General features: G+C 40.1%; 2 protein-coding genes and 2 long non-coding RNA genes across 8 annotated transcripts in view; 3 read left to right on the top strand and 1 right to left on the bottom strand.

Moving 5' to 3' along the window:
- The window catches only part of LOC108513852 (uncharacterized), a 3,305-nt gene extending 2,870 nt beyond the window's left edge, over positions 1-435 (bottom strand). Inside the window, exon 1 of the long non-coding RNA XR_001881037.1 lies at positions 385-435. This is a non-coding gene — a long non-coding RNA (uncharacterized LOC108513852). The remainder of the gene's footprint in view (positions 1-384) is intronic.
- Positions 436-15,159: 14,724 nt separating this feature from the next.
- LOC108513862 (protein FAM204A-like) lies at positions 15,160-21,911 on the top strand. The gene is made up of 3 exons (XM_017849780.1): positions 15,160-15,234; positions 21,061-21,302; positions 21,846-21,911. The coding sequence occupies exons 1-3, from the start codon at positions 15,174-15,176 to the stop codon at positions 21,897-21,899; spliced, it is 357 nt and encodes a 118-aa protein (XP_017705269.1). The 5' UTR covers positions 15,160-15,173; the 3' UTR covers positions 21,900-21,911.
- A 104-nt stretch (positions 21,912-22,015) lies between these two features.
- Positions 22,016-47,773, top strand: LOC108513845 (protein FAM204A-like). The gene is made up of 6 exons (XM_017849755.1): positions 22,016-22,030; positions 22,080-22,099; positions 22,284-22,383; positions 32,218-32,307; positions 47,189-47,294; positions 47,590-47,773. The coding sequence occupies exons 1-6, from the start codon at positions 22,016-22,018 to the stop codon at positions 47,640-47,642; spliced, it is 384 nt and encodes a 127-aa protein (XP_017705244.1). The 3' UTR covers positions 47,643-47,773.
- Positions 47,774-48,018: 245 nt separating this feature from the next.
- On the top strand, positions 48,019-75,038 carry LOC108513863 (uncharacterized). 5 transcript variants are annotated; one of them, XR_001881044.1, is made up of 9 exons: positions 48,019-52,224; positions 64,675-64,888; positions 70,083-70,278; positions 71,349-71,935; positions 72,537-72,658; positions 72,754-72,908; positions 73,071-73,139; positions 73,687-73,787; positions 74,949-75,038. It is a non-coding gene; the product is annotated as an uncharacterized LOC108513863 (long non-coding RNA). The 5 variants fall into 5 exon arrangements; XR_001881043.1 differs by having other exon boundaries at positions 64,699-64,888; positions 72,537-72,908; XR_001881042.1 differs by having other exon boundaries at positions 71,645-71,935; positions 72,537-72,908.
- The last annotated feature ends 38,536 nt before the right edge of the window (positions 75,039-113,574 follow it).

Below are 113,574 nucleotides of genomic sequence, written 5' to 3'. Positions count from 1 at the left end.
AAAAAAAAAAAAAAAAAAAAAAAAAAAAAATCCAGTTTTTTTTAACATATAATATATAATTTAAAGTCTATACTTTTTTACTTTTTGCAGAAATAGCATTTTCATTATAGAAATAATACATTCTCATTGTGGAATTCTCATAGTAGAAAATACAGATAAACAAAAAGAATAAAAGTCACACATTCCCACCAATGGTCCCACCACCCAGTGACAGGCACAACTGGTTTCTGGTATCTATTTTTACAGACTAGTTTTCTACTTAGATGCTATCTTAAGATGACAACAAAATCACTAGTCTTATCAGGAAGAGAGAACAAAATCACTAGTCTTATCAGGTCTCTCTTCCACCCACTCCAACCAGAGGTTCTAGGACAGGATGCTTACCTCCTTTGCCCCTATGTCTTTCACTTAACTCATTTTAAGAGTGCTGTTTGCTTTCTTTCCCTAAAGTTGAGTGATTCCCAGAGTTTTGGGTGCTGAGCCCTTTTCTCCTTCCACCTCTCTTTCCTCAACAGAATATCCAAGCAAGTTCTCATCCTGCTTTAGCCCTGATTTACTCTCTATAATTACCACCTTCTGAAATAACCTTCCAGAAATGATGCAGTAAGACACAGAGTGTAAAGCACAGTCTGAGGTCAGCTCCTGGGCCAGACCTCACTGTACCTTGTATACCTAGATTGTCTCAGTGGTACAGGTGGTGCTGCCCTCTTATTGCTGCCTCTGCATTTGATCCTCACAACTGCTGTGCAAGCTGGCAGAGCAGGTGCTGTTATTCCTGTTTTGCAGATGAACATCTAAAGTCTTGGAGGTTAAGTAACTTGCCTGGGAGAAAAGAATTGGTATCCAGGTCTTTGCAACTCCTGAACACGGGACTCTCCATTTTAATTATTGCTCTTAATTGTTGCTTATGATTTTGGAACTTAAGGCAGTTGGTATGTTTTCAGTATTTCTTCTTAAAGATGGATTCTTTCCGGAGGTAAATCTTTGGAAATCTTTTTGGTTAGGGATTCAGAGCTTCATACATTATTTTATTTTGAGGTTCCTTAATTATTTATTACCTTGAGAAGGCTATTTACATAAAGCAAATATTTTGCTTTAGGAGAGTTTATAATAGTCTACCTTTTATAGGATTCCCTGCTTAAAAGTCAAAACAACTTCTTGGGAATGAGAGTTTTCCAGTCTATGGTTAAGAAAATACTCACAGATTAACTTAATTCATTATCACACCTGGATGGAGTATGATCAGGGCCCAATTTGAGTCCTTCCCACTCTGCACTTCTCTTTTTGCCACAGGGTCACTTACAGCATTACACACTCATGCAGTTAAGATGACAAATCCCATGTGATATATAGTATGGGAATAACATCAACTTGGAGGAACATTTAGTACATTGTTTGAAAATGTGAAGCCGTCACAAGGATGATAGATTGAGCAGCCTACAATTAACCTGAGTTAATATTTGGCAGAGGCAGATGGATAGCTCTTGACATCTAATCTCATGCAGAGTGCTTTATGTTCTTCATAAATAAAGAATAACAAAAACAAATATACTTGAATTCAGCATCTTCTCTGGAACACAGTGTGTTCACCTAATTGTCTTATCTCCATTTCTGAATTGCAAATGTGAGTTTGGTTGCAGCAAGACCAAGCCCAGAAAAACGTGAAGTAGGTGAGGGTGGCTTTCTGCTTCTCAACCATCCTCATTAACTCCTTTCTTCCTCCTCCCAGTGTGCCCCGGCCCCTGCTTCTTGGGTGCCTTTGGCCTGCTAGCTCTCCTCTCATTAAAACGACCTCCCCTGAACCCAGATGGTCATTCAGTTTCACTGCAGTGCAGTTGGATAATGAAGTTTACTGTGTTCTAGCCCCCAGGATTATTTTTGTTTCTCTAGGGGAAAACCTTGGAGAAGATATTTAGGGACCAGGAAGACGTTCCCGGTGGCTATCAAATGATGTTTGGCTCCAAGTTCTCAATTGTTATGCACATCTTGGTTGTAGAATTGTTGAATGCCATGTGGAAGATCTGGGTACCTTTTTTGGTTTACTCATATACTAGATGGAGATAACAAGAAACCTCCCTCCTATGACTGTTGTGAGAATTCAATTAGTCAGTGCATGTAAAAGCACTTGGAATAGTTTGGCAGTTAGGAAAGACTCAGTTCGTTTTTAGATATTCTTCCATCCTCGCCCTTCTCTTCTTTCCTGGGGGAGGCAATGTGGTATAGGAGAAAGAATATGGGCTTGGGAGTTAGGTGATCCTAGGCTCAGATCTAAACTCTGCCATTTGCTAGCTATACGATCACGAGCACATAACCTTTTCTGAACTTTAATTTCCTTTAGTTTAATTGAGGGATAATCAGAGTATCACATATGGTTGTCATGAAAATTAAGTGAGATAATGTGTATGTTATGCCTAGCATGGTGTTTTGTACCTAGCAGACACACATTAGTGAATTACTATTCATGCTAATAAACACAAAAGACATAAATATATTGAAATTCAACAGCGCGATTTTTAAGGTATTGCCTCTTGTAGTCACTTAGCTATGAATGTCAGCTTGTTTGCATTTAGTAAGAGTTTCTAGGCTTATGAGCCATAGGTATCATTTCCTTTCTGTAACTATTTCCCCACTATTCAAAACAAACAAATTAAAAAATCCAATAGTATATATGGATAAAACATTTTAACGAAGTACTAAGGAGGTGTTAATGAGTGGATCGTGGCTATAAAAGAGATGTAATATATGGCAAAACATGAAGCATATGTTAATAAGACCTCAATGAACAAAATAGTAAACAAAATAAAATCTAAAATTCTGTTAAGCAAAATTATGGAGAAAGGTCTTTGAGTTTTAATTTTAAAATTAGCAAACATTGATAATTATTTTTTGCAGCATCTTTCAAGTCTTATTACCACTTAAAATAGTTTATGATTATTTCAAAATATATTTTAAATAATTCTCTTTATATCAGAAAAAAGAATCCTATGTATATACCATATAAAATAATAATATATAATCTACTTTACAATACTTTCAGAGCTGTTTCATTAAATTGGTTCTAGCTGTTTCCATTAAACTTCCTGAGTTTCCTTCTTTCCTTTCTCCATAGAATCAATGGCCAAATCCTTTATATTTGTCCCCTCTTTTTCATTTTTTTCCAGTCTATGCTTGGAACAGAAAATACGATCTTTTGTTTTTGGATTCAGTCCCATTGCCAATACTTTTTACTTTATTATTGCTACGGCCAACTAGCAGGCTTCCCTAACTACAGTCTACAGGCCTCTATTAACCTGCTTTTTCAGAGTCTCCACAATTTGAACTCCACTCAACTTTCCCATTTTTCTGATGATGAAACTGAGGTTTGGGGAAGTTTAGATTGTTGAACACAGTCATACATATCTTTGTGATTTCAAAGTCCTAGGTCTTATCATTAAACCATGGTACTCTTTCCTAAACATGGCTGAACATTTTCCCAATTTTTCTAAGATGAATTTTCCTATCATATATACCTATTAAGCTCTTTACTTCTTCCTAAGGCTGGTATATATCCTACCTTTACCAAAAAACTCTTTGGAATCCGGAACTGATTACATTGCTTTCTATTTACTGTGATCTTGGTAGTTTTATTTTAACATTTATTTTAAGTTCAGGGGTACATGTGCAGGTTTGTTACACAGATAAACTTGGGCCATGGGGGTTTGTTGTACACATTATTTCATCACCCAGGCATTGAGCCTAGTACTCATTAGTTATTTTTCCTGAACCTCTCCCTCCTCCCACCCTCCATCCTTCAATAGGCCCCAGTGTGTGTTGTTCCCCTCTGTGTGTCCATGTCTTCTCACATAATAGTTTGTTCTAATCTCAATGTAGCACTTAATAGTATTTTGCTTTATGTTATTTACTTCTTTCTGTATCCCCAACTAGATTTTAGATTCTTGGATGGCAGTGAGCATGTCTTTTCTGTCTTTTAAAAAAAATTTTTGTTTTCAGATAAAGGTTCTTAGAATTTTCTGTCATATTTAATTATCCTCCCCTTTCACACAAAAATAGTGTTCTCTAAAGTACTTTGACATCAATAGATTTTAAGTCAATGTTAAATACATGGAATTAAAATTTTATTTTAGAAGATAAGCGAGGTTCTGTTTTTAAAGAAATCTAAGTGTGTTTTTTCTGTTCTAATGGCAATTTTTAATGAAAACAGCAATTATTAATTAGGTCTTCTTACATAGAATAATTTTTCTCAACAAGGATATATTCTGTATAGCTAAGAAAAATGTATGCCAAGTTTACTCGTTATTCATCATTTAAATATTTACCAAGTTCCCAACATCTACCACCATAGATAATACAGTTGTCAAAGTGGTACTGAACATAAAATGTAACAGTCCTTGATCTTAAATTATATCAACTAAAATGAATAAACTCTAACAACAACAACAACAACAATGATGACGAAAAGACTCCATGAAAAACACAAGGGATGTTTAAGAAGGTATGTAACTGTTTGAATTACAAACACACTTCCCAAATAAGCTTCTGTGTTACCAACCTTTCCATACATAATAACTGTAGACTTTAGAAAGAAGCAAAATAACTGTTCTAAGGCATTGGAGAAGAAACAAAAGCAGGCAAATACTGGAGAGGTTAGATACTCAGAAGAAGCGGAAGGCAAGAGATTAGTTTACCTTTTTTTTTTTTTTTCAAGCTTTTATCCTGAGACCAGGTCATAGCCAAAGCTGGGTAGGAAGGCCAGAAACTGAATAGAAATCTTACTTGGGGAAAGAGTTTGGGTCAATAACAGCTGCTAGAAACTGAACTGGAATCTTGAAAAGAAGCGAGGCAGAAAGGGTGAGCCTATTTGCTACATATGAACTATGTACTAATCTTTGGATGACCATTGAATTATGCAAGGGAACGGCAGACTTTAACGAGCCCAGCTAAAGGCTTAAAATACTGAGCTTGCTTTGATGCACCTATTGCCAGGGGACAAGTTTACAGTTTGGGCTTAACTAGGTTAGCTGTTGCTTTAAAAAAAAAAAATATATATATATATTATATATAAAACTTTGTATATACTTATCATTTTTTATATATATGCATTTCATTTGAAGAGCATAATAAAATCCAGAGTTTCTACACACATATCCATCACAATTTCTAGCATAAAGTTCAGAATTACTTGTCATATAAAGATTAAAAAAACATGAAGCAGCTTTAAGGAAAAAGAAAATCAACAGAGACTAATTCTGAGATGACACCAAAGTCGAAATCAAAAGATAAGAATTTTAAAAATAATTATGCTTCAGTACTGAAATGAAAATATATTATAATAATGAAAAGATAGAAAACCTTAGTTGGGAGATATAAACTATAAAAAGGAAATAATAGAAATTCTAAAACAGAAAAATAAAATATGTAAAATAAAAAATTCACTGGATGGCTTAGATGCAGAATGGATATGATAAAAGAAAGAATCAGAGAACTTGAAGATAGACCAATAAAAATAATATATTCTGAAGAACAGAGGGAAAACTTTTTTTAAATATATAGTTTTTTTCTAAATAGAGATGGGGGTCTCACTATGTTGCCTAGGCTGGTTGTGGCCTCCTGGGCTCAAGTGATCCTTCTGCCTGGCCTCTCAAAATGCTGAGATTACAGGTATGAGCCACCATGCCTGGCCTATTTTAAAAAATGATCAGAGCCTCAGAGTCCTGTAAACAAATATTAAAATATCCAATATTGGAGAAAAGTAATGAGAGAACGGACTAGAGACGTTATTTGGAGAAATAATGTCTGAAAATTCTTCAATTTTAGCTAAAGATATAAATTTTGTAGTTCAAGAAGTTCAGTGAACTTCAAGTAAAATATTTAAAACATAAACAGCATATTTAGAAACACTACAGTGAAACTGTTGAAAACTAAAGATAAACAGACACTCTTCCAAGCAGTCAGAGAAAAATGACACATTCCATATAAGGGAATAATAATTTGAAGGACCTCAAAGATTGCATCAGAAATAACAGAGGCTAAAAGACAATGGAACAACAATTTCAAAATAATAAATGAAAAAACTATCTACCCAGAATTCCATATCCAGAAAAATCACCTTCAAGAATAAAAATGAGTTCCACTTCTACCTAAGACATAGAAAGCTACAAAGAGCATTAATACCATCCTAAAAATAAGGAAGTGTCATATAAATGACAAAAGTATAACTTTCCTTGAACCCAGAACACTAAGTTCACAGGGCAGAACAAATAGCTATAAATCTAAGAAACGACAAGCTCCTTCAAATAGCAATGATATGGGAGCACTGACTCACCTGGGAAAAGCACACGAAGAAGGAATAAAGAAGAAATAGAATAAATACAAAATATCTAGAAAGGTGGTAGATTTAAATGACTACACCAATAATTACATCAAATATAAATGTTCCAGCTACAACAATTTAAAGAGATTGACAGGATAGAAAAGCAAGACCCAAGTATGTATTATCCATAAGAAATACACTCTTTTTTTTTTTTTTTTTTGGAAGCAGGGTCTTGCTCTGTTGCCCAGACTTGAGTACGGAGGCATGGATCTTGGCTCACTGCAGCCTCAACCTCCTGGGGTCAAGTGATAGTCCCATCTCAGCCTCCCAAGTAGCTGGGTCTGGCAAATTTTGCACTTTTTTTTTTTTTTTAGAAGCGGGGTCTCACCATGTTGACCAAGTTGGTCTCAAACTGCTGAGCTCAAACACTACACCTGCCTCAGCCTCCCAAAGTGTTGGGATTACAGGCATGAGCCACCATACATTTTAAATGTAAATCATATATATGTTAAGAATAAAGTAATGGATAAAGATATGCCATGCAAATACAAATTTTTTAAAACCTAGAGTGGCTATTTGGATATCAAACAAAATAGACTTCAGAATAAGGAATATTACCAAGGATAAAGATGACTATTACATAACAACAAAAAGGTCAATTCACAAAGATGTCATAAAACCCCCATATATATGGGCACCTGAAAACATAGCTTCAAATACCAGAAGCAAACCTGATATAAATGAGAGAAGAAATAGACATATCCATAATAATAGTTTGAGAATTCAACATTCCTGTCTCAGTAATCAATTGAACAAGTTGGCAGAAAATCAATAAGGAAACGCGAAACCTGAACAGCACAAGCAAGTTGAGCTAACTCATGTTTGCAGAACAATCCATACAACAACAACAAAATGCATAATAAAAATCTAAAAATTATTCATATATATAGCAATGAAAAGTCGGAAATTGAAATTAAAAACAGTTCCAACACAGTTTATAACAATTTATAGCATAAAAGCCATGAAACAGTTTTAAATATAAAATACGTGCATGATCATATGCTTGAAACCCCAAAATATTCATGAGAGAAATTAAAGAAGACCTAAATAAATCTAGAGATAAACTTTTCATGGATTAGAAGACTCAATAATGTTAAGACATCAGTTCTCTCCAAATTGATCTATAGGTTTAATGCAATCCCAATCAAAATATTAGCAGCATATTTTTGTAGAAACTGACAAGCTAATTCTAAAATTTATATCAATAAGCAAACAAACTAGTATAGTACAAACAATTTTAAAAAAGAATGTGGTTGGAAGACTGACATTACTTGATTTCAAAACACATCATAAAGCCACTGTCATTAAGACAGTGTATATTGGAGAAAGAATATATGCACAGACCAATGGAACAGAATTGAGTCTAGAATATACGTGGTCAATTTGATTTTCAGCATAGGTGCAAAGGCAATTCACTGGAAGAAGGAGTTTCAATAAATCATGCTGGAACAACTGGACATCCAGGTACCAAAAAATAATCCTTGACATATACTTTATATCATATATATAGTTGATGCAAAATGGATCATAAACCTATAATCTAAAACTATAAAAATGTGTAGCATAAAACAGAAATAATAAAATTGAAAATAATCTTTGTGACCATTAGCCAGTCATGGTTAATGGAGACTCAGGAGGCTGAGGCGGGAGGATGGTTGGAGTTCACGAGTTTGAGGTTGCAGTGAGCTGTGGTTGCCTTCAGCTATGGTTATGTCACTGCACTTCAGCCTGGGTGACAGAGTAAGATTCTGTCTCTAAAAAAAAAAAAAAAAAGAAAAAAGTTATAATAAAAAGCAAAAAAAGTCTTTGTGTCCTAGGACAAGGCAAGGATTTCTTAGAATTTCCTAGACATAACATATGAAGCATAAACTATGAAAGAAAAAATTGAAGTTAAACTTTAGCAAAATGGAAAACTTTGCTCTTTGAAACACACCGTTAAAAAGTCAAAAGACAGTCCAGAGACATCATAAGTTATTAGATAAATTAAAATTGATACACGAGATACCACTACACACTTATTTGAACACACTTACTTTTTATGTCCATACCGAAGAACGGGGAGCAACAGGAATTTTCATACGTTACTGGTGAAAATGTATAATGGTACAGGCACTTTTGAAAACACTTTGGTAGTTTCTTATGTAGTTAAATAAAAACTTATCATCTAATCCAGCAAACCCATGCCTAGGTAGTTACCTAAGAGAAACGAAAAGTTTTTTTATACAAAAACCTTTATGTGAGCATTTTAGCATCTTTATTTATAATTAACAATTGCTAAAAACTGAAAACAATTCAAATATCCTTTATCTGGTGAATAGACGAACTATGTATAGCTACACAATGGAATACTACTTAGCAATAAAAAGGAACAATCTGCCGATACACGCAACAACACGCATGAGCCTCATATGCATTAAGCTCCTTGAACTAGGCCAGACTCCAAAGACTACCGACTATTTGATTTCATTTATATGACTCCATTCCAGAAATGGCAAAACTATGAGGACAGAGAATACCTCAGTAGTTTATAGGGACTGGGGAGGGAGAAGTGGTTGACTATATATGGGCATGATGGCAACTTGGATATATTCTGTATACTGATTATGGTAGTGTTTACATGACTATATGCATTTGTCAAAAATCATAGTGTATACAGAAGGCGTGAATTTATATTGTATGTAAATTATAAAATTATTCCTCAATACACCTCACTTTAAAAAAGATAAAGATAGTTTCAGATAAAAGAATACTAAGAAAATCCATTGCTGGCAAATCTACACTACAAGCCATGCTAAAAGAAATTATTTAGAATGAAGGCAAATGAAAGCAGATGTAAATTTAGACTTACAGGATGGAGTGAAGAACCTCGGAAATAGTAAATATGTGGGTAAGTGTAAAAGACTATTTTTTCCTCTGTATTCCTTTAAAATACATAATAGTTTCAAGGAAATAAAAATATATTAATGTGAGATTTACAATGTGTGTAGATGCAGTGCATATGACAACATTAAGAGTGGGCCAAGAGCTTTGAAAGGACCCATGCAGTTCCAATATTTCTACATTTCACACAAATTGTTAAAATGTTAACTTTAAGAAGCCTGTAAAAAGGATGAGTACTCTAATCCCTAGAGTGACCATTTAAAAATAAGACAACAAGGTATAGATAAAAAGCCAATGTATATATTTGATCCGGTTTCGAAGGATGAAAAGATATTTAGCAGGTAAAAAAGAGAAATGTATTTCAGGCAAAGGAAATAGTATATAGTAAATTCCACTTACCTTACTTTTTCATTCTTAGGACTTCCATAGTTCATATTTACATCATGAACCTCACAATTATAGTACTCATGGTTTAAATATTATTATGTCTCAGACTACAAACTTCTTGAGGCCAGTTTCCATGCAGTTCTTTTTTTGCATCTTCAACCCTTAGCATAGTGCTGAGTGTTGGGCACATAGTAAGGACTATGAAGATATTGACAGATAATCTAATACTCTATCAACATTTATGGGTTTCTTAGTTTTTACACGTGAAGGAAGGAAGGAAGCTAATATTTATTAGCCACTGACTACATGCCAGGCTCAATGTTAAGGTTTTACATGTATTCTTTCATTCAGAGACATTAATCAGACAGTGGGATGTATTTGGAAGGTGAAAGTATTAAGAAAAAGGATATTAACATAGACTTCAATATAACGAATCAGGAATAATTGAAGAGGATGCCTCGAATGGGATCTGATCACTCACTAGATCCTGAGGGGGAAGGAGAGAGAGAAGACATTCTGCTTCCGAAGCCTCTCTTTTTATGAGTTCCTGGTGGGTATAACATGCCACTGGGCAGTAATGATATCCACACTTTATTGCTTGCATTGTGCTGGCATTTATCAGGAACCTCTTCTTAAAAGAGGCAGTATGTGGACAGTGGAGACAGCAGGATCTTTTGAGTCCTGTGAAACTTCCCCACCCTGGTTCTGCATGTTACTAAGCACGTGACATTAGACAAGTTTCTTAAGCTCTTGAAGTTTTAAATTTTCTTTTCTTTTTTTTTTTCTTTTTTTTTTTGTTGAGACGGAGTCTCACTCTGTCGCCCAGGCTGGAGTGCAGTGGCCGGATCTCAGCTCACTGCAAGCTCCGCCTCCTGGGTTTACGCCATTCTCCTGCCTCAGCCTCCCGAGTAGCTGGGACTACAGGCGCCCGCCACCTCGCCCGTCTAGTTTTTTGTATTTTTTAGTAGAGACGGGGTTTCACCGTGTTAGCCAGTATGGTCTCGATCTCCTGACCTCGTGATCCGCCCGTCTCGGCCTCCCAAAGTGCTGGGACTACAGGGTTTTAAATTTTCTTAGCTATAAAATGGATACACTAATAGCTACCTCATAAGATTACATAAGATATTAGATACAAGTTTCCTAGCCTACAAAAATGCTCAATAAGCCTCCCTCTCCTGTTCTGCTTTCTGCCTATGTACAACCTGTTGGAACTGAAAAATTTGGAATTACTAGACATGACCAATAAATAAAAAGTGTATTTCTTTGGCAACGTTCTGTATTACAGAAATTTTGTTTTCTCAAAAGTCAAGTCCTGTTGATATTGTAGTGTTAGTTATTCGACATATTCTTGGAAGACTAACATTGTTTATAGATGCTTCAGTTTGCAAACCTAAAAAAAAAATCCAGATAGAGGGCCAGACACAGTGGCTCACACCTGTAATCCCAGCACTTTGGGAAGCCAAGGTGAGCGGATTGCAAGGTTAGGAGATCGAGACCATCCTGGCTAACACTGTGAAACCCCCCGTGTCTACCAAAAAAATACAAAAAATTTAGCCTGGCATGGTAGTGGGCGCCTGTAGTCCCAACTACTTGGGAGTCTGAAGCAGGAGAATGGCGTGAACCCGGGAGGTGGAGCTTGCAGTGAGCCAAGATCAGCCACTGCACTCCAGCCTGGGTGACAGAGCCAGACTCTGTAAAAAAAAAAAAAAAAAAAATCCAGATAGAGAAATTGTCATTCCTTAATCATGAAGGATATCAACATGAATCCTGAAATTCAGAACTCCTTGGTTTCAGTTCTTTTGCTTAAGTCACTAAATCACTTTTTCCTCTCAATGCCAAAAAAGAGGTGTTTGTATAGAAGGAAATTAATATTCTCTTTCTCAGTTTCAGCAAGAAGCACATTTATTATATGTTCAACAAAGTTGTATTCACCTTTCCAACTTAAAAATATTTGAGGGGTTTCATTATATTTTGAGAAATTATTCATCAATCAGGGATTTAGCAGCCACCAAAAGAACTCCACAATTAATCTTTTATAATATGGGTGTGACTTATAATCTCTACACTAAAAAATTGTTAAATGTAAGGAAAAGCTGTTCATAAACTATAATATTTCTTGGCAAAGAAAAACTGCTTTGTGTTTTTAAAGATATGGTTGAGAATTTAAATGAGAGCTACATGCTTGAAATTAGTGCCAGATGCAACACAATTCAAGCACAATTCGCTAACTGCATCAGATATTTCACTATGATTTAGTAAAAGGTATCCAACAATTCTACATTTCATAGAAATCTCACAAACACAAGTATTTCATTCACAAAACTCATGGCTTGGCAGGCTTCCAGGGCAGGAATTTGCTGGAAGAAAGGTAAATTTATTGATTAACATAAATCAAAGGACTGACATTTTCCCTAGAAAACTGACAAAACAATAATATTCAGAAACTGAAGTTCTTACAACCAGAGTGAGAAGAAAAGTCTGAGCTATTATTTACATTTATTATAGGCATCCAGTAATGTGATAAACAATTAGGTAGTTAAGAATTCTCAAATCAGCATTGAGAAACTTAATTTTAAAATGTTAGATATTTTTGAAATAGGATTTTCCAAAAACCTTTGCAATGAAAACTGGTGTTTGTAAATCTTTGTAGTAGTTATAATTACATGCCACCTCTCTCCCTTGCATTTACTAATATATGCACTAAATAATGAGCATTCTTTGATGGGATCTATATAGAAACAATTGAGTTTTACTTTTTGTTTTTGGTTTTCCTTTGAGATGAAGTTTCGCTCTGTCACCCAGGCTGGAGTGCAGTGGTGCCATCTCAGCTCACTGCAACCTCTGCCTGCCGGGTTCCAGTGATTCTCATGCCTCAGCCTCCCGAGTAGCTGGGATTACAGGCACGCGCCACCATGCCCAGCTCATTTTTGTATTTTTAGTAGAGATGGGGTTTTAGCATGTTGGCCGGGCTGGTCATGAACTCCTGACCTCAAGTGATCCACCTGCCTCAGCCTCCCAAAGTGCTGGGATTACAGGCGTGAGCCACCGTGCCTGGCCCCAGATCATTCTTAAATATACAAACATTAATTCCTTCCTACCCCATGCCTCAGTTCTTCCCCCTCTACTATCTCTTTTCCCATTCTGGTTACACTTCTACCATCAGCAATTATTGCGAGCTGAATATTTGTGCACCCCTACAATTCCTATCTTAAAGCCATAACCCACAGTGTGGCTGTGTTTGGAGATGTGGCCTCTGAGGCAGTAATTAAGGTTAAATAAGGTCAGAAGGGTAGAACCCTGATCCAACAGGATTAGTGTCCTTTTAAGTACAGAGAAAAGACACTGGAGAGCTCTCCGAACAGTGCACTCAAAGAAAAGGTGATGGGAACATAACAGGGTGAGGGTGGCTGCCTACCAGGCAAGAGAAGAGGCCTCAAACAAAACAAAACAAACACAACAAAACCTACTTTGCTGGCATCTTGATCTTGGACTTGCCAGCATTTAGAATCGTGAGAAATAAGTTCCTGTTGCCTAAGCTACCTTGTCTGTAGTATTTTACTATGACAGCCTGAGCAGATGAAGAGCAATTAAGAGGCCTGATGCAGTTACAATAGCACTCTTAGGCACACCTTTTTGTTAACTGTTTAACTTTTTAAAGATTTGGATTCAAGGAAAATCCTATTGAGAAGCTGAAGAGATTCAGCCAAAAGAGTTTTATACAGATCCTTAACTCATTCAGCCTTGCTTCTACTTTAGAATCAGAGAATGTGAACAGGAAGATGGACCTCAGTGATCCTAACTTGTTGATTCAGGTTTTACTATGATGCTGGGGTTATATAAAACTGCTCTCTAAACTTGGTGCATCTTCTAGAAGATGTTGGCAGTGAGGCAGTGTAGTGGATAGTTGAGTAATAGGCTTAACCATCCGTTGATGCGAAATTGAGATATATTGCTGAGTGCAATGCAAAATTTTATACACATTTAGCTTTCTTTGAAGGAAGACATTATTGGTAATGTTAACAGCAAAAAACAGCTGAGATTGAAAATTAGCGTGGGCCAGGTAACATTTTTGTTTTGTTTTGTTTTTTTCTTTTGAGACGGAGTCTCGCTCTGTCGCCCAGGCTGGAGTGCAGTGGCCGGATCTCAGCTCACTGCAAGCTCCGCCTCCCGGGTTCCCGCCATTCTCCTGCCTCAGCCTCCCGAGTAGCTGGGACTACAGGCGCCCGCCACCTCGCCCGGCTAGCTTTTGTATTTTTTAGTAGAGATGGGGTTTCACCGTGTTAGCCAGGATGGTCTCGAACTCCTGACCCTGTGATCCGCCCGTCTCGGCCTCCCAAAGTGCTGGGATTACAGGCTTGAGCCACCGCGCCCGGCCTCAGGTAACATGTTAAAGTCTTTATGTGTACAGCAGCCTCCCTTATCCACAGAGAATACCTTCCAAGATCCCCCAGTAGATGCCTGAATCCTGGAATAATGGCGAACCCCATATATGGTTTTTCAATCTGATAACCAAGATAGCTACTAAGTGACTGAGAACCTGGTGGCATAACAGCATGCATATATACTGGACAAAGCGATGATTCACACTGCAGGATATTTCATCAGGATACCCAGAATGGGATTGCAATTAAACATTTGAATTGCTTATTTCTGGAATTTTTTTCTTAATGTGTTTGGACCTTGGTTGACTCCAGGTAACTGGAATCAGGCTAAGAGAAGCCACAGATGAGGGAAGCCTACTGTATTTTCTTTTTTTTTTTTCGAAACAGGGTCTGGTTCTGTCGCCCAGGCTTTTCTTATACAATCATCACAAAATTAGCAAATAGGTACACTTAATGTGATTCTTATTATAAAAGATTTCGGAAAATGCAAATATTTCTAAAATAGCCCTATTCCCATCCCTATCACATAGGATATTTTATCTTCTTCACAGTGGTTTTCTCGTTTTTGTTTTTTGTTTCCTTATTTTCTATGTTCCCCAAGTACCACCTTCAGGGCATAACACAGTGCCTGCCACAAAAAAGAAAAAAGAAGTTCGGTAAACTTTTGGTCCAGTCAGCGCCATCACCAGATGGTAAGCGCCACGAGGGCAGGAGTCTGCCCGTTTTCTGCTAACCAGAGATTGGCATGATGCCTGGTACAAAGTAGACGCCCAATAAATAGGTGAAGAAAGAAAAAAAAATAAAAAAAGGAAGAGAGGGAGGGGAATGGATGAAATGAATGAAGACGTTTGCAGAAGAGCCTAGAAAGAAAGCACTCTGCAACATTCTCCCTTCTGGTGGCATCAACTCTTAGTTCAAGGTCTATGTCAGTCCTTTCCTCGCCCAGACACATTGGCCGACAGCAGGGAATGAAGAAAGAACAAAGTCTTTTAAAATGTTCGGAAGAAAGAAATAACGGCAAGAGAAAAGAGAGAAAAAAAAGGAAGGAACCACCTCCTTTGGACGGACTAAAAAGGCACGCCCCACGAGGCCGGTTGCCAAGGCGACCCTAGGACCAGAACGGCCCCAGCCCATTGGCTGAGACGCAGGAGCCAATGAGAAGGCGCGATGTTGACGGGGTCTTAAGATGGCTGCTGGGCGACCCTTTCCTGACAGGTGAGTACGGCTTACGGAGGGTTGGTTACCCGCCGGCTCGGGCTCCGGCATGATGAGTTGGGAGGGCCTCTTGCCAGCAGCCGAGGGAGGCGGTATGGGCGGCCTCATAGCTCCTCGGCCGAGCCTCCCGGAGCAGGCTAGAAAAGCCCCCGGCCCGGGGCCGTGAAAGCGACGGCGGGGCCACCCTCAGCCTTCCTCGGAAGGGGCGTCGCAGCGGCCTCCCCAGCCTGTTATGAGGGAGGGTTTCTCCGTCCCACTCCAGTCAGAGTGAGCGGGGATTGAGGAGGTTTTCGATAGGGGAAACAGGCTCATGTTTACAGTTGCTGTATCCCGGAAAACAGCTCCAGTTAATGGGACTGCCAGCAGGCTAGACATCCTTCGCCGGAAACTGCAGCGCATAGTTCTGTGCCCGAGAGGGGATTCTGCCTGTTTTGGCATTGGAGTGGGGCATTGCCGCCAGAAAGCCTGCAGAATTCCCGGTTGTGCAGCCAAGCGGGAACAGGTGTACCTTACTAGACCCATCCTCTTGCAATCTTGGAGCTTGTAAGTATTCTCACAGCGGAATCGACTTAAAATGAGCCTTGAACTGTTAACTTGGTTTATTGTCTTTCCATGCAGGATCTTGGGTCTGGGAAAATGTTTTTCAGGCCAAGTAAACGAACACTGTCTTTAATCAAAACAGTTGCATACATGCAAAATCTTGCTAAATAAGTAGGTTTTCTGGATTGGCCGATTGTCAACCTAAATTCGCTCTCAGGCCTGTAATTCAGTTGTCCTTTCTGTACCTTTTTTGAGAAAAGGAGCACATTCATTTCATAAAAGTAAATAGGATATTTACGTTAATGTTGATGTTAACATGCTTGAAAACAGTAACCATTTTTAAGTCACCGACACTGATTATGATGTAAATTACAACCTTCAGATTGTTAAATGTTGTGGCTTATAATTAGTATATAAGTGAAATTAATTTTAGATCAGATGAAGTTCAGGCTTCTGGGATTACTTCTAATCAAATACAAAATATGGGAAATAAGCCTTATACGATGAAAATGGAATTTAAATTCTGGAATAGAGACAGAAAACATTTACCCATCGAGCTGCTCAAATAATATCTTTTGAGTTTTGGTTATAAGCAGCTGCCTGGTTGTCCAGAAAATATGACATTATTACTCAAACCTCTGACTGTGACTTTGACTTTGATGTATGTATCTTAGTATAGCGTCTTACATAGCTTTCTGTACTCAAAAAGTACAGAGAAAGAATTCTTAACCAAATTTAACAAGTCTGTGATTATAGGCTAAGATCGTTCTCAGACCCAGTCTCAAATCCTTGTCCCTGCTTACAACGCTGCCCTGTAAAAGTTCATAATCCAAAGCCATGGGGCTATTTTTGTAAAACAAGTGGATCAGAATGCATTAGGCAAGTCAGTTATCCCATCTGTAAATTGGGGGTGGGGCGGGCAGGGGAGGGGCAGATATAGATAGTAATTCCTAGTGGAAGGTTTGTTGTGAAGATTAATGGTAAACCAAGGCCTGCCACACTGTCTGTATGCCATGTGTAGCAGTGACTTGCTTTGTTTCCCCTTTCTGGTTCTTGTGTTTCCTGTTGTAACTAGGGTTCCTTCCCCTTCTCAGTGTCCTGAAGTGTACAGCATCTCTCGGAAAACATTCTCTTGGCTGAGTTGCTAGTTAGAGGAGAGAAACCTTATCTACTGGGATACTGGGCTCTAATCAGGATTGCAGTCCTGGAGAGAATGAAGTGATACATCCAGGAGTGAGATGACTCTGGGCATTTGGGGCACTTATAATATCAAAATCTTAAAGAGACACTTTAGAGCTATAAGACATCTCAAAGATCATTTGATCAAACCTTTATTTTATAGCTTAAGAATGGAGGCCCAGACAAATGCAGTGACTTTTAATTATGTTGCTCAGGACTAGAAACCATCTTCCAACTTTGAAAACTCTTTTCCCCTGTAATCAGTTCACAGTCTAGAACAGTTTTTATTGTAATTTGATTTCTCCCTGGCTGCTCTATTTTGAAAGATTGTGTCTACTAAACCTTATTTATGAATTTTTTTTCTGATAAAAATCAGGCCTATAACTACCATTGAACCTCTGATTATCATGTGGTGAAGAATAGTGCTTCACTAAATTTGTCTTTTCCTGTAACGGTGAATGGTACTGTCTCACTGAGGGGAAAAATAAAATAGTTTGGACTTTTTGAAATTAGCTTAGAGACTCTTGTTACTATATTCATACTTAGATTAGGAACTACTGAACTGTACCCCATTTTTGAGTCATTGTTATCTGACCAAGTATGATAACTAATGACGATGGGTGGTTTTCAAGGACAAACAAACAGACAAAAAAACCCTAGTTATTCAGACTAGGACAATATATAAATATTTTCAGTTCGTGGCAAATTGTGTTAGCCCAGGACTAAAGACGTGTTCTGCATAGTACACACAGAAGGTCTTTGAGGATAATTATGGGATGGAATAAATCTTAACTCTAGAGGTGGAGGGTGTGTAAAATGAAGAAGGTGATATTCAAAACCATAGAGAGAAAAAGGATTCTGAGTCATTTACATTTTCCTTGGGGCGAAAATGATTAAATTGAAAATTATTTGGGTTGCAGGGTAAAAAAAACGAAAGCTTATGAATTAATACGTTGGCTGTTACATGGACTTGGCTATAATCTATAGTAAAAAGATTTAAGTTTCTGTTTCTCTGATATTCCACGTCTCTTGAGACTGGCTGAGTGAATTTTCACAGTTAAAGGGTAACTTGGGATTATCTGCCTTAAAATAAAGAAATACACTCTGAAAGACATGAGTAAGAGACACAGATAATCATCCTCCACAGCAGCCAAAAGAGGAATAACAGGAGGCCTAACATGGTGCCAGTTGGAAACTTCGTGAATGACAACTATATGCTATGAATAGAAAGACTATTTTCAAACTTGAGTCCAAAGCAAAAGTCACTAAGCAGCCACTCCATATTGGCTGATCTGTAATTGGGCTGCTGCTTACACGGGCAACTCCATTTTGCAGGCTGCACAGTGAGTGGCAGCAGTTATCCATGTTTATCAGTGACTGCTCAGTCTCCCTTGTATTTGGTTTTTTGAGAGTCACGGGAAAATGGCACATGGCTTTAAAGGTTTTCAGGAGTGGAGTTCACAAACTATCTGATTTGGATTTTGCCTAGATTTAGAGGTGGATTCCACTTTTTTCAAGCTATTTTAATTTTTTTTCCTTTGGGTACACTCAAGAAATTACCATACCAGGCAGATGCCATATCAGCAGGAGCTAAAAATACATAATTTTGAGAAAATTTAAAAAGCCATAAAAAATGCCTAACTACTTGAAGGCTGATTAGCAACAACAACAGCAAAAATCTTGCCTTCTTTGGGGCAACTGAGACTGTTCCCCAGAGGGAGGTATGTTTGGGTGCCCAGAGCATAGACTTATCACCCTGCAGAGATGCCAGAACAGTGGTTTGGTGGGAGACCTGTGTCACTGCCCACTGGAGAGGCATATGTATTTCATGAGCAGTCACATCTGAAGTCCGGGTCAAGGAATACTTGGCTCAGAAATTGAACAGAAACTTGCCATGTGTGTAGATGTCATTTCATGAGGCTAGGGATTTTTGCCTGTTTTATATACCTCTGTCCCCAGAGTCTTGAAGAGTGTCTGGCACACAGATGGGCATGTAAAACATTTTATGGACAGGAAGGGAAACAGTTATTTCTAACATAGACTCCAGTGATGCTAAGAAATCCAAACCTGGAATTTGTTACTGTTTTAAGTCCTTAAATGATAATGAGCCTAAAGGTATATTATGTGCCGGTGGCCAAATCATACTGGAACTTATTACTGCTTCCTTCCCCTTGCTCTCAGAACAGGAGAAATCTTTTTCATTAATAGCATGATACCTATTTTTCAATATTGTCGTATTTTACATGATGTCTTTTGTGCTCTCAGAGTATCTCAAGAGTACTTCTGTCCCAACTTTAAAAATCCACAGACAGGTTTAGGGATAGATCTGGGTTTTATGGGGCCTGGAGCTCATATAACTTTGGGTCTCTTCGTTTAAAAAAAGAAATGCAAATTCTGAAAGTACAGTACTTTGAAAGGACCTGTGCAAATGAGGAATCTTGGAGCTTAGGTTACCATTATCTTCCTGGTAATTTGCCCTCATTTTATTGCTCCATTCAGAAAACTAAACACTAATATTTGTTACAGACACTTCACCTCAGATTGTGACTGTCAAGGAAGCAAATGATGGCATCAGTTGCTAAGTGAGTGCACCACAATTATTAGAAACTTCAAAACTATCTTACGAACCCAGTCACTCATAATAGAAATGATAAAAATGTAATACATGGCCATAGAAATAATAATAGCAAAGAGAACTTAACATTTATTGAGCCCCTAGGACCTCCTAAACACTATGTTGAGGGGCTTATCTCATTTAATCCTCAGAATAACCCTATAAGCAGTATAATTATCCCTGCATTACAGATAAAGAAATCGAGGGTCAGAGATGTTAAATGATTTCCTCATACTACTAGTAGTGGCAGAGTCAAGATTCTAGTTGGAGCAATTAGATGCCAGAGTCCTTCCTCATAAAAAGCCAACAGAATATTTGGTGAGGATATTTCAGAGAGCCAGCAACTGATGAGGCTGGACCAAAGTCACAAAAAGTAAGATCTGATTCTTTGGACCTGGAAGGAAGTCTTGAAAAGATAACATAAATCTGTTATCGCAAAATCCCTGATGTGTTTGTCTCAGAGAGAATGGTGGTGTTTTTTTTTTGTTTGTTTGTTTTTTAACTAGGTTAATCACAATATGGGACAGAAAACTGCAAAACAGATTTCCGTCCTTCCATTTTATTCCTTTAGGTTGATAGTAAATCATGAGCGGTACAACCAGCTTTTTTATTTTAAGCATCTTTTGAAGGAACTGGTTTTGACTCAATATATGTGCTAAAATAGACTGTGCCATGGAGATCAATAGTGAATATGTACTTGAGTATTATACTTTTAGCAAATGATAACAATTTTGCTATTTTATGACGTTTTATTAAACTTAATGGTTCTCTCTACCAATGGACTGTATAGTTAATGCTAAATATTATCTTGAACTTTATCATTAGTTTCCCAAATATAGTATTGTTACTTTAAAAGCTGTACATTTTGTTAAATTGTTAGGATTATATTTCATTTAATATTATTTTAGCAAACAATATTAAACTAAAAGTAGGATATCCTTTTTACTACCATACCTTCCTACAGCTACTTACATAGCTTAAAAATTTTCCTTTAGTTGTTTTCCTACTCCTTAGACAATACGCCCTCTGGAAGCTTGGTCCGTTAAATATAGGTGAAACATGTAGTTTTATTCTCTAATTGGTATAGCTTCAAATATGATATTTTAATCCTAAATTGCTTGCAAAGTATGTTGTTAGGTTTTTAACATTCTTGAGCAGTGTGTTACTGAATTTCATGTTTTTTTAGACAAAGCTACTCATGTATTAGAGAATTAAGGCTCTATTTTCTTTACCTGTAGGTGTGTGTTGTAACAAACTTGTTTAAATAGCTTTTAAATTTCTAAACTTTTTTTTTTTACTTACACAAGTGAAGATTTTAATTATTTTAATATGATGAGTTCATTCTATACCATCTTAGATGGAAAAAAAAAAAGTTTAGATGGACTGTTTCCAAACTATTGTTATAATTATTAGGCACCTAGAATGTCTTCTAATGGTCTTAAAATTATTTCTATGGCTATTCTACATGTGTAAATTAATCTTTTTCCTCATAGAAGAAAAGATGTGGAGTGGGCTGCTACCTCCTGGCCTAAATGAAAGTGATGCTGAGTCAAACTCTGAAGATGAAGCTACGTTGGAGAACTCTGGACTTAACTTACAGGAAGATAAAGAGGATAAGAGCATCAGAAAAACAGAAATCATAAATTTCTCAACAGATGAACCACAAACTGAAACAGAGTCAAATGTAAATGCCTATGAAGAATGTCCTTCTGGAATTCCCGTAGATATGTGGAATGTAGGTTTTCTCTGAAATGCTCTTGCTACAGCCTGTGTGTGTACACAGCCCTCATTGTGTCTCTGCCCTGGTCAGAATGTGCATGTGTTCTTGGGACTTAACAGGGAGGCAGATGGACTCAGAATGCTTTTACTGTTCTCTGAGGCATTGGCCACTTAGATACTTGCTTTTATTTTGTTTTGTTTTTCATAGAAAGACAAAGGAAAAAAAAAAAAACAAACCCAAACCACTATGTAGGATTAGCTGTTTGCCTAGCGTGGTACATGAGGAGTTTCTGTCTTTATTTTATCTTTTATTTATCTTTTTTGTTATCTACATGAGCTTCACTCTCAAATTATGAAATGACTTATTTCAAAACAAGTGAATATCAAAACTCAGGTTGTGAGTCTCAGAGAATAGAGCATCTCAAGAACTGACTACCATCACTAAATTAGTATCTTTATACATGCTGAAATATAATTGTTGTATTACTTCATTATTTTTTAAATGCATGTTTTTCTGGAAAGTGTATTTGCTTCTCAATATTTTTTTCTTTTACATAGAAAATTTCAAGAATTGCATAAAAAACATACTGACAGAAAAGCACAACCTCAATGATTCAGAGCGGAAGAAAAAACAGGAAAACGCTCCAAAAGGTGTTTTTTGTTTTAATTCAGGTTGTTGTTAGTGTACTAATGCTAAATTATGATTGAATTTAACCATTTTTTTTAAATATGGTTTTGAAATTAGTGAAGTTAGGTATTGACACTTTGTGAATTCTTTTCAGATAAATTGAAGAATGAAAAAGAATCTCATGGGTAGGTGGAATTTAAAATAGTTATATATTTTAGGCCATTGTAGAAATTGTTGAACTAATTGTTTCTGATCGTAATCAAACATATATGAACTAGTAATTGTAGTATAATTGTAGCAACCAATTAAAAACAGCAAAAGTAAAGACAGTATATATTGTATAAAATAAAACTTACTATCTTCTTTTAGTGAACCGTCCTCAAATGAAACCCAATGGAAGGAGCTTACTCAGTATTTTGGAGTCAATGATAGATTTGACCCACCTGTTAAAAGGAAAAAAGTTGAGAAGGTAATATCTTTGTTATTGCATCTTATACCAGCTAGTAGGATACGTTTGTGATTAGCCTTGCCTAAAGTGCTTGTTCTCATTAATTCATTCAGTTAAAAAGTTAAGATGCCTACTACACACCAGAAAAGGTGCTAGATAAGTAAATAGTTACAAATTATTAAAAAACTGCTAAGAGAAAGAACGGGCTGTTGTGAAAACATTAAAATGGGGGCTGTACTTTAGCATGGATGGTCAGGGAAAGCCTTTCGTAGAAGATGCCATGTCACTGAGACCTGAAGGATGGAAAAAACTGTTTATATAAAGAATGCTAGCGCAGAGGCATGGGTAAAGATCCTAGAGAAGAGTCGTCCTGGGACATTCCAGTAATCGTAGGAAGGCCAGCCTGTCTGGAATGGGATCAGTGAGGAGGAGGGTAGCCCACTATATGATTATAGAGACAGGCAGTCACTGACCAAATTGTGTAGGACCTCAAAGGGCTCAGTAAAGAAATGGGTTTTATTCACAATGCAGTTGACAGTCATAAAGGCTTTTAAGTCAAGGGAATGACATGACCTATGTTAAAAAGATTCGTATGACTGTTACCTGGTGAACTGATTGTGAGGCAGCAAAAATAGATGAGAACAGAACAGTTAGGAGACTTCTAGGCATAAAATGATGATGGATTGAGCCAGAATGGTTCTGTTGAAGAAGGAAAAAAGTGGATGGATTTGAGGCATATTGTAGAAGTAAAATTAATGATATTTGTCTTTGGATTGCTTGTGAGGTGATAGGGAGGGTTTGAGGCGTGTGGAAGGAAAGAGGACCATTCAAAGCTTTGGCTTAAGCAGTGGTGTGAATAGTGATGTTACAAAGAGAAATTTGGGGAGGGGAAAGGATTGAGAGTGGGACCTAGCCAAAGTTCAGTTTGGGACTTGAGTGTTATTGGAAAGCGGGAGCAGAGTAGATGGTTAGTATAATGAGGTAGGGGCTCAGAGGAGAGCCTGACCTTTAGATGCACATTTGTAGTTGTCAGTCTCTAGACATACTAATACTTAGTAGAGCCTTGTGTGAATGAGTAACTCACTTATTCACACAGGGAAATGTTGGAGCATGAAAATCAAGTGCTTAGTGCTAGAGCTGGAGGCACAGGGGGCTAGTTGAAGCCCAAGTATATTGTATCCTGTGTATAATAGACAGATGCCTCTTTCATGGATCATTGCTATAGACTATTGTGTGTACCTAGAGACCTTTGTCATTTTCTGATCCATCTGTATTTCTTCCAAAGTACCTCTGATTTTAAATCCATCATTGCATGGTACTGTGTCATTGAGGGTGCACACATTAAGGAACTGTCAAAACAGAATTTTGCTGTGAATTTTTTGATTCCAACTTTGCAAAAGTTTCTTAGCATCCAAAAACAGTCCCTGGAACTTTGGGGAATTGGAACCAGAATCTCTGCCTCAACTAATTATTGCTCCTGAGCAATCTCATTTTACAAATGTTCAAGCAGGTGCAGAAATGCTAAATTTCTTGCAAATAAAAATCACTGGTACAGTTGAAACTAAAAACCAGGTTTCATGACAGCAGTCTCAGTTTCCTAGGCTCAATGCAGAAGGGGTGATAACTGTTTGCAAGTGTAATTGCCATTCTCTTGTGATGCTGGTGGGCCGAGCAGTGGCTGTGTGATGGGAGATGCTCTTGACTGTACCAAATGTGTTCTAAGGCATTAGAGAGGAGGACCATGCTGGCGCCCGCGTCCGTGTGTTATCTCTGGCAGACCTGCCATAGAGTTCCAGCTGCTGGATGAATTGTTCTTTTGAGGGAAGGAATGGTCAAATATTGGTTCTATTAGGAAATATTTTTTTAAATTTTACTTGTGAATTAGATGGTCTTTGAGTTTCACTTGTTTACTGTGTTTGTTATGTTTTCTCATAACTATATTGACATTAGAATGTCTAAATTGCTTCTTAGTGAAGTTAAAGCCATGAAATGAACTTCCTAGCCACTTTAAAAAGTAGAAACTTAGACATGATTTTTTTTTTACAGTCTATCTTTATTAAAATTTTATTATCCTACATATAAATTGTACCTTCTTGATACTGGCTAGATGCCAGGCTTACTCTTATTCATTGTCTAGGATTTGGAGTTTGTATGGAGTTGCTTTAATACAGGTTACTAGGATTCTTTGCACAAAATTAAACAACTCAATTTTAGGAACCAATGTTCTATTTCACATTATGCATTAAATGTGTTCTACAAGGAAATTATAACCCAAACACTATTTTGAAAATGACATCTCTGTGTAAGGGAGACTGCTGTAAGTCCTTTTGTAATTGCCCATTGATCTGTTTTATATGTTTGGGTTTTCTTAACCTTAGATATTCATCCTTATGATGATATTCATCTTAACAGTAGATACTCGTCCACATAAATTACATCTAGCAAAGGAAGTTATGGTGGTTTTCTAAACAAGGTGCCTGAGCTAGCTAGGCTTCTATCTGTCTAGGATTTTTCCCGCATTTGATATTCCACAAATAAACCCAAGCATAAGAGGAAAGGAAGGACTTAGTGAAGCCAGATTCTTTCATATTCTCTTGGTAGTTCAGTATAATTGCATGCCAGCAGGTTCCCACTCATTCTTTGGTTTGGGATCGTTGGTTTAAATGGCATTCCTTTGGCTGTCCTGCTAAAGTTTCTACTGCAAATCCAACAGAGTAAATAAACTTTAAAGAATGTCCACATTGGAGATGCTGAGATAAAAATTAAATAAATGTAAATCCAGCACATAGTAGCGACTGCTCATGAAATCTAGAGATGATCATGAAAATCTGTGATGCAGTTAAAACAAAACTAGCATAAATTTCCATCCACTATTTTATTTCTCTGGAGCAGAGGCTGATCTGTTACCATATCTGAGAGAACCTTTTATTTTGTATTTACTCAACCCTCTAGAATGGTAAAACAAAACAAACTTCTTAATCTGTGTCTATCGTGCAGTGTTTTTTTCCCCCCTTTTTTCTTTTTTGGAACACTGCCAAGCTGAAACTGTTGCTCAACCAAGAATGTCTGTTTACAGCACTGCTGTCACCTGCCTCTCAGACAATGCAGAGGCTTGTATTTTTTAAACATAATCTTCCTAATATCCAAAGCTGTTTTAAAGTGTTCTTTGTATTAAATACAGCTATAATTGTGTTTCTGGCAGCAGTTCTGGGACTTACTAGTAATTCTGTAATCATAGCATAATTATTTTGAATCTGTGGGAATTTCTTTAGAATAAATTTCACTCATTAATTTCACTATAAATGTCTCAAGTATTCTTTAGTTGAATCAGTTTGATTAGTCAGCAGTCATTATTGAAGTAGTTTTATGTATACCTAATGGATACTTTTGGCATGAAAACCAGAGGTACTTTATTAAATGTTAGAGTAATTGTACAGTGTCTTTGATGGATTTTTCAAGTTTTTTATGAGAGGAAACTGCTGTTGTATAGTGTAGCTTTTTCAAACTTGTTTTTTTTTTTTTTAAGCAGAGTGCTTTTTCCAAACAGACTCTTAACATGGTTCTCCAATACATAGATCAGTTAAAAGTCTGGCTTCCATGGGTGGGTGGAGGGAGGAGGTATAGGAGAGGGAGGTTTAGGGGTGTGGTGAGAGAGGTATGAGGAGTGTTGAGGTGGTACCATGAAGATCTCCTGGTATCAGTTACAAACCATTGCCTCTTGGTTCCTATGTGTTTCCTGTGGGGTGGGTTGATAGGACCAGTGTTATTCTCATACGGATAAAGAAACCGAAGCTTAGCATAATTTGCCTAAGAAAACAAACCAGGTGAGAAGTGAAATGAGACTTTAAACCCAAGTCATTTGGTCCCAAATCTAGATTTTTCTGAATGGGGTTTTTATTTACCTGACTCATATGATTTTTTTTTTTTTTTTTTTTTTGGAGACAGAGTCTTGCTCTATTGCCTGGGCTGGAATGCAGTGGTGCGACCTCAGCTCACTGCATCCTCCACTTCGTGGATTTAAATGATTCTCCTACCTCAGCCTCCTGTACCTGGGACTATAGGTGTGCGCCACCACACCCAGCTAATTTTTGTATTTTTAGTAGAGATGGGGATTCGCCATATTGGCCACGCTGGTCTTGAACTCCTGACCTCGTGATCCGCCTGCCTTGGCCTCCCAAAGTGCTGGGATTACAGGCATGAGCCATTGCACCCAGCTGACTCAAGTGATTTTAAGTAGGTATGATTATATATATATGTAAAGTTAACAAAGTTATAAATAAATACATGATTTACATTTACGTATGAAAGTACCTCTTCTCCTCTCCCCCACTGCCCTTCTTTATAAAGAGATTGCCTTATTTTTTCTTAGATATTTAGGTTCAGTAATGCAAACTTCAATGGATAATTCATTTGTGTTAAGCTTTAAAAATTGAATATATTAACCAAATAAATATTTAGTAGCAGAATTTTCATATAAATATATTGTGGTATGGTTTGACTTTAAAAGCTTTAACCACATATGAAAAGTTATTCTACATATGCACATATAGATGTTAGCCCACAATGTTAATTTAAACCAAGTACCCACACATTTCTTAGATATTTGTAGTCCTATCTTCTTGACATTTATGGTAAAACTTTATTAATTGGCAGTTGTTGCCTTGTGGGTTAGATACTTCGTTTAGATGAATTTTTCACCTGTGGCCAAATTGCCATTCCCAGGTTTGTGTTGAGATATATCGTAAATTATGTTTTGATTCTAACCAAAAGGCAACTTAGAAGCACACCAAGGCGCTGCAGGCTATCAGTAGCTCCTCTGTGCCTCCTGCCACTCCTGTAGTGTGGAAGACATCCTAGATAAGTCAAAGGCTACTCTTGAGTCTAGCTTAAAACTTTTCAAAAAGCCTTAATACTCAGACTCTAGTTCATGAGACTATTTACTGACAAAGTTGACTGCTTGAGTCTTGTACTTGAGTCTGAGCTTGAAGAAGTATGATCCAGTCTGTAGCCTTATAGAGATAAGCCTTCTCTTTTGTGATAATGGTATCCTGATACTTAGGTTTTATAATAGGAGCAGCTTATTATTTATTGAATGACTACTATATTCTAAAAATGTGGCTAGGTATTTTATATATATGTTCTTTGACTCATCATAATCTTGCAGAGAATGTGGTTTTATTCTCATTTTATTGCATGTGAGATAACTGCAACCCACAGAGGTTTAGAAACTCACTTAGGGTTGCTTAATTCATAAGTAGAGGAGCCAGTCTGAACCTAGGTCTGACCCTGCCAGCTGTGCTCTTTGTGAGCTGCTATGAACTTACAGTCTTCAAGGAGATGGGAATGTTTTACTAAGTGTTTTGAGTGTATTTGGAATATTAATATGTTCTTATGGAAACAAAGTTTGTACATGGAACCAGGAGTTTTTCAGAGCTAAAAGAAGCTATTACCTTTTACCTTTTATTTAAATAAATTGCCAGAAAGAGAGATAAAAGGGCTAAAAACAAAGTTGAAAATGTGATAGAAATCTAAAATTTTTATTTCTAGAAGGGTTACTCATTGAAGCCAGTCTTTTCATTACCTTTGAGGAAACAGAGGCTTATGAGTCAAGTATGTCATTTACCCAGAGCTTTGACCACATCTCCTGTCTTCCAGTCCTGTGCTCTTTCCACTGTAATATGCTATTACCTTTAGATTCTGCTCTGTATGGCTGGGGGAATGGAAAGGCTTAAGAATGGAAGCTATTAGTGAGCAGGTTGCTGAGATGAAAGGTTGGAGCAGGTCTAGGTTGATTGCTTCCTTGCATGAGATTGGATAAGTTCTGAGTTGAGGTATCAGGCTATGCAAGAATTTGTAGTGCAAGGAAACTTGTAGTTTGATATTAATGTTTTGTACAAATACATTTTGACGCATACAAATATGTGTCAGTGACATTTGAGGCGATGCCTAATATTCTGCACAGGAAAGTGAGACTGTTGTATTTACATTTTTTAAATAAAATAACTATTTTCAATATAAATTAAATAGTAAAGCTCTAGGTGCAGGTACTATTTTAAGCTCTGTGAGCCCAGGATGGAGAAGATACTCCCCATGCCCTTGAGGGTACGTATATTCTAGTACCAGGATAGATGCATATATAAATGAGTACAATACATGTACCTTTTTTTAACCATAGGGGCATTATTACTTCAATATTACTGTTGTGAATTCTCTTGGAAGCTCCTCAGAGTAGTTGGTGTGTAATAAATGTTCCCAGTTTGAGTGGGGTCCTTTTAGAATGAATGCAAACATGGATGGCTGCAGTGTGAACATCAGCTCAGTAGCACAGACTGAGTTAATGTCTTCTATGTAGAAGGAACTGGGCTGGATTCTGGGACACACCAAGCCGGTGACACACAGCCTGCTCCCACTGAGTATAGGACCCAAGAGGGGAGAATACACAACTTGCTGTAGTGTGTCAGACAAGTTAAATGCTGAAGGGACACAAGGTACAGCAACGGTACAGTGTGGAGAGCCTTGTGTGGGGTTTGCGGAGGGTGATGGGGTCATAGGAATGTAGGGCTGAGGAGCTCTACATAGATAGGGAAGGTAACATTCGACGTGAGCCTAAAGGAATGATTAATATTTTTCCAAGAGAAGCACATCAGAGGCACAGGGAACATTAAGATAATGGTAAATGTGGCTAGAGATGAAAAAGCATAGCATTGCTGAAGATGGGGCTGAGAAAGCATTTGGGGACCCCTTTGTGAAGGGAGTGGGGTGTTATTAAAAGGGAATATGAAATAATGCTTTAAGCTGGGTAATGATACCTGTTTCAGAAAGAGAAGACTAGTTTGGAGATTGTTATAATATTCCAAATAAGGGATTGCATGCCCCTGAAGAAGCACAGAAGGAAGAAATGAGAGACCTTTGCCAAAATAGAGTTCAGATAGGAGCAAGGGGTTGGAAGCATTGAAGATAACTGAGGATTCTATCAAGGGTGACTATGGAGGAGGAGAAGCGGGACAGCAAGTAATGGGCTTGTTACAGACATCATGAAATTGAAGACCTTGCCTTTGCAGGCTTTCAGTGTGAAGATGATTAGCAAGTAGCTGGAGATGTAGGTATCGGTACAGGGGGAAGTCAGGTGTATTTAATTATTTAGAGAACGCCACCAGCTCATAAAAAGTAATTGAAGCTCCAGGACAGAGGAGATTACTGGGGAGGGTGAAAAGTAAGGAAAAATATGCTAGTCAGAAACTTGAGGAACACTGTGATTAAGGGACAACCAGAGGAGATAGTGGGTAGTTTTGAGAAGGAGGACATGGCTGGTTGTTGTGGCTCATGCCTGTAATCCCAGCACTTCGGAGGCTAAGGCAGGCATATCATAAGGTCAGGAGATTGAGATGATCCTGGCTAGCACGGTGAAACCCCATCTGTACTAAAATACAAAAAATTAGCTGGGCGTGGTGGCATATGCCTGTAGTCCCAACTACTTGGGAGGCTGAGGCAGGGGAATCGCTTGAACCCAGGAGGCGGAGGTTGCAGTGAGCTGAGATTGCACCACTGCGCTCCAGCCTAGTGACAGAATGAGACTCTGTCACCAAAAAATAAAAAAAGACACAGTTGACATATATTTTAGCATGCATCAGAATCATATGGATTGCTGGGACCCTAGTCCAGAGTTTTTCCACAGAATTTGCATTTGCATTTCCAACAAGTTTCCAGGTAACGTTGATACTGCTAGTTCAGCACTTAAACTTTGAGAACCACTAGCTTAGAGTTTAGTTAATAATGGTAATTGTGGGTTGCAAGTTAGAGAGGAAGAAGAAGAGGATCTAAGAAGGGACTGAAGGACTGTGCCAGGGAATGAGGTTCCAGTAAAGGCAAAGCAGATGTGTTAGGTAAAAAGACTTAGGGTGAGTGGAAGAATTGTATTCAGGGAGTAGAATTCTAGATTATGAAGTTTTGGAGGTGGAACTTCCGGGCAGTGTCTGTAACATGACATACAGCAATCTTACTCCAAGTGCACTGATATACAAAGAGATAAGGAGTGTGTGCCTGAATGTAACTCAGTATACTACTTTCCTCATGGAGAAATTCTAGTCCCCCACCACCCCCAGCAAAAGCCATCTAGACAAACTGTTTTGTTGTTGTTTTTAAGAGACAGGGTCTTGCTGTGTCACCCAGGTTAAACTGCAGTGGTGTGATTATAGCCCACTGCAGCCTCAAACTCCTAGGCTCAAACAATCCTCTTCTGTCAGCATCCCTAGTAGCTCTGGGACTAAAGGTGTGTATCAGCACTCCCGACCACTACAAAACTGTGTTTAGTCATGAAGCTGATTTGTATTCTGGCACAAGCTCCTTATCTTTACATGGACCGAAATAAACGGTTCGTGGGTAGGCACTGTGTACAGACCAGACCTGGCCCACAGGCCGTGACTGAAGCGGCACTGGCCTAGAGTATAGATTTCTGAAGTGCATCAAGTTAGAGGTCCCAGGATGGTGTTTGGACCATTAAGAGAGGAGTTCTGTAGAAATGGAAGAAAGAGCTGTTTCTGGAGACTGGTAGATGATCACAGGGCAAGAATGGGAGGTGAGCATTAGATCCTTATGGCCTCAGGTCAAAAACTATGAAGCTCTGTTGAATGGTCTCCAGCTAAACAGGAAAGCAAGCAGAAAAGTCTGTTGTCCTTGCAGGTATTAAATACTTAGGTGGGGTCTGTGAGAAGGAATCATCTTCTCTTAGCAACAGACATCAGTGACAACCTTACTGGTCTTTGTTTCTGTAATCTGTTCAGGCAAATTATGTTGTTATTTTTTACATCTCATCTCAACAAAGGCTACACAGGAACAGAATTCTCTCAGTTGACTGGCATAATCAAGCAATATGCTGATGGAAGAGACATTCTTAGGACTTCTGTTATTAAATAAGGAGAAGTCTATAAGAGGTAGAGTATTAACAGTGAATGTGGAAGTTAAGAGACTAGATAAGACATTGTTGGGATAAAATTTGCTTCTAAGAAGCATATATTAGACCATATTTTAAATTTTTTATTATCTGTAGTAACTATTTTCACAAGCTAGAACTGCAGTTATTTAAGTCTAAGCATCTTTTTATAAATGTGTGATGCATTCTACCCTAGTCTGTTTGGTAATCCCATGAAAATATTAATTATAATTTCCTGAAGTATCTTTAGTAAATAAAAACATATACATAAGAAAATAAAATCAATCTTATGTGTAATTTTCCTCTGCTGTTTAATATGCAGCCTAATGGTCATAGTCAAAGACTATGGAGGCTATTGATTGAAAGTCTTGAGCTATAGGAATGGGCAGTAAGAAAAGAGACAGAAGAAACTTGTGGTTGAGAATGCAGGCTCTGAGCAAACCTGAATTCATGTGATGGCTTTACTACTTACAGACTGTGGCTTTGGCCAAGTTCAGGAGTCTCAGGCTCTGTTTCCTCACCTTTAAAACAGGATAGCATTATTATTCATGGTGTTGTTATAAGAATTAAATGAGCCTTCTTACAGTACTAAGCCCAGAATCTGCCACGTAATAAACACTCCATAATTTTTAGCTATTGTTGTCATCAACATTATTGTTGTTATTAAGGAAAAGCATAGGCTTTGATTCACAAAAATCTGGATTTGCATCTTATTTTTATTAGTTCAAGAAGTTATATGACCTCAGGTAAGCCATTTACTGTTTCAGCCAGTACCAATGGGAATGGTAGCAGCTACCTTCTGGTGTTACTGTGAGAATTAAATGGTCTACATGTGTAACACATTCAGTATAATCCTGTGACATGGTCTTGGCTAGCAATGTTTGCTTTTCTTCCTGCCCTTAATTTTAGGTTTCTTTTCTTTCTAGTCAGGCCTTGAAAAGAGGATAGACCAGGCTGTGGAGGAGTGGAATATTGAGAAGGCTGAGGAACTTAGCAACCAGCTAGCTACTCGAGAGGTGAGTCAAATGGGTTACACATTTTCTGTGTTTTCAAATTTTCTAAAATGAATGTGTATTCTTTTTACGATCATTAATAAGTTCAGTATTAAAATATTTCATCTAAGGTTTTCCTTTTTGTCCATTTTCTTCTCTCTCATTCTGTCATTTAAATCATTCTGGTCTAAAACTCTTGCTAGAAATAATCCATGATTGATACTGAACCTTAGATTTTACCTAGATCAGAGAGGTTTGTTTCAGGTATGATTAAAATGCTAGCTTTCTTTTCCATTTGCATCTTTAACTCATTTGAACTCTGAGGGCAACTGTGTATTCTAAGGTCACATCCCTCAACCTTTTCTTAACCCTTGGTAAAATGCTTTCTTACTGTTTGCTCAGCACATCCCCCCTCAGCCCTAAAGAATTTTGAGTCTTTTTTCTTTTTTTCTATAGTGTAAAACTAATAGATATATTGGATATTCTTTTTCCAAGTACAGAAGACCACAAGAAGATTCTGACTTATACTCCTGGAGGTGGGGTGTGGGCGAATTCCCCCAGTTGAGCATTAATATCAGTATAGATTAAAGAGCTCATATTGGCAGGTGTTTTTATTATTTTTGTTGTTTTGTAATTCCTTTTTTTTCCTTTCTAGGAAAAAATCTCTCCACCCCAGTCTTTTTTAGTGCCTTGATCCTTCCCTCCTTCACCTCAGACTTAAACTACTCCATAGTGTTTTGTTACATAGAGAGCATCATGGGTTATCTGGGTAAATTACTGGCCACACTCGCTATTCTGACTTGCAGGTGGACTTTCTATCCTAAACTGAGACGAGAGATAACTTTGTGATTTCAGCAAATTCTTCTATGGAAGTACTGTTGCACTCTTCCATCGTTAGATCTGATGTAAAAATATCTACTGTGGATGGATGTTTGTTGTGATTTTTGCATTTTCGTTTTGTTTTTTTTTTTGACTGCAGGCTTTAAGTATCTTGTGAATTTTTTGGCGTAGGGAAAACAAGTTCAGAAAGGGGATTCAGAAATTATCTTTTTTTCTTTAAACCTTTTAAAATCATTTGTCACATTAAATACTTCTGTGTATAATGTGTGTGAATGTGTTTGTGTGTGTGTGAGAGAGAATATATATTAATGACTAATGTAAAGGAAATTATAAAGCCGTGGACTTAATTTAGGGAAATAGCCAAGAAATAACACAAATGGCAGTTATTTGGCCTTTCAGAAAATAAGCTGACATTTTATATAAGGTATTTTTTAATTGTAAAATGTGCGTAACATAAAATTTACCATCTTAATCATTTTTAACTGTGCAGTTCGGTAGCATTAAATACATTCACATTGTTATCCAACCATCACCATCTTCCTCCAAAGCTTTTTGTCTTGCAGAACTGAAATTCTGTACCCATTAAACTCTGTACCCATTCTCCCCTCCACCCAGCCTTGGACAGCTACTCTTCTGTCTCCATGAATTTGACTGCTATGGGTATCTCATATAAGTGAAATTATTTAATATTTGTCCATTTGCATCTGGCGTATTTCACTTAACATAGTATCCTCAGATTTGCTCCATGTTGCAGCATGTGTCAGAATTCCTTTCCTTTTTAAGGCTGAATAATACTCCATTGTATGTACTTCTTACATTCTGGGTTTATATTGCATTTTGCTTATGTATTCATCTTTCAGTGGACACTTGGGTTACTTCTACCTTTTGACCATTATGAAAAATGCTACTATGAATATTGGTGTACAAATATCTGTTTGAATGCCTGCTTTCAGTTCTTTTGGGTATGTACCCAGAAGTGAAAGTGCTAGATCACAAAGTATTTTCACTGTTTTTTTTTTCTTATAAGATACAATTCTCCCCTTCCCATCTTATAAGTTCTTGTGCGTACAGTTTAACCATTACTCTATTTCATCTCTAAGGCAGCCATATTTTGATTCATTGAGTATAGCTTTCATTGTGTATAACAACATTTTATTAATCTATTTTAGAATTGAAAGGTACAGGTATCTCATTTTAATAAAGTGAATTTGAAAGTGTGTTGAATGGTGCCACAAACTCAGTAGGATTTCAGTGTTAATTGTTATTACAGTGGCTTCTTCAATATGAATAAAGTAGAAGTCCTTCTCCCTATAATGAGATCTGTGCTGAAAATCGTCTTTAAAATTCTATTCAACAAACATAGTCTCTTTTGTTTGTTAGTGAGTAGACTCTTTTGGCACTTGAAACTGTTATTTCCATAGAAAGGCTTTTAGAAAAGTGGCTTCGTTTCTTGACCAGCTTGGAAGTATAGTTACTTCCAAGTATAGTATATACTTTCAAGTGATTGTACTTGAAAGTATAGCAAAATTATACCAGTAGTATATCTAATCTCCAAATTTTGGAGAGTTGACCATGAAAATGTCAGGAAATGGTGGGGAGGGGCAGTGCCTGTGGGGTTGGAAGAGACTCCAATGCATAGATACCTTTCTGGCTCTAAGGATGGGGGAGTATAGTGAGGAGTGGCTGAAGATTTAAGGGAGCTTTCAGGGACTGAAAAGCACACAAGGCAGCAGTAACTAGTCCCTAGGGATGCAGAAGCTGGTGCAAGTCTGGTCTGAATATCTACCTCATTTGGATCAGAAACAGAACCTTCTAGAGAACTGATACTTAAATGCATTACTAGTGATGATGAAGTATTCCATGTCCTGCCGTATGTTGAACAAGTGTCTCTTGAATCCCTTTAACAGTTCTGGAAATGTGTTACCAGTTGCTGTCAGATGCTGGCTGCTCTGGAGTCTGTGAGATAGTTCCAAGTAAAGCGTAAGACAGGCACATAAGAAAAACCAACAGAGACATAGAGTATGGCTGCCCTATTGTTCTTAGAAATAGTATGGATTTTTTCTCTTCGCTGGTCTCTACAGGATCACAGGACTTAACAAACTGGTGTCCTATTGCCGTTACTTGTCCATTCTTCCTTTTGGAAGATCCCAGAGTTGTGTATTGTGTGATCTCTTCCAAGTAGCAAGTGACTGACCAGCAGAATCCCCCAAGTCAGTCAGTTTCCTCAGAGTTTGCTTTGCTAAAGGAAGAAAAGGTAAGGCAAAGCCTAGTCTTCAGGGTTAAAATGTGGACTCCATGTGATCTATGCACAACTGTCCATCTTTTATCTTTTCTGCTTATTAGTACCCCATCTGAAACAAGGGGAATTCACAAAGAAGCATTTATTTTACTGCAGGTTCTATGTTCCTTTTAGTAGAGTTAGTAATGCTGAAGTTTTGAGTTGAACACATTTTACTTAAAACAAACAAACAAAAAAAACAATATCCTTTATATTTTGCAATTATTTCAGACTTTCAAAAAGTTGAGAAATTTGTAAAAAGATTTCCTATTTACCTTTCCCTCAGATACTGGAAATACTAACATTTTACAACATTTGCCTTCATGTTTTCTAGTTTGACATAATTGATTGAAGTTTGCCAGGTGTCCCGCTAATTCCATTTATAGCAAAAGAAAGTTCTTTTTCCTGGTCAATGACTTTGCATTTTGTCATCATGTTTCTTTAGTTTTTTTAATCTGGAATGTTTCCTCAGTCTTTCTTTGTTTCTCAGGACCTTAATATTTCTGAAGAGGCCGGTTACATTGTAGCATGTCCCTTACAATTTTGATTGTCTGCTGTTTCCTCATGATTAATTTTAGGTTGTGCATTTTTGGCAGGAAAATCCTGGGAGTAATGTGTGTTTCTCAGTGTCAGCGATCCAGAGACTCATGCAGTCTCTTTGTCCCTTTCCTGATGGTGTTACTTTGATTAACTACTTCGGGTAGTGTCTCCAGATTTCTCCACTGTGACGTTATTGTTTCTTCCTTTGGAATAAATAAGTATCTTGTGGGGAGTTAGGAGATAATCTGAGACTGTGTAAATGTTCTCTTTCTTATGTTTTCCCCGTTTGTTTTAGTGTCCACTGCTGATTTTCTTGCTTGTGACAGTTTTTATTATGGTGACTGCCAAATTCCTTTTGATCTTTAAAATATGACCTCATTGTACTTTTAATCGTCACCTGGCAAACTAAATCTAAAACTTGGCTTAAGTGAGCTATTGGATTATAGTATCTTTTATGTGTCTATGTTAAATTTCTCAGTAAATGTGGACAATTGGGATTTGGATAAAGTTTTCCTAAATGATGCACTGGGTTGGTGTAGGGTCACCATGTGACATTCTGCCCACCAGCAGTTGCATATGCACTCTGTCCTTGTCTGCCACATTACCATTCACTGCAAGCTTTCCTTCTATGTGCAGTTTGAAGCTGTTTGTCAAAGCATACAGAACTAGTGCCTTAGAGGTTTCAGACATGTGAGTTTCCTTTGAGGATGTTAGGATTCTTTTTTTTTTTTTTTGTCATACTGCAGTTTTAGAAATGGGAATTGTATGATACTGACTAGATGTTTTCCATTTTTTAAGGGCTATTTCCTGTCACACTTTTTGACAAATGAGATTGCTTTAGAGATACATGAGATTTTCAGCACTTGTAAATGTAAGAATAGTAAATGTTTTCCTCAGTGTTCTTTTTATGTTCATACAAATAAATTTATTTGATGTGGGATTATAGCATTCTTTTAATCAGATTATAGCATTCTGATTAAAAGAAAATAATTTAGGCCCTGTTCTTTGCCCTGTATAAGTGGAAAACATCTGGAAAATGTTTGCAGTTCAGACACAGGCATTGGAAAGATACTGATGTTACTTTCATTAAGCACCCGTGAAGAATAATCAAGATGGAATTTTTGAATGAATAGTTTGGTTTGAGATTTAATTTTACATATTTATCTCCTTGGTACCAATCACTGTGGATATGAGATGGGATTTTGAGAACTAAGTGTGAGTTTGGGGACAGAAGCCCTTTATGAATTAAATGTATACGTGCATGGTAGGTGTCCTTTTGGAAATCAGGTATATTGGTTTTCATCAGTACCATTTTCTTTTTTCAAGCAGCAGTGACTGGGACCTGCTGATAAAGCCTTTGCTCAGAGGCACAGATCCCAGAGTTCTTAAAGCCTTTTCCAACCATAATAAGTGAAACTAATTTTTGATGTTTAACATTTATAAGCCTATGAAACCAATGGGGCAGCATCAGTATTGAGAAAAATGAAGCCAAAAGTAGAACCATGTCTGAGAATAGGCCTTGAAAATAGTTCTTAAAAAGAAAAAAAAAAACCACAGACACACAAACGGTATTCCAAAATAAGACTGTTAGTGTGTTCCTGTTGTGATAGAGCAAGAACATAGTTTTTCAGAATCATGTTCTCTTGAATTAATGATGACATTAAGATGTGTAGAATCTGGTTTGGGGGGATGACTCAATCACGTTCACATGTTTGAAGCCTAGATTTTGCCATCATCTTTGGTTTTATCATGTAATGTGGTTGAGACTGTCCCTCCTGTTGATTAAATACTTTATTAAAAGTCTTGAAGGAGAGATGAAGTAGAAACATATAGTTGGGTTTGTGTCATACTGATGAAACTGTTCTAATTTGAAATATGTGTGTGTGTGTATGTGTATAAAATACACATTCAAGTATTTGAGCATATTTGTGGCTTGTTAAACTCAGACTTGGTTTGATGTACATTCCATTCATTGATAATGATCATTGAAAATGCCACGTTTTGATACTTTCTTTTCTTATACGTTATGTTTATTAAAATCTAAATCATACCAATTTATAGAAAACAATAGAAACAAATACTTTAAGATTAAGTGCTAAAGCCTAGATTTAGCTAAGGAAACAGACTTAACTAAAAATTGTAATAAATAAATTATTTTAATTTAATTTTATAAAGTTTATTTTATTTAATAAATTAATNTCCATTCATTGATAATGATCATTGAAAATGCCACGTTTTGATACTTTCTTTTCTTATACGTTATGTTTATTAAAATCTAAATCATACCAATTTATAGAAAACAATAGAAACAAATACTTTAAGATTAAGTGCTAAAGCCTAGATTTAGCTAAGGAAACAGACTTAACTAAAAATTGTAATAAATAAATTATTTTAATTTAATTTTATAAAGTTTATTTTATTTAATAAATTAATTTTTTATTATAAATGAAGTAGAGTGCTTAAAATTTTGGATTTTAAAATACGGGTAAAGTTAATAATGTTAAAGAAGTAGCTGCTTACTACTGATTACTTAGATTGAACCTCACATAAAAGGGAATTTCTCTCTAGGCATCTTCATGTTAGCCTGCTGTAGATAAAAACCAACTTGGTTTGGCTGCAGAACAGTGAGTGTCCGCCATCCAAAGCATCATACCTATTGCTCAGGTTGATTTCCATTATACCTGTATAGTGTGATGGCAGAAATGAATGGGGAAAAAGAGGTTGCCTGTGAATTTCATTTGAGCTTTTTTATGCCCTTAAAGATTGTGCTTTTTCTGTAAATAGCTGAAACAGGATGGTCTTTGACGGCAGAGTAAACCTGACTCCTTGAAAACACCAGAATTTCATGTTGTAACATTGTAACAGTTTTGCACAAGCTACAAAGAGTAATCATATTGGTTTTTGATGATTTGCAAGGCATTTAATATAATATTTACATCTGAGATCCTATGGTTATAATGCACTGCCATCTTTGTTGAATCCAAAACCCTTTGATTTAGAATCATGATACGATAAAATTTTTCATATTTTAAAGCTCGTTTTTTGAACTTATAAAAAAGGAACTAAGGCAATGACTTTAGCATTTAGTGCTGTTGAGTTTAATATTATTGAGTATATAACCACGGTGTATCACAGGTAGAAATAATAAACATATATATATCTCATTTTAATGGTACCCTCTTTATAGATGTTGTATTGGCAGAATGAATTGTGCCAGGAATTGAATTTTAATTTTATTACAAATGAAGTGGACTGCTTAAATTTTTGGATTTCAAAATACAGGTAAAGTTAATAATTTTGAAGTAGTAATAGTTTGTCAATATTTCAAGAAGGTAGGAATGGCCATTTAAAAAAAATAAAGTTTGAATTGTTCAAGTTTTATTTTATAACTAAGTGAATTAAATGCTTTCTAAATTTGGGTAGACTGTTAATTTGTAGCCTAAACTCTGTAAAGCAATTGCGTAGAACATCTGAAGGCATTCTCCTAGAAGAGGACTATATATGTACATTTGAGGAGACAGATTTTTCATTTTATGTTAACATCTGAGAAGTAGTCCTTTCTCAAAAGTGCTGTGGATGCTGTAGCACTTGCTCTAATATTCAGGAGGACTTTTCCAGTCATTTGTTGTTAGCTTTTGGTTTCCTTGAGAGGGTTCGACTACAATTCTTCCTTTTCATTTCAGTTATTAGTTTTATGTAGATGCAAGTGCTGTTATCTTGGTGGAAAAGGCGCTTGAAGTCCCCTCCCCCTGGGGGAAAAAAAACTCTCCCCAAATAATACAATTTTGATCAGAGTACCTGGAGTGTTATTGTATCTGGAGTTCAAAACATTTGTTTAAATTTTGAACTAGAGATGTTCTCAAGCTTAAGTTTAAAGTTACTTCTAGTCAATGCCATTATGTTTGCATCAAAAAAAAAAATTGAAAGTGAATTGAAAGACAATGTTATAGTGAAGCAGATCTTTTTTCTGTTTTTGTGAATACTTTGTGTAGAAATGTCTTGACAACCATGTTTCTGAGGTAAAACGGTTTGCTCAGATACGAAGCTTAACGGTGTATTCCAATTAGCTGTTCTAACAATTTACCACTGGAACCTGTGACCCTGCGGAAAGGTTGCACGTCTTTTCTATTGTCTTAATTGTGATTTCTAGCCACTGAAGACTGAGTAAACATAGTAAAAATGCATTAAGTATTATATGTATTTTAAGGGTTTAAATTTAATATCTCCAAATCAACATTTTATTTTTATGGAAAGGAAGTCTTTGCTAGTGTCGGATGTGTATGACAAATATAATCTAGGTTTTGCTGTAAAAGCAAATGGTTGTTTTTTTTTTAAATGATTATTTCATACAGAGTCATCTAATATCTGCACTCTCCGGCAAAATATATTTTATGTCTCTCTTTCAAATTTTACTACTGTGCCTTCTGTCCCTTACTTTTTCTTTTGTTTGCTTATTATTACACTTTCCAGTAAAGCAGTAGAGTTTAGGAGACCATTTTCTTTTTGGTATATTTCACTAATCAGCAATGAGAAAGAATCTAGGAGACTGGGGAGGGAAAAAACCTCTCACCAAATAGGCTTGTGTTGGTCAGCAGCTAATTCGCCACCTAGGGAAGGTGGGAACTCTGCCTTTGGGAAGGGTATATGTGTCTGTTGAGGATCATCTAGAACTCGCTCTCATTCATTAACTTTGGTCATTTTCAGTGCTTTTAATTTAAAAGTTCCTCTGTGTACCATTTTGCATTCCGCACATTATCTGGGGGGGCTTTTAAAGGGCTGTTTTAATTCTTTGAAGCCTTGTTCTCCTTAGTTCTTACAAGTAATTCAGCTATTACGTGTAGATCAACAATTAGCAAAGTGTATGGAAAATAAACTGTGTCTTCCCAAGTAGGAGAGGGCCTGGATGAATTGCTTTACATCTAGTTTAAAGATATGTTTGTTCCCATACAAAATTGTGCACAGCCGTGACATTGCAGCATTTTAACATCAGAAAAATAAGGCTAGTGTTCAGTGATGGTTTTTTTCTCTAAGGTTTTTAGGTGTGCTCATTCAGATCTCATTACATTGAGGATGTTTTCTTTTAACCTTTGGGGTATGATTGGGTGATCACCTCGAATGGCATTCCTTATGCTGTCCTTTAATTATGTTTATCTGTGCTTTTAACTAACCTTAAAAGATTTCAGATGTTACAAGCCTAATTAAAGAGACAGACAAAGCACAGTTTATACTGTAGATTTTTTCTGCAGTTCAATTAATCAGCATGTTTTCTCTTTTAATTAAAACCATTTTAGTAAATTAAAGCCCACAGCAAAACACATATATAATTTGTTTGTAATTAGCTCTTAATTGGTGGTAGTTGAAGCTTAGCACCCTTGGTTTCTTTCTTCATGATTGCCATTTTATTAGCAGCCAGTCATTAATTAATCTTTTTCTAATTAGCTTATAAAACTGTTGATGGCACATTATTGTAAATGTGATTTTAAGTTCAAAGCTTGTTAATAGGCTTTCTTACTTAGAAGAACAGAGATAAAGAAATTGCTGAAAACAGTACCACAGTTCTTTTAAAAAACTGTCTTTCTTACGGGGAATGTGTAAAGCATCTAACAGCTTATGGTTAATTTTTTAATGCTTTTTTCCCTTATGAATGGCATAAGTTGCTTGAATATAAATGTCTGTATCCAGGAGTAATTTCAACAGTAGAACATCTTCTCCCTCCTTTGGAATACTGTAATCCACATATAATATGAAGCCTTAATAGTCATCATTAAAACAGGTGTTATGTAAATGATTTCACTATGAAATCAGAGTTGAGTATATGAATCATATATGCACATATGCACACATATATGAATATGTGGATATACACATATATGATAAAAGATATTTGTATATATATCTGATGTGTTTTAAAAACAGGATTTGTTGGGTTATGCTTTGAAATAAAGTGATAGGAGTTGTAGGTATAAAAATAAATGATAGCTGTTTATACAGTTGTACATACATACAGATATATGTAGTACACAAACATGCAAACATATGCAAACCTGTCCATGCACATTTTAAGGTAACAGTGAAATTAGGTTATTTTTTAGAACAGAAAATGATTTGATTTAAAGAAGGAGTTAAGTGACTGGATATGGCCTAGCTTATTTGCTTCACTAGGGCTTTGGCATCTCAGGTGTGACCATGGAGGGAAAGGTACCAGTTCATATGTAGATGTCTTGAATTTACTAGAGCACATACCATATTGAATTGTGGTTTGAGTGAAACACATTGGTCACATTGTATTCTTTGTTGAAATATACCATCAGTTTCTTAAAATTCCTTCGCTGGATGGCATTCTGAGCTGTTTTTTAAAAATCAATCTTGGTGCAGAGTTTCGAAAGTTATTTTTTAAAAACACAGTATTACCAGTCATTGAAAGTGCTTTTTCTTATTTGCTTCTTGAACTTTGTACGTTATTTCAACTTTGGCTATTTCTTTGCTTGTTTTTTGGAAGGCATTTTATGATGCTATGCAAGAGACACTAGAAAGGGATAGCTGACAAGGAAAAAATTAAAATTGGATAAAAGTAAATGAATAATGTCATATTACTAAAAAGATGAGAGGCTAATTTGTGCCGACTTTTTGCTAATTTTGTTCAAGCCTCAAAATGAGGAGCTGTCACCCGTTCTGTGTAGCACTGATGACAGTGCCAATGATCCATGAAATAAGCTGCCGCTGGCTTTGTTCTGATAAGAATGAACAAATCTGCACAATGTTCGGCTCCCAGAATCTCATTTTCATACTTGCATGCAGGCTAAAAGAAATAAGCTGTTTGCAGGCTTGATTAATCAGACATTGGAGGGGTTTTTGTCTCTTTGATCTCTTTCGTCTCCTAGGTAACTTGCTTGACATTAATGTTGAGCTTGAGTAAAGACAATCAAGAATTGTCGACCAAACTGATATAAAAATTAAAGACCTTAACACTTTAAGTACTCCAGTAATGGTTCCGCTTTACTTCAGAAAACATCTGTTTTCATTTAATTAAAGAACAAAAGAGAATGGCATAAATATTTTCATAGAGACCTATTATTCCATAAAAGTTAAAGTATGATAATTGGTATTTTAAATAAGTGCCTTGAAAGTGTTCAAAAGGGAGGAAAACTTTATAAATCTGTTACAAGCTAGTAATTTTGAGATGAGTAAAATATATTCTGAAACAGATAAGAAATATACAGTTATGCTAGATTAAGCGGTTTGAATCAGATGCTTCAAATGATTATCAGCAAACTTTATAATGACAAGATTTTGCAAGAAAACTAACTTTATTTTGAAGTTTGTCTTTTAAAATCTGTACTATGTTACAAGGATGTGCCATTATATCTATTTTACAACCCAATATGATTTACACACGCTAAACCTGTAAAATTGAAAGGAATTAAAAAAATGTCGCCGTACATTTGCTTGAGGTTATGCAGACGCTTTTACAAATCTTCCAAGTGGCTGTAAAGATGAATGCCTCAAGGGTCCAGCCAGGGCCCTGCTTTTCCAACCAGCTAAAGCCCTTATCTTAAATCCAAGCAAAGTACCATTAATCTTTTTGAAAGACCTTTTATGGCTTTTAATATATCCCAAATTAGAACATTTTACACCCTTGGTTCCTGAAATATGGTGATAAAAAGCCTTTAGAGCTTAATTTTCCTTACTGCATGCTCTGACCAATTTGCAGTTCTTTGTGATAATGTTTAGACACCTTAATTAAAATGCAGCAAAATATTGGATGTTCTATATGGAAAATGCTGATACTTTGGCTACACAGACAAGAAATTTTGTATATATTTTTATTCATTTAAAGAACTTTCTTTCCACATTGTGTTGCTATAGTTATCTGATGACCCAAAACCATTTTTTAAATATAAAACCTTTGACCAAGGTTTTGTGATGTTTACATTGAGCATTGAGCAAGATGCATTTTTCTTTTTATAGAAGCGAAAGAGGGATTCTTTTCGGCCTATTTTATTTGTTTGTAATACTGCAACACAGCATGATATTCTTTTATATTCTGGAACCCAGGTTAGTCATCTCAACTGGGAAACCATTTCTTCTCAACTGCCTGTTTCATAGAAGGTCTTATTATCCTTTTATATTTTCAGATATTTTTTCTTTCTCCACGGAAATAAGTGAGACACATTCATTTTAATTATATGAAGAACACAAAAAGGCTATGAGTTTTCATCATCATTACAAGCTATAAGATTTCTTTCTGTGGAAAATACCTAGACCAGGTTTGTTTAGTGTTTTATCAGCTGAAGAATATTTTAACCTAAGCCAAGGTAAAATACGGTTAGAAAATACACCTTTTATAGGATCAGGTCTGTTTGAAAGTGTTGCCTATGTACGTAGTTGTTTATTAAGTTTACAAAATGATGGAGCCCTCTCATGTGAATGGCTGTTTAATATGTTCTAATGAATTATTTTTAACAAGCATATACTGTATTAAGGAACATATACTGTAAGTATTTACCGTGATGCTGGTTGTGCTGGATTAGGCCTTAGCTTTGCTAGAGCACTAAAAGCTTTTACATTCTTAGAGTACATGACATGTCGAGGGGAAAAGTCTATTGAAGTCAAATGACTGCATGCCCAGACATAGGGATCTGCTCTTTGGCTTGGTTTGGCTGTCCTAATCAGGGCAACCATGTTGGGAAATTCCAGTGAGAAAAATATAAGCCATGTCTTAATTGACAACAGTTTTAAAAAATAATTTTCTCACATTGTTAATGTGGTACATGGCAAATATGGCTTAGATAATTTTTGTTTCTTACAGTATAGTCTGAGTTGAAATATAAGAGAAGCTAGCTGAGTGGGCCATTTTTGGTGGGTGGTTTTAGCAAAACTGAATTTGCATTTGATAGGAATGGAGTTAATGGAAAAAATATAGATTTTCTGTTTTACTTTTGGCGATGGGGAACAGGAAAGAGACTGAATTGTCCACTTGAATGTTGAGAGACCTATATGCATCTTAAACACAAGTAGCCAGCTATGATTTACAGCAGAAGATAATTTATTAGGTATATTTACTGCTCCCTTCAGAGCCTGCTGTACCTCCACATTTCCCAGCCCCCTTGTATTTAGTTGGAGCCATGTGAGTAGTTCTGACCAGTGGGCTCTGAGCAGAAATGATTTGTGTCACTACTGAACTAAAGCATCGAAGAGCCATTGTAAGGCCCTCCAGCTCTTGTTCCACCATAATAATCCTGAAAGCCATATGTTGAGATGCTGGCATCACAAGTTAGAGGGAGTCCTGCCCATCCACAGGGACTTAAAGCGAGACAAGAAATAAAAGTTAGCTAGTGAGAGTTGGGTATTTGTTGGATACTGCATGGTTGACTAGCCTAACTAGTTGACAGGTGTTAACTTGATTTTTTTTTTTTTTACATGTATGACAAATGGATAGTTTTTCAGTGGATAGGAATTTCATCTTAATGATAAATTATGCCACAGCCTCCTTCCAGAGTTTCATTTTCTCCTGGGAAGATGGTGATACAGGCTTTTGATTCTTAGCCTTTTTTTATTTGTTGACTTACGTGGACTTTTCTACAATAAAGAACTGGAAGCGAAAAGAGAACCAAAAGAACAAAGCCAGTACTAAAGCAGTCAAATGTAACTGCCAACTCCTTCTCCCCAGCCCCACAGTTTGAAAACAACCCATTTTGCTCAATGCTGTATCTCCAGCACCTAGAACAGTGCCTGGCAAAATTATGCATTTATGCCTTCGTAAAATTTGTTGAATGAATGTTATTCCTTTGAAAAAGAGGAGGACAACTGTAGCACTGCTAAATAGGGATTTGAGTTTTGGGAAGACACTGAGGTCAGTCTGCTTTACAATGAATCATCCTTTCTTCGGCACCTTTCCTATTGATGTTGACCAATTTGGCACTGTAGTTCAGTTGTCAGCTTCCTTCCATTTGTCTAAGTTCTTTATATATATGTTCTTAACTGTACTGAAAAGTCTAATCTGTTTTTGCCCTCATTTATAAACTATAGACAGTGCTTGATTTCTACTTGTCGATTTCATCCTAAAGGAAACTGTTCTCCAAGATTAAGCTGAAAGACATGTCAAGCCAAACCTTGCTCTCCCGAGTTTGCTTCTTTGCTTACACATGTGCTCAACCTCCTGCCATGCCTTACTATTGGCAAGCAGATCCCTAGAACTTAGGCTTTAACCTGTTGACTTTAGAGTGGCTTCTACGTCATTTCTTCTTTTTTGCAAGTCTGCCTGTCTACTAATATGCATCAGTTGAGTACAAGGGATAGAAAAGGCAAGAAGCACCAAAGAGGTACTTAGTTTTTATTGTTTAACCTGGGTTCTTAATGGGTACTCTTGAGCTGTCCACATTGGTGGGCATTTTAAAAATAAGAGCACACTAAAAGTAGAAGATATCATCACAGTGCTTATCCTGGAGATACTTGCTGGGGAAACAGCTCTGCAGCCGGAGCGCTGTGTAGAGCCAAGTGTATAACTGAAAGTTGAAGGGCTGGAGAAACAAAGACTGTTTTAGGTTGAGTTAAAGAAGATTCTGGGATAGGGGATTTCACTGTGAATGGACCTTGTAGGACTGGCAGATGGGTGTAAGGGGGGCACACATAGAGGGCCCTGCACAGGGGACACTTTAATACTGTGGTCCTGGTGCCCAGTCTTTTCACCTTAGTACCCCTGATATTCTTTTTTCTCTCAGTGAATTAAAAGCTGTTGCCCATCATACAAAGTGCATTTATGAAGTAGTAATTAGCTTTCCCATGTTTTATTAATCACATCTGTGACTGCCAATCAGAGCTTCTGATCAGCATGAGATAACTGGTGTGACCATACTGAGTTGCTGTAATTCTAGCCCAGAGCAAAGAAACTTGATGTCTCTGTCAGTGTCTGCAGCCTTATCAGGGGTAAATTCCTGTTCAGCCTACTGCAATGCTGACATAGCTTGAAGATCCTCATTACTACCTTTGTGGACCCTCGAGGGGCCTCAGTTTGAGAAGGATTTCCATCCAGGAGACTGGTATAACTAGGGTAAAGGGTCTATTGGGAGTCACGGGAGATACGGGTCCTATCTTTGTATTCATTATACTTTGAGAGGGACTGAACGTAGAATTTCTAATTTCTAGACATGGCTTTCTTACCCATAAGTTCTCAATTATTTGTATAAATGTGATTATTAGCTGGAATATTTATTTTCACTTTTTTTTTTTCTCCTTTGTAATTCTTAGCTTGGTGTAAAAATTGCCAAAGCAGTTGCCTGCCACAACTTTGTAAAAGCCAAAAAGGAGGTTGAAAATTCACAGGCTGCCCGAAAAAAGAAGAAACTCGCATGGGGTGAGTTTACTTAAGATTTTAGTAGTAATTCTTCTGACTTCATAGAAATTACAGAAATTCTGCTAATATATTTTGTGATCTAGTTCATGTATAACTGTTACTCATTTTTTTTCTTTGTTGAATGTTTATCAGATTATAAATATGGAGGTGTTTCTTCATCCTGTTTAATGTTTATTTTGTAATTATTGGAGTATGTGAAAAAATTTTGTTTGTTTTGCTTTGGTCTCTAAACGTGTTCAGTGAAGTATTTTTTTATTTTAAGAAATAAATTGAGATTTTTATGTTCTTCATTTTAGATTTGAAGCAAAGAAGAGATGGGAAACCAAAAGCAACATGGGATACATGTAACTCGCCAGAGTGCTTCAAGACGTTTGTAGACTGGGATGCTCAATTTACTGAGAATGTTTTCCTGCCTGTGTTAATACGTCAGAAAATTGATAGCACTAAAACAAAAATAAGCATAAAATTTGGGATTTTGATTATCAGCTCTTTTCAGTCTTTCTTTAAGGACTTTGTCCTGTTGAAGTGAATAAAATGAAGCATTCTGTTATTTGTATAAGAAATGTAAGAAAAAAATATAGAAAGAAGAGGATAGGATTTTGTTTATTTATTTGTATGGATGGACCCTCAGCATAAAATCACTTTGGGCGCTTTTCATTCATTTGGTTTAGCATGGCCAGTGAGCTTCTCGTACTTAATTTTTTTTTTTTTTTTTNNNCCCAACTAATTTTTTTTTTTTTTTTTTGTATTTTTAGTAGAGACGGAGTTTCGCTGTGTTGGTCAGGCTGGTCTTGAACTCCTGGCCTCATATAATTCACCTGCCTCTGCCTCCCAAAGTTCTGGAATTACAGGCATGAGCTACCATGCAGGCCTTGTATTTTCTTATCTGTACCCAATGTAACTACACGTTTACTGGAACTGTGTTTTTAAGATTGACAGTTGTTTATAATGGATTAGTTGTAAGTGCCAAAAAGTCTCAGTTGATATTATCTTTACAAATGACTTGACCTTAATGTTATAAAAGTAGTTACTTTTTTTTTATTGGAGGCAGACTTGATATTTCAGAATTACATAGTAAAAGCAATTTATTAATTTTTGTGTACTTTCAGATAAACTATTACAATAAAGAAAGGGGCAGAATATAGTATTTGGAAGATGATTCAAATTCAGCAATGCCTAGAAATGTCTTCCTAAGTATCTTTCTCAGCCATGTCATTCTTTAAATTATGAGATGGTTCTTAGAAGAGAAAAATGGTGTAATTGTATTAAACAGACAATTATAACTCAAGATAATATAACTTCGAACCTTCTAAGAACTGATTTGTTTGGTTTTCCTCTCATTCCCCATTCTTCCTTAAAAGATTGAATGAATTAATGAGCCGAAAGAGAGGATTGGTAACATGGGAAATCATTTTCATTAGATGTACATTTCCTGGTTCTAACAGGAAAGGGGCTCAGGGAAATCATAAAACAAGCAGGTGAACAAGACCAGGTGTGTTGGCACCTGCCTGCTTAGTGCCCAGCAGAGGTAAAGAACCACTCAGCATAGTTTTCGTCAGTTCACCCCTTTTGTCGTTGTCAGAGGTTTCCTACCTGTCTGATATAAACCTTCTCTGGGTTGATAATATAAATTCAGAAACATATAAAATGAATCATGATTATAATTATATTATTGTTATTTTTAGACTTAAAATGGTAACAAAATTTTATTAATTTATGGTGGCACATTTAATGGCTTTTTTTCTATGCTCTGGAATAAGAGAACCTAGCTACTATTTAAGCATCCAAAAATCATATCTTGCTTTCACTTAGTTGAAAAAAGCCAGCATAGAGAAAGCAAAGTTTTAGAAGATTGTGTCATACTAATTCAGTATCCAGACCAAATGTTGGAAAGTCTTATTTTATGATTTAAGGAAAGTCTTATTTTATGATTTAGTATCCCTTGTTCCATTTTATAGATACGATCATGTAAAACTTACCTACAATATTCATTTCAAACTGCTAAATTAGGTAAATACAGACTTTTAGTATAGAAACCTTTCCTCTAAAATCTATTATGGGGAAATATTCATTATACAATCCAGTGGTTTTGTCTGAAATCCTAAAATGTTGTTTTGAGCAGGCGAGTGGTATAGATATTCTCACACTTGGGGCCCCAATATGGGCATTTCCCTTTGACTTCTGTCTCATTTTTTTTTTTTTTTTCTGTTTCTACTCCTTAGAGCATTTAGTGACCAGTGACCCCTGCAGGCATGTTGCACTTCCCATATTGAGGCCTTGCCGGAGTGGCCTCCTGTAGGGTCTGACTTGGAATCCTGTCTAGCCAAGGAAGCCCTTCTTCAGCCTGCTCCAATGCCTGCAGTTGCCCCTCAGCGCCCCTTGGGGTTCTCATGTAGATGGGAACATTTTAACTAAGCGGAAGGCAGGCATTGCAGCAGAATTAAGCGTAGCGGGGGCTCATTTAATAAAGGAAGCCACGTCTCCCAAATCCTCACTCTTTTCGGGCATGGGTTGTGGAAAGCTCGAAAACATTATGTATAGCAGAAGAAGGGGTTGGAGGGAAGATTTGTGGGGAGAGGTTGTCTTGGGTTGGCTCTGCTGACATGTCATTTGAGAGCAGTTTTATCCTTTCTAATAGCAATTACACAGTTTGCTCATAGGAACATTATTCCTTGAGTACACATGCTGCTCAAAGGATGTAGTCATTTGTCCATTCCATTCTAGTCATAGCAAAATAAGGATTCTTTTTGGCTCAGTAATAACTTTGGTTCCTAAAACTTCAATATGTGCATTTACTACTACCAGAATGCCTGAGTTAGATCAGTACTGTAAACGTCAGTTATTGTTCACTGAGATTAATATGTTTCAGGCCATTGGGTATGGAATTAATGGAACTATGATTTACTCTTTAAGTACTTTAGGCTAAAACAACTTACTAAAGAATAGTAATTTTGAGCTCTACAGCACTGGTTCTGAGAAGTAAAGTTGGCAGTGCATTCTTGTTTGGGAGCCCTCAGGATGTTTCTGATTTTCAGCAGAACATTCTATGTCTTTCACCGAAAGGAGAGATTGAATATATAATCTTAGGTTTGCTATAATTAGTTCTGATGACAGAGTTAAATACCTCAGCCAAGACTGTAAATCAGTACGTAAACAGGTTTCTGCAACTGATCATAAATCTCAAACTCCATATTTTAAACGCACTTATTTTTTTAGGCTGACAGATAAGGGAGCAGCAGGCTAAGGATAGGAATAAAATGTTACCTGAACTTTTAACTCACAACTTAGAACTCCCATTAAAATCTTCTGATTTTCTTTATACCTTTTGTCTAAAATATTATCTTTTAACTATTAGCTTATTAATAACTTTAATAAGACAAGTTTGAATTTAATTCTCAAAAAATGAAGATATAATTTATAAAGTGTCCAATTTTTTGGTAAGACATTACTTTTTAAGAATGTGTATCTTGCTAAAGATAATAAAACATTGTCTGAGGTTGTTGTTTAAGCAAAAGGAGAACTGTACATTATTTTTTAAGAGATGATAAAGTTTGAGGAGGCAAGCCGATGTTATGTCAGATCTCATTTTGAAGTTAGTGAAATCTAGTCTAATCCAGAACCAACTGAATCCAAGTTTTCCATTTTGGCAGAAGTTGCTTTTATTTTTAGTATCTGGCAGAGCAACAAATGCTTTGCATGTCAGTTTAATATTTTTTCCTGCCAACTGTTTATTCATTGGCTTAAAATTTACAGTCTACTAAAGTCTTAGCTCTGACTTTCATGAAACAAATAGTAATATTTGGACAAAATATGTACATGAAAATCTTTTTCCAGAACCAAATGTAGATTGGTATTTGTGACATCAGTGCCTTCTAGCATGGTGACGGGTCGAAAAGTACTTTGAAAAGTCGAAGGCTGTGTAAACCCACGGCAGTACATCTCAAGTGATTTTTATTATGATGTAATCAGAGTATCTAGGTTTTCAAATTTAAATTAGTGGGTGACTTTATGCTAGAAAGTAGAATATGTGTTAGAATAAGTTTATCAATATATATTCTTGGCCTTTGTAGGATACTGAGACAATAAGGTCCATTTTTCATTTTTGAGGTTGGGGCGCTCTATAGATTTTGATAAAATGTGCAGAACTGCATTCTTTAATCTTTATTATTTCATCCTCCCTCCACACTGCTTGTTTTAAAAGAAAAAAATACCTACACACATTTTCTAGTGTTAACTGCTGTAATCAGCACAGACTTCCTGGGAAGGGATTCCTGCCTTCAGTAAAGGACATGACAGCATGTGGCCAGTGGAGATTGCCATGAGGAAACTTGGAAAGGCATCGAACCATTTTGCTCTAATGTAAAAGTGAGGTGTGTTGTCTCTTTGGTATCTCCTCCTACTCCATTGTGAATATTCTGGAGGTGTCTGTTCCCTTTCCGGAATTTCTTCAAATACAGCGATGCTTCAGAGTAGCTTCCTGCCACATTGGCTTTCATGATCTCAATCCCTGGAACACAGCTATAGGCTTCTGGGAGACAGTTTATTAAATACCATGCAGAATGCTATGTTTTTAGAGGTGCATGTAAAATCAAGAATTAGCTGAGGAATAATTATGTTTTATTATTAGTAGTAGTAACTCGTTTTAGAGTCAAGTAAAGTTTGTTTTCCAGGTGAGATGACATTTTTAAGAAATTGAATTTAAGTATCTGCTTTTATATCCGGACCAGGTTTCTCAAGGAAACAGAATACAAGGGAATGAAAGGGGAAGGGAGAGTAATGCCCGAGAGAAACCTCAGCTCCTAAGTGCTCCCCTGCCAGGTTTCCCCCGTGCCTGCCCACTGGCACCGTCCTGGCAGCTCCAGCCCACACCCCATCCTGGGCCCTGGGCTGCCTCTCGCTGAATAGCTGCAGGGGGCCTGCTATGTGACAGGTATGAAATGAGGTAATCTTTTTCCACCTCTAATTTCTGAAGGGTGTGTCTGTCCAGTTTTTACTTGTTCATTGAACTTAAAGCCTTAGAAACCAACAGCTACAATACAAGCTGTAATTATTGATGTCTGTTTCATATTCATCTGTAAGTTCTGGCATGTGATCAAGAAGTTAATATATCACTTCATCTTCAGGCTGAATGTGTCTCAGCTATAAAGGTTTTATTGTTTGATGGATAGCATACAATTATGACTGCCCACAATAAAAAGTGTTTTCATTTGTAAGATGGGTGATACCAGAAGTAATTATGAATGTCACAAGGAATAGTGAAACGATGAAGCTTTGCGTTTCTTTGAATTGCTCCCTACATAATGCCCAAGGAACGTTTACTGAACACCTATTATACGTCAGATAAACTAACGCTTGCAGGTGAAAAGATGAATAAGCACAATCTAATAGGAAATATATGTAAGCCATGTTTTGAACAACTCGATTTTCAGGTGGGCTATTAGAAAATCAGTGAGTTTTTCTTTGCTGAATACAAAGACAATCTACATATAAGAAGTAATGTAAACTTAAAACTTTTAGTTACCTGAGTATACACTTAACTCTACAGGTTGCTGAATTTACTAGGTAGGCAGTCAGCTACAGTGGCTCACCAGCTTAGTGACTAATCCATACATGCTCACATCAGAGTGGGTAGGATTGATGCCCTGACTGTCTCCCCTGGGGATGAGGAGCATTGGTGGGGTTTGACTCAGGAATTAATGCAAATATTTGTTCTGCACGTTACTCAGTGATTTTAAGCTTAAAGTTTTCTTAGACTGCATTAATGTGTCCTTTATTTTAGCTTGGGTGGGCCACGGTACCTGCCCGTGTTAGGGTAATGCTTGCTACTACTACAAATATGTCCCCCAAAATACAATGACTCAGGCACAATACGAGTTTATTTCTTGTTTATGAGACAAAGGAGGATGTTGCTTGCTATCAACAGGGGCTCTGCTCTGGGCTGTCATTCAGAGACCCAGGCTGACAGTGACTCACTGCCTTCTTTTCCTAGTAATCCTGGGTGTCCCCTCCATGCCAGTCAGCTGGAAGGGAAAAGAGCATGGAAGAGCACTGGTGGGAATTACGGGCCTGGCTTGGAAGTGGAACACATTAGTTCTCACTTCACACTGGCTCAGACTTCCTTCCTTCATCACACTAACCACAAGGGAGGCTGGAAAATGTAGACTGGGAGGAAAGAAATTTTAGTAAATAGCTCACGGTATCTACCACATTGCCTCAATCACATGTGATGAAGTAGTAACTTTACATTTTGCTGAAGTTGAGTAGCACAAACTACTATTTGTGATTTGATGGAGTCATTTTTACTTGGGTGTGTTGACAGAGCTGAGTCAAAGTAGCCACTCATTACCATGTAGTAGGTGTGGTGTCACAGTGTGATACCTGCTGAAAGAGCACTGCATGCTCAGTCAGTGAGGCAAAGGTGGTGCTGAGTATATCATAAAGGGCTGTTGGGACTTTACCAGGTAGGCGAATAGAAGCGAGTACGTCCTAGGTAGAAGGAACAGTGTAACACATTTGAAGTACAGCAAGGACTTTAGCAGCGGTCGGGGAGAGAATGAGAGCAGGGAAGTGGAGCAGCAGAAAGAGATGGTGTTGAAAAGAGCTGGCCAGAACCAACTCACACGCAACTTTGAGAGATGCTGGGGAGATGGGACTTGTGCAGGGAAGAGTTGGGTGTCTGTGGATGGTGATGTGGGATGAAGAAGGAAGTCAGAGAGTAGGCTTTTAAAGAGTAATGTTATATTAGTAGTTCAGTAATACTGAGTTAGACATTTAGTATTTAGTAAAGTAGGTCATATTTATACTTGTGTCATGGTACCAGTGGAATGCCATGGAAATGTCAAATGGACACTTGTATGTAGCAATCTGGAGGTCAGAAGGGGGAGAGGTTGCAGAGACAGGTTGAGGAAAGAGGTCTTAAAAGGTGGCACGTCAACAGGAACAAATGCCGCTGAGCTGTCAGGCAAGATAATGGTGGAGAGGGGCTGTTGGAGTTTGTGTCAGATGGCACTGGTGATCTTGGCCAAATCAGACATCCAGACCAGAATTGCAATAGATGGTGCAATTGCAATCTTAGGTTGGATTCCTGGAAGCAGTGCCTCAGATCTCATGTGGAGGTGATTTGTAAAAGTATGCACTTCAGGAAACATTTGTAAGGGAGGGAGCAAAGCCGAAGAGGAACAGGAATGCCTGAAAGGGGTAAAGCCTTGGCCTTGTGCTAGGGGGAGAGGGCTCTGTGAACTGTGCTTGTGGCAAAGGAGTTGGTTTTTTCTTTTTTTTTTTTTCTTTTCTTTTGAGACGGAATCTCGCTCTGTTGCCAGGCTGGAGTGCAGTGGCGTGATCTCAGCTCACTGCAACCCCTGCTTCCCAGGTTCAAGCAATTTCCTGCCTCAGCCTCCCAAATAGCTGGGACTACAGGTGTGCGCCACCACGCCCAGCTAATTTTTGTATTTTTAGTAGAGACAGGGTTTCACCATGTTGGTCAGGATGGTCTCTGTCTCTTGACCTTGTGATCTGCCCACCTCAGCCTCCTGAAGTGCTGGGATTACAGGCGTGAGCCACCATGCCTGGCTGGAGCTGGCTTTTAAACCCTCTATCGGTCTGTCAGTCAGTCAGTGCCTGCACTGTAGTGCAGGCCAGCATTTTACATGGAATTAAAGGAGGGATGGATGGAAGGGGTGGAGGATACATACCTGGTCCTTCCAGTTAAACTATTTAATAAATAGTCATGACTGAGAATATAAGCCTTATAACTACTGTTATTGTTCTGTAAATTTTTAAAAAACACTTTGAGGATTCATTGTTATATATGCTCCTTGCCTTGGAGAGACATCTTGGTTCTACATACATATAAATGTCTAGCAGATTGAAAATCTAAAATTCTTTCATTACTCTTTCCATAGAGTGCTCTTGCACTGTTCCTCTAAGAAAGCCAAAGACACATTATACTTGTTTTATAGATGAGGAAATCAAGGTGCTGGGAAGTTTAAGCGAACTCTACAGCCATTCATCTAGCATAAAAGGGCTGATGTTAGAACCCAGGCCAGGCCTTTGCCTCTTCCCCACCCCATTCTGGTGGTTCTTGAAGTGTGATCCATGCCCACCTGCAAGCAGAATCACTTGTTAAAAATGTAAACTCCAGGGTCCCTCTCTGGGGGCAGGGCCTGGAATTCCACATTTTAAAAAGCTCCTCTGTAATTAGTGCATACAAAGAAGACTCATTGTCTTGGAACAACACTCGCTTCTAACATGGGGAGTCTGGGATGGGAAAGAGGAAAGCAAGCCCGTGCAACTTGCACATGTCTTATCAGAAACCATAGGGAGGGAGGTGCCATGTGGTATAAACACTGAGTCTAATGCTGTTAACATAAATGCTCATATTCCCAAACAATGTCTATACTAGTAACTTACTTCCATTTTCCAGAAAACGAAAGGAAAGGTTCCATGTCAAAGAACTCAGTTGGAATCCTCGCTTGGTACTTGCTTCCTTGCCAGCAGTGCTCAGAAAGAGAAAAAGAAAATCCAAAGTCCATGTACATAAAAGTTCCATTCCCGATGGTGGAGGGCTTAATTAAAGTCCTCAGATGTTTCTGTGCACCTTGGAAAGCATTTTTATGAAATTATATATTACCAGAAGTGACTCCAACAATTCTTGCAGTTAAAAACCGTGTAACTCATGCAGCTCCGTCAGGAGCAAGCTGCCTTTTTCAAGATTTGGTGTCCTGCTTCCTTTACCTCTGTAGCCTATGGCGGTGATGGCTGCTCAAGGGCCTTCAACTGCCAGGATGGCACTAGAGGATTTTCCAAGGTTAAGGTCAGATAACAGAATCCGGAAGAAATGGATCCCTCTTCCTGCATTTCCTTTTCTCATTCTTTCAATAAATGTGCATCGAAGGCTTGTGATGTGTCTGGCACTACAGCAGGCACTGAGGATGCCACGCTGAACAAAGCAGCTGGATCTTCATGGAGCTCATATTCTAGAGGGAAAGACATAATAAGCAGACTCTGCAATGTCACACAACATCACCTAGGAAATGTAGAGATGCAAGTGCTCGGGCACCAGGCCAAACATGAATTAACTGTGGTAGCAAGACCTTGTGTCTTCTGATGGGACACTGAAGTGTGAGAACCACTGGACTCCCATATGGTGATAAACTATGGAGAAAAAGACAGGGCGGAGGCAGGTGTGTTGCTGACACCAGCAAATGTTAGAATAGTGAAACTGCTACACCCCTGGACTATGAAGCCAGCCAGATTTGAATCCCAGCTCTGCTACTTAAAGGCTGTGTAACTTCCGGCAGGCTAGTTAATCTCTCTGTACCTTGGGTTCTCCTTCTGAGAAATGGAGATAATAGTAGCTAGCTGATAGAGATGTGAGGATTAAAGGAACTAATGAATATGAAAGTGCTTAGAATAGATTCTCACACATAGCAAACAATATACTTGTTGGGAGACAATTCTCTGGACAATTCTTGCATTTCTACACGTCTTGGACGCAAGGCACTAAGTACGCTTTTGTTCCAAACTATCTTTGCAAGGATGTTTGTATGTAACATCCTCGGAAGATTGAGATAGTATCTCACTCAAGAGCAAAGAACAGACATGCTTACTCCCATTACAAAAGATTCGGTTTCCTAACTCAGAGTTCCTGTTCGTGAATGAAAGCCCTGCAGTGTACAGGTGTCCTTTGGCCCTCTTATTGTCATGCTTTAGGAATCAATGCAGAAATGCTGATAGCTATTTCTGTTGTGAGTAAATGTCTGAACCGAAAGTCTAGTGTCTTCTACCAGCATTTGTAAAGCTGGCCAACTGACTTGCTAACTTGCAAGTAGGGTGAAATCTCAGACCCTTCATAGTTCTTGACAATTCTGTGAAAGTGTGTGTTTGTTAGTTCTTCTGTCATTATTATTCCACATTACTTGCCAATTTTCTGGAAGAAACAAAAATATAACTCATGGCCCTAGCCTTCAGAGAGTTCCCATTTGAGTCAAGGGGGTTAAATATGCAAAGATGACACAAAAGATATACAGTAGCAGGAAAGCACAGGCTTTGGAATAAAACTTGGGTTTGAATGTAGGCTGTGGATGCTCGCCAGCTATGGCAACTCTGTGCCTCAGATTTCTATTTGTAAAGTGCTATTGCTAATAATGCTTACTTTGTGAGGTTGTGAACATTAAGATAGTGCATGGAGAGAGCTTAGCACAGACCTGGCATGCAGTAAGCACTCAGTTACCATTACTGGTGTTGCTCCATTGCTTTTGTGCTTAGGATACAAGCAGAGAGCACTTTCTCTCTCCTCCCTGGGTCTTCAGGGAAGTAAGGCCCCAGTACTGTACTTCCTTTCAGGTGGAAGCTGCTTTCCTTGGAACCACCAAACCCCAACTTAGTATGTCCCTGGATTCTGCCCAAAGAATTCCCCAGGGCTAAGCTCCTGTAGGTGGGTGGCTAAAGGACTGGCTTCAGAGTCAGACAGCTCTCAGTGCATGTATTCTTCGAGATTTAATATGGTATATAATGCTTTGAAGTTTATGTGGTTGTTTTTGATGATTTTATTAATGTGCATAATAGTCCTAGCACACAATATGTGTTCAGCCAATGTTAATCAGTGCCCACGGCTACAACACCATGATTTAATGGCCCATTCAATTTTCATGACTGTATTCCTAGGGTATTTCTCAATGACTCATACATGGTAGGTGTTCAGTAAATATTTGTTGATTTAATTGGCTTGAGTGAATGAAAGAAGTAATAAGTCCTTTCATCTTTTCTTTCAAGATATTTCTGCATTAAATCATCCTCAGTATATTTTTTTGAAAGCCAAGTTTTTCCCAAAGCTCTTCATGTCCTCACCTCCCTCTGCCACTGGTTTTCAGCTGCTGGGGCTACAGACCCTCTCTCTAGAAAGATGGACATGTGAACATAAGCACTGCATTTTGCACACAATTTCCGTGGTTCAGAGACCACCTGAACTTTTCCCTCTAGAGGACCCTGCTTAAACACTTCCATTCCAGGGTGTCCAGCCCATTGAGATGGCCAAGAAATCACATCCCACTCATCTCCCCAAAATCAGCAAGCTGTCATGGACCATCCTCAAACACAGTTGCTACTTTGTTCCTCTAATCAAGGCCACACAAGACCCACTTCCAATCTACTTGTGATTTACGGGTAGCAAAGGATTAAAACAATTCAAGTATTTTAGATTCCTATTTATAGCAGAATTGTGGTTTTCAAAACAAGCTAATGAGCTAATGGAAAAATTGTTAGTAATAATAGGTTCATTCAGTCTTATTGATCATGCTTGTAATTCTGAAGATTCCACATGTACTTTTTGTAACCATATTTCTCTTCCATTCTCTAGTTGTGAGAAAACCCAGTTGTCCAATAATTGTCAAGCTTCCCTTGGCCTTAGGGAATGAGCACTCAAGACCTTTCTGGGCCAAGTGTGGTCGCCGACTCCTGTCATCCTAGCACTTTGGGAGGCCGAGGAGGGAGAGTTGCTTGAGCCTAGGAGTTCAAGACTAGCCTGAGCAACATAGCAGGACTCCATTGCTACAAAAAATAAAAAATTAGCCGTATGTGGTGGTACACCCCTGTAGTCCCCAGCTACTTGGGAGGCTAAGGTGGGAGGATTACCTAAGCCCAAGAGGTCGAGGCTACAGTGAGCCATGATTGCACTGCTGCAGTGCAGCCTGACCCTGTCTCAAAAAAAACAAAAAACAAAAATACAAACAAAAAAACCCTTCTGGAGGCAGAAAGGAGGAAGTTTTCCAAAACCGTATCAAGTACCTAGCTTGACCTCAAAAAAACACAGAGGCAGAGTTGGTAATTGATTGACAGGAAGGGCAGCTCAAAGCAGGAAATGGAGAATGGTATGAAAACACTTAAGCAGTATTGCCTAAAGGAAGAACCTGAAAAGTTCAGCCATAGATTTTCTGAGAAGATGAAAGTGTAGGTGTTAGCATACTCAAGAATCAGGCAGAGAGTTTTCCCCATTTGGAAGCTGAAAAAGGAATGATCTGCTGCCCAAGACAAGAAAATGATATGGGCCCAGAGGGAACTGTCACTCACACGTACACTGTCCAGGGGGCCGGAGAAGGATTACAGCCACCATTTTGGCTTCTCTAGAGTGAAGCAGCAAAACAATGTCTACTGGTTGCTAGGCAACCATTAGCCCATCGCTGCCCTTTTCCATTAAACATTATCTGGCTTTTTAGATTGTTTTAATTTATTTTCTTAAACAGGAAAGGTAATGCAACAGAGAATTAACGGTGCAACCTAACAATGAAAAAGCATTTGAGGTTCCCAAATCAGTGAAGGCTTTGCAAAGGTTAGATCACTCTTGGGTGGATGCCGAGATAGTGACAGTTGACTGAAATCTCTTCCCCAAACATTTCATCACTGGTCCTCATGTTTCCTAGTGCCAAAAATAATAACACTGTGGACATAATAATCTCTGAACATTGTAAAACGTAGGGCCTGGGATCTTTACAGTGATCCAGTTTGAGTAATCTCTGTCCTCTGCTACCACCTGCTCCAAGCTAGATCTTGTCCTGAAGCAAGTTTCTCTATCGGCAAAGAGTGGTTGTCAGAGGTGGTAGAATGGAGTTCTAACCCTGGTCAGCTTTGCAGTTAGTTAAAATCATGGTATCCAAAGAACCTGAGCTTAAATACATGGAAATAACACCTGTTTATGCAAGAAACGCTTTCTGACACATAAAAATGAAAAGTAACTGGTAGGAGCGAATAAGCATCTTTATTCAGATACACATTGCATTCGGATTTTAAACATACCTAATGACTTTTAGAACAAGAGGACACTGAGGTACCCAGCAAGAGGGTGGGAAATCAGGATGAAGAGAGTTACTGCTAGCCTGTCATGCACCATGCACACAGCCTATCTTTTTAAATACCAGTGGATTTCCTGGGGTAATGAGAGAAAAGAAGGCCTGGGCAAACCACACGTCTGCACGGACGTTCAAGTCCAGATCACTAAGAGACCAGTGAGGTATAGGATTATGGAGGCCTCACCCAGCCACCAGTGGCTCAGGGGCCCTGTTTAGGAAGAGATTGAAGGAAGGTAGATGGGTTAGTTCCATGGACTGGGGCTCAAAAATTTAAAGCCACACATAACGTTAGCTCTCTCGCTCCCACACACATTTAAGATAAAGGAGATGGCAGTGTTGTGCCGCCCGGAGGATGGAATACGCAGATAGCTAGGTTTCTATACTGGTTCTGCTCACTAGTCTGATCTTGGGTAACTTTTTTGGGTCATTTTTCTGTAAGTGAGGGCAATAATAACTACTTGGTCAGGGCTGCTGTGACAATTCAGCAATAAAACGTGGTCAATTGCAGCTAAGTATAATAATTATTATTGTGACTTTATTGTTGCTGTTATCACCACCTCCACCTCTGATACTGTTCCTGTACAGCTAGAGAAACACTGCCTTTGGTTGCACCTTTCAGATTTGTGTTCTTTCAGGCTGCCTTTGGTGCTCTAAGTGCAATTTCATCTGGATAAGAAGAGTATAATATATGTTGCTGAGGGCCCTTTAACAGGAAGGGACTTCAGGCTCAGCTCTACCCAACCAGATACCTGGCTTGTGGAGTAATTGACACCCTACAGGCAAGGGTGGACCAACTTCGTGATCGTGATACCTGCCAGGGTGTGAGGCCCAGTGTGACAGGTGTCAGTTTCATAGTCTTTGCAGATCCTGACATGTACTGAGATAGAAACGCCATTTTTTCCTATGTGCCTAGCACCATGCTAAGTACTTCTTATGCATTGTCTTATTTAATTTTACAACTCTGTGAAGCAAATGCTATTATCCTTATCTTGCACACGAGGAAGCTTACATGCAAAGAAGTTACACAACTTTCCTAAGACCAAACCCATAGTAAATGGCAAACCCAAGGCCTGAAGCTCTGCTAGACCCTTAGTAACACAATGGCCCCTGGCGTGTCCTGTGGGCCATCTGGTAATGAGAAAAAAGAAGGTCTGGGCAAATCACACATCTGCACGGAAGTTCAAGTCCCCATCTTCTGAGAGGCCAGTGAGGTATAGGATTATAGAGGCCTCACCCAGCGCAAAGAATGGCAGCTGACAGCGGCAGCATACTTGGGACATGAACTCCCGGAAAACCAACAGGCCCCTTCTGGTGCAGCCAACAGGGATGGGAGACATGAGATGTGCATTTGAGCGCTGTGGTTACCTGGGGTAGAGAATAGGTAGATGAATGAATTAGGAGAAGGAGGAAAGTTTGAACCAGAGGAATTTGGTTGTCTAGACTCAACAAAATGAGAAGAAATTTATTCAGTTATTTATTCGTTTAAGACACACTTAGCCAGGGACTGTACTAGTCATGGGGATAGAATGGTGAGCCAAGAAGAAGGAGAAGGAGAAGGGGAAGGGGAAGGGGAAGGAGAAGGGGAAGGGGAAGGGGAAGAAGAAAAAAGAGAAAAGAAGAAGAAGAAGGAGGGGGAGGGGGAGGGGTCTTTTCTTGTGCAGTCACTTCCCTCTTGTAGCTTACAGTGTAGTGCTAAAGAAAGATGTCATCAAAGAATCACCCAGACAAAAAGTCTACCTGGGATAAATGCTGTAATGGAGTTTGTGGTTTCAGGAGGGAGAGTAAGATGGTGAATATGACCTGATTGGGGAGACTTCTCTAGAAAGGGAGAAAGTGAACTAGAATAAGAGAGTGTGTAAGAGGGCTCTGTGCAGAGGGAACAGCCTCTGCAAAGGTCCTCTGAGGAGAAGGAGGCAGGGTACACTTAGAGCTTGACCAAAGCACTTGCACAATGAGTAGAATTTGTCAAGTCCACACAGTGTCCAGGCTTGTGGATCCCAGGGCTGCTAATGGGAGCAGGTACAGCATGTGGACCTACCCTGCCCCAGATTCCCACAGCAACCTGCTCCATTGGGAGCACTGCTTGTGGCCCTCAGCCTTTCTACTCACCTGTCGCCCACTCTGAGCAGCGTCATTGAGTCACAGCCTCTGTTTCCCTCTGTTGTCAAAGAGCTTCTACTTAGAGCTGTTACATCTGCTATGATCCGCCACTGCTCTAAAGGGGACCATGGTTCTGAAAGAGGCTTCACCAGGTGGAAAAACCATCACTAGGAATGCAGCAGCTTGACCACTGACCATACAAGGGTGCTTCCCATTCATTCCCAGAATGACCAGGCTCCCCTGGCCTCAAACTCCCCCTGCTGGATTCTGTAGAAGGGTGAGAGTTCATTGGCCTTTGGTGCCATGCAGACATGTGATACTTTAGAAGGGCATGGTTACAGCTTAGTGAAAAATCACTCCTATTATTATCATCATTTTTTATCATCAACTAGTTAAAAGGACATATGCCAGAAAATTCATGAGTAACTATGAGCATGATTCAGTTGAAGATCCATCGGCAAAATAATTTTTGAATAATGTGATACTAGTTAGCAAATATAAAAACTGTATCAACTTGGTCACTGTAGTAAACTCCCCAGAGCATGGATATAGAGCCCTTCCGTTAGAGCCGAGCTTTTCCTCCAATTTCAATTTTTAATTAAAAATTCGTTGCTTTGAAAGATATCTGAACACAAATTCCCCTCATTTTGTGGCGTATAAGAATTTTGAAATTGGTGCATTGTTGTAATAATCCCATTCAAATGATTCTATTTTGTTAGGAAAGGACAACGTGTTTTTGATCTGGAGAATTTTAGGAGAATTATAGTTGAGGTTTTCAAATAAATCAATATTTAGGGGTTCCTGCCCGATGGGAAGTGACCAGAGCTGTCAGTGCTTCTTCACAGAGCCTTCAACTTATGTGCTGTTTGCCATGAGAGTCCCAGCCACCCACACCGCATGCTCACACATGTTCCATGTCGCCATCACAGGGCGGTAGTGCTGTCACTGCCTGGGCGGGGCCCAGGGGCCACGATAGTGCAGGCTGAGGCCACCCTGAAGACTCCCCATTTGGCCACAAAGAGGTTTTCCTGCAAGGCCAGACTTTGGGGAAGTTGCCAGAGTCCGAGTCTGACCCCCAGTTGTGCAGATCCAGCCACCTGGCCTTGCCAGCGTTTCAGAGGTATTCCCACGCAGAGAAACTGACTTGTGCTAACTTTACTTACAAGAGCCCAATTTATGTAAACAAGATGCTAATTGATTAATTTACAAGAAGACACAAAACTCCCCAGGGAACTGGACTCTTGCATCCATGGATTAGCAGTCTCCTCTTGTAAGAAAATGACACAGGAGGCCCAAAATCACAGTCAGCTTTCTTTAGCCATGATGACTCCCTTTTCTAAACTTCAGCAGACCCCTCGCCCCTCGACCCACCCGGCACCAGCACCACCATTCTTATGAGTGCCTTCTTCCTTTTTCCATGCCAATACATTCCATCAGATTCATGTCCTCTGGGCCTCTCTAAAGTGACTTTGCTTGTCTGTTCTCCCATCTTTTAGGCACAGAATTGGAATTTAATCCTCTGAGACTAACCTGTTTTCAAGTTGGTGGTGGTGGTGACCATGTGGAGACTCCTTACTGATGCCTTCTGGTGCCACCTCCAATCGACGTACATAGTACATATTTGTAGCATGGTTTTAAAATGACAGTCAAAAATTTTTATTGAGTTTTAATATATATACAGTACAAGTAATCAATCTTAAGTGCATAGCTTGATGAATTTATATATAATTCCCATGAAACCACTTCTTCCTGGATCAAGATATTTCTAACATCTCTTCCCAGTCAATCACCACCTCCACCCAGAGGTAACCACCATTCTGATCCTAGAGGGTTTTGCCTGTTCTTGCACTTCATATCAATGAAATCTTAAAGTATGAGGTCCTTTTGTGTCAAGCTGCTTTTGTTCATCTTATGCTTGTGAGATATACTCATGTTGTGTGTGACAGTAGCACTCATTTATTTTTTATATAGGCAAACCAACCTTATTTTCTAATCATACTTTATTAGAAAATAAGCTTATATATATATATATTTGGTAAAATTAATTGAGGAATTTAAAATTATGATGAGCTAACACGTCTGTTTAGAATTTGTGTTTCATTCATAGTTCTTGAGCTTTGAATCACATACATGGTGGCTTTCACTCTAGACTGGAGACTCTAAACCCAAAGCCTTCAGGGAACAGACAGATAACATAAATAACATAAATGAGAACATGGGTGGAGTAGGGATTGCTAGGCCAGGTACAGAGGCCCAGTATTACCAGGTCCTCTGTTTTAAGGAGAAACCAAATATACAGATTTGTATAAAACCTCACTAATTCTTTACTTTAAAAATTTTGCAAGAGGACTGTTGTTTTAAATTTGCTGGTATATATAAACAATCCACAAATCTGTTAATTGTGCCTATCCTATTTTACCCTTTTCCTCCCCCCTAAGCTATTTGCTTCCTCATTAAACTAGTGAACTCCAGAAGATTGTGATGATGGCAACATAGTTCTTAGATTTCTCCAAATCTCCACATAAAAGAAAAAATAAAGTCGCAGCAACTAGACATCCAAACCATGAACTCCAACATTCAAGTGGTTGGGGAAAACCCTTTAACAACTTTGAGACCTGCCTAGAATTGGCATCTCTTCAGGAGAAAGCAGAGGTAAGCAACAGGGCATCTGGGAGATCAGAGAAAACTTCCAAATAGCCACTAGGTATGTGCTGGAGAGCAGGATAACTTCAGAATAGACACCAGGTATGCACGGGGAAGCAGAGCAACACAGTTTGGGAACAGGTAAAGCTGAATGGGTGGGTGCAAGACACCTGCAATAAAGCCTTTAGGGGGTGGAGCAGCCGGGCCACTGTGAACTCTCAAAACGGAGTCCTGAAATCTGAGAATGAAATCAAAATGAGTAGACTAGAGAAAACACAGATGAAGAAGGAAAGGGAAGGTCCTGGGTACAGTTACAGAGGGAAACAGCCAGAAATTCACAGAAAGCAAGCCAGCATATTCACTCACATGCACACACACAGAGAAAGAGAAAGAGAGAGAATATTCAGAACTCTGTGAAGTTAGAAAAGCTCATTGAGCCAATCTTCCCTCTTAAAAGTTTAGGAAAACTAAAGTCACATGTAGATAACAACAAAAACATGTCATATAAAGTTAAAAGAGAATAAGGAGCCGAATGACATTCCTACAGGCAGTGAAAAAAATGTAAAGCTCACAGAAATGGTAATGCACCACTTCAAAACAGGCTAAAAGACATTAGAAAATGACATGGGCTGTGAAAGAACAGCATAAATCAGAATTAGAAAAACTCAGGAATGAGGCAGCAGAATTCGAGAAAAAACTACAAAGAAAAATAATTTTAGAAGAAGAGTAATCCAGAAGGAACAGACAGGAAATAAATGGCAAATAATATTTTAAGAGAAATAGGGAAGGAAAAGGAGAAAAAATTCAAAATTAAAAAAGAAAACAAAATATAGATAACAGAAGCATCGAAGAGGAAATCTAATGCAAGGAAACAGAGCAACTACTAAAATCCCTGCTTCAAGCAATGTTTTCAAAAATCAGAAAATGATTTGAAAACGCATGTTGAAAAAGCATGCTATGTACCTGAGAGTGTTACCCAGCATAATGAACACAAAACCATACTGTAATGTAATTACTGGGTCTTGTCCAACACCAAGACAAATTGTAGTAAACTAGTAAAATTGCTGGTAAGGAAAAAAAGCAATCTCTAGCAAAAAGGCTGTAACTTAAAGAGGAAAGAAAATTAGTTATCGTCAGACTTTTCAAGGCAATGCTTTGGGTCATAAGAAAATAGAGTAACAGAGTGGCATATTTAAGATACTCAAGAAAATGTGAGCTAAGGATTTTAATTTATCAAAACTGATCTTCAGATACAAAAATAGTTCATACATGAACTATTATTATCATGTAAATATTCAGGGAAAATTATTCCATGAAGTCTTCCTAAGGAATCTAGTAAAGAATGAACTTCAGACTGAAGAGACATTGATATGATCTCTCCATTCCCATGGAGACCATGTCAGACATGGTCAAGACTGGTAGTGAGCATTCTATACATGGAGACGTGGAACTGAGGATAAAGAGCAAAGGACATTTGTAATATGTACTAGCTACATGATCTGACCATATATATATAGTACAGACAAAAAATAGGAGTCAGAGGGAATGAGGAGTATGCAGGACTAAATCCTGGCAAGTTATTAGGGAAATGTAAATCAAAACCACAATGAGACATAGTCACTTTAATGACTATGATTAATAATAATAATAATAATGGACAATAACAGGTGTTGGTGAAGATGTGAAGATACTAGAACCCTCATACATTGCTAGTGGGACCATAAAATGCTGCAGCCACTGTGGAAAACAGTTTGGTAGTTCCTCAAAAAGCTAAAGAGTTACCATATGACCCAGTAATTCCACTCCTGGGTAGATACCAAAAGAACTGAAAACAGGTGTTCACCCAAAAGCTTGTGCATAAACATGCATTGTGGTATTATTTGCAACAGACAAAAGATGGAAACAACTGAAATGTCTGTCAACTGCTAAATGGATAAACAAAGTGCTGTATATTCATACAATGGAATACTATTCAGATATAAAAACGAACTAAGTGCTTATGTATGTGACAACATTGATGAACCTTATGCTAAGTTAAAGAGGCTTGATACAAAAGGCCACATATTGTAATTATTCCATTTATACAGTCCAGAGTAGGCAATTGCGTAGAGACAGAAAGTAAATTAGTAATGTCCAGAGGAACAGGAGGCAGGTATGGGGAGTTAATTACTAATGAGTACAGGGCTTTTTTTTTTTTTTTTTTTTTTTTGGATGGGAGGGAAATTTTTTAGAATTTTTTTTTTTTTTTTCAGTGGGGATGGAAATCTTCTGGACAGTGGTGATGGTTAGACAACTCTGTGGAATATACTAAGAATCACTGAACTGCACACTTTTAAGATGATGAATTTTGTGGTATATGAATTATATCTCAATTTAAAAAAGTAAATATTGGCAGATCATAAAAATGACAGCTGAGCTTACATTACTCAGCTATTGGTACTGTTGTTTAGGCTAATGTTTTGCAGACATGGTCTATGACCCACCTGCATTGAATCACCCAAGATAATTGATCAAAATGCATTTTCCTGGGGTCCCACCCAGACCTCCTGAAACAGAATCTCTTGGAATGGGAAGCAATAGAATCTGTGTTTTTAGTAAGCCTATGGGTAATTCTTTTGCACAAAATAATGCTTAAAAACTATCTTAGTGGTTAAGGTTATTTTTTATATTTAAAAAAAATCTTTCAATGAACAAGGGATGCCATGTGGCTACAAGTCCTAATAGGAAAAACAGCTCTTAATCGCAGACCAAAAGTATCATTCTGAGGTCTCTCTACATTATCTTCTAGAAATTTCCTTTCCCTTCCTCTCATGTTGAGCTCTTATCACCTGTACCCCACACCTTCCACCTACTCAATCTCTTGTTTTGGTGAGTCACTTCTTCCAGAGCTTCCCAAGAAAGAATACAGAGAAGAAGGCTTTTTTGGGCACTTACATGATTGAAAATGCCTGATCCATCTATGGCCATACCACCTGAACATGCCCAATGTAGTCTGAAAATGCCTTAATCCACCCTGTAATTGTTTGACAGCCTGAGTTTAGAATTCTAGGTTGGAATTAATTTTTCTTCTAAATTTGAAGTCTTACTCTGCTACTGTTTAGGTTTCATGTTGCTACTGAGAAATCTGAAGACGTTGTGACTCCTGATTCTCTGTGTGTGATGTGTTCTTGTTTTTTTTCTCTTTCCTTTGGAAACTTGTAATTTCTTCTCTTTGTCTTCTGTGTTCTGAAAGCTTGTGTTGATGCATTTCTACAAGATCTTTTTCATTCATTGTCCTGAGTACTCAGTGGGCCCTTTTAATTTACCATCTAATGCCTTTCAATTATGGAACGCTTTCTTTAAATATTTTATGGGTATATTCCCCTTCTTAAAAAAAATTCTCCTCTCTTTCTAGAACCACTTAAATTTTTTTGCTCTATTTCTTAGGAAATATTCTCAATTCATGTTCCAAGTTTTCAATTGAGGGTTGCATTTCTGCTATATTTTAAATTCTTTGAGCTCGTTTATCAATAAAAATATTCCTTTTTTATAGTAATCTGTTCTTGTTTCATGATTGTAATATCTTATCCCTTAGAGGTTTATTTCTAATTAACATACTATATTTTCCACCAGATTGCTTTTAATGTTCATTTGTTTTTTTTTTTCTATGTTTTACATTATAATGCTTGGTTGTCTCATCATATTTAAGAGTGGAGGGATGAAATGCTAATGTAAAGCTCTGGAAACAGGAGGGGAACTGAAGCACTTGGCTTTTTCTTTCATAAGATGACTTAACTAGACTGTGAGTTGGGAAAACATTAATGACAGTATTTCAAGTTGTCCCTTTCAGACTGATCAAACTATCCAAAGACTCTACTGGTCTCTCCATGGAAGATGGAGGCCTGGTTACCAGCTTTCTGGAACCTAAATAAATAAACAGGTAGGCTCTAAACTTCTTACAGATAGACATTCTCTTGACACCTCTGGTTTTGGGATATTTTCCCCTCCCTCAACCATGACTATTGTCCCTCAATAGTCACTCCCTTTTGTCTTCTCCAGAGAGGGATAGGGAAGGATGTCAGTGCTTAGAATGCGAAGTGCTTAGGAGGAGATTTTCAGTCTTCCTTATTTTAGCTGCCCTCGCCTCACCTACACTGATTCCATCTGCCCTGGGTGATGGGTCGGCCTTGATTTTCTCCCTGTTCTGTCAGGATTAGGTCATCTCAAATCTGCTCTGTTCTTTTCTTCATCTATTAATTTTGCTGCGAATGACTCCTTTTACATTTTACTGCCCTTGGAGATACATGCCTTTTAAAAACAATGGTTTTACTATTATTTGATAGGAGGACTGGAGGTAGGTAATTTCCACCTATCATCTTTATCCAGAAGTCTCTCTTAGTTTTTAAAATAAAAATTACTGAGGTGTGATGAATGTACATTAAGCTGCATCCATTTAAAATGTGCAATTCGATTAGTTGTGATGAAAGTCTACACCTATAAAACCTCCACCACAATTGAGATACAAAATATTTCCATCACCCCCAAAAGATTCTTTTTGCCTTTGCAGTCCGTCCCTCCCTCCAATGCCCCAGGCAACCCCTGATATGCTTTTTATCACTGTAGGTTAGTTTGCATTTTCTATAATTTTGTGTAAACGAAATCATACAATATATGCTCTTTTGTGGGGAGTCTGGATTCTTTCACTCAGCATAAAGATTTTGTGATTCATACATGTTGTTACATGTACCAGTAGTTAATTCCTGTATATTACTGAGTAGTATTCCACTATGTGGATGTAACACAAGTTGTTTATCCATTATTCTGTTGTAGGACATTTGGTTGTTTGCAGTTTGGGGCCATTGTGACTAAAGCAGTTATGAATGTTCGTGTACAAGTCTTTGCTTGGGACCTTTCATTATTTCTTAACTGAACTATTTCAGTTGACCTCTTCCTGGGTCTTGCTGTCTCCAACCTCTCCCGATGGCAATGCAGCCTACATATTATTTGCAGAACATACTTCTAAAGGCACGGCTCTGGTCCCACCACACCTTCAATCATGTATCATAGTCTACAAGTAAAAGTCAAAATTCTTTATTGCCAAGAACATCCACCTATCTTTCTACATAACCCACCCCTTAGCACCTTTCCTCTGTCCATACCAAACCCCACTGTCCTCTAGCTGTACCTTCTACACTTTCCTACTCCTACTCCCCATTTCTTCCAGGAGAGCCTCCTCCCATCACTGCACATCAGATGTGCTGCAGCTTTTGCAGGTGTGGAAGAAGGACCATTTCTGTCTTGATATTCAAGTTGGATGTCTATCCCTCCTATAATTCTCCATCACCTTTTCTGTGCCTCTCATGAACTCACAGCACTCTGCATAGAGGAAGCGCTCTGCTCTCTACTTGATGAGTAAACAAGTAAGTGCATTTATAATCCTGTGTGTAGAATGCATTCACCACAATGTGGCTTACCCTGCATCATTGGGACATGAAATAAAACATATAAGTGAGTTATCCAGGGAGCTTAAATGTAATAGCACTTAAAATATTAAACCGTTTTATGAAAATATTTCTTAAATGAGTTAAAAATGCCTCTGCCCTCTTAACCAGATTTAACTGAACATAACTTAGATTTTTTTTTTTTTTTTTTTGAGACAGAGTCTTGCTCTGTCGCCAGGCTGGAGTGCAGTGGCGCTATCTCAGCTCACTGCAACCTCTGCCTCCCAGGTTCAAGTAATTCCCCTGCCTCAGCCTACCGAGTATCTGGTACTATAGGCGTGTGTCGCCACACCTGGCTAATTTTTTGTATTTTAGTAGAGACGGCGTTTCACCGTGTTGGCCAGGATGGTCTCGATCTTCTAACCTTGTGATCCACCTCCCTTGGCCTCCCAAAGTGCTGAGATTACAGGCGTGAGCCACTGCACCCAGCCAGTTTAGACCTTTTAAGAGGTCAGTGTGATCACTGTAATCACCATTTATAGGTATGTGCCATAGTACAGGGATGTCCATGGGCAGTTGTGTGTGTAGAGCTTTTACTCCTTCACTAATGACCCCATATGGCTATATGTATGTACTAGTATTTCCTTTCTCCCTTAGGCTATCATTTCTTACTGCACAGTGCCTGGTTCCTGCCTTATGTTATTCATAATTACCAATGTAATGGCCTGTAGGGTAGAGAGAATAGGTTTTGTTCAATTACATGGACTGATCAAACTCTTAGATATGGATAGATATGCGATAAAGCAAGAATGGTAAAATGCTAATAGTAGAACCTTGGCCTTGGGTAAAAAAAAAAAAAAAATCTTTCCTGTAAAATACTTTCAACTTTGCTGTATCTATACAACATTTGCAACATAAAATGTTGGGAAACAAAGCTCCTGTGGAAAAGGATTCTGGTTATCTTCCATCTTTCTCCTCCTGAAAGAGGAGAAAGAGGAGAAATTGTTGTAGCTGTCTCGTGACAGTGATGGCTGTTTTTTCACACTCAGGACCCAAGGAACAGGAAGACAGAGGATCTGGGTCCCTGGTGCACTCCTCAAACAGCTACACCAGTAATTCCCTTTGTGAGCTCTTGCTGCAGGAGGCAAACCAATCCTCAACTGTGGGAGACAGGGTTGTCTGGATTTTCTAACTGATAAACTTGGATGCTCTAGAAAAACAAATACTTGCTCGAAAAGTTTTGAATTCAGACAGGTGGCTCACAGAGAGAGAGAGCTCCAAAACACTTTTCTTTCCCCAGCGCCTTTTGCAATATACTTGTTGAAATTTCTTCTCTGTGGCACAGCATCTCATTAGATAGACACGGAAAGTGGTGGCCCAATTTTGAAGAGAGGATCTGATGAACTCTTGAGCAGAGGACAGCAGCACTCAGCAGGCTGTGGGGTCGGAGATCCCCTGATTCCATTTTGGAAAAGCACCCCAGCCAAGCAGTTGAGAAGTCGTTACCATGGACAAGGACGTCATGTCGGGCTCTGCACAGCCTCAAGCAGGGGACCAAGGCAAAAGAGAGCACGAAATCTGAAGCTGTGATCCCTGGTCAAAGACTGGCCTGGAGAGCTGGGAATTTCCTGAATAGGTGCTAATGCGAAATGACTTAGTGTCCCTGGTGGGGGGTCCTGATTTACTAGCAACATGCACTCATGGCTAACTTTTAAAAAGTGAAGTCCCAAAGTGTGATCTGATCGCAGAGCTCCTTCTCCTCTTGTTAAAAAACAAATTACATTAAGAGTTCTCCTATTTTGATCACAGAGTGATTTTTAAAATACGTATTTATTAGGATTGTAGCATATTTGCTAGAAATGGCTCAGCAAAGCATTGCCTTTCCCTTCCCATGCTGGGCCAGTATTTACCACCTGCCCTCACTTCACTTCTGTGTCTCTTGAAGCTGGTTTCCCCCTAAGGAAAGGGGTCTCACTGCCTTTGTTTACACATGGATATGGCCTACCCGCTTCCTGCAACAGCAGCTGCGGGAGGCTAATTCTCCAACCTCGGAATGCCGGGAGGTGTGCGGAGGGCTGTTCTTCTTTCCCCCCAAGACAAAAGCTCTTTACAAGGATGCTTCCTGTTAAAGAGTGGGAATAGGATCTCAAGATTGCAAAGGTTTCTAGAACCTGGTCAGAGCTGACTCTGCTCAGTGTCTGTTGTTACAGCAAGGGCATGTACTTCCCTCCACGCAGGCCTGAAAGCTGTGTGTACCTCTGACTTCATGGTGTTTGCTTGCCTGTGACCCAGAAGATAGCATCACATCATGGACCTGAAACTCCAGAAAGTGCAGCTTGGTGCAGAGAAGACTGTGCAGGTATCTGCAGGTGACCCTGATTCTCACTGGGGCTCCCTGGGCTGATGCCAAGGCTGTGGGCCACTTTAGAATGTGTCTCTCCTCCGGCCTCAAAGTTCTTGGATACACTTCCTGGGACACTATGTGGAATGGGTGAGGAGAACCAGATCCCCTCTGGATAGGGGAGGAAGGCATTTGAGGAACAACAACAGCTTTCTGGGTCAAGAGTCTGCACACCAGCCTTGGAGAGAGCAGCCCCAGCCTCCAGACCGTAAGGGCTGCCCCTATGGGTTAGGAGGATCCAGGGTGTGAGTCTCCCTTGGGAAAGGCTTCCTTCCCAGAGATATTTTCCTAGTTTATTCTATACTTGGATGTTTGATATGGTTTGGCTTTGTGTCCCCACCCAAATCTCATCTTGAATTATAATCTTCAGGTATTGAGGGAGGATCCTGGTGAGAAGTGATTGGATCATGGGGGCGGTTTCCTCCATTCTGTTCTGATAGTAAGTGAGTTCTTATGAGATTTGATGGTTTCATAAGTATTTGGCAAGTTCCTCCTACACTCACTCTTCCCTCTCCTATTGCCATAAGAAGGTTCTTGCTTCCCCTTTGCCTTCTGCCATGATTGTAGGTTTCCTGAGGCCTCCCCAGCCGTGCAGAACTGTGAATCAATTAAACCTCTTTCCTTTATAAATTACCCAGTTTTGGGAAGCTCTTTATAGCAGTGTGAAAACGGACTAATACAATGCCCAACTCACTGCCTTCAGCCCAGCTCTCACTCTTCTGAACTCAGACCCTGTTATCCAATTGCCTGCTGAACATCTCTTTACTCTCCTTCTTAATGAGAGGTCCAGGAATCACAGGATTTAGCTAACTCCTACTCAACCTCTAGGCCTCACATTAGATGTCCCTTCCCCCAGGAAGCCTTCCCTGACTCTCTCTATCCTGACAGGGTGCCCCCCTCCTATGCACCACGTGGGTTTGTACCTCCTCTATCACAAACCTTAGCATATTCTGCTGTGAGTCCTTGCACTGTGTCTCCTCCACCAGGCTGCAAGCTCCATGAGGGCAGGACTGCACCTCTGTTTTGTTCATGGCTGTGTCTCCAGCACCTGGTTGGAGGCAAGGTGCCAAGGCAGTGCTCTGTAAAGGTATGTCCAAAGTGAAACTGAAGGAATTACTATACCATCCAAGTCTGCACACAAGTGAGTTTGAAGTGTGACTGTTAATGGTAGTGCTTAACTCACAGGCTGGCTTCAAAGCCACTTCCAAAAGAGAAACTTGTAAGATGGTTGAGCCACAAAATTGAATAAACCTCCCAAGCTAATTGGGTCTCTGAGTGGGATTGTGCTCCTTTGAATAAATATGCTTTAATACGATCGTTTAAAAACAAAAACAAAGGGGTCTTGTTGAATTAGCCAAACCTCACACAACGACAACTCACGAAACACCAGGGTGGCTTTTTTCCCTGCGGTTTTATTCTGCATTTTTTTTCTGTAGTTGCCTCTTGCGCTGTCCAAAAGCCAGAGAAATAAAGAGGTATGTGACAGATTTGCCGTTGAGCAACTCTTTGCTTTTATCAATCCTGAGGTATTTTTTGTTTTGTTTTGTTTTGTTTTTCCCAGAAAAAACAAGGGAAGGAAAACAAACTTGGGATTGAATCACAAAGTATTCATTCTGGGTGCCACATATATGAAAAAACAAAGGGGACTGGGTGGGGATAGAGAAACCTGAACAAATGTCTGCTGAATACCTACTATGTGCAAGGCAGTGTAAGCAACTACCATGTGCTGTTCTAGACTATTTTTTTTTTTCTTTTTTGAGACAGAGTCTCACTCTGTCACCCAGGCTGGAGTGCAATGGCACGATCTCGACTCACTGCAACTTCTGCCTCCTGGTGGAGGCGATTCTCCTGCCTCAGCCTCCCAGTTAGCTGGGATTACAGGCATGTGCCACCACGCCCAGCTAATTTTGTATTTTTAGTAGAGACAAGGTTTCACGATGTTGGCCGGGGTGGTTTTGAACTCCTGACCTCAGGTGATCTACCCGCCTCAGCTTCCCAAAGTGCTGGGATTATAGGCATGAGCCACCGCGACCGGCCTAGACATTTAAAGTATCTAATTCCTTTAGTGTTTGCAATAAGTCTGTGAGGTGGGTATTTTTATCCTGTTTTATAGACAGGTGAGCTGCCAGGGAGAAGGGGAGCAACAGAGGTTAAGTTACAGAATAGCACATGGTTGGGGGCTGGGGTGCTAGGATCAGACCACAGACTCTTCAGATTTCAAGGTCATGCTTTCTCCACCACATTGCAGAAATTTTCAACCCTGATGACTGAAGCCGACTGGAAGTCTGCAAATTCGAGTTTGAACACCCAAGATTCGACGTAAAACAAGCAAGCTTGATTGGTGGTCAGAAAATACTGTCAAATAAAGGATTTCTTCCTGTCGCCCCCCTTGTATGATTTATGTGAATTTTGTTGCCTGTCACATTGGGGTTAAAACAGCCTCTAGCTATTCAGATCCAGGACGTGGGTCCCAAGTCACCCACTGCATATGGTCAAGCATTTGGGAATCAGGGATTCCTTTAAGAATTTGGGGAAAAAAAAAAAAAGTATGGTCCCTCTTTAAAAATAAAATGCACAAAAACTTATATAGAATTCAAGGAAGACCAGAAAGCCTTGGAGTTTGGGGAGGGTTATTCCCAAAACTCTAGGTCCCAGAACTGGATGCTAGACTCTTCAGTGACAGTCTTGCTCCCTGTGTGTGTGTGTGTGTGTGTGGTGGTGTGTGCGGTGTGTGGTGTGTGGTGTGTTTGGGGTGTGTGTGGTGTGGTGTGTGTGTGTATGTGTGGTGTACAGTGTGTGTGGTGTGTGTGTGCGGTGTGTGTGGTGTATGGTGTGTGTGTGTGGTGTATGTGGTGTGTATATATGTGGTGTACAGTGTGTGGTATGTGTGGAGTGTGTGTGGTGTGGTTGTGTGTGGTGCACAGTGTATGTGGTGTGTGGTGTGTGTGATGTGTGTGGGGGGTGGTTGTGTGTGCGGTGTACAGTGTGTGTGTGGTGTGTGGTATGTGTGTGCATGATGTGTGTAGTGTGTGTGGTGTGTGCATGTGTATGTGTGCAGTGTGTGTGGTGTATGTGTGGTGTGTGTGTGCGGTATTTGGTGTGTGGTGTGTGTGGTGTGTGTGATGTGTGTAGTGTGTGGTGGTGGTGTGTGTGTGGTGTGTATTTGGTGTGTGGGTTCAGTAGTGTGTGGTGTGTGTGTGGTGTGTATTTGGTGTGTGGGTTCAGTGTGTGTGGTGTGTGTGTGGTGTGTGTGTGTGTGGTGGGTGCAGTGTATGTGTGGTGTGTGTGTGTGGTGTGTGATGTGTGTGGTGTGTGTGGTGTGTGTTTGGTGTGTGGTGTGTGGGTTCAGTGTGTGTGGTGTGTGTGTGCATGGTGTGTGTAGTGTGTGTGGTGTGTGCATGTGGTGTGTGTAGTGTGTGTGTAGTGTGTGTGTGCAGTGTGTGTGTAGTGTGTGTGGTGTGTGTGTGTGGTGTGTGGGTGCGGTGTGTATTTGGTGTGTGGTGTGTGTGTGATGTATGTAGTGTGTGGTGTGTGTGGTGTGTGTTTGGTGTGTGTGTGCAGTGTGTGTGGTGTGTGTGTGCAGTGTGTGTGGTGGGTGTGTGTGGTGTGTGTGTGGTGTGTGTTTGGTGTGTTATGTGTGTGGTGTGTGTGTGATATGTGTAGTGTGTGGTGTGTGTTTGGTGTGTGTGTGCAGTGTGTGTGGTGTGTGTGTGCAGTGTGTGTGGTGGGTGTGTGTGGTGTGTGTGTGGTGTGTGTTTGGTGTGTTATGTGTGTGGTGTGTGTGTGATATGTGTAGTGTGTGGTGTGTTTGGTGTGTGGGTTCAGTGTGTGTGGTGTGTGTGTGCAGTGTGTGTGTGGTAGGTGCAGTGTGTGTGTAATTACAGTAAATACTCATTTAACATCATCAATAGATTCGTGAAAATGAAAACTTCAAGTGAAACAACATGTAACAAAACCAATTTTTTCCTCGTCAACATTACAATAAAAAGAAGAAACGATGTTATTTGAAGATCTACTGTACATAGTTTTCCTTAAAGTTGCAGTTTCCAACAGCCTATTGACAATGTGAAGCAAGGACTTACTGTGTACATATAGTGGAGCGCAAGGCAGAGATAAGTAGTAAATAAAAGTTAACCATCTTCTTCCAGAATCTATTCTATAGCTAGAAATGAGCACTAGGCTTAGAGCTATTTGCATGTGTCTCCTCTGGTACTGCAGCCTCCTTGCAGGCTAGCCCTTCCCTGCCTGCAGCATTTGGCTTAGGGCCTCCCAACTTGCAGGTGCTTTGGGTAGGTATTGGTTGATGAATTAACTATTATTTTTGCAATTATTCAACCGCTTACCCAACTTTATATCTAAACAATAGCAGGTTACTTTACATGAGCAAAGATTACCTTGCAATGCCATGTCCTGGATTTTGGTCCCTGTGCTGCTGCTAAGCAGACGGTGGCACCTTGGTCAAGTCAATCCTGCTCGCTGGGCCTCATTCATTCATTTTGACTGTGCCCTTGCTATGCACCAGAGGCTGAGCCGGGAAGTCACTGAGGTTACAGGATGGATGATTCCAGGTCTCCAAGGTCAAGAAGATCTGTCTGTAGGAAGCCTTGAACATAAACAAGTAAGGGTGATATTTTAATTGTTTCACAACCATCAAGGCCAAGGCACCAACCCCACAGCACCCTCATCCTGGGGCATCACAGCCTGGCAGAGCCCTGCAAAGGAGCACAGTCAGTACCAAAAGACCATTGCCACAGTGCAGGTGTGATCCAGGTTCAGTAACGGCAGGACAAGATGCCTCAATGTTCTCAGTTGCCAAATCTGTAAAATGGGAGGTTAGATCAGAGCAGAGTTTAGTCAATTATAGCCCTGCCAGTGGATCAAATTTGACCTGCCAGTTATTTTTGTAAACAGTTTTATTGAGCACAGCCACCCTCATTTGTTTACATATTGTCTAGAGCTGTTTTTACACTATAACAGCAAGAGTTAAGTCACTGCAACAGAGATTGTATGGCCCACAAAGCCTAACATTTTTACTCTCTTGCCCTTTACAGAAAGGCTTGCCAACTTTTGACTGGATAATCTCTAGTTTTCTTTTCATCACAATACCTCCATGACTTTCCAAGCAGGTAGAACACACCGTTTGCATTAAATGTGGTTTTCTTTAAAGAAAGTCTTTGTGTCCCAACCAAACAGTGAGTGGCATTTTCTGAGACAATGGGGACTGGAGACCAAGCCCTTGGAATACGGAATGGAGGCTGGGCTCTGTCCCTTGAGGAGACTTTTTTTTGTTTGTTTGTTTAGACGGTGTCTCGCTCTGTCGCCTGGGCTGGAGTGCAGTGGCGCGATCTCGGCTCACTGTAAGCTCCGCCTCCTGGATTCACGTCATTCTCCTGCCTCAGCCTTCTGAGTAGCTGGGACTACAGGCGCCCGCCACCACGCCTGGCTAATTTTTTGTATTTTTAGTAGAGATGGGGTTTCACCGTGTTAGCCAGGATGGTCTAGATCTCCTGACCTCGTGATCCACCTGCCTCGGCCTCCTAAAGTGCTGCGATTACAGGCGTGAACCACCGCACCCAGCGAGACTATTTTTTATTCTGTGCAAAAATTTCTGCTCATTGCCTTGATGAGCCCATTAGGGAGTTGTTTATGAGTACTGGTTGGTGAGCAGATACTTGCACTAAAATGGACACTTCCAGAGAGTCACAGTTGACAAACTCACTCACCTGTGTAAGAGCTGATCCACATGCAAACTGAGGGGTCTACTTGGCTTGTTAGGCTAGCTCGGAAATCATTCATTCTGTTATGGGTTTTCTTTGCAAGACTCCAGAAGAAAGTAAGAATCAGTAGATTGGAACTGGGCTTACCCCAGGAAAGTCTGAGAGGAGCAGGCTCTGAGCAGTTCCTGGGAGGATCAGTGAAGCCTGGAGCAAGTAGAAAAACAAGCGATGCTAGCCTGAACTGCATTTCACTCCAGTCTTGTACCCTTCCTTCTCTTGGAGAATCCCTTCTCAGTCTTTTCTCTTGATCCATTGAAGGTAGACTCCAAGTCACTAGATCTCTTATTTATCTTGGAACCATTGTGGGTGATTGCATCATTGTCCTTAACTTCTTACCCTATCCTGTATGCATCCTCTCCTAGTGGCTCCATAGCTCTCACAGTATCTCCATGGGCAGAATGGCAGAATGGAGTTTCATGCTTCTTGAATTTGGGCTTGGCCATGTGACTTGTTTTGCATAATGATATATGGGCGGAAGTGACAGTATGCCACTCTGAGCCTAGACTCATGTTTTTGCTTGTTATTTGGTACCTCTATCATCACTATAATATGATAAACATGACCAGGTCAGTGCACTGGTCAATGAAGGATGAAGCCTGTATGACGTAGGGTTGCCCCACCCAAACATCAGAGCTGCAGTGGGAAACAGCTGCCAAGATACCTGCAGCAGGGCCCTCAGCTGAGCCAAGCTTTCATCAGCCAAATCCCAGTAGACCCAAGATATGAGCAACAATAAGTCATCGATATCTTAAGCCACTGAGATCTGGGTGATTTGTTACACAGCAAAGCTAACTGATACCAACCTCCCACAAGCTCTGGAAAAAATTGTTTATCACGAAGCAAGATAACTATTACATGAAGGGGCCAGGGAAAGTCTACCAATGGATTACCAATGGCATGGATTGGCATGGATTTACCCATGGTCTAGGCAAACACTAGACATGGATAGAGTCCTTTTTGTTCATGGATAAAGAAGGAGAATAAGGAGGTGGAAGGGAGAAGAAAAGAGAAAAAGAGAGGAAGAAAGTGAAGGAGAGAAAGAGAGAGAATATGGAGCAATTGATTGAGTAAAAAGAAGAAAAGATGAGTCTATAGCTTAAGAGAAGAATACAACTAAAGACGCAGAAAAAAATCAATATTTTGAAAAGCATTTATCTAAGGAAACAAGTTTTTGGATAGCTTCTGCTTGATACTTTCAATAAAATTTAAGAGAATATGGACTTACAAAATTAAGAAATTAAATGTAAGATAAAACAACAGTGTTCACAGTATGACCCAGGTTACATTTTGAAAACACTTCCCTTTCTCTCTTATCTCCAAGCAGAATCGATCACTCCTGTCCCTCTACCCCTGAAGCACCTTGTTCCGCCTGCTCGAGTCAGTCAAGTACTACCTGCTGTGTTCCATTATGGTGGGTGAGTTCCTGGGATGTTGTGACCTCTTTGAAGGAAGGCCCGTACCTGGTGAAATTCCTTCTTTGGTCTGCCGTGACAAGAGAGACTGGGCACCCAGAAGAAACACACTGAAAGACCCTTTTTAGTACTAAAATGACACCCAGAAACAGGATGCTCCTATCACCAGCATTGAGAAAATGTAGAGTGGAGATGGTGATACAGCACAACTTTGGTCTTTGCTCTATCCTGAGTGATGTTGTTGAGAGCTGGTGAGCCGGAGACAAGAGCACCTGGCCACAGGCACAAGGCAATGATTCCTCTCTTGGTGCTATCAGTCATCACCTATCCAACAATCTGTCATACCCACCCTCCCTGGGGAGGAAGGGAGGGCTTTCCCAAGCCTATGGAGAGTACAAAGAGAAGCAGGGCTTCTTTGACATTGAGAGGTTTATTGTTCCAGTCCAACACTTGGAATGTCTCCTGTTTTCTCTGAGTGAAGTTTCCCTGGGTGGCCTTGGGGAGTCCTCATCATGGCTGGTTTCTCAAATGGATATTTAGATGAAGCTTTTGGAGTGCCTGCAAAATGGCAGTAAGATTCAGCAGTAGGATGTGCCAGGGGGTCTCAGCTGCAGAAAGAGCCATGTTCCAAAGTTAGGAGCAGGGCAAGGAGGGAGGCACAAGAAAAGCAGCCAGCATTTGCTTACCTTCTTAATGTGTCTCCTGGTCTGGCTGCTGATGTTTCAATTGCACATTAATGAGTCACTTTTTTCATATCCTCCTGCGTGGTTCTAACCACTAGTAAGTAAACATACAGCCTTTGAACAGTTGTTGAAAAAGTGCCACTTTTGGAGAATGTGATCAGGCTAAGATGCCTTTCTCATGATCAATCCCATCCCTCTGCCCTCATCCCTGATTATGCTATTGCCCAGCAGATGCCTTTGCAACCTCAGCAGGTCTCTCTTTTTTGATCACCCCAAGAACTCACCTAAGTCTGGAAGAGGCTATGCCCACTAGGACACAGTGCTGGCCTTTGGTGCTTATATACATCTTCCCTGCTTGGCCCTCCTAAGGTCTGTTCACAGTGGATGCCTGGGGAGATGAGGAGAAAAGGCATGGGAAGGGTGAAGTGCAAAACCACAGAAAACCTCTGGCATGAATTTTCCTTGAATTTCTTTCTGTCTCCCACAGCCCACTGGGGCACCTCAGAACCCCACTGGGATGCGAACTTGGACATCTTTCTGCATACCTGTGCATGGTAGTGAACACATGAGTGTCTGGTTTATAAAGCCACCCCTGCTGACTCTGGCCCTGCCCCTCCACCTCTAAATGTGCAAAGCTCAAATGTATCTATTGCTATTACCTTGATGGTTCTGGCTCAGGGTCTGTCACCAGGTTGCAATCAAAATGTTGGCTGGGGCTGCAGTCATCTGAAGCCTTGACTGGGGCTGGAGGATCTGCTTTCAAGGTGGCTTAGTCACATGGATAGTAAATTAACTCTGGTTATTTGTAGGCGGTTTCAGTTCCTCCCTGCGTGGGCCATTCCACAGTGCTGCTTAAGTCTCCTCACAGCATGGCAACTGGCAAGTGAACCAAAGTAAGTGATCCCAGAGATCACAAGGTGAAAGCTGCAGTGACTTTGCAACCTACCCTCAGAAGTCACACCCCATCATTTCCTCAATGTGCTATTGGTTGCATAGTAGCCCTATTCAGCGTGGAAGGAACTACGCAAGAGCATGAATGACAGGAGATAAGAAACACTGGGGGCCATATTGGAGGCTGACTACTATACTTAGTGATATAGTTTGGATATTTGTCCCTGGTTAAATCTCTTATTGAATTATAATCCCCAGTGCTGGACGTGGAGCCTGGTGGGAGGTATCTGGATCATGGGAGTGAATCCTTCATGGCTTGGTGCTGTCTTTGTGATACTGAGTTCTCGTGAGATCTAGTCATTTAAAAGCTTGTGGCACCTCCTCTGTCTTTCTCTTGCTCTGCTTTCATCATGTGATGTGCCTGCTCCCCCTTCACCTTTCATCATGATTGTAAGCTTCCTGAGGCCTCCCCAGAAGCCAAGCAGATGTTAGCACCACACTTCCTGCACAGACTGCAGAATGTGAGCCCAAATAAACCTCTTTTCTTTGTAAATTACTCAGTCTCAGGTTTTTCTTTATAGTAATGTAAGAATGACCTAATAAACTTAGGGTATGAGATACTTGCCTAGTGTAAGAATTTTTTGAGTAAACAATAGTTGCTAACACATATCCTGTGTTTGCTATGTGATAGACACTGTTGAAAGTGCTTACATGTGTTAATTCATTCAGTCTTTCCAACAACTCTATGAGGTAGGTACTACTAACCTCATTTTACATATGAGGAAACTGAGGTACCAAGAGTTTAAGTAATTTGCCTAACATAATTTGCTTAGTATATAGAAAACCCAGGATTGAAACTCAGGCAGACTGATTTTGGAAGCCACACTTGCAAACACTGTATATCCTGCCTTTTGGCCATATTAAGCTCTGCCACCATGGCTTGGTTTGCAATTGTTTTGTGGGGGTGGGAAAGGAAATACCAAGGACAGAAGAGAGCCAAGGTCTTGTTTGCAACTGTGAATAGCACATGTGAGAGTCCAGAAGCTCCTGCTCTACCAGTAAGACTATGATCTACACAATGACTCTTGCTGTACATCCCTCTAATGACAGCTGGCTCCCTGGCTCGCATCAATGTGCAGGAACATCCTCAGGATGGCTTCTGACAGTGTGCATATGCCATGACCAAGCTGCTGGAACATCTTCACACCTCCCTGGAATAGAATGCAATCTCGTTTTCCCTTTAAGTAAACTTTTCAAGCCAATCTATTAAATGGTTATCTGCTATCTGCCCCAGGGAGTGCAGGCAGGTGGAGAGCTGGGCTGGGGTTGACCAGTTGTAGATACACACACACACACACACACACACACACACACACACACACACACACGAAGTCCTGCACGAGGTCACCTACAAGGTCAGGCCACTTCTTCCTGGGACCTTGCTCAAGTTTTGGTGTCTCAGGAGATGCTGCACTATCAACCTTTGAGGAAAAAACCAAATGGGCTTGTCACAAAGAAGTACAAAGTGTGACTCAGAGCAGGGAGCCAGTGTGGAGGGAAGGGCCTAGAGAGGACAGTGAGTAGGAGAGCTGCCATTTGGGCTGCTCTGGCTTCGGAATCCTGCTTTGCTTTCTCTCCTTTTGGCTCAGGAGATGATTGCACATGTGGCTCACAGCTGACTCTTGCAGGATCTCAGATAAATGATGAGAAGACAGGTAACACCTGGGCACCTTTTTATTCTGTGTGGATAGAGGTTGGGGCCAGATGGCCTTTCTCCTCCTCCCCATTATTTATGGAAGGCTTCACTTACTTTCCAACAGGAAGAAGCAGGAAACACTGGGATTACGTGTTCAGGGACAGAAAACAGTGTGTACAAGCACGCGGGTTCTGGTAAGCCAATGAGTGTAGACATGGTTACTGCCCCCCATTCGCCACTCTCTTCCAAAAGCCCTTGGCTTGGGTCTGATTAAGGACTCTTTGAAGACCATCGTAACAGATAACACTCCCACAGCATTTTCTCTGAGCCAGGTGCTCTTCTCAGGGCAACACACAGCAATCTGAGGAAGGTGTGCTACTATTCCCATTTTACAGGTAAGGAAACTGAGGCATAGAGAGTTTAAGTAACCTGGCCGCATTTATCCAGCTATGTAGGTGTAAGAACCCAACATGTGGATCTAGAGTCCGTGCTCATAACCACCGCTCGCCAATGCTCTGCAGAGCAGAAGCACCCTTGCGGTCATCTCACTCAGCGTTTCTCCAAGGCCACTCTCTTCCAAACCACCTTCATAATCTCTGCAATATCTGTAGTTCCACCTCTAATGTTATTTACTTAAATTTTTTCTTTTAATAATTCACTATGTTTACTTGAATTCATTTATTTTAAAAGGAGTCTTGATATTTTGGCTAGAAATGAAAAATCAGCATTTGCCATAAATAGAAAGGTAAAGTAAAAACAAATTCAGTGAGAATAGTGCTATTAAATTTTTTCTAGATCCTGCTGCTCACCCACGTCCCAAAGCCCTGAGCTCCTACAATGAGGGATGAAAGAGAACAGAAAAGGCTGTCACACTTGCAAACTTCCTTCCATGGTGTCCTGTGTTCTCTCTGGGAATTTGCAACTGCCTTGCTTGCCTCTGACATCGTGAGGAAGCTGGGTGAGGCCAGTGCTCTCTTCTCATCACCAAGAAAACAGGCTCAGAGAGGGGAACTGATATGCCTAAGATCATGCTGGTGGTCAAGCCAAGACCAGCACTTGGGCCCCGACTCCCGAGTCTAATTGCCCTCCACACCCATTTCTAGACATTTTCACACAGGCCTCACCTACAAGGTTACTCCTTGTAGGGTTAACTTTTGTCATTTACATCTTGACTCTGGCTCTGCCACCTCAGCTTGCCCTCAGGATCCCACATTTCCAGAGTAATTCTAAGCCTCTGCTGTCCTGTCCCAGTTGTCACCACCCATTCTGCAGATAGCCTCTGGCCACGTGTGATGGGAGTGGGGTGCCGACCTTGGAATCAGGACCTCTCGACTCCGCAGAGGCTGCCTCTCACTGTGGCCTGAGGCAATTAGCTTCTTTCAATCTGCCAACCCATCTATAAATTGAGGCTGATTGCACTTTTCCTGCATACTGCTGAGGGTTGGTGTTAGAATCCAGGTGAGGTCATAGATTTGAAAATGCTTGGATAATAAACACTGCCCTAAGAATGGAAGTTCTTATTCACGCTGACACTCACTTATCTGGCATCTACAAGTGATGAGACCCATGAAGGAAGGAAAAACGCATTTGAATAGGCGAAACAGATATCTCCAAGTTGACCCATGCATTCCTGGGGCGTCTTATCCTGCCACATTGTGTGCCAGGTGCTGGCTGGGTGTAAGGAGTACAACTAGGATCCCTTGTGGCCTCCTGCTTGGAGCTATTCGCAACGTGTAAAACACAGATGCAGCGTATAAAAGCGACGTGCTTTTTCCCGGTACGCCCTAGCCAGACCCAAATCTAACAGGTTTGGTCATCTGTTTTTCTAAATCACATGACTTCACAGCTAACACATGAGGAGGAGGAAGGGGCTGTTTCTGGGGCAAAGCAAAACTGCCCTGCTAGAGAAGATGGCTGACTTGGAGCAAAGAGATAAGTAAACAAAAAGTCTGGACTTTGTGCATTGAAGTCTGGGGTCATTTAGCAGAAGGGCACAAAACTCGCACAAAAACTTGCAAACTTCATAGACCCCGAGGTTTGTAGCTTTTCTGATTATAGTGACGAATAACCAATATTCATAACAATCTCCTGAATCGAGGGCTTTGCACTTGGTTTTCTCTCTGTCTGCCTGACTCCTCCCCTGCTTTGGGCCTGTACTCAAATGACCCCAATCTCAGCGAGGCCCACTCTGACCACCTTGTTCTATATTATACCCCGCTCTGGCTCTAGGAGCACCACCTCTGTTTTTTTGTTTTGTTTTGTTTTTGTTTTTCATAGCACTTGTTATTTTCTGACATACTATTGTTATCTATCTATCTATCTATCTATCTATCTATCTATCTATCCATCATCCATCTATCCAGCTCTATCTCTCCTACCATCTGTCTGCCTATCATCCATCTATCATCTATCAATCTATCTATCCATCCACCCATCTATGTGTCCATCTATGTATCTATGGATCTATCTATATCTATCTGTCATCTATCTATCTATCTATCTATCTATCTATCTATCTATCTATCTATCATCCATCCGTTTATCCATCCGTCTATCCATTTATCTATCTATCATCTATTATCTGTCTGTCATGTATCTGTCATCTATCTATCTATCTATCTATCTATCTATCTATCTATCTATCCATCCATCCATCTATCTATCTAATTATTTACTGCGGCTTTTGTGTGACTCCCTCACATTTTTGCTCCGTGAGTGCGAGGATTTTTTTTTTTTTTTTTTTTTTTTTTTTTTTTTTTTTTGCCTGACAGAGCCTGTGGCCTGAGCATGACATGAACTCTCTCATCTTTACATCTCTGCACCAAGCCAGGGTCTGGCATATGGAAGCCCCATCTCTTCCAGGTCTGGTCCCTTCTCATGGATCTCCTGAGAGAATTTCCCACTGAAAAGCATCTAGAAAAAACAGGTTGAATTTGGTTTTTATTTTTTTTGTCATGTGTCCAATTTTCTTTGACTCTTTTTCTACTTCTTAGTGAATTCTTTACAAAGTCATTTATAAGATAGTCAGGATCCCTATGACGTGACTGACATAAAGAGGAAGAAAACAGTATTGCAATTTACTCATCCATATGCATCTGTTTTAAAAAATTATAAAGGCAAAATTTAAAATTAGCAAACAAAAATGCCCCACATAACTTAAGGACTTTTTTGAAATACTGTTGCCATAGCAACTTGAGGCCGATCCTGGTGGTCACTGTGCCCAATTCTATTGAAGCTGAAAATTACCGTGGTCTTGAACGTATGCTCGGCCAGCACAGTAAACACTGGGTTACAGAAAATTAAAACTTTTGGGTAGTGAAATTACTTTTACGGAAGCAAAGGAAACCTCTCAAATCTAAGTGTTTTTCTTCTTTAAAAAAAAAAAAAAAAACCATAATTTGTTGGACATTAAAATAACAAAAGGGCTTTGAGAAAGGATTATGGGTTTCTGATGTCTCACCACTAGAATAGATTTACTTTCTATCCGACTGATGTTGTAATCTTGTATTCTGAGGTAATGTTTTAGCTCTTTCTCTTCACATAAATAAAGATTTCCATGATAGCTCTTCATTCCTTTCTGGAGATTTCCTTTGGATTCCTCCTCCTGGGACTCTCAGACTCCTAAACCGTTTTCACTGGGCGGGCGCACAAATTGGATGCAGAACTTGTCTCGGGCAGGGAACTCATTACCAGAGGTTTGTATGGCTACAAGCTTAAAATGAAAAAATGCTGAAAGTTTGGAGGGCTTGAATGGAGACACTCGGCATCGGATGCTTTTCCTAACTAGGGGAGGAGAAATTCAGTTTTGAAATGGAGAGTTCAAAGTTCTGTTCTTAAACCAAAAGGCGCCTGGCCCTGGAATTTCTCTAAGCTCGAGGCTGCAGATGAATACTTTCTTGCGGGCAATTCCCATTTCAGAAAGAAAGCGCCTATGTTTACAACTCTGGCTTGCCTGCTAATCACAGGCGCCTCTTTTCCCCCTTGGATCTCAGGCTGACTCTCCTGCAACTCTCTCCGGGCAGCATAGATTTAATTGGGACTCAATCTCTTTAAAAATTCACATATATGTATTCCTTTCCATGTAAAGCAACTGCAGAAACTAGCCGGGCTTTGAATATCTTTTGAAGCCGAAACAACTGTGTGTAAATAAAGGGCTGTTATTTACCAACAGGGGAACAAAAAGCCCTGGGTACCCCTCAGCTCCCAGCTCGCGGAGGACTTCTCTCCCCAGCAACTTCATACTTATTAGCTTGATTGCCAACTTGGGTTTATTATTCACAAACTCACCCTGAGCTTGGCCTTTGAATGCAAAGAAAAAATGGTGTTTATGTTCCAGATTTTTTGGCTTTATTCTCATGACTGAAGAAAATGATGAAGTATTTTCTGCCTCAGCAGAAGCAGCAGGGAGGAAGTACATGTTGTAATTACCTTAAACAAGCAGGCCATGGAGACGGCTTCTGGAACTGCGTGGTGGGGGCCCCAGAGGACACGGGGGACACCAGGCTGTTGGGTCTACATCCAGCCTTCTGTATCTCTGCTGTCATGGACAATAAAGGAGGGACTGCCTTGCAAAGGTGGCCTATGCCCAATTTAGTGACACAAACACTTTCTCCAACCAGTAAAACACATCCTATTAATTGGGTGTTACTTGGGTTATTTTTAAAGATGAAATAAGATCCCAGCACTTTGGGAGGCTGAGAAGGGAGGATCACTTGAGGCCAGGAGTTCCAGACCAGGCTGGGCAACATAGCAAGACCCCATCTCTACAAAATTAAAAAATTAGCTGGCATGGTGGCCCATGCCTGTAGTCCCAGCTCAGGAGTTTGAGCCTGCAGTGAGCTATGATTTAGCCACTTCAGGCTGGGTGGCAGAGCGAAGCCATGTCTAAAAAAAAAAGAAAAGAAAAAAAAAGAGAAAATGTTTAGAAGAAAATAATTTGTATTTGACCAACACAAAATGACAGGGGTAACTCCTCTAATTTTCCAAAAAATTTTCTATTACAAATTCATCACGTTAAACAGAAATCTGAATCAAAAATATCTTTGGATAAATATTTGGGTCAGAAAAAAATCAATCAGACAATTATCAAAAGTACAAGTAGCATTCAATGTTTGACCTCAACAATAATCTCAAATTCTGATTTGGAAGTTGGTTCCAATATCAACTCTCCCCATAATCATTAAAAAGAAATAAATCAACTATGTCTTCATTTTATTCTCAAAAGCATTTGTCCTTGGAACTTAGGCTTAAAAAATATTTTTTACTAAGCACAGCCTACAAAGCTTCTCTAGCAAATAACGATGCCCGGTTGGCCTTGTGCAGCCAGTGACGAGTGCCGGTGACTTCGGCCATTGCTGCGCTCCCCTCCCCTCCAGATGGTGCTGAACTTCGTACCCCTCTGCCCTCTCCTTGTTGTTTCTCCTCTTTGAGAGGGGTGGCAAATGTGTTTTTCTTAATTCCTCCTCCACCAAGCGTGTGCGGTGTTCCTTCTACTACTAATTAATGTGAGAATAGAGAATCAAAGAGGGTATTCCTCCAAAGAATTGTTTCTGAAGAGTGACAAATTAATCCCCTCGGATATGCCTGGAGACAGGCAAGGTATCTTCAGTTTTATTTAGCAAAATTCTGCAATTAGATGTGCAGAAGTTCCATTTTTAGTAAAGATTTTGTTGATAAATTTCGTCCACTTCAGAACACACACACACACACACACACACACACACACACACACACACACACAGAGTGCCAGGGAACAATTCTGGAAAGAATACATTTTGTACAATTGAAAATGATGGCACAAAGTTCTGCTTTTTGCCATGCCCCTCACTACCCTCTCCTACCCACCACCCCTAGCTCTCCTGGCTGCTGGGCCCAAAAATGAGAGATGGGCTCAGGGACTCCTCAGGGTGAATGCTGCTTCAAAGACAGAATGCGGGCATCTCTTCCCTCATTTGAGCCCTAAAATAACCGTAAGATATATTATTATTGCCCCCATTTCATAGATGAAGAAACTATGGCTCAGAGTAAACCACTGTGACATTTAAATGGTTCACTTAAGTCACACAGAGAGTAAATGCTGGAGCCCGAATTGAACCCCAGATGGTTTCAATCCAAATTCCAACCTCTTTCCACCAGGTCTCCTGACTTCCTGCAGATTTCATGGAAATGAGAATGAAAGTTGGACCTTGCAACTCAAAGATCAATATACGAAATGGAAGATAACTACAGGTTATGCTTTAAAGTTAAATACTTTGTTTTTGCTTAATGCTCATAGAATTAAGACATTAGTTGCTCATAAATCAATGCCCTTCAATGAATGATGCTTTTAGAAATAAACCCTGGGGGTAAGCCATAATCAGGTGAGCTAAACATGCTAGCCACTAAGGTCTTTTTTCCCCACTTAAAGAAGGCAGCTTACTTAGGGCAATGTCATTGAAACTGGAACATCTTTGTGCCTTTCTTCCCACTTCACGTTGTGCCAACCCCTCCTCCCCAACCTTCCCGCTACCGGTTCAGAAACTGGTGCCCATGGCATATAATTTGCTTTGTTTTTGCACCAGCTCTTTAAATCATGATACTTTGGCCAGACTGCATCAAATCACATCACGATGTGCTTTTTCTCTTGGAACCCTCAGGGGGAAGGGAGAGGAACTGACATCTCTTACGGTTATTTTAGGGCTCAAATGAAGGAAGAGAAGGCTTGGGCCTTCTTCGTATCAGGCATGTGTACTGAGTTACGGTGCTCAATCTTCCCAACAGTGCTGGGTGGGAGGAATCATGATTCCTATTTCATGGATGCACAAATCTGGTCTCCAGGAAGTTAAGAAATTAATGTGCTGGGGGCATAGAGTGAATGAATGAAGGAATGCCGTGCCCTTCCAGCCTTCCACACAGCTACCATACCAGCAAATCAAAAAGTGCATGCAATGAGATGCTTGAACAAAATGTTCTCGAGAGAAGCTTGGCTGCTACAATCTTGGAAGACAGGCACTGTGAGCAGTCACTAATTCCTTCCTCAAGCCTGTTTTGCTGGTGGGAAATCTGCAAAAAGAAGTGATATACCCAAGGTCTCTCTATATTTCCTTAGTAGCGGAGGCAGAATTCACACAGTGGTCTTTTTTCTTTCATTCCATGCTCTTTACACATTATACAGATTGAGTGTCTCTGATTCAAAAATCCAAAACCCGATATGTTCCAAACTTCAAAAGTTTCTGAGCCCTGATGCAAGTGGAAAAAATTCCACATCTGACCTCATGCAACAGGTCATGGTCAAAACTTTGTTTCATATACAAAATCATTTAATATATTTTATAAGATTACCTTTGGACTACGTGTATAAGGTGTCTATGAAACATAAATGAATTTCGTGTTTAGACTTGGGTCCCATTCTCAAGATATCTCACTAAGTATATGCAAATGTTCTAAAATTCAAAAACAGTCTAAAATCTGCAACACTTCTGGTCCCAAGCTTTTCAGTTAAGGGATACTCATCTGTACCATGTTTCTGTCAATATCATTTGAATTCATTGCAGTCAAGTGGATTAAAGAATAACAAGACTATGGCTGAAAATGAATCCAGCACCACCAGAGGAAAAGGAAGATGTTTGCTGATCTTCACTTAACACTGAAGACTTAATATCAATTTCTCATGGATCAAAACCTCAATTCCTTCTTTTGTACCCAACAGTCCTGTTGAACACTGACTGAGTCCCCACTTGCAGCCCTTAAAATTCTTAGGGCTTTATACATTTCTTTATGTCACATCGTTGGGTCTGATGCCCTAGTCTTCTGTTTTTTTTTTAGTGTCTGTGTTTGTGCAACACGCAAGAGGAAGCTGACGAGGTACTTAGCCAAAGACACGACACTTTTCCAGGACCAAGTTGTTATATACTCAGCCAAGCCTGAACATCAAAGGATAACCGGAAATGGGGCCAGAGCATTTACGTTGTCCAGTGGTTGCACTCTATCCTGCCTTGTTCAATGCGAGGACAGTGATGTTCGGGAATGTGGGGCACCGCCTGGCAGTTCCGGCATCCATGCCTGGGGCATTTGTGCCCCAGTCAGGCTCCCAGGCTGTCCTCTGCCAGCCAGAATGCAACTTGCAAGATTTGAGGTGACCCAGGTTTCTGTATGATACTCTCCCCTGTAAACCTTCTCAGAACTCCCTGGGATCTCAAGAATTGCTACCTGGCCACACTCCAGTGTTTGTGGCCTGGTCCTCTTGGGCTGTGTTAATACCAAATGTGATGATTAACAACAAGAGCTCTGGATTCTGGAAAACCAGGTTTGATTCTTAGCCACTTAATTGCCTTGTGATCTTGGCCAAGTCACTTAACATTTCTGGGTTCAAGCGATTCTCACGCCTCAGTCTCCTGAGTAGCTGGGCTTACAAGTGCATGCCACCACACTTGGCTAATTATTATATTTTCCATAGAGATGGGGTTTCACCATGTTGGCCAGGCTGGTCTCGAACTCCTGGACTCAAGCAATCCACCCACCTCGGTCTCCCAAAGTTCTGGGATTACAGGCATGAGTCACTGCGCCCAGCCTGGATCAGTGCTTTAAACTTCATTTTACATGACACAGATTTCTTTACAGTGCATTTTATATTATATATATTACCCCATTTCTATGTTATGTTGATTCCTGGCTGACTCACGGGAAGGACAGATTGCGGCTGTGTAGAGGAGTTTGCATTTGGATTGGTGGCTTGCTTCGTTAAATGAATATGACTGCCTTCACTAGGGTCCATTAGCACATCAAAATGGTGCTTGTTGAGTCAGGAAAAGTGATACATTATGCTGCATTTATTCCTTGGTCCCCAAAGACTAATTGTTGGTTTGTGTTTTTAAACACCCTTTCAAGTGCTAAAGCCTCTAATGAGTTAAATTAACAAACCATTAGGCTTAAGAATAGTGGTGTCACCGTGGACACAGTGTTCCAATTACTGATGCCGGACACCAGGATGTGATGGTGAATGCAACACTCAAATCCCTCTATTTCTAATGCTACTGGACACTTGGCAAAATGTTTCCCCTGCATTGCTGTGTGGTCCATATGTTAATCCTTTGCCATTCTACAGATGAGGACACTTAGAAGCTTAGAGATGTGAAGTGGTGTGCCAACTCAGAGCTAGTAAGGGGCATTTGCATGTAAGCTTTGAAACACCAGAGTCCCCACATTACCCTAGAGAACACCAGTTTTGCAGATGGCACTTGGTTTGGTTGTGGGCATACACACACTTTTTGAATTTATTTATTTTTTAATTTTTTTTTTATTTTTGGAGACAGAGTCTCGCTGTGTCTCCCAGACTGGAGTGCAGTGGCGCGATCTCGGCTCACTGCAAGCTCCACCTCCCGGGTTCACGCCATTCTCCTGCCTCGGCCTCCCAAGTAGCTGGGACTACAGGCACCCACCACCACCCCTGGCTAATTTTTTGTATTTTTAGTAGAGACAGGGTTTCACCGTGTTAGCCAGGATGGTCTCGATCTCCTGACCTCGTGATCCACCTGCTTCGGCCTCCCAAAGTGCTGGGATTACAGGCGTGAGCCACCGCACCCAGCCACTTTTTGAATTTCTAATAGAAACTGCCTGGGGCCCACCTCAATACTGGTTTGAAAGTGATCTACCATGATGCCACTTAGAGATCCGACTTAGCTGCTAAGGACAATCTCTTCATGCAACTCAGGGGCTCCAAGGAGATCATTATAAGAATCATAGGATGTTGTTAAAAGAGATGTGTTGGGGTTGCCTCAAATCTGATGAGGTGCCCAGCTGCTGTCTTTGAATGGATGGAAACCCAACCCCATTGTGCAGGGATAATGCAGCTGCCACGCTGGGAACATCCAGAGACTCCCTCTAAGTGAAACTGTTCGCAGGGCCCTAGCATATCTGTTTCAAGCTGATGTTACTAATCTTAATTATCACCATCATTTTAGCTTCCTTAATATTGGATACTTAGCAGTTCAATTAAAATATTTTATTAAAATACTTTAAATGTGTATTTAAAACTTCAAATCATTTCAACTGTCATATGAGGACAGTACTATTCTTTTCCTGTCTTGCAACAGAAGATGTTGAAGTACAGTGCAGTCGAATGGATTTCCTGAAGTCAGAGTGGCCACTCCTCACACAGTCTCCCGAGGCACTTTGCCTGAGATGTCTCGGCTGGGCCTCTCCCTTGGGTCGTTCCAGCTTTATTGCTTGTCTTCATGATCTTGCGCAGTCAGGTGAGCCCCAGGTGTATCAGGTTCATCAGACCCTAGCAAGCCAGGACCAAAGCTTACCCGAGATGGCCAGGAAGAATGAGTCAGAAGGAGGTTCAGGTCACTGACACGGCCTAAATCAACCACAAACAGCCCTTGTATTTTAGGACAATGGGGAAAGGAGCCAGGAATCACTCCAAATCAAGGGCTTCTACTCTGTGGGATGTGTGTGTCTGTTGCCTTTCGTAAAATGAAGTTCTAGGGTACACGTGCACAACGTGCAGGTTTGTTACATATGTATACATGTGCCGTGTTGGTTTGCTGCACCCATTAATTTGTCTGAAGTTTTCTAACCAAAGTCTAGCCCCCGAAATTCAGCCTCAACACCACCTATCTGCTAGTGTGAGCAGTACACCACTAATGGGGGCTGCTTGCTGCTAGGGGAATTTGGCTTCTTCTTAATATGGAATAATCGCTATTACCTCTCAATTACTTAACAAATAGAGAAGCACAGGGCCATGTTATTTCAAAAGAGCCTCCTGAGAGTAGGGCTGGAGGTCTCCAAATGTTACCCGGAATTAGCTAGGAGAGGGCAGGTGATCAGATCTTTTAATATCTACCCAGGGGAAAATGCACATATTATGTACTAATAACTCAGGCAGCGCCCTAACTATTCCTCACCCTCTCACTTTAAGCGTAGACCTGGGAAACACCCTGCTCCTTCTCTTCCTGCGAAGAAATAGTCAAATAGTAAGTAAGAAGATTCATCAGGTCCCTTCTGTTACTAGCAGTGGGGATGGATGGGCTGTCTTCCTCTCAGACTTAGCAGACCCACTTCCTGGCTGGAGATCAAATAGCAGTTTGGTAGAGATGTAAAAAAAAAAATGAGAAGAAAAAAATCAGTAAATTAAGTAGTGGGGAAAGAAACCCAACAGGTTAAATGGGTTGGTATTGTGCAGATAAAACCCACCACCCTGGGTTATAAGCCATCTCCCTATTCCCTTTGGAGCTATAGTGCCTATCTTCTGTTTGGGGGTTTCCCATAAGTCAGTATTGTTAAAATTCTATGAAAAAGATGTTTTGGGTGAGTTAAACATAGTCCATTTTCTTGAAAACTACATTCTTTCCCAAGGCAATTTTTTTTTAGCATCTTAAACCAGCTTTATTTCCTATGAGAAAGTAGGAGCGAACATAGACCTTTAGGTTTATTTCTAAGGTTTGATTAAATGTAATGTAGAATTGCAACTTTGAAAGGAGCTTCGGTTTTTCTGGTGGCATGAGAACTAAAATTAAATTTTGGTTTGGCTAAAAGTAAACAAACAAAAACAAAACTCAATGTGTAATGAGGATTAAATGTTAGGGACCAGTTTGCCCGTGAAACTTTGGATTTCATTCTGCTCAGCATCTCTGAATGGCTGGAGCAGAAGGCACCCTTTCCATTTACAGGAGCATGGAGACTTCAGGTATTCTGCTCACTAGCTTTGCGTGGGTCTTTACGCTGAGTGAATAGCTGTGCATTTGTTGTAGAATCAAGGACTAAAGAAGTAAAGGGGAGAGGAGATTACCCTTTCAGAACCCCAATTCCCACTAAACCAAAGGTAAGCTCTTTGTAGCTATTGATCAGGAAATAAATCCTCTTTTATTATTCCACAGATGCAGGAAAACCTTTTCTCCTTCTGCTATTTCCCAACTCTTTCTACAAATACATAGTTTATACTGACTTTGCATTTCTTCTTACAGACCTGCTAATTCTGAACATTTATGACCTTAATTGCTTAATTCCCCCCCGCAGCCCCACCCCCAGAAAATGGCAAGTGGAAATACCCCAGCTGGTGAGTTGGTCATCAAAAAAATTCCAATCAAAAAAATTCCAAACCATTCACTATCTTCAATTCACCTATTAAGAAAAACAGTGCAGTCTGGGTCAAGTCATTGCAGCCTCCAATATCTCACATTCATCATCTAAAACAATGCTTTTAATTACATATGGGGAATAGTGATGTAGGTACTTCAGGTTTTTTTTCTATTGGAATTTAGAGATTATGACTCTAGATGGGTTCTACACACTTTTTGAGGAAATGTAATTTTTCTTATCAATGCTTTGCATAGCAACACTCAACTTCACTCAACTTACAATAAGTCTTTATTGATGGTTGCTAGTGATCAACTACTGTAAGGACTGGGGTAGTGATTAGCACATACATGTTTTTGTTATTTTAGTAGAATATCCATGTGCCATTGGTAATGAATTAAGGTTAAGTGACAATTTTTCTTTACAACCACTCTTGTCATATAGCTTGTGAACTGAAAACTGGATTAACCTTTAATTACCCTTGGTGATCTCTCAACCCTGAGACAACATTACCTCTCCTACCAGTAGTATTTGCATATACAATTTAATGAGAGAAACTTCTGTTTGCATATTTTGTATCATTAATATTATGCAGATGAATAGATATTCACAATGTGATAGGCATTTGTGCTAACGTCTCATTTTCTTCCTTCATTTCTAGTCTTTCTTCCTCCACCCACTGATGCAGCTGGATTTGTATTAATTAGAATTAAGAGCCAGCAGCCTTGTGCAGAATGCACAAATGCAGTATAATCTGCATGCCTGCAAAGCCACATTTTTTTCAAGTGGGGAAAAGATACAACTGCTGGGTCTTATAAAATGTACTCCGCATAGGCTTGCGTGCAGTGTGTGTGTGTGCGCGCGTGTACGTGCGTGCATGCCGCTGTGCACTCTTTAAAGAAAACTATGTTTTCCACTCTTCACTTCAAATTTTTAAAACAGTCCTTTATATGTCTGTTTTTGGAAACACTTGCTTTCACACACAGCTTTCCCCCGATGGCTACGTCAAATGCTTCCTACACAGAGTTTGACAATTTCAGAGCTGTCACAACCCTTGAGAGTCAAGTCAATTGAACCTTTATTTTCCTCACTGAAGCCTGACTAGGTTAAACAAATTGCCTGCATTTGCCTAAGTGGTTAGTGGTGGAACCGGCTCTGGGTCTGGGCCTCTGGACTCCGAGACCAGTGCTCTTTTGACTAGTGCTCGAGACTGTGCTACTTCTCTCTATGAGTGAAGTTTCAAGACATTTACAGCAGCAAGTAAACCGATTTTATACAGTTTCTTAGGAAATCTATGTGGTTACCAGTTAAAGCCACCATTTTAAAGGTGTACACATATGCATTGCACATACGAGATGCATACTATCTATACAATATTTATCACCAAACATTATATTTTGTGTACATGTGTTTTGGTTCCTGCATATGCAAAGTTTTTACTTTTGCATTGGTTCAAAGATAATGACAGATTCCTTAGAGATTTTCAGGGCTTTAATTTCATGGTACATTTTTCAATACTTCTCTCAATAAGAAAAAAGAGGGCTGCTTCTTTGTGCTTTTTAAAGTAAACATTTCTCAGTTCTAACTTAATTTCACCCCCTTCTGATCACAAGCCTTGAGCCAGGCACCACCACTTTTAGCACTTCCAACTTCTCAGCATATGCCATGGAAATTATTTTATAGAGCTTCTCCCCATGACTGTATTGTCTCATCAGAATGAAGAAAATTCTTGGCTTTCATTAGTGAATCTATCCTCATTAATTCAAACTAAATAGTGGTAGTGGTGAAGGGGCAGCCAGATTAACTAGCGAATACTTTGAACCATAGAAATTTTTTATGGGAGTGTACTATTCTTACTTCCATGGATGTTCTGTAATTAAAGCTGGGCTGTGACTCTAAAGGTCTTTAGGATACATAATTAAATCAATTGGTTTGTGATTTCTTATCCATTATTTGTAGGCAAAGGTATTTTATGAAACTATTGGAAGCAATTTGTTCTCTGAGTATTTTCAACATCTCCTAATTTATACACGATTCATTTACATGATCTATGAAATAAAAAGCACTCCTTTAAAAAAAGAGGGAGCTAGCTCAAAAGATACGAGCTAGCTTGTATCTGGGTTAGGATCATTTCCAAATAAGTAAGATTTTTACCATTTTATCCAAGTAGAAATGAACATAATATGACAATTTGATTCAAAAAGACATTTGAACACCTGCTGTAAAAAGAGCACTGATCGATGATTAGGTTTCTGTCTGAAGTACACTTAATTTGTGCAATCACTTTAGATTCCATCTCCTGCTACTATCATGCAAGTAACATTTTAATACCAAATGAAAACGTGTCCCATCCAATTGTGACTATAAATACTGTGTATGAAGCCTGACACACAGGAGGTATTCATTCAATAACAATAACTATTTGTTGGATGGATGGATGAGTGGGTAGATGGGTGGATGGATGAATGGGGGGGTGGGTTGTGGCAGTGTGAGGCAACCTGACTCTCTTAGTCATTTCTAAAATCTCAAAGAATGCACTGTTGCCAATGACCTAAGTCTAGATTCTCGCCCTAGGACAAAGTTTGCAAAGAGAAGTGTCACTATAATTCATGGCTTCTAGCAGGAGCGGATCTATCCTGCATCTTGTGGGCATCTAATATGGGTTCCTGATCACTCTAGAATTGTTAGTATACCTTGGGTAGTAAAGGTAAGGGTATGTGTGTGTGTGTGTGTTGGGAAAATTCATAAAGAGCTATGGAAAACTGCATTTAGTAGACAATTGGCAAGTACAAATTAGCTTCTTGCTCCATTGTAACCTGTATGTTCTTATTCTTCTTTTCATTTTATATTAATTGACCTATATACTGTATTAATGTGACCTATGAGTGTTGACATTTTATTTATGGCTGTGTTCCAGGCTCTAGAAGCTATTGTATGTCCTCTCAGGGGTGTTGACATTTGGGTCATGAATGCATTCACTTCAAGAGAGGAGGGAGAAGATGTTAGAAGATGCAGGACCAGTTTCCCCTGTGGGCAGAGGCTGTGGAGGGCACGTCTGCTGACCCACTGGTTGGGACTGCTTTGGCTCTTGCTGAAATTGCACTTTACTTGTTTCTGACCTAATTAGGTCCAAACTCTTGGAACGTGGTCAGGCTTTTGCTTGCATGCGGGAGTGCAAACACGGGTAGATGCCTTATTGAGATGGACAGGAAGAATCTCTGGGGCAGAACTTGGGCTTCCACGGCCCCATCGACTTTGGGGTATTTGCACCGTCAGCAATCCACTGGGATGAGAAGAAGAATATACCGGAACATTTCTGAATATATTTTGGTCAAAACGGTAGGAAAAGGTAAGAAATTAAAAGAAACATGACTAAGACTTAATATATATAGCTTGAAATCAATACATGTATACAATTTAATCATGACTATTCATATACCAGAGATGATCAAATCTTTTAGGGATGGGGATACATGACCACAAAAGTTTGACAACCTCTAGTCTATGGGAAGATGCACAGTGTTTTCCAGGACAGCTGAGCCCTTGCCCACCCTCCCAGAGCTGCTCCAGCTCCTTCCCACTCATTTTCCTGTATTCCTGGACAGTCTGGATATTCCAAACAGCCCCCAGCTCTCTGAATGTGCTCTGCTGTTATGTGCCCTGAGGCCTTTGCCCCTGCCGTTTTCAACTTTGGATTATCTTTCCCTCTGCTTAGTAAACCTTTATTTACTTTTGTAAGCAGTTTCCTGTACTTGCTGGACACCATGGATCTCTCTCTCTCTGTCAGCCCTAATACCCTCTCCTCCTAACTCTGTTATTGCTTTACAAGTTTGTCACCCTTTTATCTTTTGAGCAGCTGAAGGATAAAACTTATTCTTATACATTTGTGTATAAATGTCTGTAGAATGAACGAAAGAATGAAGTTAACAAACCTAGCCTTCATCGATGACTAGCTGCAGGGTTTGCACCCTGAGACTTGTTTGGGTCACCAGGAGGGGTCGCTGTTGGCACTTCCTGTAATGGCCAGCGCCTGGCTGGTGGCTCTTTTCTGAGCAGTAGGGTCTCTCCCAATACAGCAGAGTCTAACTTGTTACCTCCTTCCCTCACCCTTTCTCCACCCACTTTCTTGAAAACGGGACAGAGGCTGAGCCTAGAAGACAGGACAAAGCCTCTGACTTCATAATAAAACTTTGTGTGCCATGGGTTCCCCAAGAGCCCCCAGGATGAACATGTTGCTGGACGGACTCACAAATGCTGCTGGGGAAATTGTTGATGCGACCTTGCTTCTTCTAGACCAGACAGCCTATTCTGGAACAAGCAACAGTACATAAAGAGGCTTTTGAAAATGTCAGTGACTGAGAAACTGCAACCAGCAGCTATGAGCAGATTTTGAGGGGCATAAAACCACACAGCTTCTGAACGCAGCTGGATGTTCCATTGGCAAGCTGGACAGAAAAATGCACCAAACTAGGCAAGATCTTTTTATTAACCACAGTGTCAGAGAATGGAGAATACCCGGCTATTTGACTGTAATTATGAAAGCACTGGTACAAATAAAAAGGAGTACAGAATGTCTCAGTCCCATCCTTCAAGATTTCTGTTAATTTTTAAACTGTATTTTAAGGACATTTTTATACCTTAGTAATAAATTAACATTTCAAAAGTACTTTTACCTGCTGAGATGGTTCATTCCGCTAATATGGGTAACGCTGTGGACTCGAATAATTAGTGTAAATTGCCTTTGAATAACACAGAGCTGGGAACAACTTTAACTTGCTAGGGCTTAATGCCCCTTGCAGTACAGGATGAAGAGTCCTTAATGGGGCCTGGAAAAACAACTAATACCTACAAATCAAAGGAGAAAAGCCGTTTTTGATGCATTTGTCTGAGAGTGTGAGTTTTAAACTAAATTGTTAACACTTCCTCCCCGCTGAGGGTCATGGATTAGCTAGGCTGGGAGATTCTTTGAGAATCTTTCACACTGACCAGGGGAGGTGGGGGGTTCCAAATACAAGTGTTTTCTTAACCTTAATCCCTACCTCCCTGACCAGGACAGCTCTGCATTTCCCTCTAATTAGGTGAAGAATTAGGAGGTGGATAAATGTGTTCAGGGATGAGGATAAAGTGATTAGTTCACTCCAGACCATGATAGTGATTTCTAGGCGCTACTTAGTTCCTTTCAAGATAATAACTTTTCTCTTTTTTACAAAAACGTATTCAAGCAAACCTCAAACATGTATTTATAGGCAATGATAATTATCTCTGGGCAAGTTAGGGACAGCATATTGACAAACTATTTTTACTTTCCTCTGCATTTATTTAATTTTCATAAGTTTTTTTATCACATAGAGGAACATCTAGAGCAGTTTCCAATCTGAACCAAGTATTGTAATTATTTGTGCAATCTGAACAAAATTTAATAACGTAACCCAAAAATGTATTCACATTTAAATGATCCTTTCAGTGACAGGGGAAAAAGACTTGTTGCTTAGTAGCTGTCTGAGATAAAACCATTCGACACATTTTCTGCATATGAATAGATTCTACTGTCTATGCATTTTTAAAAGGATCTTATAGATATTCCTTACTGACCTGTCATTTTAAACTTCGAGTTGATTGAAAGCAGTTACCGAATAGCTTTAAACTTGGTGATATTAGCAAACTTTACCCAGGATGAATATCCCAGAACCAGCCTGACCTCTAAATCAGTTTCTACACAAAGAAACCCAGACAGATATCAGAAAGAACACGTTGTCTTTTGCACTCAGACATTGGTTCCAGAATCGCAGGGAAGGTTTCCTCTGCTTTTGCCCTTTTAGCTCACTTGCATACGGGACACATTGCTTGCTGGTCTTACCTAGTAAAGGTCTATGTGCTATAAACACATAATGAAAATAACCTCAGGAAAAAGAAAAGTGATAACCACAAATAACAAAACATAATGTTCCTCTACCTCCTTTCCGAGGGCATTTGAAGGCCCAAGGCATTAGTCCCCTTGGTCCTTTTTTGAGGGCTCACGCTTGGGAGTTTCAAAAGGCAGTGATCTAATTGTCAAATTTTGGAACAAGTTCTCCGGTTTCATCCTTCTTGGACATTCATCTCTGAGGATTTTAATGAACCAGAGCAAAACAGAAGTGAAAACATGAAATGGGTCTCTAGGCTAAATTGACCAGGATTAGACACTGCCATGGCCAGTCTCTTCCCTCTGGAAGGCACATCACATTATTATTTTAAAAATCAAACTTCTTTTTAGCTGAAGTAAGTTTTCCTTTCTGCTCCTACAAATATCATGGCTGGTTTAAGGTTTGATGTCTGCTTAATGCCGAATTATGCTATACAAGACAGATCACACTACATTAGCCAGGATTATGTTGCCCGTTGATCTTATCAGCTTTGTTTCCTAAACTACAAAAAGATCTAACACAGTACTGGTTAGCAGTTTGGCTTAGACAATCTCTATCGTCATCCATCACTGTCACCAGTTAGCAGGAGGCACTAGGCACAAAGCTAAGAGACAGGATGCAGAGCTGACACTCTCTTCCCAGGCTAACACCATAATTCCACATTTACGCTGGCTCTTCCTAGGTTCGCCCTTCCTTACTGTGGAAGCTTTCTTTCCCGTGCTTAGTTTTGGAAAAGGAAATCTATACCCGTAAGTTGTTTGCTTGCTTGGTCTTAAATTTGTAACTATAGAAAAGAGAGGGAGTAAATGCATAAGGAAAATTAAAATATGTGTTCCTCAGCTAAAATGAGGGTAGTAAAGTCAGAGATCTGAGGGAGAAGATGGAGACTAATGCATTGAATCTGACCATTCCTGTCTCTCGGGGCTGACTTGGGGAAACTCCATGCACACAATGGGAGTTCTCAACGGCCGGGTACAGCAGGTCTAGCAACTTGTATTTAGCATTTTCTTCTCCTTCATATGTGGGATTACTCCAAATGTGTCCATGTCTGCCTTAAACTCTGGTTGTTTTAAGCAGCGCCAGGAGCGAGCCAGGACATCTGGATTCTAACACATTCTACGTCAGAGCAGATACCATCTATACTGGGCACTTGTTCTAGTTCAGCCACCTTCACAGGAAGCCTCACATGGAGACACGGAAGAGCGCAAGATTCCAAAACAGACTCCATGACCCCATCTGTGGTCAAAATCTGATAGGATCAAGTAATAGGAATCCCCATAGGGATATCTATGTGTCAAGCAGTAAACTTGATCATTATAAGAATACGTTGAATGCAGCAGGAGAGAATACCCAACCAGAAGATTAACATTTCTGTTATATAATTACAAGTTCAAGGAGTTCAGCCTCTTATCACTTCATAGTGAGCATAGAAAGTAGGAGTGATCCTCTTTAATTTGTAATTATTTAACTGCAATGTGAGGTCCGGCGGCCTTATTCTTACCCTTCTGGGCTGGAAGACATTGGTATGCAGAATCCATGCGAGAAGGCGCAGTACACTATCAGAAGAAGACATGTTTGATTATTCTTTAAAACCAACTAAGAGAAGTTAATCTCATTGAACTTCTTTTTATTCAACAAAAGAGTTGGATGTTTCCAAGTCTAATGTGACTATAATGTTCATTAAATGGACTTCTTTACACCTTTAAATGGATTAACTGCACATCTTTACAGTCTAATTATTATACACGTCATTCAAAAAAATCACAGATCTAATTCAGGGGATGATAAAGGCCTTTCTTTTGCGACTCTGAAAAAGACATTGCAGTAAATGGATGTGATTTTATCAGTGCCATTTTAAAAAAGGGCACATGTTGCTCCAAGGAGGTGGGAGGGAAGGACGGCACTGGATGTGCTGAATTTTTCTGCCCTGGTAATTTTATTTCAGAGATTTAGGATCTGACCGTGCTGGTGCTTGCTCCTTCCGGGCTTGCTGTGCCAGGCACCTTAGAGGTTCCTCCCGCCTAAGCCTGCCCGACTAATGACTTCAATCTGTCCAAGACAGCTCTTAGTCAGATAAGCGATAAATTATGGACAGCCCCCCTTCAGTCTCAGGCCTTTGGGGATCCTCTGAGTTCTTTTACCTAGACCTTTCTTGAAAATGAAAGCCACTCTCTCACCACGCTTCAAGAACATACCAATTCAGTTTGTTTGCAAATACATTTGCCATTATCTCTCTTTGGGCTTATACTTCTCTCTCTCTCTTTCTCTCTTTGCTGGGGGAGCATTAAACTTGGCATGCGATGGCAGTTTGCTGGTGTCCCGAGAATGTCAGAAGGCTTGCTTGGCTCAGGCACATACAGATGTCCTAGAAGCTATCGAGAGATGAAAGGACATTTCTCTCTTTGGAGAAAGGAGGTCTTCAGTGGAGGACCCCAGAAGCCCCCCGAGTAATAATTCAGGCTTTTTCTGTTGGAAACTAAAGAAGGCACAGATTTGTCTTCATTCATTCATTTCACTGATATTTATTGAGAAGTTACTATAGGTCACAAACCATGTGTAGTCAACCAGATGCAGCCCAAAGTTGAGCAGACACAAACCCTACACTCAGGGAACATTTGGTCTGAGAGACATTAACATAAAACTTTGTAAATTGGAGGAGGCTCCAAGTTTTCCATGGAGGAAGGGCTGAGAGTTAGCAATCTAGTTAGAAGGCGTGTTCAGAGCTTGGAGGTTGTGCTTGCTCGGCAAACTTACACTATTTTTCCTGATGTTGAACCTACATGGGGTTGCTTTGGAGTGGTGAATGGGGACTTGAGGGAGGAAATGAAACACTTAGCCCCTCTCTGGACACTCCCTTGAAGCCAGTCAACAGTCCCCACAACCCCAGCCCTGGCTCCCCCAAGCGACAGCCTAGACCACAGGCAGAAACCTGAGGTGCGTCTGTCTTTGGAGTGCCCTCGTGGCACCATGGTAGGAGTGCACACGGAGCCAGGCAATGCTGTGCAGAAATGCCAGCACTGCCACTTCCTAGAGATGTGACCAACAACAAGATACTCAACCTCTTTAGCCTCAGTTGCTTCATCTATAGATGGGGATAATTACATCCATCTTTCAATGTTTTTATGGGGACTTAGAAACAACAAATATATAAAGGGACTATCATGATGTCTAATACATAGTAGGTGCTCAATCCATTCTAGGCCCCTTGTCCTTCCCTGTCAGTTTCCCTTTCATTGCCTGCCTCCCCTCCCCAGTGTGCCATTCTTAATCCTCAGTCGTGTCCAATTAACTGGGACTGAGGTCTTACTTCATAAACAAAGTGTAACAGCTCAAAGCTTACCTGTATTAGGGGTCTTTGCCTTTTGGAAGGCAAATCCTAAAGCACTGAAAATCCCAATGAGCAGTGCAATGATGGCCAGTGGGGTCAGTATTTGGCACATGTGGACATCCCCTTGGCATGGGCAGCCACAGAACCACATGATCGTAGACTCTCTCAGCTAGAAGCCCCCTTTCAGGCTCCAGGGTCTCACGCTCAGCCTGGTGCCTGAAACTCCATCTCCAGCCTGCCTAGCATCTGTACTTCCAGCTCTGGATGATGCACAAGACCCAGGTGGCCGTGGGCTAGCGTGTGCTGTCCCTGTCTTCACCTGCCTTCTGGTCTCCTTCAGTCCACGAATTCCCCAGGGCATGGCAGCAATGGGCGAGGTTACTTTCAGAGACGCCTGTCATGAGGCAGAAAACTCTTTCATAAATCATTTAAGGTCCATGTTGTACTAACATCAATTATCAGAATTAATTGCTCCTTAAAATGTAAAGAATTGTGCTACAAAGAGTCAACATTAGCTTGGGAACTGTAGGTCTCTTCCTCAAGTCTTCTGAAGGTGCATGAGGCAGGTACCGGGGTAAAACAAACAGCAGCTCTTTGTGTGCTAGGTTCTGTGTCCCCGTTTCCAAACTAATAAATACTGAATGAGTAAATAATTTTGTTTTCTCTCTGTGTTATAAAGATTCAGTCGTATTTGGCCAAGTAACTTCAGGGAATATCATTAAATACTTTTCAAATAGTGCTTTCTTTAGGCCATATTCTGCTCTTGGAAAACGTCTACAGATCCACTTAGAAAGTGGAGGTGGAAGGAGGCCTGCGTGGGGTGTGGGCTCAGCCATAAAAGGGTCCTCAAGATTGAGACTTGCCACTCTAAGGAGAGAAACGAACAGTGGGAAGCACCTATGGTTCATTCATTCACTCACCCAGGCACTCATTTGTTTTCTTATTAATTCCAAATGGGCTAGGGAGTCAATGATGTACAATGGACTATTAAAAGGATTTAAAATCTTATCCAAACAATAAATTTTGTAAATAATAAAAAGCCAGAAAATTTAGTTATAAAGATCTGACTTCAGAATATTTAAGAATACAATATTAATATTTCATTATCTCTGTATGCAGCATATACATGGATATCATGTTTATAATATAAATGTGTTAATTATATATAAATAATATGCATGTTACATATGAGATGATGTTAATTCCAAAGGTATTAGCCATTAATATCATGTAGGGAGACATACATTATTACTTCAAGATTTTTCTCTTCCAATGCACACTGTAGTGATCCTATTTCCATCATAGAGTTATTTGATCTATGAGATAGGAAGAGTAGAACAGCCTCATTATTTTTTATATTAATTTTATCCGAGGCTTATCAGGTAATAGACAACAAGCATTTGTCTTGTTTGATTTGCACATATTCAGAGACCTGACACCAGCTTCAGCGCTTAAGAGGGAAAGAATCTTTGCTCAGGAAGTTACTTATTGGACAATTAACATGTGGAAACTATACCAAACAGAATGTGAAAATGGTAAGTTCACGTTGAATTTCCAAAGGGCGGAGGCTCATTCTTCTTGTAGCAAGACCGTGACAACTCTTGCTGATGGAATAAATGGGATCATTATATTTCAGTCTCCAAGTAATTATCAGAAATGAAGCTTTGTGAATTCTTTCCTAATGGGGCCCCATCACCCTTCAGTCTTTTGTGTTTAATGGCATTTTGTTTCTGAAAACCTGGGCCTGAGTTTAGCTCTTCCAAATGTCAGGGACCGTGTCCTGAATCCGCCCTATCTTGCTATGATGAATAGATACATCAGCTGGTTTTCCATCCTCCACCCAACATGTGATTTTATGTGTCCAAAGTGCCTGTGGCAGGTATGTAACATTACAGCGAAGCCAGGTGTTCGACCATAATTATTGGCTTGTTGGTGGATTTGATGGCTGACACATCTGTGGGGAGTGGGGGCCGGACAGTAATTTACTCACCACGGCCTCCCCTGGCTGCCTGCTGAGACTCAGGGCTGGAGCGTGGCTCTGTGCGGGCCATGGTCAGGGACCTGGGGCTTCCAAGACCTTGCTCAGGCCTAAGCCAGAATGCCAGCTCCACATCTTCTCTGCCAGCAGTCTGGCTGCATGTTCTCGAGACTTTGGCTCTGAAGCCACACAGAGAATACACCTTGGCTCTGAGGTTGCTTATGTGACTCATAGGCTCTCAAACAACCAGTTGTCTCCTGAACCTGTGGTCAGTTATTCAAGATTTTTCTCTACTAAGGTATTCAACCATTGACATCATACATTTGCTTGACCTGTGATAAAGGAAGAGTTAACCTCATTGTATTTTATGTTAATGCTGTCCTAGTCTTATCAAGTAATAGGCAACATGCTTTTGTTTGTACATATTCAGAGAACTGGCACCAGTTTGGGATGATCAGGAGGAAAAATGATCTTTGTTCAGGCACTTACTAGTTGGACAATTAACATGTGGAAACCATATCAAACATAATAAGTGCACATTGAATTTCCAAAGGGCAGAGGGCTACCTGTTCCTTTTCTCACTGATCCGGAGGTTGTATTGTTTGGTTCAGTGGTGTCTGTACATGGCAGACATTCTTCCAGAGTGCTGCGTGATCCTCCGGAGTGGCTGCAGCTTGGCAACCGCTAAGGATCCACTAAAGATCTCTTTTAGTGGGCAAAAGAGTGTAGACAGAGTACTAGGTCCACAAGGAAGTAGCTTGATAAAGTACTTTCATTAGATTGTGCCTTCTGTTGAGCTCTCTAAAACAAGGGGAGAAAAGCCTTGAATGTCTTTCTCATCAGTAATGATGTGAAAGGGCTTGGGGGTGAAGGTGGGAAATAATATTGAGTCCAAGTCCGTGCAGTCGTCGCACCTGGGCCATCTGAACACTTTCCTTACCTGGGGAATTACAGTCCTAAACGTCTGTATGGATTGGGGCTATAATATTTTTGGGAAATATAATTTCACACTGTTTAGGACTTCTCACAACCTACTTTCTGAAAAATTCAGATTTGCATTAGTGTTGCAAATTTTAACCCATCATCAAAAGTGGTCACTACCAATACAGGAAGAATTTCCCAATACTCATATCAACAAAATTCTTTCTACACCAAGCTGGACCCAGTGAAAGTACACGCCAAATTGGCATCTTAACACAGTTAAGTCTTGAATTCTCTTGCAAGTGATGGTTCTTTAGAAACATCCCCAAACCTCTCTTCCCTTCCTAAAGCTTAACAAGACACGGGCACATCAGCACCTGAGTGGCTGACCTGAACTGAGCCGTACCACCTTCATTTAACAGGTCGTGTGATTCTGACCACAGCCCCCAAATTGACACCTGTTGAAATAATATTGGAACCACATTTGTAACTAATTGCAACTAAGATGTCAACTCCATTAATCTGACAATAGAAATACTCAGGAGAAGCTCCTCATGCCCAAGCTGCTGCTCCCAGTCAAGTCCAGGCTTGTTGTCTATTACCTGACAAGTCTAGGACCAAATTAACACTAAATATAAAGTAATTTAATTAACTCCTCCTATCCCAACAGGCAGGTCCCAGCACCCTGGGTGCCCCAGGCCTTCTAAAGCAGAGGACTGTTGCACCCCCAGTGGGTAAACACTTAGATGGTGCTTTTATTATGTTACGTGAGTGATTTGCAACCAAAGATCTCCATGAAACTCCGTTGGCCACTAAAGCTAAAGCAAAAGCATAGCTTTTTAAAATCACCCTTAAAGACATGGTAATAAATTGCATGAAATTCACTCATAGGAAAACATAACTTTTAAGAGTCATTATCCTTCAAGGAATACATGTGCTTCCTGGACAGAGGGGAGAGAGAGGGTTGGGCAGAGTCGGGGGTGAAGAGAAAGGAGAGAGAATCTGATTTAAAAGCAATAACAACAACAACAAGAGGACAGTCTCAAAGGCCCCAAAAATGAAGAAGCCATAATAGATATAAGAAAAAATACACTTTGTGGAATTGTCTTAGTATAAAGACATTTCTTGAGCTGATATTTTGAAGGGACACAAAGGCGTCTTTCATTTCTAAATTAAAAAAACAAAACAAATAAAAAACACTGGCCCTTAACTCTCTCATCGTCCGTGAACTGAACATCAACCCATTTAATTATTCTTCCCACTTCCTCACTTTCCGAGATGAAACCATCATAAAGAACATAAAGCAACAGGCTATAATCTTTATGATTGGAAACCGAACTATTCAGTCTGCAAAGGTAAAGTAGACAAATGGAAAGGCTGGTGAGCAAACGAGACAGCTTATGCCTGTAAATGTTAGCAAGCAGAGTCCTTAACTTGTGAGCAGATATTGCCCCTGGAGGTCCCGGGGAGGTTGTAGGCCTTTCACGGTCAGGTCTGTGGAGTGGGAGAACTTGCTGAGAACTTGTGGGTGTTCTCTCCTGGACCTCCCGGTGATGAGAGATGGCACAGGCTGAAGGCTGGCTGGGGCTTGGTTTGTGTGGTTGTGGGAGAGAATTTTTCTGCATGTGAGGCCAGTTAGATTAGACATCAGAATGATAAGAAGGTTGCAGCACATTTTCAAGTGTAGATGAAATAGTTACCTGGGTCAGGAAATACTAGCTCAATAAAAGCCTGCAGACATCATGAAAAGGCAGATCAGCGGGATGGACCAACACCATGAAATGCTTTAATTTGCACAAAGGAAATGAAAACTTTGGGAGAAGCCTGTAGCCAGTGGAAGCGCCAGCCTGGGGTTCTGTACTTGGTGACCTTGGGTGATCTTGGGTGTTCTGGGCACCAATTTCCTTGTCTCTTTCTTGAGGTAGTTGGCATGCATGATCAAAATTTATCACGATTCCATTTAGTACTTGACAACTCAGCACTGAAGACACCTTCAGCAGCTGCTTCGCAATCACCACTGCATGTTAGAATTACATGCACGTTAAAATTACTTTTAAATATCCCAATGCCTAGGGTGCATCTGGACCAATTCAGTCAAGATCCCTCAGGTTGATCCCAACATGTTGCCAAGATCGAGGACCACCAAGCTGTTGTTCTCCCCAATAAATAAGAACCAGGGACACTTCTCTGCCGTCCTTGAGAAGATGGGGAGGGATCAAAGGAGTTGTGCGATCTCTCACTCCATTTCCTGGAAAACAGCTCAGGACAAATTTAAATCAGTGATGGATAATAAGTGGAGACAGCAGACATCACAAGATCCTGCAGCTGCCCCCTCGGCTTGCTGGTAGACAGACCTGGAGAAAGCTGCGTGGGGCCCTCCCAAGCTGGTGTGTAAGACATGGGTCATTGTGGAGCACCTAGACCTCCTTGCTTCTTTGACTGGTGCTCCCAGCCTGCACTGAGACACAAGCAGTGCCTACCAACCATGTGCCCTCTGCAAAGCAACTATCATAGTATACACAGGCCCTTGACCTCTCTCCAGGGGTATAAGGATGGGGGAGAAAACTGAGACCCATAAAAAAATGTCAATGTGAAAAATGGATTAAGGGGAGCTCTTTTAGAAAACTGCACTGGGTTGGAGAGTTTCCTCCCCCAAATTTCCCAGAATCTTTCCCAGAATCTCCGAATGTGATCTTATTTGGAAATAGGGTCATTGCAGAGACAACTGGTTAAGATGAAGTCACACTGGAGTAGGGTGGGTCTTTTTCTTTCTTTCTTTTTTTTGAGATGGAGTCTTGCTCTGTTGCCTAGGCTGAGCACAATAGCATGATCTCGGCTCACTGCAATCTCTGCCTCCCAGGTTCAAGCAATTCTCCTGCCTCAGCCTCCCAAGTAGCTGGGATTATAGGCACCTGCCACGATGCCTGGCTAATTTTTGTATTTTTAGTAGAGATGGGGTTTCACCATGTTGAACAGGCTGTTCTCAAACTCTTAATCTCAAGAGATCTGCCCTTCTCAGCCTCCCAAAGTGTTGGGATTACAGGCATGAGCCACCATGCCTGTCCAAAGGTGGGCCTTATTAGAAGAGATACACAGACACACGGGGACAGTGCCATGTGTATTAGTCTGCTGGAGTGGCCATAACAAAACACCGCAGACTGGTGACATGAACAACAGAGATTTATTTCCTCACTGTTCTGAGGGCTAGAAGTCTAAGATCAAGGTGCTGGCAGGTTCGGTTTCTCCCGAGGCCTCTCTCCTTGGCTTGCAGATGGCCGGCTTCTCACTGTGTTCTCCTGTGGTCACCTTCTGTCTGTTGTTTGTGTCCTAATCTCTTCCTACAAGGACACCAATCACATTGGATTAGAGTTCACCCTAACAACCCCATTATAAATTAATTACCTCTTTAAAGGCCCAATCTCCAAATGCAGTCACATTCTCAGGTATTAGGGTTTAGGACTTCAACATATGAATTGGGGACTGGGACACAGTTCAGCCCATAGCACCATGTGATGATGAAGGCAGAGATTGGAGTGATGTGCCTGCAAACCAAGCCTGCGCTTGTGAGCCCCTGACTCTCTGTAATCTGTCTCTGCAGCTTCGGCAGCTGCCTGGCATGGACAACCAGACGGGTGCTGGTGCATTCATTTATTCATTCAAGTTACAAGTCGAATGAATGAATGAGTGAATGAATGAATTGAATGAATTGAATGAATGAATGAATTTAAACTGGGAAGTGATTTAAACTGGAAAGCATCTCTCACAAGGCAATTTTGCACTCAGCCTTCACTCCTCCAGGTAGCTGCAAATCACGAGAAAACACAGGGTGTACACAGTCCAGTACCTGTCTGACACCACCGCTGGTAGGAGGACTGGGTTTAAGAAAGATTTCAAAATGTAGAAGGGAGAGAAGGGGCAGAGTGCAGCAAGGGCACTGCAGAGTCTAGAGCTGCACCAATTAGATCAGCGAACAGCAGGCAGCCTTTGTCCCTGGTGGGAAGCACCCAGCAAGGGACCGGTGGCAAGGAGCCGCTGAGAGGTGCCTGCTTTTTCAGGGGAAAATGTAATTTCTAAACAATCAACATCTTAACAAGCTAAAAGCAATCAGCCCTGACTTCTAGCAGATTTACTGATGCTCAAGTGACTAAAATTCACAATGTTTTTCCCACCCAACTTTGTTAATTTGTGGCCCGTGTTCATTAGGACAAGTCCCTACGGATGGTTTCCAGCTCAGCTTCCAACGTAATGATGCTAAGCCAGGGTCCTGATCACTTCTCCAGCATGGGTGCCGGCCCAGGGCAGCCCAACCCTGTCTTTCTCCCTTTCTTACTGTGTTATAGGCTTGCCTGGTAACTAATAGGATAGGATATGTTTGTTTTGTTTGAAAATTCTAGCGTTTCAAAAATCACCCATCATTTATCACTCATCCGAGATGAGCAATTGTGGGTTGATGCTGGCTGGATGCTTTTCCTCTGAACCCCTCCTCTCTCTACCTCCTCCCACCTCCCACCCCCCGGGGGAAATCAAGAAAAACAAGATTCTACTTGTCCAGGCCCTCCGAGACTCCTCGGAATTGCTGGAATCGTCACAATAAGTGGTAGTAATAGAACCATATACAGGATTGTAAATACAAACTGCTCTGTGGAGTGGCAAAAAATAATGAAGTAATTAGGTGAACTATTATCAGCACCTGTGACTGATGGGTGCAAGCACGTTTCTGGCTTTATTATATTGTTATTTGTCAGGAACAATGTGCAGATTCTGAAGTTGCCTAACTTATTGTCCTACGCCCAGTTTCCCTCTCCCGAGAGCCTCAGTCACCCCAGGTGGGCCGATGCCCGGGTCCAGCCTTCGGAAATGCGCAGTGGGGAAATGAGGGTCCTGCTTTGCAACCTGTTAAGGGGTAATGCCATTTTAATTAGCAATGGAGGTGAGCCTAAGAGGTGCTATTTCATGCATCATTTCTAGGGAAAGCATGGGGCCCATGGACAGACGGACTAAACCATGAGCCCACTTCGATGGGAGACAATTGAGGGAATGGGGACTTGCAAAATAAGTCACCGTTGATTCTCAATGGAAATGGCCATTCAAACGCTCAGCCTGCATTCTTGTACGGTCCTGTCTCCTCATGGAGATTTCTGAACGGAAGTGCCCACTTGCCAGAAATCATGATAATTGGATGATGATAATAATGACACTTATCGTACTACTGTGCACCAGGCCCTGCTTTAGGCATGGCATTTGTACTTCCTCATTCATTCCTCACTACAACCCAGTGAGACATATACTCTCATCCTCCCCAGTCGACAGAATGGGGAAACCGAGGCACAGAAGTTAAGTGACTGGTCCTAGGTCACAGAGCCGGGTTTCCAACCCAGGCAGTTTGCTGTCAAAGTATACCCTCCTCATCTTCTGTTCGCTGCCCCTGCTTGGTGGGTGCCTTCCAGAGCTATGGACCAAGGCATGTTGACAGTGCGGCTGGAACAGGCTGAGCACCAAGAAGGGAAGTGAAGAAGTAGAAAATGGGTTGTGCTAAAAAAAACCAAAAAACAAAAACAAGGCCAGAAGACAGTGTCTCACAGGCTCACCCATGGACTTGGGAGGATCCAGTGCTTTCCTGGAGCAGGGACAGGAAGAGACCCAGGTACAACCATTATGCACATGGAGGTACAGATCACAACTCCCATCATTCTCTAGAGAAATGTGTGACGTGGACAAGGTAAATTCATTTGCTGAGAGCCACACACACACAGGCTTCTTCTAAGCTTCCTTCCACCCAAAAGCTCTCAGGGCCCACACACTTTGACTGGCTGGTTCCTGAAGGATTTGAGTTTTAAACCAACAGAGCTGGTTGAATTCCTAGCAGGAGATTGTGTTTTGCAAGTTTTGCTTCCTCCAGCAGGCTGAATCTTTGCTTCCCCTATCCAGTCAACATTTCCAGGCTGGGCACAGTGGCTCATGCCTGTAATCCCAGCACTTTGGGAGGCTGAGATGGGCAGATCACGAGGTCAGGAGATCAAGACCATCCTGGCTAACACGGTGAAACCCCATCTCTACTAAAAACACAAAACAATTAGCCAGGTGTGGTGGTGAGCACCTGTAGTCCCAGCTACTTGGGATGCTGAGGCAGGAGAATGGCATGAACCTTGGAGGCAGAGCCTGCAGTGAGCCGAGATCGCGCCACTGTATTCCAGCCTGGGTGACAGAGCCAGACTCTGTCTCAAAAAA

Source organism: Rhinopithecus bieti, unplaced genomic scaffold (genome assembly GCF_001698545.2).
Source record: "Rhinopithecus bieti isolate Rb0 unplaced genomic scaffold, ASM169854v2 scaffold_33066, whole genome shotgun sequence".
Classification (NCBI taxonomy): Eukaryota; Metazoa; Chordata; class Mammalia; order Primates; family Cercopithecidae; genus Rhinopithecus; species Rhinopithecus bieti.
Note: the sequence above shows the minus strand (reverse complement) of the source record. Positions and strands in the feature narration are given on the sequence as shown.

Bases quoted from the DNA above. Each gene is read 5' to 3' on its own strand.
- LOC108513845 (XM_017849755.1), top strand. The intron at 22,100-22,283 runs GTAGGTGGAATT...ATCTTCTTTTAG, and splicing joins AATGAAAAAGAATCTCATGG to TGAACCGTCCTCAAATGAAA. The intron at 32,308-47,188 runs GTGAGTCAAATG...TGTAATTCTTAG, and splicing joins ACCAGCTAGCTACTCGAGAG to CTTGGTGTAAAAATTGCCAA.
- LOC108513862 (XM_017849780.1), top strand. From the start codon at position 15,174: ATGAGAAGGCGCGATGTTGACGGGGTCTTAAGATGGCTGCTGGGCGAC. The intron at 15,235-21,060 runs GTGAGTACGGCT...TTTTCCTCATAG, and splicing joins GGGCGACCCTTTCCTGACAG to AAGAAAAGATGTGGAGTGGG. The intron at 21,303-21,845 runs GTAGGTTTTCTC...CTTTTACATAGA, and splicing joins TTCCCGTAGATATGTGGAAT to AAATTTCAAGAATTGCATAA.